This window comes from Polypterus senegalus, chromosome 13, assembly GCF_016835505.1.
Source record: "Polypterus senegalus isolate Bchr_013 chromosome 13, ASM1683550v1, whole genome shotgun sequence".
Classification (NCBI taxonomy): domain Eukaryota; kingdom Metazoa; phylum Chordata; class Cladistia; order Polypteriformes; family Polypteridae; genus Polypterus; species Polypterus senegalus.
In genome coordinates this window covers 66078012-66222190 of record NC_053166.1, presented here as the reverse complement: position 1 = coordinate 66222190, position 144179 = coordinate 66078012, and the positions used below count along the sequence as shown (strand labels likewise).

The 144179-nt window shown below is 37.4% G+C and overlaps 2 protein-coding genes across 2 annotated transcripts; one reads left to right on the top strand and one right to left on the bottom strand.

Moving 5' to 3' along the window:
• Window positions 1–45122: 45122 nt before the first annotated feature.
• Window positions 45123–116478, bottom strand: slc36a1 (solute carrier family 36 member 1). Its single transcript, XM_039774826.1, has 11 exons — window positions 115727–116478; window positions 109868–109997; window positions 100943–101033; window positions 97709–97797; window positions 94328–94423; window positions 83173–83257; window positions 81562–81780; window positions 78600–78698; window positions 76480–76646; window positions 60707–60876; window positions 45123–46794 (listed from the first exon to the last, which is right to left on the bottom strand). Exons 2-11 carry the CDS (start codon window positions 109984–109986, stop codon window positions 46520–46522), a joined length of 1410 nt encoding a protein of 469 aa, XP_039630760.1. The 5' UTR covers window positions 109987–109997; window positions 115727–116478; the 3' UTR covers window positions 45123–46519.
• A 10418-nt stretch (window positions 116479–126896) lies between these two features.
• atox1 (antioxidant 1 copper chaperone) lies at window positions 126897–133076 on the top strand. The gene is made up of 4 exons (XM_039774828.1): window positions 126897–127007; window positions 127355–127430; window positions 128759–128907; window positions 132589–133076. Exons 1-3 carry the CDS (start codon window positions 127002–127004, stop codon window positions 128881–128883), a joined length of 207 nt encoding a protein of 68 aa, XP_039630762.1. The 5' UTR covers window positions 126897–127001; the 3' UTR covers window positions 128884–128907; window positions 132589–133076.
• The last annotated feature ends 11103 nt before the right edge of the window (window positions 133077–144179 follow it).

The following is a 144179-nucleotide window of genomic DNA, read 5'->3' as shown; positions in this document are numbered from 1 at the left end:
GGGCAGCCGCCCGTATAATTTTTCCTGACTGCAAAACAGTTGCAAAAACATTCACATGCTCACATAATTGAGTCCAAAACAAAACTGCCTTATTATCCATAAGATGGCAGCTTTAAAGGCCAGTAGGGGAAGTGATGTCATCAGAACCGGAACCGGAAGTAACATCGTTGGCTGTCCCAGGGCTGGGCGGGATTTCCCTAGAATGGTCTGTGAAAGATCAATTGGGAGAATTAGTGCACTTCGCCATCCCCTGGTCCAGCGTGGAATTACACATACTCAAGCCCTTTAGTTGTCCCTGCCCCCAGCCCAGACCTGTCGGGTCGGGTGTCCTGTCCTAGGGTGTCCTATCGGCGTTGGTGTGGAGAGAACCATTCTGATGATCGAGCGAGAACGTATAAGGTTGCAGATCAAGGAACCACCTAGTGACTCGATGGTTGGACTCCTTATGCAGGGCCATCCACTGTAAAGGTGTATGGTCCATGACAAGTGTAAACTCCTGACCCAGGAGGTAGTACCTCAACTGTGTAATCGCCCACTTAATCGCCAGAGCCTCTCTTACAACTGCCGCATACCTGGTCTCCTGATCCAGCAGTTTCCGGCTCAGGAACATGACGGGGTGTTCAGCACCATCGACACTTTGGCTCAGCACTGCTCCTAGGCCTGTGTCCGAAGCATCCATCTGGAGGATAAAAGGAAGCGAAAAGTCAGGTGCCTTCAAAACAGGTGCCAACATCAGGGCCCTTTTTAAGTCACTGAATGCAGCTTCCGTCGTATCGCTCCAAACCACACTGTTGGGAGCCCTCTTCTTTGTTAAATCACTCAAGGGCATAGCTTTCTCCGAAAAGCGTGGTACAAACCAGTGGTAGTACCTAGCTAAACCAAGAAATGCTTGGACCTGCCGCTTGGTTCGTGGGCAGGGCCATTTCAAAATGGCTTCTATTTTAGAGCACTGCAGCTTCACAGTACCATGACCCACCAGGTAACCCAAATAGTTGGCTTCTTTCAACCCAAAGAAACATTTCTTTGGATTGATCTAAGGACTGGCTTCACCCAGCATCCATAATACTGCTCGGACATGCTGTAGGTGTTCCTTTCAGGTGCTGGAATAGATGACAACATCATCCAGGCAGGCAGCACTATATGTGTTATGGGGGCGGAGCACTTTGTCAAATAGACACTAGAAAGTCGTAGGAGCCCCATGTAACCCAAATGGAAGGACATGATACTGGCAGTGCCCACTAGGGGTGATAAACGCGGTTTTAACCGTTGCGGAGTCTGTTAAAGGAACCTGCCAGTACCCCTTGGTCATATCAAGTGTGGTCAGATATTTGTCCAAGTCTCTCAAGGAGATCGTCTTCTCGAGGCATAGGATAAGCATTAAACTGTGAGACCTGATTAAATCAACGGAAGTCATTGTAAAACCTCCAAGTCTGTTGGGCTTAGAAACCAAGACTATTGGGCTGGACCAGGGACTATAACTTTCCTTTATGACACCTATGTCCAGCATGCGCTTGATTTCCAGTTCCACTTCAGCTTTCTTTGCCTCGGGAAGACAATAGGGGCGCTCTCAGGCTATAACCCCGGGTTCAGTCACAATATCGTGGGCAATCAGAGAGGTCCTTCCAGGGTTTTCGTCTACCACCTCTTAAATGGACGATATAACTGCTTCGAGTTCTCGCCTCTGTTGGGTATTCAAGTTAGAGCCGAAGTTAAGAGTCTTGGTCTGAGCAAAGAATGAGCGGGGCTGGCCGGAGGAGGGATCAGAGTCCCTTTCCTTCCACGGTTTCAGCAGGTTCACGTGATATATCCGCTCACTCAGTTAACGATTGGGCTGTTTCACCAAATAGTTGACTAGCTCTTTCCTCTCCTTAACTTCGTATGACCATTGCTAATGGGCAAGTAGTTTAGAGTGAGAGGTAGAAACCAACACAATGACCCGATCCCCCGGTTGGAATTCCCAAAGCATCGTGCCACGGTCATAATAGCGGGCCTGTGCTGCTTGTGACTCCTCCATGTGACTTTTTAATATGGGTTGAATTTTTCCAAATCTATCACGTAACTGCGCGATATACTCCAAAATATTAGTCGACGAAAGAGCCTCTGCTTTCCAACCTTCTTTTAAAATGTCCAATATGCCCTGGGGCTGTCGTCCATATAATAATTCAAAGGATGAGAACCCTATCGAGGCTTGTGGGACATCCTTGTAGACAAAGAGTATGAGGGGAGGAGTTGATCCCAATTCCTTCCGTGCCCGTTGACCACCTTGCAAAGCATCTGTTTGAGAGTTTGATTAAACCTCTCCACTAGCACTAGACCGTCGGTTTGAGAATGATACACCGCGGTCTTTAAGTGCTTTATTTTAAGTAACTTGGCCATTTCCTTGAACGTCTCCGAGGTAAACGGCATCCCTTGGTCCGTAAGGACTTCTTTAGGAATGCCAACTTGCGCAAAGACCCCTACTAGTTCCTGTGCGATGGCTTTCGAATTAGCTGTGCGCAATGGAACAGCTTCTGGATATCGGGTCGCAGAATTCACGAGGACTAAAATACTGTATATTTATGTCCTCAGGCCGAGGGTTCCAGGGGTCCCACTATATCAACCCCTATTCTTTAAAATGGGACATCAATCAAGGGAAGGGGAACGAGAGGAGCACGGTCCCTCATAGGAATTTGCCGCAGCTGACACTCTGGACAAGAGATACAGAAGCAGCGAACCTCCTCTTTAATTTCCGGCCAATAAAATTGGCGCTTGATATGCTCTAATGTTTTTTCTGTGCCCAGGTGGTCTCCTAGGAGGTGGGTGTGTGCTAATTCACAAACCTGCCACCAGAAAGTTTACAGGATTAGCAACAGCTTCCGCACCTTCCCCCCCCAACACCACTCGTGCTCACTGACCCGATATAATAAATCATTTTCTATAACAAAGTGGGGCCCCTGTGGCATGGGCTAATTGGTGCCTGGCTGTTGACGAGAACCACTGCATTCTTTGCAAAATTAAGGGAATCATCATTCCATTGTTCCTTTTTAAACGAGGCTGGTGTTTGTCTAAATTGAAAGTTTAAATCTGAGAAAGGGTCTGGTGTGACCTCAAGGGGCGGGGAGTCATCCCGCTCCGCCAAGATGCGGAGAGATGATGTAACAGTATGCAACGGCCTGGCAGCTCCCCATTCTCCTCTTGACCTCCCACATCTCTCTGTGCCAGCTGACTACATGGTGTGGAGACATCCTGCGACGGAGGATTCCCGTCTGTTACTAGGCCCAAGTTAGGTTTAGGAGGGGTCAGCACTTCACCACTTTTACTATCAGACCAGTCCTGCCTGAGAATCATAGCAAAAGGTGGATTTGGGAGGACCACTTACGGTGATTCTTTTAACTGATCTTCCCTGGCTGGTGAAACATCGGGCAGATTTATAGAATCAGATATCTCTGTGCACACAGGTTATATTGGTCTTTGTTTTTAGCCACTGTCGCAGTAGTACGTACCGGCGATCAACAATGGAAATGATGCTGCCAGAATCAAAGAGAGCTTCCATTTTAAATCTGTTTACAACTACCTCTTCCATATGAGCCATTGACAAGGGGTTTAAAAGCGCACACAACCCAGCTCCCTCTTTCCATTTACATTCCACCTTGCGCCCAAGGGAGGGCCGCACCCGCGGAATCAGGGACTCAATGGCAAACTCTGATTAATGAAGAGAGGGCAGATTTCGAGGGACATAATCTCCACGGCGTCTGCTCTCCCAAATTGCGAGGCTGTCCTAGATGTTTCAATGAGCTCGATGAGCTCGTTCACAGTAGAAAAGTCTCCCCAGATCAGCTGGGTGAAATGTTCTGTCAGATTACTTATTAATATGAAACAGGCTACCTTTCTCACAATTTGGAAGGTGGTGCACTCAGTGGGCTTTAACCAAGCCGCCACCGTTTCTCATAGAGCATCAAGCTGCAATTGGGTAGCGTCTAGCGTCCATGCCTGTAATCTCTTCACCTGCTGATCTGGGGAATCCCCATTTTGCTCAGAGGCCTTGGCCTCTGCGGGAGGACAGCTTTCTCCTCTGAGAGAGCATAGTAAGTCCCCGTTGCTTCTCCCATAGAGACCAGCCCACTTTAGTGTGTCCCATCAACACTCTCCCTATTCAATCCCTATTCAATCTATGTGGCCCAGAATTAGACAAAGGAAGTGGAGTCTGCACCGGTTCTTTCCAAAATCCGAGACTAAACCCCCACCCGGAAGCTCGGCCTCAGTACTCTCCCACCTGGTCATGATTTAGGTCCCGTTCTCTTCTGGGCTTTTATCATCCTGCCAGCTATGCCACTGTAAGAAGAATGACAATCAGACATTGCATAGGTTTGGGGCAGCCACCTGTGTCATTTTTCCCAGCTGCAAAACAGTTGCAAAAACATTGACATGTTCACACAATCGAGTCCAAAACAGAAATGCCTTATTATCCACAAGACTTTATGTTAAATTACATTTTCAGGAGCACGTCACTGGACTTAAGTAAAGAGCTATGTCTTTAAGTTACTGAGTCATTTGCCAGTCACAGAGTTAAAATGGAGAAACAAGTGGTCCCTGCAGGCTAGCAGATGGTCAGTGCAAAAGAATCTTTAATGAAAGACCTCAGCTTGTAAATGGTTTGTCTTGACAGATAGAAGCAACAGCATAAACTGCTTGGGGCAATGAAATGACTTAATTGCATTTCTACATCACAATGGTTTGGATGTTCTTCACCTTATAATCTGCTTTCCTTACATTGCAAATACAGTGTAATATGACACTTTTTGAAATTGTGTTTTATCCACCATATATCTCATATATCTATATATTAGTTATGTATTTCAAAGTTTGTTGTAGTATTTGTAGTTTGTTTGTAGAGATTATCTGGCATTTGTAGTATGTTTATCAATTAAATATAGCCAGCTAGGATGCCATGTTTTAGTGTTTTAACCTGTGGATATTTTTTTGCCTAATATGACAGGCTAACATTTTATTTATTTGTTTGTCTTTTATATTTTAATAATTATATTTTATTTATTTATAAATATATTGGTTTCCTCCCACAGTCCAAAGACATGCAGGTTAGGTGCACTGCCGATTCTAAATATTCCCCAGCGTGTGCTTGGTGGGTGTGTGTGTGTGCGCGGCCTGCAGTGGGCTGGCACCCTGCCAGGGGTTTGTTTCCTGCCTTGCGCCCTGTGTTGACTGGGATTGGCTCCAGCAGACCCCTGTGACCCTGTAGTTAGAATATAGCGGGTAGGATAATGGATGGATGGATAAATATACTGGCACATACGTACACTTAGGTGACAACTTCAAGGCATATATAAAGTACACTGCCAACCAGGGGTTGGCACTGTTGCCTAATGCCTTTTCTCTCCTTCCTCTACAGAAGCAGTGATTGACAGTCGCAACACCAATGACATCACTTCCAGTTCTCCAACTCCTGAACCTGCCTCTTCCTGGCCTTGTAAGTAAAAATCATACAAATCATACAAGATCATGGAGTCAGTCAAATAGAAACTGGCGTCTCAAAACACAAATTATTATTGATATCAAATCTGCCAGTTATACAGGATTCACCGTAGTGCCCCAACTCTTTATCTTTTTTTGTTACGATATGCATTAATAAAAGAGTTGTGATACCACAATAAAACATTGAAAATTATATAAAATGATTAAGAAAAATTACTCAAATCAAAATACAATTAATCTGATTTTTTAAAATCACAGGAAAAATGAAGATTCAATAATCTTAAGCATGTAAAACCCCACTGAGAACCAATACAGAGGAGCTAATTCGTTATACTGATTAGACCAACAGGAGCTAAAATGAAATTTTGGCACAAGCCCAGCCAACCTCTTTTAGAATTACATGAATAAATTCATGCCAGTTTTCAAAGAGGCAATGCAAAAAAAGATGTTTTTTTTCAGTTTGGGTAATAGTAATTTCCAGCAGAACTTCAGAACACATTTGGTTATTTCTTCAATGAGACACCCCTTCATAAATCACTTAATTGAAGAAATAAAGAAGGTAAAGGAGATTGGACCAAGCGATCTACTGGTGGAGTGGTGGCTCTAAAGATAGGGATTTGCACTGGTAATTGGAAGGTTGCTGGTTTGAATCCCATAACGACTCTACTTTGTTGGGACCTTGAGCAAGTCCCTTAACCTTCAATTGCTCTGTCATGGGTATGATGTTAATCTGCATCCAGCCCTACAACCTGCAGGAAACACCTGGGGGTTGGTGGCAGAATTGGCACTCCAGCCACCATAAAAAGCCTCACACTGTTCCACTCCATCTGAACTTGTGTGGTGCTGAGGTGTCACCTGTTGCATGGCAATCTGGGGTCATGTGGTGGGTGCGGCAATGCACTGTATCAGCGTGTGCTCCTAACCTGTCTCTCTCATTGGGGAATATTAAGATATTGTTTTCCCATCAAGTTATAGAGTGTGTAGTCGGATTCTTTAAGCATTTACATACTTTAATAACCAGATTCTTCACAGAAATTTGATTTCTAAAATGCTTTATCAACCCTTATTCTGATTAGAGAAATTTGATTATTGTCCTCTGAGAAACCTAATTAACAGAGGTAGATTTCTTGGTGAATAATGTAATTATGTGGCCATGTAAACCCTTAACCAGGTTATTATTGTTAAAGATTTTGTAGACTGCCATTGTCAGTTTCACTCAGTCAGCCTGTGCATATATTTGCTTCACAACATGCTTTTACCAGCTGCGGGTAGAATTGTCCACAAAATAATGACAAATGTTTGGATGGTTGCATTAGTCCTTCTCCTGGCTGAAATAATCTGTCTCAGTATTTCAGAAATAGCTACCTGTACATTTATGTTGACGACCTGAACTAAGCAACACATTCTTGAGAGCAGTAGGGTAATAAAAGTAACAAGTGTCATCTAGTCCGATTACTTTTTAAAGTAAAGAGCAATATAACACAATACTTATCTTACTGAAGTAACAATACCTGTATTATTATTATTCCAGAAGCACTGGATGTAAGGCACATACCAATTCCTTTGCAGGGCTCAATCGCATAGCCTAGCAGAACAGTGTTTGCCGTAGAAAATCCAGTAACAGTTATATTTAAATAATTAATCAATTTGACTAAACATATTTATGAAACTAAAGAAAATGATCACAGGCATCATGCTTATTTTCTGATTGATGGTGGCCGATGATGACATTTAACTCTTTTTGGTGCCGATTAATGATGTTGGAGCATTTTGCCAAAAGAGAACTCCAGAAGATAATTTGTGCATTTCTGTCTCAGTCAGGTTATTTACCTTAACTTGATTATGTGTGCGCACGTAAACACAATGACTGTCTCAGGGGTAAGCAAATATCTTCTCCCCAAAGTTCAGTCCTAAAACACACAAACTAGCAAAAGTGATGTTGCATTGCATCATTCACAGTTAGGGTCATATTTGCAAAGATGTGTCTAATGAACTATTGTGAGATGATTTACAGAATATTTTTCACAGATGGAAGAAAAATATATGGCACAAATAGTTGAATTCCACTGTTTGACTGAGACATTAATAGAGATATTCCTTTCCTAGCATTTCCTAAGGTCATCTATAAGTGCACACCTTGACATTAATTAGTAATGTCTAGAAATTATACCATTATTCACCTCATATGGTAAATATAACCATATTCAGGAGTGCCCTCTATTCCAAAACACACAAATGAGATGAAAGTGATGCACTGAGGAAGTTGGTAACAGACAAGATAAATTTTAAGGAGAAAACATTTGCTATTGACTTGCTAATTGGTTTACTAATACTTTGTTGTGGAATAAGTTAGGGTTACATGTAAGCTGAATTTCCTTCAGAATTACATGCAGTTTAATTCATTCAAAATTTTGCTAAGCTGGATAAGTCAATTGAATGCTGCTGAACTATTGCTCGCGAGCTGTTTCAATGTTTAATCCAGATTGACAATAAGGCAGATGCAGAGTGTTAGTTTAGTTTCTAGCATACACACATAGATAAGAAAATTATTTTGGTATAGTCCTTTGTAAAGTTTTACTTACTAGTAGGAGTGAAGGAGCAACATTCAAGTTCATTGCATGCATGAACGCATTATAATGAATGAATGAACAGAGTAGTTCATTCCCCTGATTAATGAGAAACATACAGTGGACATCCCTGTGTCTTCAAGGATTGGTTTATTCAGGACGATGTATGTTATTATTGATCCGTTGGCAAAGGCTGACCATATAAAACCGCTGTAGTCTCCACTAGAGGTTGTCTATTGACTGCCTTTGGGTCCCTTGGCAGTTTCCGAGCTGCTGAGCATAAGATCAGTAAAAAGACAGATATTTATGTTGTGAAAAAGACAAATATTTTTAGATGCACCTCCACCTGGTTGTGTTTTTGTGGATGTAATCTGGGCTTTGGGTGGTAAACTTTTGTACTTTATTATTGTGTCCGATTTTCATTTTTGAGTTTTGATTGTTTTTCTTTCTGTTCTTCTAGAAATGTGTTAAATAAAGGAGAAAGAAGATTCTTCTTGTTTGTTGTTCTTTCTCATCACCACTTGATTTGGAGCCACTTCACATATTGTACAGTCACAGTCACTTGCATCTGTTTTTGCTTATTCTTACTTTAAATCATGTCTTAGCAATGAACAGTGATAATAATTTCAGGGCACTGTTTTTCTAAATATACAGTACGTGGTACTACTGGAGTAAAACCAGAATTTCAGATTTTACAAACAACATTTTGTTCTGTATCTGAGTTTCTCACCAACCAGATGCCCAGAGTCTCAGCAAGAGCCATTGCACGAGGAATCACACTAGCTAGCTTACTTTTTCTTTCTGTGCCAGCAGAGATTTTCTACAGGCAATCTCGTTTCATTGTTTATCTCAAAGATACATGTGTTAGATTAATCTCATAGGTACCGTACATGTCTTCTTTGAAAGACTGATATGTTGTGCAAGGCCAGTTCCTGCATATATCCAATGTAGCTGGGACAGACACTTTCTCCCTAGAAACCTAAAATGAAAATGGATAAATTGTTTTAGACTACACCTTGTGAATAAAGATCAGTATGATTTGTATCATAGACAATTATGCACCTTTGGAAGGCTAAAACCCAGAAGTCTCACAATAAGCAGTGAATTGCCAATATCTTGCCGGAGGATTTAGTTCATTAAAACTGTTCACTATGTAGTTCAATTCTATTGCCTGGGGCAATTTTCATAATACAGCATCAAAGTTCTCACAAAAGTTTGCCTTAGTTGTTCCTTGTTTTAGTATGTGTTTAAATAAATTTTTAAATAACATTCCTCAAGTCTGACACCTAAATTAAGATTCCAAATTAGAACAATATTTTGTACAACACCTATTTTGGATTGTACTAATTCAGCATGGAAAAAGCAAAACAGTTTTACAGCCATATCAACATTAACGTTATTATGGCACACATCCAAAAAAGCAGAACAATGCCAAAACTGGGAATGTTTGTAATATATAATATCCACAAATCTGACTAATTCAATTCAGGGTTGCTGGTAGTGCACCGAGGAAGGATTTGATTTTGTGTTGACATAATCAGCTAAACTTAGGATGGAGACGCAAAAGCCATAGGACTGCTACTGACTCTCCCCATTTTCCTACTTCATCCAAGTGCTTTTCTATAAAAGCTTGGGCATAACCACTCTGGCTGCCACTTGTTGACCAAGACAGAACAGGAGACATGTCCATTACCAGACAACTATCTTTATTTCTCTTTAACAAGTGTTAATTTCAAATTACCGTATATACTCACGGATAAGTTCTCCCGCGGATAAGTCGGACTTCATTTTACTGTATAATTTCTGGTATTTTATAAGGTTGGTTGTATACATTGAATGGGGAAAACACACGCTATTGGTCCAAGAGATTATGATATGCGAACGTCCACCTGAGATAGCAACCATGGACCACACTGCCTTTTTTTTCTATTTATTGTTCCTATGTGACCACATGGTAATACCTGAACTGTTCCAAAGCGACGTTTGCACTGTTTTGTGTATCTCACACCCTCATACACCTTTATTGTAAGAGCACCCCTTATCTACGACGGAGTGTTCGATCAGAAATAAATATGAAGCTGGTTTTAAATTAAACATCATTGAAGAAGCGAAAGAAATTGGTAACTGCGCTCCTGCGACAAAATTCGATGTGTCTGAGAAACTGATGCGAGATTGGAGGCAAGAGGCAAGCAGATTTAAAAAAAAAAATCAAGTGTTGCATTTTTGAATGGGCATATAAGTTGGGGTCTGACATTATGATCAATTTTTTGGGTTTCAAGACCCAACATATATGTGAGTATGTACGGTATCTGGTTGGCTATGAAACCTGGTCACTATTGGTAACCCATATCTTCATCTTGTCATTTGTAATTATAATGATGTAGTCGGTATGATTGCCACTAAAAATGGCAGAGAAGGTGAGACTACACGATGTCTAGGAGATTGTGCAACAGATGACTGAGCGAGTCAAACAACTTAAATTACAAGTAGTTCAACAATGGACAATGTTGGAGCAGGCAGAGGTTTAAGGAATAACGGATGAACCAGTGAGGAGAGAACAAGAACCAACACCAGCACAGGTACTGGATGTTGAGGTTTTCCTACTGATTTTTGAAAGAGTGGTCACATGATGGCCACCGGTCTGAACTCAAATCTTTGACTTGTAGAGCTGCATGTCAAAATGGCCTAAACTGATAACAAACTCCAGGGAAAAAAATCATAGAATCGATCACAATTGATTTTATTTTACATGCACGTCCAGAGTCTCTTTTCAGTTCTGTTTATACAGGCATTCCTAGAACAATATTGAAGAACTATTTGAATTACTAGGGTGAATTTGACACATAGAGAGCATATAGAGAATGGCCAATGGATCAAAAAAATCCCAAATCTCCCAAATCAGCTTAAAAAAAGGAGCTGCCCAGAAAAAGGAAAAAACAGAAGCAGACTTCACCACCATCTATCCAAAGCTGTACAATCCTTATTAATGCTTGTTAATGCAGCATAAACAGTATTGCCTTTGTACTTTATACCTTGCATTGTCTCTGTGTACGTGGGGAGAGCTGACTTAGAAGATCACTTCCATAATAATCACATTCAAGGGCTTTATTTGGTAGAACTCTGCTGTAGTTGTTTTGCATTCTCCAAATGAGATAGTCTTACAGTGCGATCATCCCAAAATTAATAATGTCTAACCTGATTCCTCCAATAGCCCAACCACTGAAGTCAACACCCCTGTTGCAGCTAAAATATGTCAGAAAAAGTGACATGAAATTAAAATTGCCTAGATTCCCAGTTTGGCTTAGGTAATGTTCCAATAATGCTCACTCAAGATCACTCAAAATGTGTAATAAAATCACATTCAAATATGTGCACATTCTACACATTATTATTACTCAATAATCATATTTTTTACCTTGAAATATTGAAGCACATGCTGTTGGATTTCCTGTTTATGGGCACTTGCATAGAGACGCACAGGTATGAACACCAGTAACACTGCTCCTGTTTCTTTGATCTAGTGCCATAGACTATTTTTGTGGTTTGACTTTTACAGCCTTTATACTTTGAAAGCAGTCTTATGCATTTTTTATAGAGGCTTCAGGTTTGATTCTATTCATTATGGATTATAATGCAAAGATTTGACTACTTACAGGTCTCGTTTTCAGGCCAAATAAATATGTAATTAGAAAAACATAAAAATCACTTTAAAAGAACAGTGAATGTTAATTGCACTAAGGTTTTTACTTTGTCATGTTAATGCAAGAACATGTTCTATTATGTAAAATGACCACTAGTTAAAATGAAGCAATCTGCTGGAGGAATAGGAGTTTGAAGGCAGTTTGCAAACACAGCCTACTGAGAGTGAATAGTTCATGCTGAGAGAGACAGCAAGAGGAAAAGTGCTTGCAGCACAAACCTTCAGAAACATAGTGGCACATGCTCAGCAGGTCAAATCTGAGAAGCAGTTCTCATAATATGGCTATATCTGACATTTCAGTCATCAAAGTATATTCAGATTTGGCTAACACGTCACATCTGGTCAGTATGTCTCATACTTTGATTAGAACTTAACCATCTCACAATCTCCAGAATGCAGATGAAAACTGCCGAGCCAGGAGATCTTGGTATAAGGTGATAATTGAACATTACCAGCTCCAATCCCAATATGCCATCTAACCTTCATGATCCTGCTGGCTTTAGCCTGTTGCAAAAATTCCTCCACTTCAGCACTATTATAGCAATTTTTCTGACATTTTCTTCACAGATTGTACCCTTTTGCCTATTTTGGATTCTGAAATTGTCAGTTTTAAGTTTTGAATGAAGCCCATTTATTTCATTAGCTAAGAGTACTCAGATCATGTCAGTGACAAAGAAACCCTTCTGGGCCTGCTTTGAATTACTATAATTTAACTATGCATTTATGTTTTTACTGCTTAAATTAATTTATTTGTTTCAATATTCAAAAAACGGATCCTACAATATAAGGTCTGTGTTTTTGCTACCTCAGTATTTCCAAAAGCATGAGATTAAGTGTCTGCATCTGCATACATAATGCAAGTTTTCTTGTCAATAATCATACATTCACAGGTAATCACATACTTATTCTCTTCTCATCTCATTTTGTATCCACTTTTTCTAATGAGGGTTGCATTGGCAGCAGGTCTACCAGGTCAGCCTAGACTTCCTAGTCATCAGCTACAGATTCCAGTGCTTCTTGAGGAATTCCATGGTTTTTCCAAGCCAACCGAGAAATATAATCCCTCTAACGTGTTCTACGTCTACGTCTCCACCCAGTGGGATGTGCCCAGAGTAACTCAAGGGGCAGATGCCCAGGGGGAATTCTTACCACATGCCCAAACTACCTCAACTGGCTCTTCTCATAATTCATGACATTTAAATTAACTTCAGTGTTTGTGAGGTGGTCAGCAGATCCCAGTCTGCGATCTTGTATTGTTACTGATCCAGGTCTATGTTTAATAAGTAATGCTGTGCTGAGATGCTTTAGAGCTGTTCTATCATAGAAATTTCAGAAGCTTATTTTCAGCGTCTTGTACCCATTACTATTAATTTCGGTTTAGATTCTCAGGAAGATTTTACTAAGATAGTAGATTTTGATGGATCCATTGCATTTTTCTTATTAAGACATAAGCATAGGGCTCTTCAAGTACTATCCTAGATGGCCATAGTACCTAGCTCAGCACACACAGACACACACCCACACACACACACAAAGATGAAAGGTGAGCCGTTCAGATTTACCGGAGGTAAAATCTGTCCTAATCACACAGCCCCGCTTTGATCTAATAGTTTTTCACAAAACATACCTTCTATCTCCGTTTCTCAAATCATATGTGCTAAACCACTTCTATATAATAAATTAAACATTAAAAATGTGGTTGTAACCAAATTTCTTGAATACACACAATGCAGCCAGTATCATGACTTACAATACCCTTAATATAAACATTAAACAATTCTTTATTAGCTAATTTAATTAGCTTACTGAATGATGGACCTAACATCTGCTGTATTAGTTCTAGGAGTTCATTCTTCATATGTAAAGACTGAATAGCAGCCTTGAATATTATCTTAATTTTAATTAAATCTATTGGTTTGTCCAATGAAAATTTCAACTTCAACAGTAAGGGCTGCAAACATTAGGTTATCTTTTTAAAATGTGTTGGGCTGAATTTCTATACAATTTATTGTGTCACTTCAGAAATTTACTTGCAGTGATTTATGTTTTTCTTTAATGTATATTATTCATCACAGATTCTTTACTGTTTCAACTACTTCATACCATCTGATTCTTTACATTTCTTCAGAATCCTCGATTATGTCAGGGCCATACTATGCCAAACCATGATTTCTTACAGAGTTAATCATACCATTGTTACGAGGGACGTTCAAAAAGTTTCAATACTTTTTTTTAACTCTGTATATTAAGAATTTCAAAAACAAATTACATCACTTTTTGTACATAGTCACCTTCCTTTCCGATGCAGTTTTCCTGGACTCATGACACTCTCAGACGCGATCAATTACTACTCCTCCCACCTTCGCCATTTCCAGCAAAAATATTTTTGAACGTCCCTCTTAAGATCATCACCACATTTAGCACACCTTTTGCCTCACTCAGCATGCACTGAAAAATATACCCAAATCTCTGATAATTTTATCACCTTACTGACTTTAGACTATACTTTTTCACTCTGAACATATGACTGCCTTTATAGGATTTTTCAAGCATCTTACCATCAAAGGTTAATGCCATAACTTTTATAGGTATCATTTTTTATTCTATTTTGATATAACCTTTAAAGAATTTTGCATATACAGTTGTACAGTGACATTTACATATACAGTCTACAGCGGTATTTCAGTATCTGCTGTTTGCAGTGTTCATAATCATGCTCTCCAACACATTTACCGTTTTTTTAATGCATATAGTCCTGTAAATCGTCAAACATCCAAACTCTAGACATTTTAATTATCTACAAGATTATCGTACATTTAGCGTAATATGATACACACTTCGTATCTTAAATACTTTAACAGGTAGATCCTCAATAAAAAAAATAGCCTTGAGTTTGTCCTCCCTGTCACTCAGTTTGTCACTTAGTGGGTCTGCCATTTACCCCATGTTCCTCACCCAGCACATTCTTTATCTTTTTACCTGATGTATCCTTCTCTCATTTACTGTTATTTCCTCATCTATATCACTCAGCTTGTCTCTCAACTGACCCGTTTTCTCCATCCTTTTTGACTACTCCCTCCTCACTCAGTCCTGTTGCTACCTGTCCATCATGTCCTTCTCACTCTCTATTTTTCCACTCTTTCTCTTGCTCATCCTGTTTTCTCTCCCATTCCTTATTTCTTCTTTTCATCTGCTGTGTTGTCCTTCCATTTCCCCTAACTGTACCCTCCTCCTCCTTTTCACCTGCTTAGTTTAATTCCATTTTGCTCTATCTGTTGCTTATTCAATGTTGCAACCTTCTCATTCTTGCTCACTGTGTACTTCTCTCTGTTGCCTTTCGCGTTTTGTCTATTTCTTTTGCTTGTCTCTCATTTTGTTTTCTTCCTTTTGGTTTATTCTTTTGTCCTTTGCCCACACTGTTGTCACCTCTCTTGACTGTTGTATACTACTTTCCATAATTTAGTCTCTTCTCTCTTCCTCTCATTTGCTACATCTACTTGCTTTAAAGCCATATTACATTACACTGATGTCACATTATGTGCTTCTAGTTGTTGAGACTTACCAATTGCAGACAGTTATCTCATTGCTGGACCATGTCAATTTAACGGATTGAAAATCACTGGGAATGTCACAGTAAGGGATCGTGTGCTGACCTTCCAGCAAAGTCATGCTCTTCCCTTTTTGTGACAGCCAATAACATGTGGCCTAATGTGGCCAGCGCTATACAAACATTTAACAGGTACTGATAGTTCAGCCACAATCTCTGGCTATTTTTTTTTTAATTTTTCATTCTGTTGTGGCAAGTAAAACATGAGAATTCAGAGAGACAAGCTTCTGTTCTGCTTATGAACTCCAAAACAACCAAGTTTCTTATTCCTTGCCAACGCATTCTTTGCTTTCTGTTTCCGGATTTTGTTACAACTAAAGACAAAAGCAAACCTGCAATTCATGAACTAGTTGGGGTCAAGTTGTTGGGCATGTCACTGGCTTAATGGAAGTGTCAAGCCTATGTAAATAAAGGTTATGAGGGAAAATTGCTGGAAAAGTTGTTTGAACTTTCAAGATGATAATATTGCTTTATTTTGAAAAAAACACAAGTTTTAAATGTATATATCATTAAACCTCTTTGTACTGTTTTATTTGATTAAAATAATGAAGAAAAGATTAATTATATCTAAAATTTAACAGAATAGTGACAAAGGGTTGGGAGTACCCACACCCACCATAGGACAAACCACCTGGACTGGGTCCCAAGTGTAGCGGGTGACACTTCAGCACCACAATGGAACAGTGTGAGCTTTTTTTATGGTAGCTGGAGTGCCAATCCTGTCATCAACCTCCAAGTTTTCCCTGCAAATTGGAGGACATGCTTTCAGGGCTAGATGCAGGTTAACATCACACTCAGGACGAAGACATTGCAGGTTAAGGGCCTTGCTCAAGGGCCTAACAGAGTAGAGTCACTTCTGGCATTTACAGGATTAGAACCAGCAACCCTCTGATTGCCCACACAGATCCCAAGCCTCAGATCCACCACTCCACCCTTAATAATGACAAAACCTGTTAAAAATGAACCTGAAGATAAGCAAATTGAATCTTCTTTTTCAAAAAGCTCATATGCTTTCTCTATGTTAGCTACACTTGAATTGGAATTGATCCTTTTTTAACCATTTTTTCCATACACTTTTTTAATATTTTTATATGTGTGATGATATTTAGAGCACTTAGTTTTATCTCTTTGATTCTCACCTCCTCCCTTGCACCAGTCTTGTTCTCCTCTTGCTAGTCTGCACAGTTTGCTTCCTTTCACGTGTACTGTTCACTTCTCACCTGCACTGTCAGCCTTCTCCCTTTTGCTTATTCTGCTACTTCACACACAGTCTAACTCGTTCCTTCTCACTTTATCCTCCTTACTCTCACTTTCTCAGTCATTTTCCCTGCTCATTTTCTTTTTTTCCAAGCAATCTGTTGACTCATGCCCTCTCTGTCCTTCTCTAAAACCCTCACTCTCTGTCTTCTATGTCCTCTCTGCTGTTTTGTGCTATTTTCAATCAGTCAGTCTCTTGCCTCTTTGTTCTTCTCTCACCCTCCTACATCTCAGTAGGGTTTTGCTGGTCCCATCCTCATCCTCTTGTCCAATCTATTCAATCAGTTATCCTTGTGTACTCCCACTTTTTATGTGCTCTGCCATCTTCTCTTCCCACTTGCATTTTGCCCACTGCTTCATCCTCCCTTTCAGACAGTCCATTGCCACTAGCTCACTCTGTCCTTCTCTAATTCACTCTTTCCTATTTTAGCCTACTCTTTTTTTTAAATTCAAAAAAAAAAAAAGAATCAAACTCTTCATGGCGTCTCTATTGGATTATTTGCACAACAAAGTGCAGATTCACAAGAAGAAATGCAGGATAGACTTTGGCCCATGTGATCCTGTACTAAATTAAATAGAAAAATTATCAGATTTATAGATGTACTGTATATAATTAATACATTTATTAATCTGTTCATTCTTTAAAGCAGATTCCTCTATATTTAGTTTCTCAGAGATTCAGAATGTATTCTGAACATCAGATGCAAGACAGAAATGAACCCTAGACAAGGCAGCAATCCATCACAAGGCTAACACTCTTACAGCCAAATTTACAGAAATATTTTTTGCCGATTCACTGACAGAGAAAAGGCAAATACATTCTCCAGGAGAGCTAAATGTAAACATTATTGGTTCAAAACATTTCAGGGTGCCATACTTGCCAAAATGATTTCTGCACAGTTTCCTACAGTCAAAAATGCAATTGGAAAAAGCTTTAATAGGACTCAGCTACCCTAGATTTAATGTAAAATACCAGTAATATTCTTTTACAGCACTTCAATGCAATAATAGAGATCTGTTGAAGCACTACACGGTGCGATTGAAAAAGATTTCACGGGATATCAGAAAAAATTGTAAATATTGATGAAGCTGGAAGAGGCCACAAAAGCTTTCTAAAGATTCTGAACATCATCAGTATATAGTCAGCGTAAGAAATTCAATATCATCTTTGCTCTACTTGAAAGGTGAACTTCGGAAACGTTTACTGCAACAGTGCACTGGACAATAGTCAAGGACGTCACTCAGAACCCTAAGTCAATAAGTAAGGATCTGAGGATAACTCTTACATTTGATATGCTGTATTCTTCTTCCTTCAGTCTAAAATAAGAAAAAAACACTGATCAAGAGTGGTGTTCAGTGGAAGTAATTACATATGTGTCTTCTTCTGGAGACATGTCTTCTTCAGTAATTAGCAAGTGTAACTGAACGCAAGTACAGTAATACTGCACTAGGCATTTTAAATGTTTTAGTTGAGATTTGTATATTAATAAAAATCTGTGTGGACGCTAGGGGCACTGTTGCCCCGTAAAACCCAAAATACAGACGTCCAAGACACAGTTGTAAAAGCACCAAGTATTATTTTTAATGTTTTTCTTAAATAAAGCGCACAAAGCACCATACTCCCCACAATTCTCCACTAATCCTAATATCAATAATCACAAATAATACATAATAATCCTCCACTCCCAGCAGCTTCGTCACCCAACCTCCCAACTCCAGCTCAGCTTGCTGGGTTTCCCATAGTGTTCCTTCTCTTTTCCGGGTCAAATGCCACATCCTCAGTCCACAAGTAGCCCGGAAGTACTGCAGGTTTCTGTCCTTGTGATTCCGAAGTACTTCCGGGTTGTAGCAAGAATAGGAGTCCCCAGGTTCTTTGTGAGCTCCCCCTGGCGACACCCACGGCACCCAACAGGGCTGAGGAAATGGACTCATTGTCCCAGGATACCCTGAGGGAATCCGGGGAACCTTTGCCGTCCAGAGGAGCTGCCACCTAGCGTCCCAGAGGAGCCAGTCCCTGAAAAGGCCGCTCTTCTCCCTTCTTCTCGTTCTAGGATGTCCTGGCCGGACTGAACCGCCAGCTGTCCATCACACCTGCAAACAGTGTACTGTCAAGAAAATGTTAAATAATATAATGATAGACAGCCTTGACATCCAGAGCTCTTTAAGAGAAATCATAAAATAGATGAATAGAAAAACACATAAGTAATATAAGGAAAACATATGAGTAATATAAAGACTACCATTTTGCTATTATTCTAAGTAAACATACTGTTAGAATAAAGAACTGGCAGAGACTCTATACATAATGCTTTATTTAAAGATACTTCTGTATACATAAAAAAAACAAGAAAAAGGATGACAAGTGTCACACACGTGCGCATGGGAACCAGCTGAAGGACCTAAACACTAGTAATTCTACGCCAGGCCAGGGGGTGGCGGAGTGTACGGACTTTCTCTCTCAGTCCCTTGCAGACCTTTCCCGGGATGTCCCGCCTGTGGGGTGCCATTTCTGGGCACAAGGACACCACTCCCAGTTCCGGCATAGATGACGTCACTTCCCTTCCAGCCCTTTAAAACTGCCATCTTGCCTCAGTACAGGCAGTTCTGTTCTGGACTCTGAACTAAGCACATTGTGCTATTTACAACTACTTTTGCTGCCGATTCAATTATACGGGTGGCTTCCCCAAATCTTTATGATGTCTCTGACTCGTTCTTACCACACAAGATTCTTATACTCTCTCCTTTCATCATTCACAATTGCAAATATAAATAGTCTATATAAGGTTTATGTCAACACACAAAATAAAAACAATTGGCATAACTACATGACACTAAAACTGGGCTTTTTCATTTAAGAATACTCATCCCCTAAATGTCATCGTACAGTAAAATAAATACATGTTAAAAAATGTGTACGAAAAAAGTGGTAATAAGAAAAATGGTCATTGAGTCCTTGACTTCAATTCAAATGTAACTGACATAGAAAAACAAGCAAGCATTTTGACTAAGTCAGACGCAGCTGCTCATGTTCAAGTTGAGGTTTAACAGGTCTTGTCATTATTCTGTTGAATTTCAGATATAATTGCAGTCCTTTCTTAATTATCTTAACCAAAAGAAAGATAATATTTGATTTCTATTCAGTAATTACCAAATGACTTAGTAATTAATTTTTTACTTGTGTATTTTTTAGAATTAAGCAACATTGTCATCTTCAATCTTTACAGAGGAAAACTGTTTGTTGCTACTTTAAACAATGCAAAATTCTAAACAGTTAACCCATCATAATGCTCAGCTGCTTTTTACATATTTGTTATTGTATTATACCAGCCTGTTCACTCTGGAAAAGCTGCAGTTCCTGTGACACATAAGGTTAAAAATTGGAGGACATACCTCAGAAATCCACAAAAGAGGCATCACCTGAAAGCAACTGTGATTGATGGCCGGGGATCTTGCCCGGATGTGACGCCCTGTTGAGGAGACCGGGGGAATGGAGATGTCTTCAACAACAGTACTTCCCCCGGGACACAAGACGGCAGCCCCTCTAGTTTGTATCAAGGCCACAGGTTTGGGGCTTAAAAGCCCAACCCTGCTGGGGCCCGTGGCCTCTGCCAGGGGTGCCTAGACAGCTCCAGAGCCTTGGCATACAGCAATTCCATCACACCCAGAAGTGCTGCCAGAAGAGAAGTTGAATTCGCATGCAGCACTTCCGCCACACCCGGAAGTGCTGCCGGATGTTAATTAGGAAGCACCTGGAGTGCTTCCGGGTGCAGTATAAAGGAGGGCACCTCACTTCACTCAGGGAGCCAGAGTTGGGAGGAGAGGGTCTAAGCTTGCCGGAGAGGAGTGAAGGAGATAAAGAAGATAGAAGAATTGTGTGGGTTTTTGTGCTTTATTTCGGACTCTGTTGTGCCTGTGGGCCACAGGGAAGGTGTTACCCACAGGAGAAGAAAAATAAAACATTTATTTGTTTTATAAGTGTGCCTCCCGTGTCTGTCTGTGTTGGGTTGACCGCTCGTATATCTTTGTTAAACAGCCTAGTCCCAAACTCAAATGGTGGGCTTCTGGCATGTACAAGCCAAAAAAAATGAAACCAATGTATTTTTAAAATAGCACTGCTGTTTAAAAAAGAGAATGAAACCAGTTTAAAAATTCTGGTGCAAAGCACAAAACAAACAAAAAAAAATTAATAAAGAGGATGGGACAAGCAAAAACTTACTACAGGTAAAATTCCATAACAACCAACTTCCAGGGACCTAAAAAATATTTAGTAATGAGATTTTGTATTTGTTATTGTAATGCTTTCTTTAACTTGCGCCCAGGCATTTGCAGTCATTTCAATAGATTCTTTTGCGTTAATTTTAATCTCCTCCTGTCTACAAGTTATGCTGACGAGAATTTTTCTCAGCATTTTCTTGCGATAATACACTTTCAGGGTGCGAATGATGCCCAAATCCAATGGCTGAAGTACTGCTCTGCAATTGGGTGGGAGCAATTCAATGCGAACATTATCTAAATGAGGAAGCATGTTCTGGGCAGCACAGTTATCAATCAGGAGCTAGATCATTCTTTTCTTCTTCTTCATATTGTGAGGTTTATGAACTCTTTTGGGATCCCCCCAATCCCCTCCACCCAATGGGAACCTCACATTTTCTTGAATGAGTTCCACATTAATAGGAATGTTTCTTGAACGAGCATCACTGAACCCCATAAAAACTGCTTTTTCGATGTCTTCAAATGCAGCTGGTTGCATACATTTGCAACCAGAGATTTTTCTTCTTTTTTTGCTCGGTCTTGTTGACAGTGTCGATGGCAAAATTCCGAATTAACTGGCAAAGTCTTTTTTCTTTTTGCCGCAATCGAGAGCTGCAAAAATTAGAATTTTTTTTTAATATGAACTATAGGAGTGTGCAAAAAAATCGATTCGCAAAAGAATCGCAATTTTATCTCTACCGATTCAAAATCGATTCACACAGGACACAAAATCGATTCATATTTCCCATTCCGGATAGGAGTTTGTCAGTCCTATAGATGGCGCTGTGCCAGTTTCTTCTCAGATAGTAATCATTGGTGTGAGTAAGAAGAAAGTGAGTGTGCACACGCGCAAGCATTCGATGGACGAGCCATGGAAAACACAGTGGAAAAGAAGACGTTTGGGCACATTTTGGATTCTACAACACTGATGGCAAGAAAGAGATTGAGAAAACTCATGTCATATGCAAGCTTTGTAAAGCTAAAATCAAATATTTTGGAAACACTACGAACCTCAGGACTCACATGGCACGTCATCATCCAGAGGATGCAAACGAAGTTCAGCCAAAAGTAAGAAACATTCCAGGAGACCAACGCACTCTGCATCAATGTTGCAAACTTCCAACCAACTCTGAATGGGCGAAGAAAATAACTCAATCCATAACCTGTTTTATTTCCAAAGATCTGCGGCCCTACAGCGTTGTTGAAAAAGAAGGCTTTCGGTACATGCTAAAAACAGTTGACCCTAGATACGCTATACCAAACCGTCGGCTTTTTGCTGAAAAAGCGATACCTTATATGAAGAGACAAAGAAAAAAGTAGTGGAAGCGTTGAAGTAAGCGACAAGAGTAGCCTTAACATACGATGCATGGACATCAAGGGCAGTCCAGTCGTATGTAACCTTTACCGCTCACTATATTACAGACAACTGGGAATGTGAGTCACAAGTTTTACAAACTACAGCAATAAATGAAAGGCACACAGAGCCGCACATATAAAGGAGAACATTCAGTCTGTCGCACAGGAATGGCAGCTCACAACCACTGACCTGGCAATTGTTACCAATAACGCTGCTAACATGCTAGCTGCTGCACACCTGGGAAACTTTCAACACGTTAAATGTTTCGCACATACCATCAACCTTGCGGCACAGAGAGTCTGTTTCACATCTGCTGGGGGAAATTCTGAGAATTGCCGGATTTTTTCATCGCAGTGCCACCGCAAATCATGTCTTTAAACAGAAACAGACACTTCTGGAGCTGGCACCGCACAAGTTAACAACGGACGTGGCTACACAATAGTCGATAGATTCCTGGAGCAACAACCAACCATTTATGCTGCGCTTCTCTCTGCTGAGGTAAGAAAATGTGGAGCCGGTGTTCTGACGATTTGTCCTACTTTGTCGAAGTATCCTACCGTAGTTTATTGTAAGTTGTAACATTAAACTTATAACGTTATACCACGTCATCATTTAACATGTTGTATTTAGAAGTCATCTATCAAATTTATGGAAATGTTAACATTTCTCAATTTATTCTATATGCCTCATTTAATGCCCGAAAGAGACACAGCCTGATGCAAAGATTTCACAAGACGGTCATTACTTGTGCATTGATACAATGGTCTGTACAAGATTAAAAGTCACACATGCAAAATATACAACTCATAAAATGTTGTCAGTAAATACCTATGCAGTAAACTGTACTAAATGCATTAATGTAGTAAGACTAAGTTGCGTAATTTTGGTCTGCGCATGTGTAGTACCAGTGAGTAGATCATTTCGATGGGTAGGATGTTTCGTTAGAACACCGGCATCTGCACACTAGACGAAACCGACGTCGCCATGCGCAGAAGAAGTTGCTGCAGCCATCAAGTCATTAAAAGAGGTAACAAACATAATGTCTGAAATAGCCACGCCGACATTGTCTGTGATAGCCCCACTACATGCGCAGCTACTTCACAAAACAAAAGCAGGATTCTGTGGTGAAACAGCACTCGTCCAGGAAATTAAACAGGTAATTCACGAAGATCTGGACACAACTGTAAGAGAGAAAAATATGCTCCACATATCTTCAAGCCTGGATCCCAGGTTCAAAACACTGCCCTTTCTCTCTCAGGATGAGCAAAAGGACATACACTCTAAGGTGATTGCTGAAGGTAATTTATTATATTCTTTAATAGTAAAAGTGAAAAACTCTAGTTGCATGAAAGTGGCATGACAATATGCTATTAGCAAAACCACATACACAGCAAATTACCATTGACATGTAGCACTTTAAATGTACCACAATAATATCTAGTTATTGCTTAGTTTGTTATATATATATATATATATATATATATATATATATATGTATGGTATATACAATAATAAATAATAACACTGAATTTCTAATTGAAAGATAAAGGATGGTTGATTGTGTTTTTGTTTTCTTTTATGGTGCATTAATGCAGAATGAGGAGCCAGACATCCCAAATGAAGTGCTGGATGATGAAGGCCCCCCTGTTCCCAAAAAAAGAAATACTTCCCTGCTGAATTTACTGGGCAAGACTTTCACTAATGTCAGAGTTGTTCCTAAATCCGCTGGCACCAGATCTGAGGAAGAGATGAAGAAGTATTTGGAAACTCCCTCATTGCCACTCTCAGAAGACCTCCTAAGTTGGTGGAGGTCTCAGGAGACTGTCTTTCCCCTCCTTGTAAAATAGGCTAAATGCTACCTATGCATTCCTGGTACTAGTGTTGCAACAGAGAGGGTATTCTCAACTGCTGGGGACATAATAACTGCACAGTGGAGCATGTTCACTTCAGAACATGTAGACCGGCTTCTGTTTCTACAAAAGAACATGTACATTCCAGCAGATGGTGGACTTTAAACTCACTAATGTGCATACACCTGAATCTAATCTAATCTAATATATTCTGATCTGTTGTCAGTTTGACTGTAGTTGTCACAGTTCAAAAACTGTTGTCTGCTGAAATGGAAATGGTTTAGGTGAAAAGAAAATGTTCACAATTAATTCATATTTTGGATGTTACACTTGTAACAGCACTTTACAAGAAACTACTGTATAGCAGCTCTTATTTGGTTTTATTTAATCTACTTTTATTTAAAGTGTCAATATAAGTTGTTTAATTTAAGTTGAAAGTTTGCAACAGTTTATATTTTTGTAATGTGACTTCAACTATTATCTCAGGGCTGTATTTTGTATCAGACTGATGGAAAATAAAAAATAATAACGTTTTGAATCGAGAATCGTTTTAAATTGAGAATAGGATTTGAATCGAATCGTGAGCCCAAGAATCGAAATCGAATCGAATCGTTAGATTTTCTGAATCATGCACCCCTAATGAACTATCATTTTTTCTTGTCTGCCATTTCTATAGGAGGGTGACAATGAGTTAAATTCCAATAGATGTTTTTCAAATGCTAACAAGCAATAAGCAAAAGGTATCACTGAGAACCACCGAAAACAAAAATGGCAAAAAAAAAAAAAAAAGAAAAACAGTACGAGGAAAGTTTGAAGAAAGAATTATTTTTTTACAATGTTTCTGTTTGTGGATTGTTGTGCACAACTGAGCTGCAACCACGAAACTAACTGCTCTGTGGATGATTCATTCAGGCATTTCATGGTCTTTTGGACACTTTGTTGTAATGAAAGTATCTGCTGAATGTACTTTGTAGTAACGAGATTTCTGTAGACTTGTGTCATATAGGGAAGCTGTCGGGACCATAAAAATACTTCGTTGTAATGAAAAGTTCGTTGTAAAGATATTCGTTGGTGAGAGAAGGACAAAGAAGCAAGAGACTGACTGATTGAAAGTGGTACAAAACACAAGAGTGCCTTAGCTAATAGCAGGGATCCTAAAACAGAAAATCCATTGGTTAAAATCGTTAATCAAAAACAGGGTTACAACAACAACAACAACATTTATTTATATAGCACATTTTCATATGAAAAAATTTAGCTCAAAGTGCTTTACATAATGAAGAATAGAAAAATAAAAGACACATTAAGAAAATAAAATAAGTCAACATTAATTAACATAGAATAAGAGTAAGGTCCGATGGCCAGGGTGGACAGAAAAAACAAAAAAAAAACTCCAGACGGCTGAAGAAAAAAATAAAATCTGCAGGGATTCCAGACCATGAGACCGCCCAGTCCCCTCTGGGCTTTCTACCTAACATAAATGAAACTGTCCTCTTTGTATTTAGGGTTCTCACGGAAGGACTTGATGATGATGGTCACGTAGACTTCTGGCTTTTGGCTTGTGCTTCAAGCACAAAGACACAATGCTGAAACTGCAGTGAGCACTACGGTGACTCTTTTTATACAGCTAAGCAGTCCCACATCCACATCAGCAGGTGGCCCTGCCTCCTTGTGCTCCACAACAGGAGCCCGAGCAGATAACAGAAAAATAAAATTAATATACAATTAATATAACACAAAATAGAAAAGTAATTTACAGATAACACCATATTAATGAAAATCATAATATTATATAAATACAAAGACAAAACAAAGCCCAAAACAAAATGAATAACATAATATGATAAATTACATTTAAATAAAAACAAAAATATAAAAAAAAAATAAAACAGGAACAAAAACTTAAGCCGGGGTATGACTTGATTTTATTGATTTTTTTAGTTTTATTTTTTGCATTTTTGGTACATGCAAGACTTTTTAAAGTTGATGAATTTATTCAAAGATATCTTTTCAGGTTTCATTTTGTTTTTTGTGGGATCCACCATTTTGGGCTTGGTTTGTGTGCTATTGCTAGCCACGTTGCTACAAAGGACAACTGGCAGGCGAGACCTGTGATGTCATGGGTTAGAAAGTAGAAATGTCAACTCAAAGATCTACTGGTTATCCAAGTTAAATCTTTAATGGTAAGTGCATTTTGATTATTGACCTTCTCGTTTTATCTTAGGGCCTTTTATTTCGACTTTCATTCCTGGTATTTTGAAAAGGTTTTACATCAAATCATTTTAAACATCCTGGTTTCGAACTTTGCCAGCCTTTAGACTATGTTTCATCAAATGATTCTTAGTCATTACAATCTGTCTCAATTCTTTCTGTGTTTAAATAAACCTGGCTGTACCATTACACATCTTGTGAACATAATTGTTGCAACAGAATAAAAAAAATATAGGTTCTTTAACTTAGTCTCTGCTCTTGAGCAGAAGACATTTGAAAATTAGAGGAGACCTGATGTGAAGCAGAGCACAATTATGGTGAAAGGGTGAGGGAAGCCTTTAAAAGGCCAATGAAGCTGGTCAGAGCCATTACTGACTTGACTAGAAGATCAAGGCTCACTTTAAATCAGTAAGGCTCCAACCACTACCTGCTTTTATAGTCGATGCAGACCCAAAAATGGGGAGCTGGCTTTAAAAGTAAAATACATAGGACATCTTATTGGTGTTTGGTTTACAACCACACTCAGAACATTTATTCAATTGTATAAGAAAACATAATACTGCATTTCAAATTACATCATTTGGTGAAAAACGAATAATCAAAGGACATTTCATGCCAGATTTTAAAGTACATGGAAAGTGTATCACGATTGTCTGAAGAATGCTGGGTAACACAACTAGTCTAATCTAATCTAAAGTTGATCCAGCAGAGTCTCTTAAATTCAGCAGTGTATCAAGTATTTCAAAAAATATGCTGAAAATTAAAAAGAAATGCATTCAAGGTTAAACCCGGAAAACACAAAGGTCTAGAACCTAAACTATATTACTGAGTCATATAGTTGAGGGAAAAACTTGCCAACTTATAGAAAACATCTGAATGAGAAATTGATACAGCTTGAGTATTATGGATTGAATGGTCTCCTCTTCTTTTTTGAACTTCTCACACTCTTATCTCTCTATTATAAAAAAAAATCTTGGAAGGGAGACGAGAGAGACAAGACATGATCTTCTCAGAAGACACTTTGACGTCACGTGAGACAAGGAAGTGAGACAAAAGGACAGCTGCTGTACAGGCTTTTAAATGATCGACGCGCAGTGCGACATGCAGATCACACAGACTTAGCAGCAGCAGCAAGCCAGCAGATGATCCGACTGCATCTCCTAATTGTGCGTTCAGCCACCGCCTTCACAACGCGGGCAGCATTATACGTTCTGCGAGAAAGACATTTAACCACGCCCAGGGCCACAAATAAAGGACAAAGCAGAACGTCGTAAAGAATTCAAAAATGTTGGCGCGGTACACATGCACTGCAGGTCTTCTCAGAAGACACTTTAAAGTCCAGCGACACTACTTGCATGACACACCCTACTTACAAACAATTTGTCGGAGACACTTTAATGTCCTGCGAGACAAAGAAGTGAGATAAAAGGACAGCTGCTCTAAAGGCTTTTAAACAATCAACACGCAGCGTGACATGCAGATCACGCAGCACTGAACAAGCAGCAGCTGCTGTACAGGCTTTTAAATGATTGTTGCGCAGCGCAACATACAGATCACGCAGCACGGCACTATCAGCCCCTGGAGGTGGGGGTGGGGGTGGGGGGGATAACTCATTCACTACAGCTTTATTACTGGCAAATATCAAGAAATAAAAAATTAATGAAATGAAAACAACAATCCCTTTAAATTGTATATCCGGATAACCAAACCCGGGGATTGGCGAGTGAAGACCTGTGATGACTTTGTTTGAAACATAGAAAACAATATTCACATAGTCATTAATAGCAGAAATGAGGCTGAGCATTCTTAACCAGGATAAAACTGGAAAGAATACATCCTGTCAGCTTGAGGAAAATTTACAAAAAAATCATGATTTTTGTTTTTCTATGCATACACTTCAGCTAAATACAGCATGTGCAAATAAAACACTAACATCTTTTGATTTACCAAAATAACTTTCGTTTTTTATTGGAGTATTATGACATATTTTTAAAAGCTTGAAGGCATTCATTCCAAAAGTCACTTTAATCCAGAATGCTGTCATCACAGGAGAATCATCTGATGCAACAATAGTTCCCTAATCTCCAGCTCTCTTTTGCATTATTAAGTTATACAATATTTAAACTAATTTAGGTAAATTGTCAATGAAGAGGTGGTTTCTATGTTAATAGGCACTAAAATCCTGCATCCATTTATGTCTGCTGCAGTTGAAAGACACAAAGCCGGTCTTCGAAATTTTGATCACAGCTTGTAGAATCACTTGATTACATCACATGTGTCTGCTGCTTCACTTTCTACAATTTGAGCCTGAAGACACTTATCTTGCAGGAGCTAGTGGCCACACATGGCATATATGGGGGATGATGAAATTGGAAATTTACAAGAATACTGTTACCTATATATGAGCAGAATATTAAGACTATTAATAATAAGAAGAATATTAAGAATTTAAAAGATTTAAAAGATTTTTGTTTGAGTGCAATCCAACAATCTGTTTAATTTTAATGCAATGTTTTGCTAAGAATATTTTAAAACCATGTGATATGGTGACGCAACAGCTGATGTTCTCCGGGAAGCACAGATTATGATGGACAAAGGGGACGAATGTTATTAACTTCAAAAAGACTAGTTGAAAAGTATTACTGACACTTTTTAAGTATTCAGTGTTAAAACAGGTAATAATACTGAGTTCAACACACTCACTATATCAATCAATCTGAACATGTTTAACAAAACTGGTTTGAATCAAATCGACCCCCACCCATGAGAAAGAGAGCTACATCAGCAGAGTAGCGCTTTAATAATAGTAAAAATATGTAAATAAATAAATAAAGATAGATAGATAGATAGATAGATAGATAGATAGATAGATAGATAGATAGATAGATAGATAGAATAGAAAAAGAGGGGAGAGAATCCACTTCCTCAATTTAAATGCTTATTCTAAAATGTTATTGATTAGATCCTGCAAGGTTTTAAAAAAGTTTTGTACAGATCCAATAAGTGAGAATTTGATTTTTTCCAATTTTAGATATTTAACATCAGTTACTGACTGACTTAAAAGAGTTGAGTATGATTAGCCTACATGTCAATAGTGCAGTAAAGGCAATTACAGTTTGTTTGTCCGTCTCCACTTATAAGTCCATTTGGAAGTGTCCCAAACACAGCTGTTATTGGATTAGGAGGGACTGTGACACCAAGGCTGTCTGATAGGCATTTAAAGATTTTGCTCCAGAATAATGTTAATTTGGTACATGCCCAAAACATGTGGCCAAGTGGGGCTGGAACTTGATTGCAACGTTTGCAGGTTGGATCTTGCCCTGGAAACATTATGGACAACTTAAAAAAAGTGAGATATGCTCGATATATAATTTTAAGTTGAATAATTGTATGCTTTGCGCATATGGAGTTCGAGTTAATTCTGTGCATTGCTACCTTCCATTACTTTTCTGAGATGTTGAGTGAAAGATCGTTTTCCCACTGTACTCTGGGATCTTTGAAAGGGAGCGACTTTAAATGTTTAAATGAACATGCAATATTTGTGCTGTAAAAAAGGAATGCCAGCTCTGTGCTACCACTCTGCCTATATGTTAGAACATCAGTACTAAATTTTAACCTGACAAAAATCTTAATGTGTACCTAAAACCTTTATGGAATTGTAGTTACTTGATTACAAGTTATGTGTCAACTTGACCTCTCCTTTAAGAGCTGTCACTAGATGACAGCACAACAACACCGGCATTTTTGTTTTCAATGAGCTGCTTCAGTCCTGACTTATCCAGGAAGTGGCAGTGACTTCCTGTAAAAATACTTGCAAAACATTTGTCTCTTTTATGAGCATTACCATTGATTCCTTAGAACAAGCAATTGGCTGAAAATGCTCAAAAACTGTGGCATGCAGGAGTTTTCTAAAAGCAGTATAGGAACGATCAGGTCTAGCACTAAAATGCTAGAAAAATGCTTAGGTGTGCAAGGGCCGAGAGCATGGAAGAGGCTGGCTGTCTTCTGGTTATTTAGAGTTCTAATCTATCTAGTTTTACAATACTAAGTCTTTAAGGATGGTGTCCAAAATGTGGAGTTGTTCCTCCGATTTTAAGTGGATTTCTTTTGTGTTAGAATGCACTCTCCTCCTTTCGAAGTGGTCCTTTATTCGTGGTGTACTGTGCTTTTATCATTTGGGCTTTTTGCAGTGTCCTCTGCAACTTGATAGGGAAAATCATTACAAGAATTTAGAAGCTGAAATTCCCTTCTTGAAGTAATGGCTGCTTCCCAGTCTTCTCAAACTGGGCTCAGTCACTGTTACACAGCTTGGTTTGGCTTGGTGGAGTGTCTCTCAGTTTTTGAGGGATACCAAGCTTAGGTTTCAGAGAGAGATTTCAGGGAGTGCAAGAGAGATTCCAACAAGGAGAGATGAGTGCAACTATAATGCTTTGTTTGGACTTGGGTGTCCATTTGATACCATCTGGTCTTAAGGGGTCTCTGCAAATATGTCAGTTCAACCCTGATTTACATTCTTGTTATCAGAAGAAAAACAGGCTGATCCTGGTATGGTAAGAGCTGCAGTTTAGCCAGTTATTTAGGAATGTATGCTGGGAATGGTATACGGTTTAATCTTAACTGGCATTGTATGCCACTAAAAAGCCTATGAGAATGGGCTATGCCCACTTTGTCCTGCAGGGCCTATACAGATACACACATTGCAATGCTTGAAGTGCTCAGACTCTCTCTGGTACTTCTTACCGTTCTGCCATTAGGGAGTAACCGGCAGTTCATGTATGCATACTTGATGGACTGGGTGGTCTTATGGCCTCGTAACCCCTGCAGATTTTTTTTTTTTCTGTCCTCCTGGCCATCGGACTTTACTTTATTCTTTGTTACTTAGTATTGCCTAGTCTTATTTTTATATTTTTCTTTCTTCATCTTGGAAAGCTCTTTGAGCTACATCATTTGTATGAAAACGTGCTACGAGGGATGTTCAAAAAGTTTCTGCACTTATATACTATATATATATATATGGCGGGAGGAGTAGTAACTGGGTATTAAAACATTGGTACGACGTTGGGAAAATTGCATTACAAACGAAGGTGACTATGTACAAAAGTGATGTAATTTGTTTTTTAAATTCTTAATAGTGTTAAAAAAAGTGTTGAAACTTTTTGAACGTCCCTTGTATATAAATAAATGTTGTTGTTGTAAAGGCCCTTACAATGCACACCCATCTACCAACCCGTATTTAAAAGAAAAAGTCTGTCATTTTAATGAGCCTTCACACTTCCAAGGAGGACAAAATCTCTGATATAGTTTCTGCATATTAGTGAGCTATTGGACCACCAAGGGGGATCTCATACACCCCCAGTCATTGAAGAAATTGTAGTATCAGCATTGCAACTCAAACATTATATATGCAGTACAAGGATGAAGGAGCCGAAACAGCTGCTAGTTATTTTTTCCACTTCAGCCATTGCACACATGTGCATGCATACACATAGACACAGTGGGAATAAAGTGACTTTTTACTTTTCAAATTGTTTATTCTTTATACAGAATGAAATAGTGCCTGTCCAGTACCAGATCCATTGGAGAAATCCTAGCTAAAATGTATTAAACCATTTCCATCATGCTGCCCAATCTGATGCCATCTTTTCTATTTCTACTGTGCTCCAAAATTTTAGATTGTGACATCCATTCTTCCAATAACTTGCCGTATAGATGTTGGAAGGAACAGGTGCATTGGCCACCTAAATTTTACACTACACCTGTCTCTAAATTGCCCAATCCTCTAACAACTTGCCCATTTTCCTATTCTGCCAAAACCCAAACCATAATATCTGCACCTCCACCTCCATAATCCAATAACATGTACTTCCATCTGTCCTATAACACATCCACAGCACAAGTCCAATCCAAATCTTATTCTGCCCCTGCTAATAAAGTGGCCAGTCATTGGCCATTTCCACTGTAATCCACATCATACAATCGCAAGTCACCTGATTTTTCTCAAGTCTTGTATCCCAGCCTATCATTTACCACACCCATAGAGTCATTCCCACCCCAGTTTTATTCAACACTTGCTGCCAGTCTGGCCAGTCCTAAACAAGTTTGCCAGGCTTAGCTCACCATAGTACAAATTCAAATTGTAAGATCCACGGACCTTCACATCTTAAAGCATAACTTGCACCCCAACCTGTTTTGTACTACACCCACTGGACAAGTCAAACCTAAATTTACGATCAGGATACCTATATTTCCTTGAACATAAATTTTGCCCTCCTTTCATTCAGGTCTGAAAATTTCTCAGTAACTTTCTGATTAAATCAAGTCATTTCACTAAGCCTGCCACTAAGTGTTTCCCAACCCTTTTTTCTATAGTGGCACACTTTTTATAACCACATTCAGTTAGCCAACTACATTTGTCAAAACAAGAGCAGAAAAAGTCAGTGTATAAGCTCGTCCTCGATCACTTGCCTACTGCACAATTCTTAAGCCAGGTCAGTCTGGTCCTAGCCCCTTTGCCTTTTTTTTTCCTACAAGTCAATGATTTATGAAGGGGTTTTTCATTAAAGAAATAAAGTTGCCGCCTCCATAAAGTCATGCTCACTTATAGCTACATTAATGGTGGGAGTGAACTGTGAACCATTGATGTGAACTTGAAATAGTGCATCAACAATTTTCAAATCACATTAGATTAAAAAAAAAAACCTAAAACAACACTAATTCGCTGACAATAAACATGGGAGTATCTGAAGTGCATAGAGCTGTGTCCTAGGAAAAATCTGAAAGCAACCAATTAAAGGGCAGCCTCAGGTCACCTGCTAATGAATCTAATCTGGCTGGTGCCCTTCACTCAGAAAATACCGGTATTAATACAGAAATTAAACAAGTACAAGTTGGAATCAATTTTTAATGAATGTTGGCATGCACTGACACCAGGCATGTTGTGAAAATAAACAAATTGATTATTTTGCATTACCTAATTAATTTAAGTAGATTTTTTTTTTAATATTTGGACTCCACTCATCCATCTGAGCATTATCATTTTTGCCACTTCTCCTGCACTCCTTTTACTGCCCATGCCTCACCTTACCTTTAACCTTCACCTTAATTCTTCGATAACACAAAAATTCTGATAGCTTCTTCCAATTGTTCCATCACACTGCACTCTATGAGTTATCTCTGCATCTGGGGCTACCAATGATTCTAGATATTTAAATGTATCTACTCTTTTCAGTAGCTCTCCTTGCAGGCTAACTTCTGAATTCTAATCATCTTTAAACCTTTTATATTTTGTCTTCTTCCAATTTATCTTCAAACCTTTATCTTCCAAAGCCCTTCTCCATTCTTCCAGCTTCCTCTTTTCTGGTCCTACAAAACACAATATCATAATCAAGAAGCATGCACTAGGGGGACTGATCTTTTATCCCAAGACTCGACACATCCATTACCAGATCAAAGAGGTAAGGGCTTAAAGAAGTTCCCTGGTGCAAACCTACTCTAACTGGGATCTAATCTTTTCTTTTGCCCTAATGTGGCCTTTTAACCAAGTCATCACTCCCTCATCCATATACTGGACAATCCTCACATACTTCTCTGGTACTCCTTTCTCACTTATACACCTCCAGACCTCTTGACATTGATGCTACCAACAGCAGGTTTCTAATATAACACATTTTCAACACAACAGTCTACGTAATTGCCAATGGGGAAAAAAACAAAAATAACTTTGTTTCAATGATGTGGGCCAGTTGTTTTCATGGATTACTCAAGTAAAAATACAAAAGAATATAAAATGGACTACATACAGGACAAGAATATAATTCTCTGAAGCCTATTTGACATCAGCTCATTACAATTACCCTGCCTCCTTAAGGCAGCTGTCACTTTTGACACTAATCAAAGGAACAGCACACTATCACTTTGACCTGCTGTTATATTGCAGCATTTCGTTTACAAGATTGAATATGTGACAGAACTACTACAGCCTCAAAGGTTGCAAAGGTTTAACTGCAGTTCATTTAGCTTCTTTTCAGAGAGGCAGAAATAATCTTGAAAGTACAATGTAACCATTTCACATTCTTAGTCCAGTTTATTGTACATCACAATGGAATCGGCTGGTTGTTTTTATTAAATAATATGTTAAACTAGGTATAGGTTGACTAAAACTCTTCACAATTTGCATTCATTCATTCATTCATTCATTATCTACAGCTAATTCTTCCAAGTCATGGTGCAGTGGCTGGAGGCAAAGCAGGACTGGGCTATGTTTCATTGCAGGCCATAATGACACACAAACACCAGAACCACTCATTGTTAGGTAAGTTAGTCATCTGTGTCTGCACATTTTTGGGATATGGGATAAAAATAAGAGTCTCCAGAAAAAAAATTACATAAATGGTGGTCAGCCTCTGGAATTGAGCCTAGGACTCTGGAGCACAAGGACTCTGGAGAAATGCTAACCATTACGAAAGGTTTATTGATCAAATTATTCTTCCTTCAATTTTTATAAAAAGAACTTTTTGAATATAACTATTTAATTAAAAAGAAAACATAACAAATTTCACATTTTCAGTTACTCTATAGCAGGGGTGGGCAAAGTCGGTCACACTTATTGCTCAAGTAACACTTCTGCTTCATTTTCTTTGCTTCACTTGTTAAGATTTTGAACCCTTATTGTTTATTTTAGTCTAAAAACAGCTGTATCCTTGGTTTTTAATTGCTCCTTATCTCTGTATATATAAAATCCAAAGTCTACCTGTCTCTGTCTGTCTGTCTGCATGTCTGTCCACTTTTCACGAAAGAACTACTTAACGGATTTAGATAGGGTTTTTTTCTATAATTTGCTTGAACATTCCGGTTGATTTTCTGACTTCTCTCATTGTGTTAATTATCATAGTTCGGTTGTGGCACCAATGTATTCTTGTGAATCCGAGAGACAGGCTGCAGGCCGAGGGGAAGGCGGAAACGTGACGTCAGGACTAGAGAGCCAGGCGAGGCCATCCTTACTCACGTGCCAGCCTCCATTTGATTCACTCTACCTCTTACCACGTGTTAGAGTGTACCTTACCTCCGCTTAGCTAGCGATACCTGTTTGTTCAGCAGACATTATAATCCTGAGATTGTTAAAGAGTAATGTTTGATGTTTTTGAGAGAGAGAGATCACAGCTATGTGTGTTTTAGAGGGAACCTGCTCATTGGTAGAGATTTCATGGCCACGTACTTTTCTCCCCATGCTGGGCATGCTCCCCCATCAGAGCTGAACATGTTCAGATACAGTGACAACATTTGAGTTTGAAGCATATCTACCTTCTTCTTGGCCAGAGATACCTTGCCAACCTTTTGCATTTTTGGCAAAGAGATCACAGCTACATTCTTACCAAAATCAAAAATATTATATATCGAGAGGCGATCGGATACAAAAGCTATCAATATAAATTCTTTTCAATACAAATGATTACATTTTTTTAATTGTTTTTTAAAGTTTGTCCTGTTTCACTATTACGCAGGCAGAGCTGCGGGGGGCAGCTAGTTAGCAATAAGATGCAAATGACAAAAGAAACCAGCATTTCTCTATTTACCTTATTTCCATTTACACCTGTGTGTGTTTATCATGCACTATTTGCTTTAAAAAATACTTGGAAGGAGAGTAAAGAGAAAAAAGTGAAGGGCAGAGAATTACTCATCTGTTTTAGACTTCAAATCATTTGGATGATATCCTTAGAAAGGAACAAAAAAATCTAGCATATGAGAATGACCTGACATGGCAGAGTTAAAACACTAACACAGCACGAAATTAAATTGGCAGGGATTATTATCTAATTATAAGCAACTGGGTAGGAACAAAAATCCTTCAGCTATTGTGGCCCTCCAGGACTGATTTTGCCCATCCCTGCCCTACAGCAATGCTGTCCATAAAATAACTGAAGAAAATACTGATTACTGGAAATACTGATTTTTTTTAGTTTAGAATGGACAAGTCAAAGACAAACCATTTCTACTTACCTTAGTAATTCTCCACAGACAAAGCAATGTGCTTCTCCTCTCCTTGTTCTTTCCATCAACTCTGGTGTGATGATTGCTAAAAGTATGCTGATTTACTCGCTGATATGTTCTCCCGCGGATAAGTCAGGACTTGATTTTACCGTATAATTTCTAGTATGTTATAATGTCGGTTGTACAAGTCGAATGTGGAAAACTCACGCTACTGGTCCAAGAGATTATGATATGTTAACACCCAACTGAGAGAGTAACCACAGAGCACATTACCTTTGTTTTCTATGTATTGTACCTATGTGACCACACAGTAATACCCAAACTATTCCGAAGCAACGTTTGTACTGATCTGTGTTTTTTGTATCTCACACCCTCATACAGCTTTTATCGTATAAGCATCCCTTATTTACAATGAAGCATTCGATCAGAAGAAAATATGAAGCTGGTTTTAAATTAAACATCGTTGTTGTAACAAAAGAAATTGGTAACTGCACTGCTGCAGCAAAGTTCGATGCGTGTGACAAACTGATGTCAGATTGGGGGAGGCAAGCAGATTTAAAAAAAAAAAAAATGTGTCGCATTTTTGAACGGACGTATAAGTCGGGGTCTGATTTTATGATCGATTTTTCGGGTTTCAAGACCCAACTTATATGTGTGCATATACGATACATCTTACATAAAGAAATCCAGTTCTAACTGGGTTTGCAGATGATACCACAATCACAGGCCTTACTACCAAAAGTAATAAGGCAGCTTAAATATAAGAGGTACAACTGCTGGATCAATGGTGTAAGGACAACAATCTCACCCTTATTATCCAAAAAAATCAAGAAGCTGGTCAGAGACTTCAGGGAGCACAAAGCAGACCACAATGCCATCTACATTGGAGGGGATGCTATTGAGTGGGTAAGCAGCTCTAAATTTCTTGAAGTGACCATTACTTGTAAAACTGAAGGGGCACAACACATTTCGACTACAGTTAAGCCTCTACTTTCTTATGTGTTTAAGGAAAGCTCAGAATTCTATATCTGTTCTCACCAACTTCTGTAGGTGCACAGTAGGATCCATACTGACTGGTGATATGAGTTTTGAGGATCTGGTAAGTGCCGAATTAGTCTTTGCACTTATATTTTATTTATTTTTTAATCTCAATCTTTTAATGTTACCAGTAACCATCTGCCTTCAATTCAAGACATATATAACAATGACTATTTTAGAGTGGCAAACAGGATTTGTAAAGACCTCAGCCATCCTGCACAGTCAATTTTCTCATTCCTCCATTCTGGCAAACGATACAGACAATTAGTTAGTATAAATTAATGAGTAGTGGGAGTTTGTTCATTGTGGCCGACCGTCCATTTTTGGTTCCTGCCTTTTGTCCGATTCTGTTGGCAGAAGACTCCAGCAACCATTACCGGTAAGATGACAGAGATGGTTGAATGGAGAGTCATGTCTACAGTCTGAACTGCTAACTGTGTGTTAAATTGACAGCCAATGTCTGTCAAATTTGTTAAATGATATAAATGATGAAATGTCCATGTAAATGAGCAGCACTCTGTTTCTACATAAAATATGTAATATCGTTTTTCATTTGAGGCACAACCAATAAGAAAGAATACAATTTTTTGTATTTATAAACACAAATTGAAATATGAATTCACATAATTTGAGTTAAGAACTGGTCAGTATAATTTTACAAAGGTGACAGGGTTTACAAACCACAAGAGGAATGGAACTATTACGTATATCACACCATTCTCACAATCATGCAAAAAACAAAAAAGATACCAGTTCATTAAATACATGAGAAGGACGCTTGAAACACTTTTGCAGAAAATGGTAATACGGCTGGGAACCAGAATTCTTGGAGAAACTATAAGGAGTATTTTAAGATGCCTTAATTATAAACAAAATGTGATTTTATATATATATATATATATATATATATATATATATATATATATATATATATATATTTATATATTTTTTTTAAAATAAACCTTTATATGACATCCAAATACACAATAAAACCCAGGAATATTTAATTAGAATTTGGAACGGTGAAATTTGTCTTGTGGTCATTACCTGGGGAAATTGGGGGTGTTAAATTTAGTCATTTACAGACAACTGTTTCAGAGGATTTCTTCCCTCTCTCTAGTGTATAAAATTAAAGACTGCCTCCCGAACCTCATCATTGCACTCCCTGTAGTCCCAGCATTGAAAGAAAAGAGTTAACCTAATGTTCCACATACAGTATAAAATCCCCATTGCTATAATAAGAACTGATTATCAGTTCATGTCTCGATTTTACCTTTCTGGTGTAGGCTTTCCACGGAAGAATATAACTTCTTCTCCTGTTTCTAGGTACCACCTTGGTTTCCCATGTTCAGACCACTGACTTTTGAAGGCAGCCCACACACATCCTCTACTTTCGGAGCCTCCAACTGGACATGACCAGTACAGTGAACCCAACTACAGAAAAAAACTCAGTTCCATCAGATGTTTCTGTCAACATCTCCTGCACAGAGTCGGAGTTCCTCCGAGTGCTCCCTTAACCTGTTGACAATGCTGAGTAGTTTGATACACAAAATAGTTCTCTGTATCATAAAATGATTTACTGGAGCCAATTATCTCAGCAAACATATTTCACACATGGGGTTTTGCTTTAGGTGCTATCACTGCTGTAAACTGCTTGGCCTCTCAGGTAACCTGTAGTCACATTTTGAGATATTCTGAAACAATTTTTAAGGTATTTTGGAATGAAAAGATCATTTAAGATTGATTAGACTGAATCTGAAACATGCAAAACAATTTTCAGAAATCACAAATGTATATCGATCAGCCACAACATTGAAGCCACTGAAAGGTGAAGTGAGTAAAATTGATTATGTTGTTACAATGGCACATATTTGTGTGGGGGATGTATTAGGCAGCAAGTGAACAGTCAGTTCTTGAAGATGATGTGTTGAATCTGATCTGAGTGGTTTAGACAAGGGCCAAACTATGATGGATAGACAACTGGCTCAGAGCATCTCCAAAGTGGCAGGTCTTATGGGATGTTCCCAGTATGAAGTAATTAGTATCTATTAAAAGTGATCCAAGGAAGGACAACTGGTGAAGCAGTGACAGAGTCATGGACACCGAAGGCTCATTGATCCATTGATGTGGGGGTTAGACAAGGGCCAAACTGTGATGGATAGACAACTGGCTCAGAGCATCTCCAAAGCGGCAGGTCTTATGGGATGTTCCCAGTATGAAGTAATTAGTATCTATTAAAAAAGATCCAAGGAAGGACAACTGGTGAAACAGCGACAGGGTCATAGGCACCGAAGGCTCATTGATCCACTGATGTGAGGAGCAGAGGCTAGCTAGCCCTTCTGGTCTGATCTCACTGATGAGCTACTATAAAACTGAAGTGTATTGCAGCTTACTGTGTATGGGAATGCGTAGCTACAAACTAACCATGCAGAATCGCCAAAAGTGCCTACAATGGACAAGTGAGCTTCAGAACTGGATCTTGGAGCAATAGAAAAAAATTCACCTGGTATGATCAATCACATTTTCTATTAAATCATGTGAATGGCCAGGTGGGTGTGCATCGTTTACCTGGGGAGGAGATGGAAACAGGATGCACTATGGGAAGGAGGTAAGCCAGTAGTGGCAGGCTGATACTCTGGGCAATGGTCTGCTGGAAAATCTTCGGTCCTTGGCACTCATTTAGAGGTTAATTTGACACATATTACCTACCTAAAGACTGTTGCAGACCTTCATGCAATGGTATTCCCAATGGCCTCTTTCAGCAGGATAATGCACCCTGCCAAAATGCAAAAATCACAAAACAGTTCAAGGTGTTGACTTGGCCTCCAAATTCCTCAGATCTCAATGCAGTCAGACACCTGTGGGATGTGCATGATGAACAATTCCAATCCATGGAGGCAATGCAACGCAACCTACAGAGCTTAATGGATCTGCTGCTAAATGTTTTGGTGCCAGCTTCACAGGAAACCTGTAGAGATCTTGTGGAATCCATGCATTGACAGGTCAGAGCTGTTTTGGTAGCACAAGGTGGACCTACAAAATATTAGGCAGGCAGTTTTAATGTTGTGGCTAATGCAATTAAAGCAACTGAGATCTACAATATCTATTTTAAGATATCTTCATGGGTAGTAAAGTGGTGTTTAGGTAGAGATGCCATTTTGAACCAAGGACACTAGGATTCATATCCCATGTACTTCCTGCGTGGAATTTGCATGTTTTCCCCATGTTTGCAGGAGAGTCCTCTGGGTGCTCCAGTTTCCTCCTGCAGTCCAAAGACATGCAGATTAGTTGAACTGGCATTATTAAATTGTCCTGTGCGTGTGGGATTGCTCTTGGCTTGTGCACTGTGCTTATTGGAATAGGCTCCAGCTTCCCTGTGGCCCTGCCCTAGAAAACAAGGTTTAGAAAATAGATGAATGAAGTGCTTTTAATTCTGAGATATGCCAAATGCAATCCAAAATGTCACAGGAGTGCTGAGTCTATCCCAGCAGCACTGGGCACAAGACAGGAACACTCACTTGCACCCACACATGAAATGTTAAACTCACTTCTAGAGAAAACAAAAGCATGTTGGATATTGCAAGATTAATTTACTGTAAAATCAATAGAAAGTTAATTCAACTGAATAACCCAGGCACATCAAACTTGACTTGAACTAGTCAAGTTGTACACAAAGAGAAAAGGTTAAGAGAAATGATGACAGATTTTCTTTTTTAATCAACATAAACAAAAATACAAAAATCCATTCAACTTTAAGACAGATTTTACACATATCTTTAAGGGTATAAACCCTCTGACTGCTTTAATGATAAAACACATAGCAATATTTACATATAAAAAGGTACATTACAGGAATAAATAATTAAGTCAAAAGGAACTATGACATCAAAATAATAAAGTGCTATATACATTGGAAATTAATAGTGATGAATGACTCTATGTACATGATGCCAACCAAGGACTGATAAATGTAAACATGCCTTATTTATTCATTCCCATTTTTCATACAGTACATACAAACAAATACAAATAATGCATTTTCTATATTGACACCAAATCATGTGAAACATTATTTATTCATGAATTTATTAAATATTACAGTACATTTAAGGCATTTCTCCCAATACAGATGAGTGGAAACACGAAAAAATTATTATTTAGCAAATGTTAAGATAATATTTCTAATAAGGCATTCTTGAAAATTGTGAGACAGTATAAAATGTAAATTTTTACATGATGACCAATTCTTCTTTGACCTTGTATGCTATTTTAACTCAGCAGGTAGAACAACTATTAGCTCAGTACCTGAATAAATATGAAATGTTTCCTTAAACTGTTGATCATAATTTGAAAAGACTATGGAGAAAAAAACCAGCACCCAAAGAATACAGGGGTCTTGAAACCGCATTTAAACATGCAGGTTACATTTTATATTACAGGCCCAGGGGAGATGACATTGGTGAGGCAATACTCACCCTGGGACAGAAGAGAGCAGCCGTCCTAGGTGGCTGTGGCACCACGGATTCCCGCAGGGCATGTCGGGAGATGGAGTTTGGTGAAGCCCTGTTGGGTTCTGTGGGGGCCGTCAGAGCCCTATAGAGGCTCTCCAGCACACCTGGGAGTGATTCCAGGTAATACTGATGAGCCACCTGGAACACTCCTGGGACCTGAATAAGAGAACCCACCTCACTCCATTGAATGGCCAGAGTTGGGAGGAAGAAGACAAAGTCTGAGAAGGAGTGGAGGATGATGGACTGGCGGCAAGAAAGGGCTGTGTATTGGTGTGTTGGTGCTTGAGCACTTTAAACTATAAACAAACTGGGTGTTGTGTTTAACAGAGAGAGAGAGAGAGAGAAAGAGAGATGGATGTGCGTGTGTGTGTGAATACTGTTTGTGTACTTTGTGTAAAATATGCCATTATCGGACAAAAGAGGTGTGGGAATCTTCTCTCGTTACTTTGACATCAAAATGCTGCATGGTTTTCTAGAACTAACTGCTACAGAAAAACAGCTGCTTCATGGGCACTCTGGGAGAGTCTACTGTCACACATTTTGTTAGTAATATTTTAGATTACATCTCCCAAATTTCAGTGGACTTGCAGAGCAATTACTCCACAAAATAACCTGCACTATAACCATGTATTTACTATGGACCTTGTGTATCAGAATTGCCAAGTACAGTATACATTTACTAAATTATACACTTAGCTGTTCAATTAAATAAGTTCCAAAATAAGCATACACTCCATCACATCTACCCACCCATTCATTTTACTAGCTTAACATCACCCCTACAAATTCAGGGTGGCAAGGGCCTGGAACCTACCACAGCATTACTAGAAGCAAGTTCACAGCAGGACACACTCACTTTATTACCAACCCACTTTCCTTTACTACTGATAATAAGAAAATTTAGAACCTAAAAGTAGCCCAACCTTCAAGTCTGTGTAATTTCTGTGTGATGATAACCTTTACAGAAAAAGGGAAAGCATGAAAATTTTGCAAACCAATGTGTCAATATGTTACTCCATAATTATACTGTATTAATGCTAAGTATTGTGCAAAGCTACAAAATTGAATATGTATGGAATTCACAAAAATAAAATGTTACAAAAGAATATATTTTTAATGGTGCCCTATGTGCTCTCATGTCTTATTCTGCCCTTGGCTAGGTTTTCTCCTTATTGATGTGGAACCTTTAAACAGTATTACTGTTCCAAATTGAATTTAATCATCTGAGCCAATTAGTTGCTCATTTGCTAATGTCCAAGTATTCGGTATCAGGGGTTTTAAAAATGAAAATGGTAAAACTGTGCATAATTCTGAGTTCTACAGAAATTGAAATGATATATTCACGGCAGCTCTATTTATTGAAAACTTCAGTGTCAAGTAAATAATGAGTCCCCACAGTCCTCAAAACATCCCCCAAGCATGCTCAAATACATGGGGGTGTTGGGGAAAAAAATGACAACAAAACTAAATTAGAAAACACACAAGAGTAACATTCCATGTTACACACTTTGTTATGCAATACCATAAACCTGCCATGTTTACTGTGCAATAGAAAAGCCCCTAAAAAAATATTTTCACCTAGTAAAAGTCCTCATGCTATGATAACAAAAAAATACACAATGTAACTACAGTATAAAAATAACATGATTCATATTAACTGAACCAATACCAGAGAAAAAACATCTTGATGACATCTGTTTTGAGATAAACATTATTCTTGAACAATTAAAAACAGAATACCTGATAAAACAAAGTACTTTTTCAGAGCAGTTTTTTCCACCTTGAAAATCCCTTTTTAAACAGCAATAGCAAAAAAAAAAAAACATAATCTAGTCCCAAATGCACAAGCACAGTTATTAGTTACAGCAGACATGACAGTGGTACTAAGAAAATATGAAATAAATAAATTGCATTAAATGTGAACAACAAATGTGATACTGCAAACAAGATTATGCAGCAGACTTTCAGCAATTGTAACTCATTACAGATAGTGATTAAAGATGTACTCAGTAGTAAAATAATTAAACTAGATCCTGTAAAATTCAGTTAATGTTATTTTAGTATTTTTTTCCTTAACATTGGAAGGGAAGAAACCACATTGTGTCAGGTATATGAGACAGCATAATTGGTGAACGATGTCATGCCATACATTGGATCAACAAAACACAAATAAGAAAATATGACCTGACTTTACCATTTAATAAAAATTTTTAAGAGGGGTAATTTTATTGGACTGGGTACATCTGAAAAAAAGTACATATGCTTTTTTTTTGTCTACTTTGTTCCTTTAGAACTTCACAATTTCATTATATTTTACTTGTTTGAAACATGTACCAAACTGTGTTTTTTTGTCTTCATTTTCATCATGAATTTAAGTGACAACAAAACAGCAATATACATTTTTGTTTTGGGCAGCATTAGTGGAGAAGGTACATGTAGTAATGGTTAACGTGCGAAACACTGCATAGGACGCAGATGAAGTGCTAGACTTTCAGCTCAGCAGAATGTGTCTGGTACAGCTGCATTTGGGTGGAATATTGCCAGTCCTATTAAGCACACAATGTGCACAGTACACTAACAGGCAGTACAGTCTCAGCTAACAGTATGTGTCTAACAAGGCGCAACAGTACTTCCTACATGATGAGAAATTTGGTAAAACAGAATCTAGTGCTCAGTGCACAAGGAACTGATTTAGCACACCATGCAAGTCTTTGCACAATTCAATGGCTACACACTAAAATATGGTAACTGGTGACACAAGAAGAAATTTCTTGTATTGCTTAAATAGCTGACATAATTCTTTTAAGTTATATGATTAAAATATACGTACTGTATGTTAAGCAACAGCATGGAGTTAAAAGCATGCAGCTAGGGATGGTAAATACATGATTCACAACATTTTGTATAAACTTCTATACTGCATCAGAATAATCATGCTATTTTGATGTTTGTATATGTTTAGAAAAAAAAATCACAAACATGGCTGGAGCATTATAAAGGATGTAGGAATAACAGCACAGTGTTAAAAACAGCTTACACATACTGCCATAAAAATCTAAAAATGAAAATGCAGGGGGAGAAACTAAAGAAACTAAAATTACACCAGGTAAAAAATAGAAAAGTTACATTTCTGTTCAAAAAATGAGGATGGATACCTATCTATAATTTTATATATATATATATATATATATATATATATATATATATATATATATATATATATATACACACACATAGACACACTGTATGATATAAACATTATACAGTGATTGTATTTATGTATATATATATATATATATATATATACACACACACACTGTATATACACATATATACACACATTCGCACAATACATACATTAATTCAGTTTTGATTTATATAGACTCTGAAAATGAAAGGTACAGTATCATATACAGCATATGGTGTGAATAGTGAATATCCATCCATTACTCATGCAATACTGATATACATATAATGGAGTGAATTCTCACTGTATTAAGCCCTAATATATACATAGTTTTATTACGATTTCTGTACACATTTCATTAATCTACTACATCATTTATGGTAATATTGGCCTTCAAAATTGACTCCACATATATTTGAAACTTAATTAATTTCAACATTTTCAATACAGACAACAATTCACTGCATATGACCATTTGATAACCCACACTATTTTATACATACATGGAATACGCATAAAATATTTATTGTAACTAGCAGGTTCAAAAATAGTCTCTCCACAAAGATGGCACTGCTCTTTTACCAATTTTTGCCCATTCTGAATGTAAAAATTATGATGGGCAATGCATGCATGCATGTTCAGTGCCATCTCTTGAGCCACTGGTGTAAAGAGGAATATAATTGCCTATGACAAAGGAGAAATACTTATTTTTTTAATTAAATAAAAATATGCTCCCCTCATGATCATGAAGTACCTTGTGTGTTAAAATATACTGGCCTCTTTTAATAGGTTTGTGCTAATATAAATCATTACTAAGGGCAGAAATTTGGTCACAATTTTTTTGAAGAAATAAAGTGCAAAAATAAATATTGATATCATAACTGGTAGATAAAACCAGGGCAGACTCATCATCTGTGGCACAGTGATGTAATGTCACTGTTGCCTCTCAGTTGTTGCAGCCTAGGTTTGAATCCCAGCCTAGTCATTGTCTCATTTGAGTTTTTACATTTTCCCAGTGGTTATACATACATTGTGAGAGAAAAACTGGAAACCTATAGTAGAATCCGTAATGTGTAACTTTGTACCATCTTATTTTCAGCAAGTTGGTGTGTGTCCACCCATGATGGAAATGCACGTATTCCAGGATTAGTTCTGCCTTACACCTAAAATGTTGCTAAAAGTGCCCTTCAACTTTATAATTAAGTGAGTTCAGAATATGAATAGATGGAATGATCCACAATCAATTTAATTAATAAATATCTCATTAATGGCTATGGCAAGGTGGAAAAATATATACTTTTTTGGCAAGTGGCTTTTCTGGCTTTGATACACATTTTTTATACAGTCATTTGCATATACATTATTTATGCAAATATAATATCAAAAGAATAAATCCAAAAATATTTTAGATAAATACTCAAAATAATTTCATTTTTATATGACAGCTAGTCTCATAATTTTGCTTAAACCAAAAAATGGATTTATTTAGGCATCAGAAAATTTTCTAGGTGTGTAGAATGTGTACAACTAAAGAATTCCAGAGGCTGTAAAGTTTAATGTATTCTTTATGGAATTCCTAATCACAATTTCCTGGATTGAAACATATGTCCCTGCGACAAATCCCACAAACCCAATAATACTGATTATAATATTCTTGGCTATGGCCCACCAAGGAAGGCCATCATTGTAGAAGGCAACTATCTCTAATATTGGTGGTAATATGAGAGCCAGTGCACTGCTGCTTATGGATCCAACAAGAGAAATCACCAAATCCAGCTCTGGAATAAGAATAGCAAGCAGACCTAAAAAGGGAAGAAATTTAAAGAATTAATTAAGGAACTTGTTAGGCACTCTAATAAAATAAATCCCCAAAATGATTTAAAATAATATCAATCCATTTTCTGAATCCAGTTTATCTTGAGTACAATTTATGGAAAATGAGGATGTACCACAGATTCAATAACCTAACAACAATCCTTAGACAATCCCCTCATACATATAGTATACACAAATTTTCTATAGAGTCCAAAACCTGCTATATTTTCTCACAATGATATTAAACTTTAGAAAAGAAGCTACTTTGTTTCCAAATTTAACAGTTTCATGAAAAGCTTTGACTGAAAGAAACAGCTCATATAAACATGTTTTTCTCCCCAACCACTTTTAGGTGTACTTGCATATAGTGCGCCTAGCACCTACTGCGATAGCTTCTGTGTATTCACATCAAATTATTCTGCCACCAGTGGACAAATTTTGTTATAATGTGTCTTACCTTTTTTTTTTTTTTTTTAAGGAAATTTGTCCAGACAGTTCAATTTTAGTGGAGTTTAGTTTCAAACCGATCACACTATACAGAGATTTCAAATTTAAAAATCTCACATTGCAAAGCACTGGCAAATCATTCATCTTAAAATAGAGAAATGTTATGTGCAACTTTAAAAACGAATGGCTTTACAGTTTTAATTTTACCTTGAGAGCAGATATATAAACTTGTATTTTGCATATTTTCCTCTTTTTCACCTCCAATAGTTGCTATTAATGCCAAACAGTTCCCCAGTACAAGTTAGTGAAACACCAGCAGACTGTGTGGGTAGGTAGAAAGTTACTTGCGTCAAAAGATGCTTGTGCGGATGGACTGGTAGGCAATCCTCCGTCACCAAGCTTAGCTATGCACATGTGGAAACCTCTGCATCAGCAAATTGTTCTGCTTTATGAGGAATTCTCAGCTGTTTGAGCGCAATTGGAAAAGAACCTGAGCATAGCACTTCACTACTCCTGAAGATTTTAATTCATAACACGTAAATTAAATGATCTGCCTAACTGTAAAAGTATAAACTGCAAGCAAGGAAAACAAAAGGTCATCTAGATATAAAAAAGTACACTGAGGAATGTAAACCATTATGCACAAAGTAAACAAACATTTACTCATTATTAACTGGACACTAAACCAACATCATCACTACATTATCTGCAGTTCATAATGATTCATTATTTCATTGACACTACAATTTACTAGGGTAACCAGACATCCAGTTGAAAGTGACTGATTAGATTTCAGGAAATGTGTCCCAATAAATTAAACAAAGAATATGAAATTGTCAGTTATTTAACACGCTGCCCTTTTTTGAGTGCTACAAATTAATTACAAAATGTTAATTTATTTATTTAGGTTATATTAACTGGCAATTGCAAATTGTCACTTTATATTTAATATGAGGTGTGTGTCTATGTGTATGTGTGTGTGAGAGTGGTCCCTGTGGTGGACTAGAGTCTTGTCCAGGCTTATTTTCAGCCTCTCCAATTTATAACCCTGAAATGGTAATTTAGAAGGTTCTAGAACATACATTTTTCTAGCTTGCTGCTTTATGTGTCCTCTACGAATTTTTGAGTTTCAACTGTAGGTGGCTGCCTTGCTGGTGTCTGTGATTATTAAGTCAGTAAACATTGCTAACTCTGTTTGACTTTTTTTTTTTATTTAAGAAAAAAAAAAGCTCTTGATTTATTACTGTGCTAGTTACAGATCTCACTGCATATACATGTGAATATTGTACATATACATCATTTGTAAAGGTTCAAAATGTATCTGCACCCATATGCTTTTTCATGTTTGTAACTTTCCGTAAGATGTACGCAGGTATTTATTTTATAACATTTACCAGCACAGCAAGCGTTGTATTTGTGGTCTGGCAACCCATATGTTGCATTGTGTTCTTAACAGATTCCTCAAAACTTATTTCTCTGTGGTATAAAAAAGTACTTTACATGGCAGGCACCAGGGAAGAATCTGTAAGGGGGCACTTGAAATTCTGTGGAAATGGTGATATTTTGTTGGATATGGACCCATTTCGACTCCCAGAAACTTTACTTTCACTTAATTCCAATACACAGTGAAGTAATATATTCCTATTAAGATAGGACATTATAAAATCACATACATTTTTATTTCATTAAGTGATATTCTATTATACTATTATTAACCTTTACTCAAAAAGTTATATGGTTGAAATTTGACATTAAGAAGTTGTGAAAAATCTACAGTAGTGCTGAAAATCACTTTTTTCTTAAATGTCAAATTGAAAATATTGCCCAGCCCTTGTTGCCATCAGTATATGAACACCTTGTCCTAACAGAAGGAACAGTGATTCTTCTCTATGCAGCAAGACAATGATGCAGAAAACCCAAAAACATGGAAGATACAAGGCAAATATTTGTGTGGCAGAAGTTTTATAGTTGAAAAAAGAAAAAAATACATTTAAAAAAGATAGCCAATGAAGTGTTAGAGCACAGTACAAGATCAAAATGGACAGGGCCAGAAGGGACATTTCTATAAGTGGATGCTAATAGCTAACAAGTTTCTGTTGAAAACATGGAAAAGCACTAGCAGCTCCTTTACCTTTGCAATCATACAGAGGGATGGAGGAAAAAAAAAAAAAAACATAAGGAGGAAAAGACCTAACTTCATTGTTATCTGTTCCCAAGTGTCTGCCTTTATAATCAGAAAGGTCTTTAAAATGCAAGAACTACATTATGAAAAAGTTTGCATCTGAAATAATGATAATGCTTATTCTCCACATGAAGATATGGATTCATGAAATGCTTATAATTCATTTACTAAGATTTAGACAGAAACAGAAAATGGAAGAAGGTGTACAAACTGACACTCAAGTTGGTAGGCAGTCTTTCATGGCAACCAAGGAGAAATACAAGTTAGGAGGGAAAGTTATGTGTTAATAATGGCAAGCGTTATTACTCTTAGGTTCTCCCACAATGGTTTTGTTCCTCCCAGGTTTGTCTACAAAACTCTGTTGATCTCAATTTGTATTGGAAAATCCAAGTATTTGCACGTACTTTCACTTTTCTATCTCTGTATTTATTATGTTATATCAGACACTTTGTACTTTGTTACTTCAATGATCTCTGGTGTCTAGTAGTTTGTACTGGTAACTATAACAACAGGGGCAAGCGCTGCTGTTGTGTTAGAGAACCTTTCATAGATAGCAGCTCAGCAAGCCTTTGGTCTGAGTGTTCTTCTTTACTGCAGCTGCATACATCAAAAGTATTCTTCAGGCCCAAGTTTAATCCCCACATCCCTGCAATATTTCTTAAATATGAATGATGTTTAAATCGATTCTGTAATCTTCCATTGTCTTGTACTATATTATTATGTGCTATATAAAATGTATTGTGGTGTGGTTTGCCATGAATTACCAATACTACACAATTAATAATTTATGTATTAATGTCCACCATTTTGTAATAGCAACAAGATATTCTCTCTCAGACCAGAACTACAGCAATTTGAACAGGGCAATGTATTTCAGTATGTGCTCATACAAAGAAAATTGTGTTTACAGGTTTGTGACAAAAGACATACGCATAACAAAATGTGTACCTATTGAAGTAAAAATATAATGGAATAGTTAAGTGTAATTTGTCATACATCAGGGATGTATAGTACTTCATGTTCTGATTACTGTAAGTGCAGGAGGCAACATATGGAAAACAGGGTAGGAGAGATAAACTGTAATTGCGATAATATTCTTGGTGGTTACAGATTCGTTTATGCTCTTTCACTCTCGTCTGTATGTGGTTAGACTGAACTTTGTATAATTAAGCTATTTTTAAATATAACATTTATTAATAAAAAAGCTAGCAATGTCAGCGAGCTATTTTCAAAATATACATAAACTAGGGGACTTTGCCCCCTGCTTGCTTCGCTCGCCAACCCCCATGTTTGGTTTTCCGGATACACACTTTTAAGATATATTTTTTTTTCTTTGAATTGTTGCTATTTCATTAGTTTCACTTTTATTTCAGAACTTCGTAAAAAATTAGGTCCGAGAGACATGTGTTTAATGACTTTGTACCATAATTCAGTATAGGTTTCTCTGTTTGGAAGTTTGGATTGTGAGGTAAACCCTGTTTTTTGAAATACTTTGACTTAAACTTCAAAGCCTTATAATATTTACATACTTCTGACATATCACCTATGTCCATATATTCGATCTCTATTCGCCTTTTCGTTATTTCTCCAAGTAATAATTTCTCTTTGTTTGCGCTAATGCGATGTTTCATTTCTTTTTTTTTTTTTTTGACACTGTCATTTTTTTCTGCTTTCATATTGTGTATCTTGCTCTGCATGTGTATCACGCCTATGTTTTTTCTGAGTCTTTTGAATTCCACTATTTTCATTATCTCTAACCTGCTCTGCATGTGTTTGGCCCCTTTGTTTTGTAATCTCTTTATAATGTTTTACTTTGTTTTGTACTCTTAGTCTTTTATTTCTGACCTCACTTTGTCCTGCTTTTTTTCAATGACACCTGGTCCGTGGTGATTATTTTCCCTTTTTTCGAGTAATAATTTCCGTTTGTTTGTGCTACTGCAATCTTTACTTTCTTTTTTTGATACTTTCTAATTTTCCTGCTTTCATATTCATTAACTTTCTCGGCATTTGTATTGTGCCAAGTTTTTTTTTGAGCCTTTTGAATTCCACTGCTTTCATAATCTACTTTGCCTTTTACTCTTTGTCTTTTAATTCTGAGCCTGATTGGACATCGTTTTTTTTCCCCCAGTTCCACTTGTTCCGGGCTGATTACCTTATTTTCTGTATTTGCACCAAGATTAATTTTTTTTTGCATTTTTTTTTCCTCTCCAACGCCTTTGAGTCTCTTTTCTTCGCGCTGCTCTTTCTTCTTCACTTAGTCGTTGACGTTTCATCGATAACATATTGTCCTTATACACTTTAAATGCGCTGAGAGCTCTGGATCTGTGTGTGCTCAAAGCCTTTACATGAGTGAGTGTTTTGCTGCCCGTGGTCTTATTTGATATTGGGTGTAAGTAGTGCATGTCTTGCAAGAATCTCATGTTCTACATCCCGTGAGACAGTCCTGGGTCAATCTCTTGGCACAAAGTCTCATGTTTAAGGTCCCCCGAGACACTCAGTGGCCAATCTATTTCGTCTCGCGGGTCTTTTAAGTGTCTTCCGTGATCTTCACGTGAAGATCATGTCTTGTCTCCCTAGACTTTCTCTCTCAGGATTTTTTATTTTTATAATAGAGAGATATATTTTATAAAAAGTAAATATTTAAAATAGTAAATAGCTACCTGTTTTTATTAATGACAGACAAGATTAGACAGGAGTCCCCATGGACTATGATGTTTGTGGATGACATTGTGATCTGTAGCGATAGTAGGGAGCAGGTTGAGGAGATCCGGGAGAGGTGGAGATATGCTCTACAGAGGAGAGGAATGAAGGTCAGTAGGAACAAGACAGAATACATTTGTGTAAATGAAAGGGAGGTCAGTGGAATGGTGAGGATGCAGGGAGTAGAGTTGGCGAAGGTGGATGAGCTTAAATACTTGGGATCAACAGTACAGAGTAATGGGGATTGTGGAAGAGAGGTGAAAAAGAGAGTGCAGGCAGGGTGGAATGGGTGGAGAAGAGTGTCAGGAGTAATTTGTGACAGACGGGTATTAGCAAAAGTGAAAGGGAAGGTCTACAGGACGGTAGTGAGACCAGCTATGTTATATGGGTTGGAGATGGTGGCACTGACATACTGGTGGGTATATTGGGAGAAGGATGCTAAGGATAGAGCTGCCAGGGAAGAGGAAAAGAGAAAGGCCTAAGCGAAGGTTTATGGATGTGGTGAGAGAGGACATGCAGGTGATAGGTGTAACAGAACAAGATGCAGAGGACAGAAAGATATGGAAGAAGATGATCCGCTGTGGCAACCCCTAACGGGAGCAGCTGAAAAAAGATAAAGATAACTGATAAGAAAAATTTAAATTAATATATTTAAAATATATTGTTCAGATGAATCCATGCCAAAAGCAGCAAAAAAAAAAAAACAGGGCGACAATTTGGAACAACCACATACTAACATTTGGGTATATGAAGACATAAAAAACAGCAGGTTTAAGAGGTGGGTGAAGGAGGCAAGGACTGGAAAATGGCCAGCATTTGTTCTGCAGCAATCAATAATCAACAACCCACCCCAAAAAGGCACTCCTGTCTTTGTAACATATGTGTGTGTATTTATGGGTTTTGCAGAAGTGGGTTTCATTTGGTCATTAGACCAAATCTCTGCTCTTACATGAATACTTATTTTGACAAAGGCAGAACAAAACAAATGAATAATCAATCCACTAATACACGCAACATCAAAGTTTCCTTTTTTTTTTTTAAATAAACACAAAAAGATGTGTAAACTTTGCAATACTAGTGACCCAAAACTATTTCTTAAAACAGACTTAAAAAGGAAGGAGATACAGTGGGTACGGAAAGTATTCAGACCCCCTTCAATTTTTCAATCTTTGTTATTTTGCAGCCATTTGCTAAAATCATTTAAATTAATTTTTTCCCTCATTAATGTACACACAGCACCCCATATTGACAGACAAAAAAAAAGAATTTTTGAAATTGTTGCAGATTTATTAATAATAAATTGATGGGGGTTTGAATACTTTCCGTACCCACTGTATATAGGGAATCATGAGTGGTTGGTATATTTATAAAACATGTTACAAATACAAATTTTGAATCCATGAATTAATTTTGCTGAGTGGAACTGTCTGCTTCCCATTGACATTACGACTGTTATGTATAAAGCTTTCCACCCCTTCAGAATTCCTTTTAAAGTCTTACAAAACAGATCTCTAGATTGCGTTCTACAAACGATATGAAGCAAATCTCCACACATGCCAGCATTGCAAGGCACCAATATTTTATGATTAGTGTTGCAGAGTTATACAGCATGTTATAAATAAAGATTTACTTTAAAAGAGAACTACAAAACAATTCTTTTCACAGGTTTACTTCTACTTAGGCTAACTGTTCTCAAGTAAACAATTCACTTTTATATGTACCAATAATAGAACCTCTGCCTTAGATCACTGCCCAGGAATCATCAACAGATAACTTTTAACAGAAGCACAATGCAAGGTATCTGTAGAACGCTCATCTAAGCAGAGGGTTAAGACAATGGCATTTAAACTACCATTAAGGTTCAGACAAAAAATTAAAGAGAATAATACCTGAAACACAAAATATTGGTGGTAGCACATAACTAATGTAACGGGATCAGCTATGGATTAAACACCATTCTAATACACCCTGCAGGCTCATCACCACAAATCGTATGGCTGTTGAATTACAAGAATGTGAGGACTGATTCAGACCTACAGTATTAGACCTTAATGATGGAAAATAGTTTTGCAGATGTAGAATATTGGTTGTCTGTGACAGAAGGAGCCACACTCTTTACTAGGGAGTAAAAATACATACTCTGGAATCAGGCATTTTGATGAAAAATGGTTTCAATTCAAATCTGGAACTTCATGGAAGTTAAACAACCCAGGTAGGCACCTACATACTTTGGCTCATGGCTGGGTTGTGAGCAGCTCAAATTAGTGCAGGTGGATAGTTACAGAGAGGATACTGTACATACCTAACATAATTTTAGAGTATTTACCAGTCTTATAGAAATTACAGGCATTGCTAAAATGGGCAAAGCCTTTTGACCATGTAGTCATACTATACTAGAATATTTCACTTCTCATCTGAGGAATGACATATTGCAGTTATCTGAAGAGGAGTTATTGGAAGAAAATCTCTCTCTAATATGAATCTGAATAGAGAACTTGTACCTATTTTTTATGTTAGTGTGTTTAACACATAGAATATTCAAACACAAAGGCAGGAACTAATTGAACCAGTTTGCAGCATGTGTCGAAAATCAGGAATCAGCTTTATACATAATTTTCTAACCCATGTCCATATGTTCTGGATACCATGTTCAGGACAAAAAGAGATGCCAACTTATCAGTTAGTCGCCACTATTCAGTGAATCGGCTGAGATGGCTTCAATGTGAGGTAGTCAGTGAACTGACACCATAGGAGTGCATTCAGGATAAGTACAACTCCAGAAGAGTCAGGGACACAGTCGCATATCTCACTGACACGGAACACATCATTTCCCTCTAGAGCCACAATAAAGAAAAAGGTAATAAAATGCATAAAATAAATTTTTTTAATAGAAAACAAAAGGTGTGAGCTAAATAGGGATTATGTAGAGCTGAATAAAACTCAAGACACCAAGATTCTGGTGTAAGTGCCTTTAATTAAATGTGACTGGACATTTATTGAAAAATGGTTGAAGGCATCAAATGCTGCAATGGTTGCTAAGGAGGCTTTCTTAAACAGAATAGTCAAAAAAGGACAGTTTCAAAATCAGTAGGATTCTTGAATTTGAAATGTCTTATCATGGATTATGCAGGTTCTAGAGTTCACGTGACTATATCTTCAGGTATTACAGCTAATACATTTCTTTGACTCTTGCAAAAATACTTTGTACAATATTTGACTTTTGCTTGTACAAGCTGAGTGTACACATATTTGTATTTGTTCATTAATAAAAAAATAAAAAAAACAGGTCGCCTCTAGCTGACAAAATGCTATGATAGTTTCCTGAAGTGAATGCCCAATTTGAAAGCAGTTTTAGTAAAGACACCAAGAATTACTTTTTAGCTGACCCCAAGAGTTTTCAAATTTCCAGTAGGGCAGGTGTGACATTGACAGAATTGCTTCATTCACACAGCTTTTTAATGACTGCAATATACTATAAACCTTTTTTGACACCCACTGCATGCCAAACCTACCTGGAAAGGGGTCTCTCTTTGAACTGCCTTTCCCAAGGTTTCTTCCATTTTTATCCCTACAAGAGGTTTTTTGGGAGTTTTTCCTTGTCTTCTTAGAGAGTCAAGGCTGGGGGACTGTCAAAAGGCAGGGCATATTAAAGCCCATTGTGGCACTTCTTGTGTGATTTTGGGCTATACAAAAATAATTGTATTGTTTTGTATTATTATACTAGTAAGATATGTTGCCTTTATTAAAAACATGCTAATGCCATTTTTTATGCAAAGTCCAAGGCAACCAGTATATTGTATGCTCCCCATGCAGAAGAATTAAGCTGTTTGTACAAAAACAAGAATGAACAAGCAGATTCACTCAGATCAACAAATTAACTTTAAAGATATACTTAATATATTAATTTTACTCTTTATATTTACTACTAATAATAAAAAATGTAAAAGTTTATTTTTTTAGGTATTTTGAGGTTTCACATTTTCAGTTTTGATGCAACAAGCACATCATCTTATCAGTGACAAGCACAGAAGAGTGGAATATTGTGGCAGGAACCTCCTGCTGAGAGCTAAGAGCTGTCATATCAAATACACAGTCATGGATTAATTATTACTTGCGGGAACATAAATGCTTGCTGGGTAAACCTTTAAATGCAGCACTCTGTACTCAGGTCAGTTGTGTCAGGAATCTTGTAATTAAAGGAATGGTGAATATTGTGGAAAAAAAAATCTATATTCTTTTCAAGAAGTGCCTCTTTAAAGCTCTTAAGCATCTTGTCAGTAAGCCATAGAGGTTTCAATACTTAAGAAAGAGTCGAAACTTGAGACTGGTACTTGGATTAGAAATGTGCTTTCATACTAACAGAAATAAATGGATTTTCATATTTTTTTATTAAGGTTGTAATGCCTTATTAAACAAATGCCAGAAAATATTAAATATCCTAATATCCATTAAGCAATAAAGTGTAAAAATATCATCGTATTAACTCATTAAGAAATATTTACTGTATTTCAATGACAAATACTGTATATCAATAATCCATGCATAAAAATGTTTTTATACTCAGAACTTGTTAAATTATTAAAATATTTCTCCCAGTTATTATGGAGGTACTAGTTGTATGACTGCATTCTTGTTATGTGCTCAACCGTACTAGGTAGGCCACAAATGTCCAAAAACTGAGCAAATCAAAAGTCTAACCAAAATATGTGTTCCATAACAGCATAACAGTAATCCAGATTGATTGAAAGACATGGTAGTTTGTGAATGTTTACATGGAGTACACAGCTAAATCTAATAAACCATGAAGTTTTTGTTCTGATTTTCCAGATGTATGCTAAAAAAAGATAAGTGAGCTTTCATGCTGTATTTAAAGGAAAACATACCGTTAATTTTAACAATGTTTTTTACACTGAGCCAAAAATAAATATTAAGCAATACAAAAGCTTACAAAAGAAAACAAAATCAAACTACCTTGCAGATGAAGAACAAAATAATTTTTTGTACATTAAATATATCTTATTCAGTTCAGGTAATGTTCTGAAAGGAAAAAAAAAACACACCCTATTTACTATACAATTTGCTTCCTAAAATAGATGGTCTCTTTATAAATAGATAAAAAAAGACTCTCATTGTCCATGATTGATCAGTTCCTTAGACCAATTTGAAGTCTTCTTTAGAATAGATTTGCTTGGCTCTTTTATTACACACAACAAGTGTGCGTCATTCCCACATGCAAAAAGTGATGTATATTGATTATCTGCACGCAGCATCAACAGGGATAAACAGACCTTCAGTACAGAGAACATGAAAATCTTGAAGGTGTAAAATCTGCAGTGTTTGAAATTATTTAAAGACTTGTTTCCAAATTATACATCATTAGGAATGACCTTCCCTCAAACACTAAAATCAATTACATTTTATAAGTAACTTTGCATGTTTAACCAACATTTTGACTTTGATCAACATACAAACTCCGTTAAACTAGAAATAAAATTCCACAGATGCTTCAAAATAAAGTTATAAGTAAACTAAACCAATTCTTGAAGTACTCAAATGGCATATACAGTAAATCTACAACTGAAAACTGGAGTCCCATCCATCCTGCAGTAGTTTGAGAAATATTGCAGTGTCCACTTAGGCAAAGTTGGTAGATTTCATTTTTAAGATTCAATGATATAACACAAAAAGCAACGTACATAACAGAAAGATTTATAAACCTTGAACATAACCATTTTATTTGTGCAAATTATTTGCAAAAATATACACTCTGCAAAATGTTGGTTTGTGCACTTTCCTAAACCCTTACAATTATCTGAGACTTATGGGCCTGTTTATTTGGAAAATGTAGTGGTCAGAAGTGAAATAGGACTTCCACCTACAGCTAAAGTCACTTCAGTACGCAAGCAAATCGCCACGCTAGTGTTTAGATCTGACAGTGCTGTGCTGACAGTGTATGCACCCAAACTTTACACCGGCTGTTACTTATGGTGCCAAGCACAGTTGCGTTGTGGTGCAGAGCATTCTATTAGCCAGCGAAAGCACTGTGAAGAAGCTGTCTATTGTTACGGTCCTGCCTTTGTCCAGTCTGATAGCGGTCACAGGACATCGTATTTTTGATTGTCGGTACAACAAACAGTTATGAGCATGCATTAGCCACAGCGTTGCTCTTGTGAAAAGAATGGAGATAAATGCCATCAACTCAAAGAGGGAGAGACAAGTTCAACCATGTAAACGTCACTGAGAGAATAAAACTGATTAATAAAAAAAACAAGCGGTAACTTTTATAAGTAGCCAAAATTTGTGTTACAGACTCAAATCAAATGTATGTTTTTTATATTGTAGAAATAATAATAACAACAACAACAACAACAACAACAGCAGCTCACTACTCAAAACACTGGAGTGCCCAGTCTCTAACTCGGGACCTTGGGGTTATAAGGCAGCAGTTCTTACCTCTGCATCATTTAAGAATACATGTAAATTCCCTGTTGATTGACATTTGAGCTTGAGTTTTTAACTCATTGACAGCCACATGTAAATCGAATGCTTTTTTTTTTTTCTTTGGTTATATTATTAAATAAAAGCACACTTTTATTTGATATTTGGACTAAAGCCTTCACACATTATACACTTCTCGTCAATATTAATATAACATGAAAAAAGTTTCTGCTTTAGGTATGTGTTAAACATTTCTTGCATTTCCTTTCATCCTACACTTACCCATATCATTGTAGAGATGGAACGCACATGAAATGCATGTATTCCAAATAACAATATACTGTATTATTTACTTTATACAACTCCAGGCACTTCAACTCACACTCAGGTAAGGAGCCTAGGTTTGAGCTGGGAGAACAAGGCAGGGGGTGGGAAAGGAGGACGCTTGCTGCTTGTGCTGATCAATGCATTTACAAAACAAAAGATGCTGATGGTAGAGGTGCGAAGGGATTTAAGGTGGGCCAGGATTACGTGTTTTTTCGTAGGCTTCAGGAATTCTAGTGTTAACGAAATAAGTATTTAGTACAGGATTTTACGATTTCAGCAGGATTTATTTTACCTCTACTTAAGACATGGAGAAGATCTGAAAATTGTGCATGAAACTGATAGAAGTCAAAATTGGTTACTTAAAAGAGCCTAATCCTATCCAGTCATTTCACTTCTGAGTTGGCGGATTCTTCAACACAAGAGCTCCAAATTAAGAGGCACATCAAATACCTTTGTTTTACATTGTGACCATTTGACTTTTAATCTATGGAACTTTGACTAAATTATATTACTGATAATTGCACATTTTGGTTTTGTTAAGCACAATATTTAAAAATTGATACTTTTTAAAATCATGAGTGTTCCCTGTTATTAACTCTGAACTATCCAATAATGCTATAGTCAAACCTTTGAACCAATGCTACTAAAATTCTCAATACCATTTAGTGTAAAAGTTCTTTTTCAAGAAAAATCTTCAAAATCGACCATTTCAGGTTTTATAAAGCATCCCAAATCCACCATATCAGGTTTTATAAAGCATCCCTTATTTGCATAGCTAACACTAGTAACCCTTTCAAAGATTGCACTGAGCAGCTAATCAAGTACTGTATTGCATTAGTAAAACAGCAGTCTTTTGGAATATTGTAACTGACAAAAACATAGCTTCTTGTGACACTTGAAAACGTCCATCTTAAATAGATGCAATGCAGATATTAACCTTTATCACTAGAATAAGAAGTCATCTGCCACATTTATTTCACCTTATTGTTGCAGAAATGTCACACTTGACAGCAGCATTTGTCCTGGAATTTTAGATATGAATAAAACCAAATATATATCTAGAACCATCTGCACAATGCAAGTAAGAGTTAAGCATGAAATCTGTCAAACAATCATTATTGCTTGACAAAGTCTCGATTAAAACAGATTTACAGATCTGTAGCAGTCAAGGTTATAGCAGCCTTATACAAAGAAAAGAACAGAGAAACAAAAATCAATTGCAAAAAAAAATTGGCATGGCATTACCTGACTTCCAACTCTGCTACTGCGTTATGAATATTTGTATTCTCAGACAACAGAAGAAGTAGAAGTTAACAGAAATGTACCTTCTTTGTTAGCCTTGCTTTGTGCCACCATCAATTTATTAACATTCCAGGGGTGTACCACCCATTCAAAAAAAATGTAGCCTTTGTTGTTCTCTGCAACTCCATTGAAAGATAATCTAATGAGACATCCCTCCTTAACTTATACTGTATTTAACTGATGTAAACTATTTGGTGTTTGGACCATCGGAGATCTTTATATAAAGGTGAAATATTTGCAATCTTTGAATAACTATGTCTTAAAAATGGAATTTCTTGAATACATTTTTTCTACTTATTAGTGTAAAGGTTTCCTACCCTGCTTCCTTAATCTTCCATCAGCAACCACATTTGAATATATATTGGCTTGTAATCAGGAGAATGTTAGCAGTATTTTGCAATTGAATTGCACATGCTAATTATCTATTTGTATTTCCTTTCAATCCAAATATTATATATTACCTAAATAAGTACATCAGAATTATGTGTTTGTTTTTTACTTACAAGTCAGGATTACTAAACCAGTACGGCATAGCAGGTCAACAGCCAGCATCCATCTTTCCGATACACGGGAAACTGCCAGAGGGACCAGTATTTCAGCAGGAACAAAAAACTGTACAGCATAGGTAATGAAAATCCCGAATGAGTAGAGAAGCTTTACTACCTGATAAAGCCTGAAATAAACAAATATAAAAAAGAAAATTATTACCTAACTTTTAAAAGGACAAATAACAGTTTTAAAAGCTTAATAGTTTCTGTAAAAAAGTCTCACTACTAAAAATGTAATAAAATCCAAATGTGAGAATATATCATTTACCTGTCCATCTGCATTCCCCAGTAAAGGTTGTGACGGCAAAGCGTAAAGCAACTTTTACCAGGTTCTCAAACAATTCCAGGACATTCACATGCCACGTGAGACATAAAATTCCTCCTGCAGCTCTATAATGTCTACCCCAAAAGTTCTACTCTAATATCCTATTGACAATTTCCTCACCCTGTCAGGAAGGTTAGCCCAGTAGTCATGCATAGGAACCTCATTTCCAAGGCATGTACTCACAAATTTAATTTTTTGTCACTTCTCAGGGCTTGTGACCACAGATTAGGGTGGGAGAGTAAACTGAGCAGTAAATTAAAAGATTTACCAAAGAACAGAGTTCCCAGTTAAGTAACATGGTCTGGAACAATGCCCATAAAGTCAGTGCCATTGACCCAGTTCATTCTGTCAATGTCATGGTCAACTCTACTGTTACTTGTATCTAGACTTCATTTTACTTGACATTTCGTAATTGTAGGCAATAATTCTCATTCCAACTATATCAGCAGTAAACAATTCTGTTCTTATATTTTTAATGTTGTATACCATGCTTTTATGTTGAAGTGTTCTTCGTCAGAATCACTTTAAAAGGAAACCAAAAATTATTTAATTTTAAAATTATTGGAAACAGAAACAAAAGGGTGAGAATGGAGAGTAGCAGGTAGTCAGTCCTGCTTTAGCTTCTATACAAAAGTTAGAGAAGCAAGCATTTCCTCTCTTGATTGCTTTCTGTTATTGTTACAAACTCCTGTAAGAAGAAGGAATAGTCATGTGCCACAAAAAGACAAGATGACTTCCAGTTAGCACACAAAATAGATAACTCCAGAAGGATTGCATCAATATGCATGAGAGACAGACAATAGAGGATCTGTCTTGTTTTAGAAAAAAATGTAACAGCGGTCATATTGAGTCTCAGATTTATATTTCCGGAGAAAGCCTAGTTTTTTATCATGCCAAAATAGAAAATTGAAATTTTATTAATTTTATTGCACTCATTCCATACAAATCAATCAATTTTTACAAAAAGTAGAATTGAGAGCAAGTCGACCCCGAACCCTGAGAGAGAGAACAAGGCCAACTGAGTAAAATTTAAGGCTTGTAAGCATACCTAGATTGATAAGTTTGATAAACCAATAGAGATTAATGGAGAAGAAAAAGAAATACAGAAATAATTGCTTCCTCTGTGCTTTAACAGCTTATTTTAAAATATTGCTGATTAGATCCTGCCATATTTTGAAAAAAAATCTGTACAGATCCTCTAACTGAGTATTTGATTTTTTCCAATTTCAAATAGTATAAAACATCGGTTTCCCACTGACTTAAAAGGGGAGAATTTGGATTTTTCCTGTTTAGCAGAATAAGTCTGCGTGCCAAAAGTGTAGTGAATGCAATCAGTTTGTTTGTCCTTCTCCACTTTAAACCCTTCTGGAAGAACCCCAAACACAGTTGTTACAACTGTTGGTGAGGAGGGTTTGTGAGGCCAAGGCTGTCTGAAAGGTAATTAAAAATTTTGGTCCAGAATGATGTTAATTTGGTGCAGGCACAGAACACGTGACCCAGTGAGGCTGGGACTTGACTGCAGCATTCGCAGGTTGGATCTTGCCCTGGAAACATTTTGGAGAGTTTTAGACGAGACAGATGTGCTCGATATATAATTTTGAGTTGAATAATTGTATGCTTTGCGCATATGGAGCTCGAGTGAATTCTCTGCATTGCTACTTTCCACTCCTTTTCTGATATATTATTTGAGAGATCTTTTTCCCAGTGTCCTCTTGGATCTTTGAAAGGAAGGGAATGTAAAATGATTTTATATATTACAGAGATGGTGTCTGAGTCCTTGAAATTGAGCAATATTTCTTCCAGCATGGATTAGGGTGCAAGATGAGGAAAATCGGGAAGGTTCTGTTTAACAAAGTTCCTAATTTGAAGATAGTGAAAGAAATGTGTAGCTGGAATGTTAAATTTGGAATGTAATTGTTCAAAGGGTGCAAAGACGTTGTCTATATAAAGATCTCGAAGTAAGTTAATCCCAAATTTTTTCCAGATATTAAAAACTGCATATGTTTGCGAAGGTTGAAAGAGGTGGTTCTCTTGCAGAGGTGCCACAGATAAAAGCTTCTCCATCTTAAAATGTTTTCTGCTTTGGGTCCAAGTGAGTGAAGCACAATTGGGTTACTAGTATATTGCAGATAACTTGTATTTATTGGAGCACAGATCAGGGAATATAAAGAAGTACTGCAGGATTTTATTTCTACTGCGGACCAAGCCTGTGTTTGTTCTTCTATTTGTGTCCAGGTTTTTATAGCTTGTATGTTTGCTGCCCAGTAATAAAACTGGAAGTGAGGTACAGCCATGCCACCTTCTGCCTTTTGTCTTTGTAGACATGCAGACGGTGAAATTTTGTTGATAAAGAGCTTTATGTTTACTTGTGATGTTTACTCCTAGGTATTTAAACTGTTCTGCAATGATAAAATGTACGGTATCTAATCTAATATTATATGCTTGGGAATTCACTGGAAAGAGTCCACTTTTATTCAAGTTAATTCTGAGACCAGAGATCTTTTGAAATTCTGTGAGTGCTGTTAAGACTGCAGGCACAGAATTTTGTGTGTCTGATATATACAGTACCATGTCATCTGCATATAGAGAAATGTTCTGTTCTAGTCCTTCTCTGATAATCGCCTTTATCTGATCAGTATTTTGACAGTGTATTGCCAGTGGTTCAATGGCGATTGCAAACAGTAGCGGTGACAAGGGGCATCCTTGTCTGGTACCACGTTCTAGTTTAAAGTAGTCTGAACAAATGTTGTTGATACAAACTGAAGCTTCTGGATTGGTATACAGTAATTTGATCCATGCATAAATGTTCGGGCCAAACCCAAATTTCTCCAATGTAGTAAAAAGGTATTTCCATTCAATCATGTCAAATGCTTTTCTGCATCCAATGATAATAATATTTCTGGGGTGTTTGATTTAGTTGGTGAGTATATTACATTAAACAGGCGTCGAAGATTTGAAGATAAGTGTCAGCCCTTGATAAATCCAGTTTGATCTTGTGATATTACCAAAGGGAGCACTTTCTCCATCCTTCTAGCTATGATTGTTGAGAGTATTTTAACATCATTATTCAAAAGTGAAATTGGTCTGTATGATGCACATTGTAATAAGTCCTTATTTTGTTTTGGAAAAATGGTGATTAATGCTTGGCGAAAAGTTTGAGGAAGGGTTTGATTGTCTATGGCTTCTGTAAATGTTGCTAATAGGAGGGGAGCTAGCTGAGCGGAGAATTTCTTATAAAATTCTGCAGGGTAGCCATCAGGGCCTGCTGCTGTCCCGCCTTGAAGTGACTTTATAGCATCTAGTAATTCTGATAGCGCCAGAGGTTTATCGAGTTCCTCTGCACTAAAAGTGTCTATTTGTGGTATCTGTAATGTATCCAGAAATGCATTAGATTGTGTATTGTCTTCTTTAAACTCAGTAGTATATAAGGATTTATAGTAGTCTCTGAATGTGTGCATTATATTTTTGTGGTTGATGATTTTGTCTCCATTTGTGTTGGTGATTACTGGGATTGTGTTGCGGACTTCTTGCTTGTGAAATTGTTGAGCTAAAAGCTTATTAGCTTTCTCTCCATGTTCATAGTAATGATGTCTGGATTTATAAATTAGTTGTTCAGTTTCTTTAGTTGTCAAGAGGTTTAGTTCTGAATGCAGAGCCTGCCTTTTCCTATGTAGAGCCTCGCTTGGAAGCCTGGCATGTTCTTCATCTATTCTAGTAATTTCGCTTTTTAGCTCTGCTACTTTCTTGGTTTCTAATTTATTTCTGTGGGAAAGATATGAGATAATCTGTCCTCTTAAGAAGGCCTTAAGAGTTTCCCAGAGTATTCCTGCAGAAATCTCTGAGGATGTATTTGTCTGTAGGAAGAAACTGATGTGTTTGGATATAAATTCTATGCAATTCTCGTCTGCTAATAGAAGCGGGTTGAGACGCCATCTGCGAGGTGAGTGTGTGGGGCATAGTAACTTTAGCTCCAAGATCAGAGGTGCATGGTCAGAAATAACAATAGCATCGTATTTGCAAGATTTAATCAAAGGCAAGAAATTATTATCTATAAAAAAAATAATCAATTCTTGAGTAGCAATGATGTACTGGTGAGTAGAAAGAATATGTTCTTGAGTTTGGGTTTAAAAACCTCCAGGGTCTGATAAGTTGTGATCAGTTATAAACTTTGTAATTATCTTTGCAGTGTTAGATGTCATCCCCCCTGTGGTAGAAGTCCTATCTAAGAGTGGATTTAAAACACAATTAAAGTCCCCAGCCATTATAATTTTATGAGTGTTCAAATTGGGAATGGATGCAAATAAATTTTGTATAAATTCCTTATCATCAATATTAGGTGCATAAGCATTTATCAAAATCATTTTACAGTTAGATAAGTCTCCCATGACCATCACATATCTCCCTTCAGGATCCAATACTACATCTGATGCTACAAATGAGACTGTTCTATGTATGAGAATTCCCACACCTCTAGTTTTCTTTGTAAAGCTAGAATGGAACATTTGGCCAGTCCAGTCCTTTTGCAGCCAGAACTGATCCTTGCTTAGTAAGTGGGTCTCCTGTAAAAATACTATTTTAGCATTTAAACCTGTTAGGTGAGAGAGTACTTTCTTTCTCTTTAATTTGTGATTCAGGCCTTTAACATTCCAGCTCACGAAGTTAACTGTCCCATCATGGAGACACTGATTCTGATTTTTTGATGTCATTTTATAGTCTTAACTGGAAGTGAGACAGCTTCAGCCTTAACTTCCTATTTTCCGAAGAGTTATTGCCATGCAGCCTATTATTACGTTGGTAGATATAATTATAAAAAGATTAAAAGGATAGATTAGGTATAGATATAGCCTGCTCTCTTTCTTTCCCCCCCTTAACCCACGCTCCCATTTTGCATCCCCACGTGAAGCTAGACCCGACTTCACACAGTCCCGGTCCTCTGACATACCCAGAGACAGAGCACGTCCAAAGCAAATCAAGCCCCCACGCAGATAATTCTTCTATAAGGAAAAATATGAGTTTAAACAGAAGATTTTTTTTTAAGATGGAGGATTGAATCTTTACTAATGAAAAGTGGATTTGAATTACAGCTTTCCTAATGTTTGTGAAGAGTTTGCATGTTCTCACTGTGTGGAGTATAAAAACCCTCCTGTTACTCCAGTGACAGTACGGGTTGGCTCCTTACTCCCTCTTCCATAATGGAAGCCTCTGTACCCTGACACTATCGATAATGTAACCGTGATGAGGTGAGCTGATGATGACAAAACACACCCAGCAAGAGGATGGTGAAAAGTGCTTTTATTAAAATAAAAAAAATAAAAAAATCCAAATAGTGTCCAATGTGCAGTGCAAAAATAAATTCAGTAAATAAATAATCCATAAAATCAAAGTGCTAGTGGAGGTTAAATTAAATAAATAATCCAATAAAAACGAGATTAAAATATTGGCAGGAGTCTTCTTTAACACTAGAATTACCAGAGCCTACGAAAAAACTTGTAAATCCCTCCCACCTTAAATCGTTTCTTAAAACCGTTCTCACCTCTCCGCCAGCGTCTTTTGTTAATCTAAATGTGCTGATAAAAGAAAAGCTGCAAGTAGCTGGCTATTCCATCCCCCCACCGACTTAGAACGTGCACAAACTTCTCCCAGCTCATGCCTTGATTGATTTTCTGGGAGTGAAGTGGAGTTTTAGAGTGGAAATAATAGATCATTGTTTGGAACACACGCATTTCATGTCTGTTCCGTTTCTACAGTAATCTGTGTAAACACATTTGTAAGAGCCATTTTCCCAGTTCTATAAAATGTATGAATATTTACTAGATGATAATGCATAAAATATGGGAGGTTCCTAAAACCCCCGTAAATAGAATTGAGTTGGTATTTTCCTGTCATCTCTTAACAGTTATGAGTAAAGAATGTTCTTTAGTAAGTGTTTAGCCTTACCTTGTGTAAGGTATAGAGGCATACGGTTTTTTAACCGTGTCCTTGAAAGAATTCGTTTTATGCTCGCGTTCGTGCTTATGCACGGTGAGCTTGGCGCATATCTAAGTGCCAACGGCCTAAGGGTCTTTTGAGTGTGAAGTAACTCGTAAATTAAAAGATCTAAGTTTTGAACCGTATGTTTAAAGCATACAGAAGAAGAAGTAAATAACCTTTAAGTACAGAAGTAACCAAAGCTTCATAAGAAAAACTAAGTTTATAGAAGATATATTTTTCCCTTTTTTTGCCTTTATCCTTTGTGTGTAACTATTTTTCTTTTTATTCTTGTATGGATTATTTGCCTTTAACTTTCACTAAATATTTTAAAACGAACTTTTGGACTGAGAGATTTCTTTGACACGCGTCTTACCCATGCCTGACTTCACCTTACGCAAAGCGGCAACACTAAAGTTAAAAAACCAGCATGAAGTTTTGAAACCTGCTTAAGATCTGAACCTGCCTAGGACTGAAAGTTTAAAACTGCCTTGGATCATAAAAGAAAGCAAGCCTGCATTTTGAATGCCTGAGATCGACTGCGACGAAAGAAAACGACGACTTGAAAAAGACTCAACAGTACCTTGTGGGATCGTCATGGCGTTTCAATCCGGAAGCCAGAACGAACGTCGGCATGGTATGAATGAAAATCGCTTTGAATATGACGTCACAAAGGATCGTCTCCAAGACAACATAAAGCCATCCAATTCATTAACATCTAAACTTCAATCTGAAATAGACTACAAATACAAACAATTATCTATTACAATGAAGACTGTAAATGAATTAAAAAGAAATGAACTTAATTACGAATCTATAAAATCGATCTTCGAAAACTCGTTCCTTAACATGAGAATGGAATATAAAAGGTTAAACGACAAACTCTTATCCCTCCAGAGTAACGAAGATATACGGAAAATGCTACAAAAGGACTTTGATGCTAAAATAGAAACTATTCGCACATTTTCGGAAAATACGATGGAATGGGTCTTTAAAGTACGTCAAAATATAAGCCTCAACCAGCAGCCTGACTTTTCGCTAGCCAATTCAAGGATTACAGAACGACGAATGACTTTCCTGACGTCTCGCCAGAAGATAGTGTCTCACAGGTTTCCATTCAAAGTAAAAGTCATATAAGTTCTGCGGCGAATTCAGCCAAAGCCTCCCAAATCTCCGCAAAATCTAAACGTAGTATAAGTTCAGCCGGAACTTCTGTGAGCGCCATCAAATCTCAAGAGGCAGCACACGCTGTGCTGTTGGCTAAAGCAGAAAACCAAAGAAAGCAACAGGCTCTAGATTTGGAAGAAATGCAGTTAAAAATAAAGAGAAAGGCTGAGGAAATGCAGAGAAAAGTTGAAGAAGCTCAGCTAAAAGCTAAAAGAGATCAATTGGCTTTAGAGGCAGCTATTGCAGAATCAGAAGCTAAATTAAAAGCACTTAAAGGGCGCAAACGCAGTCCTAATAGACTAAGCCAGAAACCAGATGTGAAATTTGAAAAGTCGCAAGATGCGAACAGTTACAACTTTACAAATACGAATGAAAGTAAAAATAATCCAGAGCAACCGCCTTATCAGCAACAAAACGAAGCAGCTCTTCAACAATCGCTTTATGAAAAACGCTACGATCAACAGAAAGAACAACAGAATAAGACACAAGCTCCTAATGTACCCCATAAAAAGATCCCAGTGTTTGAAGGCGATCCATTGACTTATATAAACTTTATAAGAGCATTTGATCGAATCATAGACCAAGAAGTGAGTGATCCTGATAGCAAACTAGGGTATTTGATACAATTCACCAAGGGCGAACCTAAAAATATAGCTCTAAACAACTTATACTTACCGCCAGAAGAAGGATATAGAAATACCAGAAGAACGTTAGAAAAATTTTACGGAAACCACGCTCATATAGGAGATGCTTACATGATGAAAGTAAGGAAGTGGCCACACTTGAAATCAGGAGATATTGAAAGTTTAAAGACATACACCCTCTTCATTGGTAATTGTAAAAGTGTTATGTCGGGCTTAAAAGACGGACACGAGTTCGAAAACAATTTAAATATCCGCATTATGTCATCGAAGCTCCCCCAAGAACTACGAGAGCTCTGGCAAAATAAAGCAACAGAGATGGAAAGTAAAGAAAGAAGAAAACCAGGTCTAGCTGACTTATATAGTTTCTTGGAAGATCGAATCATAGCCTCCCTGCATCCAATGTATGGTGCTTGCTATACAAACTATACCTTTAAAAGAGAGAAAGAAAAGGCTGATTACGAAAAATATCCTGTGAAAGGCAGAATGAGAAAGGACAACTTCGTCTCAAATTTTGCCACTACTGTTGAAAAAGAAATTAAAAAGGAGACAACTGAGCGTGTACACAGTAAGCACTGTTTTTTCTGTGACAAAAAGCATGATCTTAATGACTGCAACGCAATTCAGAAATTAACTTATGAAGGTAAAATTGACTTTTTGAAATCCAAAGGCTTATGCTTTAAATGTCTAAGACAAGGACATCTTAGCAAAGATTGTGAAGAAAAAATTAAATGCAGTATATGCTCTCATTTCCATCCAGCTATTTTGCATATAAATAAAGAAAAGGACTCCGATGACAAAGCTAAATCCATTAAAGAAGAGAGCTCTAAATCGAAACAGAAAAGCGCTTCTTCTACCAAAGCGCCCATAACTCCGAAGGAGTCATGCATGGCTACCGAGGTCGGAGATAGTGTCATAGTTGCGGTTCCAGTTAAACTTAAATCCAAAGGGAAAGAAAAATATGTTGAAACATATGCTCTAATAGACCCATGTAGCTCAGCCACATTTTGCACAGAGAGCATTAGACAACAATTAAATCTTTCAGGAAGAAAATCGCTCATGTATCTCAATACTCTAGATAATCTAGAAAAACCTTTAAAATGTAAGATCTTAACAGAGTTACAAGTCAGTGGGATAGAAGAAAACACGTTTTATGATTTACCAGAGGTACGTACAGCAACTGTTATACCTGGTAATAAGGACAAAATTCCTACTCAAGAAGATATTTCGAAATGGCCTTACCTTAAAGATGTATACCTACCCCAAATAAACGCAGAAGTAGGTTTAATAATAGGTACAAACTCTTACAAACTCTTAGAGCCATGGGAAATCATACATAGCGAAGGAGATGGACCTTTCGCAACAAGAACACCTCTAGGTTGGACTGTTATTTGTTATACGAAAGAGACAGATAACAGAAGTGAAAAAAGATGTTCAGTCAATTGTGTAACAATAAAGCAAGTAGAACAAATGTTACTCAAGCAATACAATATAGACTTTCCAGAACGCGACTGTGAAGAAAAAGAGGAAATGTCACAGGAAGACATTAAATTCATGCGCATAGCCTCAGATACTGCAAGTCTAGTGAACGGACATTATTGTATTAATCTGCCCTTTAAAGATGAAACACTTAAGGTACCAAACAATCATTGCATTGCAAAACAACGTGCTATAGGACTTAAAAGGAAACTTACAAGGTTCCCGACGTTTCATGAGGATTATAAAGCGTTCATGAAAGACATTTTAGACAAAGGTTATGCCATAAAGGTACCCACTGAACAGCGGAACCTCGAAAATGAAAAAGTATGGTACATCCCTCATCATGGAGTATACCATCCAAAGAAAAACAAAATAAGAGTAGTGTTTGATTGTACAGCCACCTATCAAGGTTTTTCTCTAAATGAACAGTTGTTGAAAGGACCTGATTTAACTAATACACTCATCGGTGTTCTTACAAGATTCAGAGAGGAACCAATCGCTCTCATGGCGGACATTAAATCAATGTTCTATCAAGTGAAAGTACCAGAAACAGACATGGATCTTCTTCGTTTTCTGTGGTGGCCCGAAGGTAATCTAAACAATGAACTTGAGGAATACAAAATGACAGTGCATCTTTTCGGTGCTACTTGCCCAGTTGTGCCTCTTATGCCTTAAGAAGAACAGCAGAGGATGCAAGGGACACAGCTCCGGAGGAAGCAGTTAACACTGTGTTAAATAATTTCTATGTCGATGATTGTTTAAAGTCAGTTGCTACTGAAGAACAAGCCATAAAATTGGCCAAAGATCTTAAAGCCCTTTGCTTAAAGGGAGGATTTTATCTTACAAAATGGATAAGTAATAGCAGAGCAGTTTTGCTGTCAATCCCTGAAGAAGACAGGGCAAAAGATCAAAAAGACTTGGACTTAAGCCATGATCTGTTACCAGTTGAAAGAGCCTTGGGTGTTCAATGGTGCACACAGACTGACAGTTTCAAGTTCCAGGTAAAGCTGCAAGATAAGCCTGCTACAAGACGCGGCATTCTGTCTGTGGTCAGTTCAATATATGACCCACTTGGATTTCTAGCGCCAGTCATACTGCCTGCCAAGCTTATTCTAAGAGAACTGTGTAAAGAAAAATATGCTTGGGATCGAGAAGTGGAAGCTAAGTACGTTTGGCAATGGAAAAAATGGATGGACGATTTGCAGCTACTTGTGAATTTTAATGTAGTCAGGTGCTTTAAACTGCCTGGATTTGGTCAAATAATGACCGCACAAATGCATCATTTTGGAGATGCTTCAGAAAACGGGTATGGCACTTTTTTCTACCTCTTTTTGACTAACAAAGAAAATGAGAGACATTGTTCATTTCTAATGGGGAAATCAAGAGTGGCACCACTAAAATCTGTCACTATACCAAGGTTGGAACTTACAGCAGCAGTGATAGCAGTCAAAATGGACAAAATGCTAAAACGTGAACTGCAGATTCCCCTGCAAGAGTCGATCTTTTGGACTGACAGCACCACAGTACTAAGGTACATCGCAAATGAAAGTACACGCTACAAAACCTTCGTTGCCAACAGAATCACAGTGATAAGAGAGCACACGCAACCCTCGCAATGGAGGCACGTCGCATCTGCGCAAAATCCTGCAGATCAGGCATTAAGAGGTTCGACAATAGAAAGCTTCATCAAACGTAAGACGTGGATACAAAGCCCGAATTTCCTACTACAGCCAGAGGACGAATGGCCTGAGAGACCGGATGAGGTGGACTTGTCTACTAGCGACGATCCGGAAATCAAAAGTGTATTGAGGCTCAGCAAATCAGCAATGCCAGAAGAGGCAAACCACCCTGCAACCATTCAGAAAAATTCACATATTGCCACTCTCATTATGCTACAAGTTCATAAAGAAATTGGACATTGTGGGTGTAATTACAAGATGCTACAACCTGACACTCCTGGGTAAAGACAATGCCAATTGCAAAAGGGGCAGTCAGAAGAGTTTCTGTGCAGATCCAGACCAGCACACTGGACAGACTTGTGAGCAAACTGTGCCCGCTCCAGGAAGCAACAATGATTAAAATGACTCATTCTTTTTTGCATGCCTAATTTTAAAGCCTCTTTTAAATTTAGTGTTTGTGTTTATACATTAGAGTTTAAGCTATAAAGTTTCCTAAACTTAATATTTGTGTTTTATAGTAGAAACTAAGTTAAGCTTCTTAAGGTTTGTTTTAAGTTTGGTAAAGTAATGAAGGCTCTTATTAAGTAAAGTTAAGTAATTGATTTCTGCCCTAGCATAAACAATTAGGGGCCGGATGTGTAAGAGCCATTTTCCCAGTTCTATAAAATGTATGAATATTTACTAGATGATAATGCATAAAATATGGGAGGTTCCTAAAACCCCCGTAAATAGAATTGAGTTGGTATTTTCCTGTCATCTCTTAACAGTTATGAGTAAAGAATGTTCTTTATTAAGTGTTTAGCCTTACCTTGTGTAAGGTATAGAGGCATACGGTTTTTTAACCGTGTCCTTGAAAGAATTCGTTTTATGCTCGCGTTCGTGCTTATGCACGGTGAGCTTGGCGCATATCTAAGTGCCAACGGCCTAAAGGTCTTTTGAGTGTGAAGTAACTCGTAAATTAAAAGATCTAAGTTTTGAACCGTATGTTTAAAGCATACAGAAGAAGAAGTAAATAACCTTTAAGTACAGAAGTAACCAAAGCTTCATAAGAAAAACTAAGTTTATAGAAGATATATTTTTCCCTTTTTTGCCTTTATCCTTTGTGTGTAACTATTTTTCTTTTTATTCTTGTATGGATTATTTGCCTTTAACTTTCACTAAATATTTTTAAAACAAACTTTTGGACTGAGAGATTTCTTTGACACGCGTCTTACCCGTGCCTGACTTCACCTTACGCAAAGCGGCAACAACATTGTTAAAACATTTTTTTAAATGTTTTGAAACTTTTTTTATATTCTAGTAGTAGATGACAAAATGTAGGCATAAACTACATAATGTATGAAGCCTGAAGTCCAAATATCAAAGAAATATTTTCACAGAAGGTACAAATCTAACACATCAATTGCGCTTTTATTCAAAAATATAACTGCAGAAACAAAAAGCCGCCTTAACATGTGACATTGACACTTGTTTATTATGACTGCCTCCATGGTGCAATAGAATCAGCTGCCGAGTGGGAATCAAAAGGTCACGAATTCGATCCTGCACCACTCCGTTTTGAGAAGGACGTTGTTACCACAGCATAGAGAGAAATGCAATATTATTTGAAAACGAACAGCATCCGATCAGCTGTAAAAGTATGGCATTTCTAAATGTTTGCTTTTTTTCAGTCTGATTCTCTCAGTCAGACTGTATATTTGTCTCTTATTCAGTGCACGCAAGAACATGCAGGTGGCCAGATGCTGTATGCTACAACATGCTGGCGGTGATCAACGCACATTTTAAAAAAAAGAGACAAATATATGTGACGTTTCAAAGAAATCATTTTATGACACGATTTACCTTTATTTATTTACTTACTTCCTAAAGCCTAAAGTCACAAGTAGCGTGCAGAGATCATGTTAAAAAATGTGTGCAATGCCACGAAAAGTGCCTGCTGACACTTTAGTATGCAAGCAATGTTATGTGCATTCTTGCTCCAATGTAGAAGGGAGGCGAGTTTACCTCTGTTATAGTGCGTCTATGTGAAAACAGCAGTATCAGATGTAGGGGTGGGGTGTGTTTGGGCTCGTGAACACGCCGAGATAATAAAACTGACTAATAAAAAATAAAAATAAAAAAGCTAACCTTTACAAGTATCATAAATTACACCGGCTGTTACAGACTGAAATCAAATGTATGTTTTTATTCTAAAATAGTAAGACTAAGAGCAGTTTACTTCTCAAAACGGAGTGGTGCAGGATCGAACTCATGACCTTTTGATTCTCAGTCGGCAGCTGTTTCTGCAGTTATATTTTTGAATAAAAGCACAATTGTTGTGTTAGATTTGTACCTTCTGTGAAAATATTTCTTTGATATTTGGACTTCAGGCTTCATACATTATATAGTTTATGCCTAAATTTTGTCATCTACTACTAAAATACAAAAACGTTTCTGTTTTAACAATGGGTTTACACAGATTACTGTAGAAACGGAACAGACATGAAATGCGTGTGTTCCAAACAATGATCTATTATTTCCACTCTAAAACTCCACTTCACTCCCAGAAAATCAATCAAGGCATGAGCTGGGAGGTTTGTGCATGTTCTAAGTCAGTGGGGGATGGAATAGCCGGCTACTTGCAGCTTTTCTTTTATCAACACATTTAGATTAACAAAACACGCTGGCGGAGAGGTGAGAACGGTTTTAAGAAGCGATTTAAGGTGGGACGGATTTACGGGAGTTTTTTCGTAAGGCTCTGGTAATTCTAGTGTTAAATTCTCATCCAGGTGCTTCCCTCTTAAAACCAACACCTCTCCGGCTTATCCCTCCTGGGCCTTGCAGCACAGAGAGACATCCACCAACAGGCGCACACATCCATTAAACTTGGCCCGTGCAGCTGCTGCCCAATCCACGGTGTTCCACATGGTGCCACTGGACCCTGCTGCCGTGCCCACTGCTACCAATCTAGGCTCCACCCAGCGAGAGGACCCACCAGAACATACCGATCACTCCTGTTCCTGGATGTTCAGGAGGAGTGATTCTCGTGCACCCTCCTGAGCGCTGGCTTCGTGCCGTCTCCTGGGGTACCATCCCTGCCCACCTGCTTCTCTGAATAAGTGCCGGCTTACTCTCGCTCCTGCCTTTCTCACTGTCCTTAAACCTCCACTCTCTTTTTCGGTCTCTTTTCTCTTCCTTGTGCTCCCCTTTATAGGCTGCGGGAGCGGTTTCAGGTGCGATCGGATGATTACCGCCCCAGGCTGATAACAAGGCAATCAGACTGCCCACACATGCCACCAAGGCAATGCAAGCACAGCTGACCACTTTGCACCAACCCGGAGATGGGGCGTCTTTGTTGGTGTTGTGTGCGGGACATTACTCACTTGTAAATTGCAAATTAACGTGAGTGTATTTGGAATGTTGGTGTCTGCCTGTCTGTACCAGGTCTGGTTTTCCACAATGGCATCCCAGATGGGACTTCCTGCCTGTTAAAAAAATAATTTTGTGGACAGCCCGACACAGCAGGACACCAACACATGCACCGCGGTAGAGCGGTATGCACACAACCCTGTGATTTGGAGCGACTCACCCAGAAGACCGCCTACAGTCCACGGAAATGTCGTCTGTGCCTAATGGGGTGGAAGAAGAACACGAAAGATGGACAAGCAGCGGACTCTCCAGTGTGCGCCGTCGCCATCGACACACAGGTCGGCTCTGCAAAAGGGAAGGCCACACAGAGGCAGCTTCTTCCAAAGGGTGGGGTTCAGGAGGTAAGTCCCTTCCCCAGCGGCGGTCAGCCCTGGGGAGCCGGTGTTGTTGGACTGCCTTTATGTTTTGCAGTTGCAGACTACCTGAACCCGTGTCGGAGGCCGAAGCAGCCCAATACGGAAAGTTATGCCAGGACGATGGCGATAGTCAACACAAGGGAGGAGGAGCTGCTGCGCATCCAACAGCCACTGTGGCAGAGGAGCTGCCGGCAGGCTTGCCACCCCACCGGGGACCGGAACAGCAGGATTCCTGCACAAAGCAGATTCCATCCTGCCATATTTATGATGCTGTTCCTACATTTGCTTAATGACTGAGATCACATCCATTGTCCCTTTCTCTGGCAATCAAACAACATTCTACTAAATATCATATGATCAAAGTTCATTGGCGTTATCACTCCTCCACCTTCAACATTTGCTCCTTAAACTAGATTACCTAATAAGAGACACCAGTTACTGGATCACTCTTTCCTTTGTTACACTACAATAAGCTTATTTCTTTTACACTTTCTGTTATCTGAAAACTGAGTTGCATAATTCTGTAAACTCCAAAGTCTCAGCTGACTTTAAGCATTCTGACAGCACTCATGTTGCCCCACTCTGCTCTACCCCTTTCAGCCTTTTCAATGCTTTTAAAAACTTCCTCTTTAGAGAGCCTAAAGCTAACCTTTTCAATCCCACGTTATTATTATTGTTGAATATAAACAAATGAAAAACAACCTACCAACAGTTTGGCAAGTTTAGCGTAATACTTGCTCCAATGCTGTCTCCAAATCGAAGGTACCCAATTGTTCCCAGGCTGATGTAAAGTACAGTTACAATAATCATTCCCAAGAAAAGCACGGTACGAAAAGATCTTGGTTTCTGCATTTTATTTTCAAGAGGAAGCACCTAAAATAAAGAAAAAATAATATAAAACTATTGCAGCAAGCTACTGGAAATGCTCTACCAGTCAATAGTAGCCAATGTAGTGCTCTACGCTCCTGGGGAAGCAACTTGAGCTCAAAAGCAGCACAATGCCTGAACAAACATATGATTCTTAGCACAATAAGAAGTCACAAAATCAAATGGAATGTTCAAGCAAATTATAGAAAAAAACCCTATCTAAATCCGTTAAGCAGTTCTCTCATTTGCTAGCTAAGTGGAAGTAAGGTACTGCCCGAGGCTGGCACGTGAGTGAGGAGGGCCCCGCCCCCCTCCACTCGGCCTGCTGCGTGCCTCTCAGATTCAAGCAAATAAATCAGTACCGCTAGCGAACTTTGATACATAGCGCAATGAGAGAAGTTGCAAAATCAACAAGAATGTTTAAACAAATTATAGAAAAAAAAACTTGATCTAAATCTGTTAAGTAGTTCTCTCATGAAAAGTGGACAGACATCCATACAGACAGACGTTGGATTTTATATATATAGTGATGGGCAATTTTCAGGAGGAAATGTTCTGCAGCAATTAAAGTAAATGAAGCCTTTCAATTTGAAGAAAACAATTTGCACAGGTGTAGATTACGTGAAAACCCTCTGTCTGTCTTAAAGTAGAGTTGGAAAAGAATGTGTTACTACACCCTATGAAGTACTACTTGTACAATATTACACTGTAGTAAGTTGTAAATTTCAGCTATAACGGCAGGAAAAGAGCAATTAACAAATGAAATGAGACAGAGCATTATTACTCTTTGAGGTGTAGGCCTTTCATTTAGAAAAAATGCAAAAAAGAAAAATAATCAAAGTGTCAGGGAGTATGGTATCCTATACAATCTAAACTCTGACAGAAAGAAATCTGGCAGACCCAAAATCATAACCCAATCATAAAACAAGTTTCTGAGGGTCAGCAGCTTGCGTGATAGATCAGCTTCAAGCATCACTTGACAGAGGTTGAAAAAGCAAGTCTCAGTTTCTACTGTGTAGCGGAGACTTTGTCCTAAAGGTTTGACAGGGTGAGTGGCAGCAAGAATGTCATTCCTTAAATGCCAAAACAGGGCCTTGTAATACCAGTTGTGGACTACTGCTTACTAGAAGAAACGTTTACGTTCCAATGAATCAAAATTTGAAACATTTGGTTCATCAAGCAGGGTGTTTGTATGCCGTCGAGATGGTGAACAAACATGGAAGAGGACGTGGGATGGTCTAGGGTTCATTTGCTGAATGCAGAGTTGGTGACTTGCACAGAGTGACTGGCATTCTGAATCAAAAGGTCTACTACAGTTATTATTATATTAGCAAAAAATGACTACTTTGATTAATTAAATGTCTGTACACTTAATGATTCTTTCACGTATTGTTTATGTGTTATATATATTAACCAAGAAAGTGGAAAAGAACTACTGAACAAGGCCCAATTCTTATGAGAATACATGCATGTTTTTAGTATTTTCTTTCAATATTGCCTTGTTAAGTTAGCTTACACCTTGATACTAATCTTTCTCATACATTTATTTTAATATTAGAAACTTTAAATTGAACCCTACCACTATTTTAACTATCATCCTAATGATTTCAAGCCTATCAGAGACTGAAGTAAACACTAAAGTGGGATTTCAGGACCAAACATAACTGAAGATGTATTTGAATTATTAAAAAATGTCATCATTATTAAGGGACCCAGGGTGGTGTACTGGTTAAGGCTTTGGACTTCAACCCTGAGGTTGGGGTTCAAATCCTACTACATGAGCAAGTTCATTTCATTTGCCTGTGCTCCAACTGGAAAACTAAAAGAAAATTGAACAATTGTGTCTGAAATGCTGTAAGATGCCTTAGAGAAAGCCCTCAGCCAAATAATAAATAAAATAAAAAAATAACAGGATATAAAAATATTTCTCACAGAGACAAAACAAATTTGGTAACTTACCACTCCAATTCCTTCAAAAGCAAATATTGCTGTACCAAAAAAGAGAGGGTAGGTCTTAAAACTTGCTTCATATGGGAGTGTGACAGGATAATGGATTCCCTAAATAAAATATCAAAAAGTAAATATTAATTTTTATTGTTAAGGCATGTTTGAAAGACTAAACAGAAGCAGCATGCCATTTCTGTATTTGCTTCATTTTGCTGTTCATTTCTTCCTCTACTTTTATATAATAAAACCCTGTTAAGAATTTTTGTTTTTTAAAAAGTAATCAGCTTGGAGCAATTTTGTTGTGGTAACATTGTAAAAAGTAATTTGGTACATTAAGCCATATTACTTTAACTTTAAATACCAAAAAAGAAGAAGTCTCTCCTAAAGTGTTAATAAGATATTTCGTGTGTGTCTTTTTGTCCTCACATATACCTAATAATCATTAAGAGCATTTCAAAGGACACAGAATTGAAAAGGTAAATGAATTTTCTTTGTAAAATATATTTCATAGTTTATTTTCTGCATTGCACTGAGCAGGGGGAAAAACTAGTAATTATTAATACTCATTTTCCTGGTTTAGTGGGAAAGATGGGTCCTGTGAACATCTGCTTCAAAGTTTCCACTCTATTGTATGTTAACTCTGTATATTTTTGCTAATAACGGAAATGTGCTGCATTTTATGCACATTGATGTTTGTAATATTTGTAAATTGTGAAATTTGCCTGACACACAATCATAATAAATTATCACACATCTATGATTCAAGAAAAAAATACTTGATGAATCTTAAAAAAAAAAAAAATCATAGTTAACCATACTTCTAAGTTATAAATGTTGATAAAGGCTACATTGGTTTAAAACAATTATTTTCAAGAAAAAAAAAATTGGAAAGAACAAAAGATCACATCGAATATCCTATTCTCTATATTAAAAAATACCCAAAACCACATATTGAAGTTTCCAGAGTATGAAACGTTCCCATTTATGTTTGCCATTGATAGAACCAACAGCAATATTAGGCAGAGTGGTGGCTCTGAAGCTAAGGATTTGTGCTGGTATCTGGAAGGCTGCTGGTTCAAACCCCATTACTGCCAGAAGGATCCTGCTTAGTTGGGCACTTGAGCAAGGCCCTTAAACTTAAAAATGCTCCAGGTGCACTGTACAATGGCCGACTCTATGCTCTAACCTCAAAAATTCATGTGAAAATACAATTTCCCCGTAGGGATTAATAAAGTGTCTTTACATTGTAAATAGGATTCTCTAATTTCACCATTTTTATTCTACAAATAAATAGCAAAGATGATATAATTTACATGTCTAAAAATTATTCACCCTCTCAATATAAATATGTTAGACATAAAAAAAAAAACAAAATAACTAAACAAATCCAGAAAAAAGCAACATTTTTTAAACAAAGACCAGAAAATATATAAAATAAAAAGTTACATTTAAAATTGTGTTTGCTGGTCTAAACACAAAAAGAAAATGTCAATGCTGTCTTTGAAAGCCAGGACACATCACTATAGGCGTAAAACTTACATTAATGTCTAATCATGTTTCAGTTAAACTCTTTTTTGTGGGCTATTCTTGAATGAAGATTACTATTGTCTTTATGTTGTATGTTTGTTTGTATTGATGTTTTATTTGAATAAGCTTTGTCGAGCTCATATTGCTATGGTAATGAAGTATTCACTTATTACTTAAATTATTTGTATATACATTCAGTACAAGCTATGAAACACAGTCAGAAATATAACAGAACTTCTCTGAAGCTGATTACTCTTGATTTTTCGTTCATGAGAAAAATTGAAGTTGAGATGAAAAGGCAAAAGATGGAGAAATACATTGAAAAAAATATTGCTAAAAGAAACCAATTTCTCCACAATTTGAAAAAGCAATTTTTTTAAATGAAAAGTGTCTGAGTGGCATTATTTATAAATAAAAAATACCAATAAAATCTAAAGTGTTACAGTGCTGAAAATGCTGTTTATCCATCCATTTATTGATTTTTTAGAAAATTACGAATGGGAACTCAGTATACCTATTGGCAGGTAGGAATCAACCCTGAAAGTCACTTACAGAGTGTGTGTCCAAGCGAGACAACACTTGTTTTTATTACGTTAATTTACAGGCACTAAACAATATGCAGTGCTTTACCATTTACTGTATGTTCAGCAAAGGAAAGGCTTTCAATCTAGCAGAACTCTTTTTACATCAACAAGTTTTATGAAAATAAAGGTCAGGTTCAAAAATTAGTGTTCAGATGCAGAACTTGGGCTGAAAAAAAGAATTAGAGCTCATCTTTTCTCTGCTTTACTATTAGTCAAATAATAACATGAATATGCACTTTGAACTTAAGGCAGACAACTTTACTATCTTTTGGATGCCTAAGATACTATAGAGAATTTAGTATACAGTATATGGTTGGATTTTCATTTTTCATTATTTAATGTTTTCAAGAAGGAAAAGACTATAGACCTTAAAAAAGAGAAATGTTGGTAATTTTGAATTGGTGGGGTATTGGGGATGTTAATCAGTTTGAAATTATACATTTGTGCATGCTTGCTTCCATGTGATACAAAAAATATGTTAACTACAATTGCTTGATAACTTGCTGCTTAGAGGCATGACTGCATTATAATCCCAGGCTCAATTGAAATTTACAATTGAAATCAAACACCCTTATCATCACACTCTAGTTCAACAGTGCAAAAGTTAGACTTACCTATTCAAAACGTATACTGTACGTGGCATGGATTTTTCACACAGATAAATCTAACAAAAGTTTTAACTATAGAAAATTATACTCTGGAAGTTAACCATGTATTTTTTAATGCTGAATTACTGTTAATTTGTAAAACTCGATAATATCTACACCTTTAATGCAGATAAGCCTCTATAACTGATTACAAGAGATATAGGTCTTTTAAATTTTAATTGTTGAAACTTAAATTGTAAAAGCATCTATACTTACCCTTACAATATACTGATAAATCATGATAAGGCTGATGAGCATGGCAACATTAGCTGCCAGAGACCATGGAGCCAAGTATTTAAGGTTTCGAATGAATACTAGTAAAATTATGAATGGTAAAAAGCACAGCATGTAAAGTCGAGAATCAAAAGTTGGAGAGAGCACCACAGTTTCATTATAGTTGCAGGTTGTCGTTGTTCCATTTGCTGCTTGAACTACCTAAAAAAAATTTTAAAAGGGTATTTTACAATTAAACACTTTGAATTTGAAAAAAAATATATTGTGTGTATATTTCATGTTATATAGATGAATTTCTGTAATCTGGCAGCCTTTTATTAAAACATCTGCCTAACCCTGAAGAGATGGTGGTTGTTAGGCAATTTTAACTAAGAAATTGTGTGCAAGCCTATACAGAACCTAATCTATTTTCTTACTTTTATTAAACATATGTCTGAAAAACATTACCACTCCATTAATTTTTTCTTAAGTGGAGCCTAGGTTTAGGTTCAGGTTGGGGAGCATGCACTGGTACAGTGCATTGCAACACCCACCACACAACAAAACACCTTGGGATCCTGGTTGGCAACCCCCAGGCAGATAAGCGGTCCAGTCCCGGCTTCCGGAAATGACCATCTATTTGCCACAGCCAGGTGTTACACTGGCGTCACCTTAGCCTGGTCTAGCCACTCTGGTCCCCAATAATGAGCATCCTGTGAGCTGGGTCACCCTTGGGGAATCGTGCCACATGGCCATAGTGTCATAATTGGCACTCACTCACAATGCAGGTAATGTACATCATTCAGGATTATGTGAGTAACTGCTCATTTGACACAAAGTCAAACAAGCACTACCCAAAGATTCTCTGAAGAGACACAGTACCGAAGAAGTCCAGTCTTCATTTCAGGTCACTGGATAGTGTCCATGTCTCACAGTCATATAGCAAGACAGGAAGCACCAGGACTGTATAGACTTGGACCTTTGTTCTTCTGCACAGATATTGGAAGAGCCACACACTCCTTTCCAGTGACCTCATGACTCCCCCAATGCTCTCCCAATCCATCTACTGACTTCAGTGGAGCCTATACTTGTTTATAAAAAAAAACAAAATAAAGTTTTAATATTGTAAACGTTTTATATTGAAATTGTATCAGCAACTTGTTAAACTGGATAAGCAAGTTGGAAAATAGATGAAAAGATGGAAGAATTAATGGATAGATAAATAATGGAACAATCATTAAATTAGTGCAGCCCATGACTTGGTACCAGACCAACACAGGATCCAACAATGCATTCACTTATGTGGAGCCAATTTAAAAATATCAAATTAATGTCTTCAATATTACATGATAACCAATTTATTATCATCAGCAATCAACCTATCAAACATGTCATTGAGGTTGTGGAAGAAAACCACTCAAAATCCATCTACCTATCTGCTTTGTCCTGAACAGGGTTGCAGGGAAGTTGGCCACCTATCCCAGTAAGCATAGGGTTAAAAAGCTGGAACTGTTTATTATAATAATAATAATAAAAAAAAAACCACAAACAAACACACCACACACATTGTTGCAAACAAGAATGACATTTATCATTTTTGTTTAGGCATCTTACCTGTTTAACATTGTCTGTAAGAAATACAAAATAAACACAGCAAAATCCCAACTGAGTGATAATTAAGAACAGGTCAACAATCCATCTATGAAGAAAAGCATAAAAAAGGATTAGTTTACACATATAGAAATATCTTTCATATATCATTCAGGCAAAATTTAAAGTGTGCCCTACTTAATACTTATATTACAATTATCTAAACATGCATCAACAGCCTCAATGGAAATGTCAAACCAGTGAATTCTAGCTAACCTAAACTACTTGCACGAATTCTGACATTGGGTATACAGAGTCACATTTAGGGATTGGTAACACCACTAATTTTTGATATTGTTACCTATACAAGTATTTTATGTCTCATATGAGTATTTTTTAAAGAGCACAGGAATCTGTTTTCAAATGATAGGGTTTTAGAATTGCTACTATTAATGGGTCATTCTGTATTTAAATTAAATAATAATCACAACAGTATGAAGGTCACCATAAAAAATTAATTACAAAATATATATTAATGTAATGAACATGTCATGTCATTTTCTAAACCACTTACTGCAGACCAGGGCTGCGGCGTGTTATTAGGGGTGTTGGGGAAGGAATTGGGGTTGGGGGAGTTCCCAGAGCCTATCCCAGCTACCATTGGGCACAAGGCAGGTGCAAACCCTGGACAGGGCGCTCATCTATTGCAGGGTGAACACACCAAACAAATGCCAAGGCCAATTTAGCTTTGCCAATTCACCTATCCTGCATGTCTTTGGACTGTGGAAGGAAACTTATATAGACACTAATAGAACATCCAAACTCCTCACAGGGAGGGTCCTGGTCAAAAACCTCTTTATTGTGAGGCAGCAGCATTACCACTGCACTATCATGCTGCACAGAATGAACATACAAACATAATAAAGATAATATGAAGTTTTACATTTTCATAAAAATTTGGTTATTGGTTTAATACATGTAAAACAGGTGATCACGTCACCAAAGTACTTAAACCGATCCCCTTAGGACACTAACATTTACAGAAAAAATAATATTCCTACATTTGCATTTTCTATTATATTCTGCCCTTCGGTTTTATCAAGAAAGATTTTGTCATATTAACTTTACATTTAGTTAACTTTCAAATTCGCATTTAGAAAAAAAAATAACATTGACATTTTTACACTTGATCCTATTTTGTCTCTGCGGGTGCAAGGCAGGAACAATCCCTAGACAGAGCAAGAGCCCATCACAGGGGGAACACACACATATACACACACACATATACATATCAGGGGCCAATCCAACTAACCTGCGTGTCTTTGGACTGTAGGAGGAGACAGGAACACAATACAAGTTTAACAATACAAAATTAAGTAGAAAAATAATATTATATTACACTAGTTGCTCCAACTAATGCAATTAAAGTATTTTTAAATCCACTAAACTTGCAAAATAATTAATATTTTTAGTAACATTTACTAAGGCACTTATTTTTTGGAAACAAAAACTACTTTCATTCAAAGTTATCTTCAAATTAGGCATACAGTGCATCCAGAAAATATTCACAGCACATCACTTTTTCCACATTTTGTTATGTTACAGCCTTATTCCAAAATGGATTAAATTAATTTTTTTCCTCAGAATTCTACACACAACACCCCATAATGACAACGTGAAAAAAGTTTACTTGAGGTTTTTGCAAATTTATTAAGAATAAAAAAATTGAGAAAACACGTGTACATAAGTATTCACAACCTTTGCTCAAAACTTTGTCGATGCACCTGTGGCAGCAATTACAGCTTCAAGTCTTTCTGAATATGATGCCACAAGCTTGGCACACCTGTCCTTGGCCAGTTTCGCCCATTTCTCTTTGCAGCACCTCTCAAGCTCCATCAGGTTGGATGGGAAGCATCGATACACAGCCATTTTAAGATCTCTCCAGAGATGTTCCATCGGATTCAAGTTTGGGCTCTGCCTGGGCCACTCAAGGACATTCACAGAGTTGTCCTGAAGCCACTCCTTTGATATCTTGGCTGTGTGCTTAGGACTGTCGTCCCAGTCTGAGGTCAAGAGCGCTCTGGAGCAGGTTTTCATCCAGGATGTCTCTGTACATTGCTGCAGTCATCTTTCCCTTTATCCTGACTAGTCTCCCAGTTCCTGCCACTGAAATACATCCCCACAGCATGATGCTGCCATCACCATGCTTCACTGTAGGGATGGTATTGGCCTGGTGATGAGCGGTGCCTGGTTTCCTCTAAATGTGACACCTGGCATTCACACCAAAGAGTTCAATCTTTGTCTCATCAGACCAGAGAATTTTATTTCTCATGGTCGGAGAGTCCTTCAGGTGTCTTTTGACAAACTTCAGGTGGGCTGCCATGTACCTTTTTACTAAGGAGTGGCTTCCGTCTGGCCACTCTACTATACAGGCCTGATTGGTGGATTGCTGCAGAGATGGTTGTCCTTCTGAAAGGTTCTCCTCTCTCCACAGAGGACCACTGGAGCTCTGACAGAGTGACCATCGGGTTCTTGGTTACCTTCTTGACTAAGGCCCTTCTTCCCTGATCGCTCAGTTTAGATGGCCGGCCAGTTCTAGGAAGAGTCCTGGTGGTTTCGAACTTCTTCCACTTACGGATGATGGAGGCCACTGTGCTCATTGGGACCTTCAAAGCAGCAGAACTTTTTCTGTAACCCTCCCCATATTTGTGCCTCGAGACAATCCTGTCTCGGAGGTCTACAGACAATTCCTTTTATCTTCATGCTTGGTTTTTACTCTGACATGAACTGTCAACTGTGGGACCTTATATAGACAGGTGTGTGCCTTTCCAAATCATGTCCAATCAACTGAATTTACCACAGGTGCACTCTAATTAAGGTGCAGAAACATCTCAAGGATGATCAGGGGAAAAAGGATGCACCTGAGCTCAATTCTGAGCTTCATAGCAAATGCTGTGAATACTTATGTACATGTGCTTTCTCAATTTTTTTATTCTTAATAAATTTGCAAAAATCTCAAGTAACCTTTTTTCACGTTATCATTATGGGGTGTTATGTGTAGAATTCCGAGGAAAAAAATGAAAAATGTGGAAAAAGTGATGTGCTGTGAATACTTTCCGGATGCACTGTATGCCTTTTTTGAAGATAACTTTGAATGAAAGTAGTTTTTGTTTCCAAAAAATAAGTGCCTTAGTAAATGTTACTAAAAATATTAATTATTTTGCAAGTTTAGTGAATTTAAAAATACTTTAATTGCATTAGTAGCAGAAACTAGTGTAATAAAATATTATTTTTCTACTTAATTTTGTATTGTTAAACTTGTATTGTGTTCCTGTGTTCTCCCACAGTCCAAAGACACGCAGGTTAGTTGGATTGGCCCCTGATATGTATGTGTGTGTGTTCCCCCTGTGATGGGCTCTTGCCCCGTCTAGGGATTGTTCCTGCCTTGCACACGCAGAGACAAAATAGGATCAAGTGTATTTTGCATAGTGTTAAAGACTATTTAACATTCTTATCTTCTTATATAATACGCTACCGTGACTGTTCGTTTGTCTGTCCAGGATTTTAAATCACCTGTCGCTCGCAAACCGTTTCACCTACTGACCTGATATTTGGTACACATATACTATGTGACTTCTACTATCCGCTTTCGGGGTGATGATTTTTATTACTCTTTTTATTTTTATTTTATTGTATTGCAGAATCAACTCTCGGCAGCGCACCGCAGGGCGGCTGTGCGGCGCATGCATATGTGCATCGTTCTTATTCCCTACCACCTTCACGGTCACTTCCCCTACCTCTTCACATCTTTAATCATTCTTGAGGCAGACTGAAGACTTAAGTACCAGCTTAAGTGAAAAATTAAGAAAAATGCACTAAGTAATTGCAACACAAAACCCAACTTAAATCAGTTTTAACACGAAAAGATGCCAACGAAAGAAGAGAAGCAGTGGGCCACTAGGTTGAAGAAAAGATGAACTGCTCAGGAAGTGGCAAGCACATCAACCTCTGAGCAAATGAATGATAAATGTACAGAGAAAGAGGATGAAAACTAGGAATGCTCAAGTCAAGTGGGTTCACTGCATGTTATCGTGCAGTACGCAGTTACTGGTTTATGTATAATGGCTATACTGTACCCTTCATTTCAATCGGCAGAAAAACCAAAATGGACAGAACCGGTGACAATTTCTGAGACAGTGATGCTTTACACTATTATGTGTACTCCATTACACTAACAACAGGCATTACATTTCATAAGTATTAATGAGCGGCAAATGTCAGTATGTTAAACTCAACCAAAATGACTTCAGTAAACTCCAGTCTACACAAACCTGCTAGCAGCAGTTATCCGGATAACGTCTCGTACCTCTTTGAAAACTGTCCTGTTTTTCTGTTGGTCAGCATGTGTGCTTTTTAAATGTTTAAATTGGCTATTTGTTTTGCCAATGCACTATTCACTCTTGTCACAAAAAAGTAGCAGCATACAGCGCTATGCTTTCAGTCTGCCATTGTCATACACAGTCTCTCCTTGCGCAAGGGAAGTGGGTGCATGGTGTTCTTAGGTCACAGTGCATCTGCTCATTTCAGTATGCGAGAGCAAAAAGTGCATTAGTACATTCCATGCCTTTGCAAGAACCTTGCTACCGTATCTTACAGAAAAAAATAGTTTTATAGATATTTTTCAATGGTACTCGATACAAAATGAGTACAGTTTGAGTATCAAAGCATCGATTACTATGGTACCAATCTGCCCATCCTTAGTCACAACTCATTGGACACTATTTCTTAGAATGAGACCTGAAATTTGTACCAAAAACAGAAAACACAAAATATTTTTCCATTCAGATTAACAATTTTTATTGGCCAAGCAAATAAATCAGCAACAACAGCTTTGGTGCTTGGGTTGCACTTTATGGTCCTCCAGATTTGTGAAGATTATGCAACTTGCAGTAACAAATATTCATATAATTGGCCTAGTCCTAGTAAAGAACTCGTAAAGGAGGACACTTTTTTATCTAGTCAGTGGATATGGAGGTGGTGCAGTGCTATAAGTAATTAAAGGTCCACAACAAGGACAGGCTGGAATGGTCTTGTAACACAGATGAACTATTTAAGAAATGTCAGAGCAGAATCTTTATTAGGAGACTGCATTCCTTCAATGTAAGTGGTGGCATCCTTTGCATGTTTAATAATTCTGTGATGGCCAGTGTGATTTTCAAGGCTATGGTGTTCTGGGCCAGGGAACATCACTTCAAGAGAAGCCCATCAAATTAACAGACTATTTAAAATGGCAGGATTAGTTATGGGACAGATTCGTAACCCAGTAGGCAGCAGCAGAGGAGAGAATGAAGATTAAGCTGATGGCAATTATGAACATTGCTGCATCCTCTGTCTGACACACGGGGCGCATGAGATGGGTGTCTGCACCTCCTGATCGACGTTTCTTTGGGCTGTGAGGTCCGAATAGGATAAGCTGGAGAGTTGTCAGTTTTAAAAGAAATGCACCAGGGCTTGTGCATTTTAAATGTGTTTCCTGCCAGATGGTTTTATCTTCATTTTAATAGTTCTATTTATTTGATTTTAACCTCCACTGTGCACTTTGTATTATGGACTTTTGCACACCTTGTTTTTGTGAATAGTTTTTAATAAAATCACTTTTTTCACCATCCCATTGCTTGGTGTGTTTGTCCTCCTCTGTTCCGCTCATCCCGGTCATGACTATCCATGTTGTAAGGTTCAAGAGGTTCCCAGAAACAAAGAGGGAGCAGGGAGCTAATCCACATAGTCACATGCCAGTCAGCAAGGATCCTGCTAATAGGATTGAATATGTGGGGTACAATGCAGATAGTAGTACAGATAAGAGGTTAAAAGGTAACAGGTATTTAGCATGTTTTGACATTTCTTCCTAGACCCCATGAAGAAAAGAACCTAAAAGTTGATCACCATGTTAGGTGATGTGACAGCACAAGAAAAACTGCTTTATTTTCAGTCTTTTCTATTATTCATTTTTGCTAATAAATACTTCCCTGGTTTAAACTTCTACACTTTTTCTGAACATCTTGAGCAACTGAGGTAATAATACAATATACCTAGTGTGGGCAGAATGCGATTTCTCTCCCCTGAACTTAGCAGTTGAGGAAAAACAAGTCCAATGTAGAGCAGCACAGAAAGGAGTAACATGCCGTTGCTAAATGGTAATAAATAAGGTGTCTGCCTTCTGTGCCTTGGGGACACCATTCTGGTCTCCTCAAGCCAAAGCTAGTGAGTTCATGCATGGAGTACTGAAGAGTGACAGACTCATTCATAATCAGTTTTTAAATGTGTGTGTGTGTGTGTGTGTGTGTGTGTGTGTGTGTGTGTGTGTATGTGAGATGCTTAGGATGCACGAGAATACGCCAACCTATAATGAATCTAGTGAGCCCCACTCACTGCACAATAACACAACTACAAAAAGATGAATTCACATTTAAACTCAGACCACTAATTTCCATAAGGAACATAAACTAAACTCACTACATTGTTTGATGTTTTTAACAATGTGGATTACCCATTAGCAGTGATGGCTTTTATTTTCACTCTGCAGTATTATCTTAAGTGTGTAAGGGCTCATTTATACTTCACGCTCAGAACGCGTACACGCCCGCATCATGGCTGCCACGCGTTCCCAGCGTTCATTTCACACGTCCTCTGAGCAGGTCCTCAGAAATTAACGCTACGCGCGCGCGAGTTGCAGTACCAGCAAAAGTCGGGGCGGTGTGCTAAAAGTCGGAACGTGACGTCAGAGTCTCTGTTTACTATCTACATGTGACAGCAAGCCTCTATGGAGATCCTTCGGGGATCGATGTGCGCACTTTGCTGTTTGATGAATGGCTCAAATATAGCGCTCTACATTATGTAGCCGATGTGAAGTTGCAAAAAAATAAAAAATAAAAAAGAGAGCACAAAAGATGGTATGTGAGACTTTTAAAATGTATCGTGTCATTTATATATGTCTTTTTTAATTTTTAATTTTTGCAACTTAACAACAGCAACATAATGTATAGTGTTATATTTGAGCCACTGAGAAAAAAATAAAGGACACGGTGAAAACATAAAAGCACCACGAATGCATCTGTATGTCGGCATTTTGCTTCAGCAGCAGAAAGCAGCAATAGATCGCCAAACAGAACAAATTAAATGTATGATATTCCAATTCTCTGCACATTTAGAATCTTTAGATTTATACTTGATATCACTTTCATGATGAAATGCATTAAAATGTGTATGTTACATCTATACTAATAAAAGGCAAAGCCCTCACTCACTCACTCACTCACTGACTCATCACTAATTCTCCAACTTCCCGTGTAGGTAGAAGGCTGAAATTTGGCAGGCTTATTCCTTACAGCTTACTTACAAAAGTTGGGCAGGTTTCATTTCGAAATTCTACGCATAAGGGTCATAACTGGAAGCTATTTTTCCCCATATAATGTAATGGAGTCTTGAGTTGGAGATGGCCGTGGGGGGCGGAGTTTCGTGTGACATCATCACGCCTCCTACGTAAGTACGTAGAGCACAAGGAAGAACTCCAAACAGCGATCAGCACAAAACGCCATTTCACAATTGAGAAGGCAGAAAAACATTATGAAGCAAATGATGCATACAAGCATATTCATAAGTACAGCTACTGCGGAAACAAAGCACGGCGTGAACCGTAAGTTTATATTAAATTAAGTTCATAGGCTACCACTAGCGTTTGTAATTTAGTGCCTGCCCATATAAGGCCGTCCATCAGCGGCAATCCAATACAAACACTGCCGGTAAATATTCACGTGTGAAGGACTGTGCTTATGCAGAGGAAGATGAGATGGTCAGGGTGGTGTTTGGCACAAACTCATTGAAACTGCGAGAGAAAGTTTTAAGTGCCGGGTCTTAGCTGACATTACACGAGATGGCACCAGTACAGCTGGGAACCTTCGATGCAAGAACACCAAGCGGCTCACGTGAACTGGCGCAATGCGCAGACAAAAGCAACAGTTCCAAAGAGTGCTGAACAAAACCGAATTACACAATTGAGAAGGCAGCAAAAAAATATGAAGCGTCTTATACATACAATCATATTCATAAGTGCAGCTACTGCGGAAACAAAGCACACGGTGGAAAAAGTGAATGTCCTGCTAAAGGAAGACAGTGTAAAAAAACCCGTGCATGCAGTTTGTCACATCACAGATAAAAAGGAAGACGAGCTGTTTATTGATGCAGTAAGGAACTAATCGATGAATGAAACCTCTTATCTCTACAGCGATTGACAAACACGGAATGTAACTTGAACACATCCTACAAATACGAGCCTGATTGAAAGAAATAATGATAATCAAATCCTTGATGACAGCAACATTCAATAACACTCACAAAACAATTACTGTATATTGACAATCATGTTACGTTATTTTTAAAATGTTCCCTTTTCTTTTTCATAACTTCTACTTCTCCACTGCGATACACGGGTATATATATAAATGTATATATATACCCGATCTACAATACATACTTTAGCATAGACAAGCCACACGCTGTGGCTAATTGTAGAGTCTTCGCCTCTAACGCCGACATTCGAGGTTCGATTCCGAGAGGGATGTACTGACTATGTACGCTACCGATTCATTTTACCTTCGATCTCCTTGGTTTGGGACGTATGAAAAATATTAGGTTAACGAGAATCATGTTACGTTATTTTTAAAATTTTCCCTTTCTTAGCACAAGCACAGCTGAGAAGCTTGATGCATGTACTCCATAAGCGTTAAAAATAACGCATTTAATCACACTTTCAATTCCAAGCAAGCGGGAACTTTTGTCAATGCATGATTTCCTGGTACATCCATTACACTGATGCACACATCACAGCTACAAAAATGTTAGAGTCGGAATAAAGCGCGTTCCTACGACTGATCATTTCGACTTCGAGAAAGCCTTGATAAAAGCATGGTTTTGTGCACACTGAAAAGCAAGCAAAATTAGATGCATTACAGAAAGCGGACTTTGTGGCTCTTACTGGGGATCATTGGACTTCCGTGACCGTTAGTAATTCTAATTACATCTAATTACAAAATGTTCAATGATCACACTGTTTTAGCCTAATGTACAAAATAATTTTGGCTAATGTTACTCAGAGTTTAAAGAGTAAGCTGGTCAAATTACCTTTTATGTTTCTGACTTATTTTTTTAAGAAGAAAAACTGCACTTTATGGTGAAATTTTGGTTATTATTATTTAAAGACAATACTATTCTGCAAATGTACTTAAAGTACTTAAACTACCACTTTATTTTTAAGTCTGCCCAATTTTAACCAGGGATGATATTTTTGTTTCTGTTTTGAATTCAAATGCAGTTTAAAGGCTTTTTTTCAGAAATTAAAACAGCTTCAGTTTACAATATTCATGTCCATGTCTATTATTTGATTCTGTCGCCCACTAAAACCGTTTTAAATAAAAAAAAAACATTTGCGATTTGGGGCAAATTTACGTGTGCGATTACATACGATTAATCAAGATTAATTCTTACACAGCCTCTAATTAATTGAATTTTTTTTAATCGAGTCCCACCCCTAATATATATATATATATATATATATATATATGTAGATATATATATATAGATTTGTATATATATGTGTATATACAGTATATATGTAGATATGTATATGTTGTATATACAGTATGTATATATATGTGTGTGTATATATACAGTATGTGTATATATATGTATATGTATATATATATATGTGTATATATATATATATATATATATATATTTATATATATGTTTATATATATATATGTGTGTGTGTGTGTATATATATATATATATGCCAGCAACACTCATATCAATGACAAAACAATTACATTAACAATCATCTTACGTTATTTTTAAAATGTTTGCTTTTCTTTTTCATAACTTCTTTAACACACTACTTCTCCGCTGCGAAGCGCGGGTATTCTGCTAGTTTTACATATAATTTTGTTTAAATAATGAATACTGTTAATAAATACACACATGGGGGAATAATTACACACATGGGGGTGTCACGGTGGCGAGCGATAGCACTGCTGTCTCAGAGGGAGTTATGTTGCTGGTATTTCCAGCTTGTATTCCACACTGTGCTCCGGTTTCCTTCCAAAGATATGCAGATTTGGGGATTTGGTGCCGCTAAAATGACGCTAGTGTATATGTGTGCTTGTATTCACCTTGCAATGAGCGGAGGCCTCGTCAAGGGACTGTTTCTCACTCGTGCCCAATGCTTCCTGGAATGGACACATACATCCCTGGATTTATGGATTTAATCAATAAACATCCTTTTCAGAGATACTGCGGTAAGGTGTTATCAGAATTTAATAGGTGTTTTAGGCAATTCACAACACAGAGAAGCCGAACATGTTCTCACCGCGATAATATCTCGCACTGCCACCTGGTGGATTCCTCCAGATTTACGTAAAGTACGCGCGCAAGTATAAACACTACAACGCTTGCGTAGCAGGAGTGTCTGCTGCAGCATGCGACGCGTGAAGTAGAACTCCAGCCTAAGTGGTATTATAGCACTTAGTATGCAGATTTAGAACCCCTCAGAAGATTTAAGGCTTTAATGTTGACTGCAAGGCAGTTTAAAGTTAATACTTAACCACCTAGCAATGCCCTGAAGTTAAAACATGAATAAAATGTGCCATTAAATTTACAAGGAACTTGCCACTGTTATTTATAGCAGAGAAATTACTGGTCATTTATTTTTAGTTTACAGCACATTTTGAAAAACATATACTGTAATGAATGACCTTACATGTAACCAATTTATCAGTAACATATGATACATTAAATATGGTACTTCACAATAAATTATAGATCACCACTGCACTTACTGGGTTGCAGAATGTAAATGGTGATGACAAAACATTATCCTTATGAAAATTTTATTCAACTTATTTAACAGAATCATAATTTAAGCACTGCAATATGAAGGTACTGGATTTATCAACTTAGAAAATACTTCATAATCAGATCCTTACTAAGTCATTCTTTTTATTTAATTATGTGTACAAGAACTTTGAGTAAAACTGCTAAAACAAAATTATACAACCTAACAATTACTAACTTTGTGCTCTTTCGATAGCATATGAAGTATTATACAAATGAATTAAGAATCTGCTACCTTCCCCAAATGGAGTGTCTTCTTAAAAATGGAATAGGTCCAACCTCCAATCCATATTGCATTGCATCCCCATAATCCATAAATGGCTTTCTCATCCTTGAAATTCAAAACAAATGAAACATTAAGGCAAAAAAGGATTATCTTTAATACAATATAAAATATTTAACATGCTTTAATTAATATAAGCTTACAAAACGTTTACAAAAATAAAATATTACGGCTAATATTTTCATTTTATTTATGATACTTCCAGTTTTAATGTTAAAAATGAAAAATTATTTTACAGATATTTGGTGGGATAATGTTAAAAAAATAATGAACACTTCTATTTAACATAATAAACACTATCTACTGTACTATGTTCAATATTGTCCCTATAAATCTATAAAGGAAAACACCATTCATAATATAGTTCTTTTAGTATGATGAGATGACATCTAGTGGCAGTTTACTACAACATTAAGTAGTTTAGTATGAGAAAAAGTGAACTGTTAAAAAGTATACATGCTCAAAGTGTGGATTTGCTTAGAGTCTGTAATATACCTACTGTATAGGTCACATCAGAAATGATGCATGCAGGTTCAGTTTTTATATGATGGACATAATAGTACTTCTAGCTATGAGTAAAAACTGATGAAGACGAAATTTATTACCTAAAGCAAATGAAAATTTAATAATTTACTATGAAGGCATCCCATCTATACTACAATACTGTGCAAGGGTATTGGGCCACTAAAGAAAATTCTTTTTAAAGCTAGTTATCTGGGCAGGACGATTTCATTTGTTCATGAAAATACAATGTTAGAATATGCACAAATAAACATTGATACAACAACATGTAAGAAGAATACAACATTTATTTACAGTATCTCACAAAAATGAGTACACCCCTCACATTTTTGTAATTATTTTATTATATCTTTTCATGGGACAACACTGAAGATACTGTATGACACTTTGATACAATATAAAGTAGTCAGTGTACAGCTTGTATAACAGTGTAAATTTGCTCTCCCCTTAAAATAACTCACACAGCCATTAATGTCTAAAACACTGGCAACAAAAGTGAGTACACCCCGAAGTGAAAAATGTCCAAATTGTATCCAATTAGCCATTTTCCCTCCCCAGTGTCATGTGACTCGTTAGTGTTACAAGGTCTCAGGTGTGTTAAATTTGGTATTATCGTTCTCACACTCTCTCATACTGGTCACTGGAAGTTCAACATGGCACCTCATGGCAAAGAACTCTCTGAGGATCTGAAAAAAAGAATTGTTGCTCTATATAATGATGGCCTAGGCTATAAGAAGATTGCCAACACCCTGAAACTAAGCTTCAGCACTGTGGCCAAGACAATACAGCGGTTTAACAGAACAGGTTCCACTCAGAACAGTCTCGCCATGGGAGACCAAAAAAGTTGAGTGCACGTGCTCAGCATCATATCCAGAGGATGTCTTTTGAAAATAGATGTACGACTGCTGCCAGCATTGCTGTCAGCTTGTCAGTGCTCAGACCATACACCGCACACTGCATCAAATTGGTCTACAAGAGGAAGCCTCTTCTAACGATGAGGCACAAGAAAGCTTACAAACAGTTTGCTGAAGACAAGCAGACTAAGGACATGGATTACTGGAACCATGTCCTGTGGTCTGATGAGATGTCTCCAGACATAAACCTTATTGAGCATCTGTGGGGCATCCTCAAACGGAAGGTGGAGGAGCGCAAGGTCTCTAACATCAGCTCTGTGATGTCGTCATGGAGAAGTGGAAGAGGATTCCAGTGGCCATCTGTGAAGCTCTAGTGAACTCGATGCCCAATAGTGTTAAGGCAGTGCTGGAAAATAATGGTGACCACACAAAATATTGACACTTTGGGCACAATTTAAACATTTTTCACTTAGGGGTGTACTCACTTTTGTTGCCAGCAGTTTAGACATTAATGCATGTGTGTGGAGTTATTTTGAGGGGACAGCAAATTTACACTGTTATACAAGCTGTACACTGACTAATTTACATTTTATTAAAGTGTCATATCTTCAGTGTTGTCCCATGAAAAGATATAATAAAATATTTACGAAAATGTGAGGGGTGTACTCACTTTTGTGAGATACTGTATATAGCAATGTAGCTCAAAGTGCTTTACATTATGAAGAAAGAGAAAAGAGACAAAGAATGTCTTGTGTTTTCAAAAGAAGTCAGTATTTTGTGTTACTTCACTTCAGATGCTAAAGTCATATAACATACTCTGCCACACTGTGCTGTTTAATTTTCTCAAGCCATCTTTAGTTAAAGGTTCTTGTGGGATGTGCCACAACACAACTCACTGTCATAATGCAGTGATTCTTAAATTTACTTTGACTTATTTCATTTAAGACAGTATGAACCCAAGAATATTTCATATTCTGTGTGGTGAACTTCATTTCACTTGCTAATATACACCTATTCCTGCATTTCAGGCCTGCAACATTCCAAAAACTGTTGAGACAGGGGCAAATTAGGGCCACAAATTTGGTAAAAATAATTAAATAATGATGTGATTTCAGCATAACACCTGAAACACTTCATCACTTGGTGTGAGGCAGAGTGGTGTTTTCTGAGGCTGAAGATCTGCGCTGGTATCCAGAAGGTTGCCAGTTCAAATCCCTGTTATACAATAAATTGTATAAGGAGAAATAAAGAACAAAAAAAATCCTCAATGCCAAAACATCTATTTAGTGTTGGGAGAAGGAATGGTGACATTACAAAGTTGTGAATGCTTTACTGTCCCAGCTTATTTTGGAATGTGCTGCAGACCTGGAATGCAGGAATGGATGTATCTTAACAAATGAAATGAAGCTGACCAGACAAAACTGGAAATACTTTGGGTTCATACTGTCTGCAGTGGATTGTATATAAAATAATGTTGCATTAAAAAAAAGGTGAAATTAAGTAAGTTAAGGGAATGATACTTCAAGTAAAGCAATGCATATGTATTATATATATATAAATTAATATTTAAATATTTTAATAGTCTATCTTTATGTTACTTGAAAGTTCACTGTACAAAGAAAACACTAGTGTTTAACCTTCAGACATGTCTTGATTAGTTAAACTGATCTCTTCTAAAAGTGACTTAGCATAATAACAGAACTAATTGGTTTTTATAGCCGTAGGAAATGTATTTGGCACATAGAAAGGTGAAACCAGATGCACAGAACATTACAAAAATTATTAAATATTAATTTGGGTGAAAACTCAGTATTCATGAAAACAGTTGTGACATGCATTTAAACAACATTATTAGCCAATCATTTTCAAACTCTTATTTATGAATTTAAAAAACTTATAATGTTTCATATTTTACTGTAAAATTTAAACACTATATGATAAAATAATAATGCTTTACTTAGTACTGAGATGATGAGAACATTTCACCAGGATGTCCATACAGTGAACAGCAACAATTCCCATAATTAACAAGCTGATTGGTCCCACCTAAACAGAAAACACAAAAGTAGTCACAATATAAATCCATACAGTCTCTCTCTTTCAGACAGCTTTCCACACACCTTCCAACTTTTGTTCCATTAGGATTTGTACACAATAATTGTAAATGTGTATCATTTTCAGCACAGCACAACCCAAGAATAAATGTGCATATGCAGACAACCATGCTATTTATGTGCACATCATGTCCTCATGGGATCACTTAAAATCAACACAATCCTTTATAGTACACTAAAATATTATCAGGAAATGTTTATCAGTTACCTGATCAAAACAAAAAGAAAGAATCTTGAATTGATCTTTATTAATCAATACTGAACATGTCATTTACAATAGCAAAAGTAAAGCAAAGAAAACCTCAACTTACCCCGAAAAAACAACACTTAATTCATATGTTAAATAAGAAAACCCAATTCATTTTCTCCAAGTTTACAAATTGCTTCATGAACACACTATTTTTCCTCAAAAGAACTCATATTTTCAGTCATTCTGTAAAATTTATATTCCAAAAACACCCTGGCTTTTACCAGTCCATGAAATATTTTGATCATATCACATTATTTGTTTGATTTCACTTTCTCTTTTCGTGACTTATAAATGCCCAGCTTGGCCTGTCCAATGTGGAAATTACCATTCATATATTCATCTTAATTATTCCTATTCCCATTAATACCACAAATAAAAATACACAGTCACAGACATCAACTCTAAAAACAGTGCTAAGAATGAGAAAGAAAGAAAGATACATGACTAAAATGAACTAAATGTACACAGGAAGGGCAAACTACTAGGAATCAAGCAGCATTAACAATGTCAAGCACCTCCAAAAGTCTGAGGGTGTCAGTCTCAACTGGATTAATAACAGATGGATAAATTTAAAAAGTGCGCTAACATAAATAACCAAACCTCAGTTGCATTGGTTTATTACATAAAAGCAAGCATGATGAAAAAATTGTATTATGAAAAAGTAAGTTTTGTAAGTTATCTTATTATAACAGGAACACATTTTACGCTATATTTACATATTGGAAACAGTGTTATTTTACATCTACATTTTATTAAAATGGCAAAAATAAAAAAATGCCTATTTTTCATAAGTTGTTCACCTTCTTTTATAATGCTAAATACCCTTTAATTAAAATTATATTATTAGAATTTTGTTACACTCAAATATGAGTAGATAAATGGAATATTTGTTTTGAGTTTATTCATGAAACCTATTCTGGTGTTCAAAGTTCTATTACTGAAAATTACAGTAAAAGTTGTAAGTAAAAGGCTTAGACACTTAACACAAGAAAACAAAATTGACAGCGTGTTTGAGTGCAATTTTTTAACACATATGCAACAGCAATGCATAAAACAATTACTGTGAGCTAAGCAACAATAAAAGTCTGAAAATATCTAAATCCGTAACAAAATTGGTTTAAGAAATGACACTAGTTTCGGATATTAATGGTTTGATAATCGAGATATGGTGGCACACAAGGTCTCAGTACTGCTACCTCAGAGCACATGGACATTAACCCAGTTTAGACTGTGTAGTTTATATGCTTGTTTCATGTCTTAGTTTATTTGGAATAACAGGAAAATTTAGATGAGAACAGTCCATTCATCAAATCAATTCTACCAAAATAGCATACAGTAATGCTGAGCTTTAAAAAAGGAAAACTCCCCAATGTTTGTGTGAAATTTACCCTTGGCAGGTTTCCAACTGTGTCCCAGTGTTCTTCTTCAACTCATTTTAAAGTAACAGTTTCAAACCACTGTACTAACCCCCTTCATAATTTTAAACACTTCAATCATGTTACCTCTCAATCTCTTTTTGCTTAAACTGAAAAGGCTCAGGTCACCGAAGACTGCACCTTACTCACATATTCCAAGGACTGGCTGACAAGCTTTTTAGCAGCCCTATAAACTGTGACTGAGATTGTGCTTCACTATGAACTAAAACCTTTCCTAGGTTTATTTTGACTTTATGTTCTGTAGGTAACACATACGTAACCTCAGCACTCTGCAGGGAAAAAACAAAGCTTACAAAATGAGTGGATAGCAGGATGGATGCTTATGCATCCAAAAGGTTCTTCACAAATAAATATGGAAATAAATAGAACTAATAATTTTTAAACTAGACAAACCAGTCACAGAACATAACAATTACAATGGAGTTAATCATAAATTTTCTGAGTTTTAATTCAGGGTCGAAAACAATAGGAAGCCAACATTATCAGCTTCAGGAACAAAGAAGGAACCAAAACTGAAAAGGGTGCCAGTCTATCAAAGAGCGCAGTCATGTAAACAAATTATTTTGCATAGCACCATTCTATAATGGCCAACAAATCAAGGCACTATATAAGTACAGAAACAATTTACTATTACATATATATTTAATACTACTGAAGCAAAAACTAGTGAGGCAAACTTTGCTTTTTGTAATTATCATTGATTTCAAGGTTTCATTATAAAACCTGCATTACAGATGATTAAGACATACAATATTAAGTCTTATGTAATTCGGATGGCTCCAATCCCATTTTGCAGGTATGCAAAGGTAAATGAGCAAAAATCTTCCTCCTATAGATATGGCAACCTACTAACATCTTAACCACAAAACAACGCTGGCTGCTAAGGGTGGTGTTTGAAAAGCCAATTATGACAGCATTGGCCACAAAATAGAAACCAAGCCTGGACAGAATATCCATCACACCAGATCACTTGGCAGTTAACCTAATTTGCATGTCTTTGGAAGGCGGAAGAATAACCTTAATATTTAATAATGAACACATCCAAGAAAAGAAATAATGCACAAACTCCACACAGATTGTGGCTAGGCCAGATTTTGAACATATTCTCCTGGATCATTGAAGCAGCAGAAGTAAAAGCTGTGCAATCATGTTACCCTCACTGTTGGCCAATAATTTTACAGCATCTACCATTCTTTAATTAATTACCGACTATAAATCAGAAATCAAGTGCAACAAAGAACATGCAAAATACATTTTCTAAATTATTTGACAAAAGGCAATAAATAAAACAAAGATTCATAAACTAAGGTATAGGGACCACTTGTATTAATTACTGTTTAAAACAGAAGGATCAAAAGGGAAAAAAAAAAAAAACACTGTGCAATTCTTACCACTATTCCTGCATTCTTCACAGCCAGAGGAAGCCCTAGAAGACCAGTGCCAATATTTCCCTTTAACAAGTGAACTAAGGTCTGAAAAAAGCTATTTTGACAAAAAAAGGACAATTAATAAACCAAAGTAGTAATTTGTATACTGTACATAAACACAAATCTCTTCAAGAAGATCATTTATCTTATTGATTGTGACTTTGACAAATCAAGATATACACAAATTATAATACAGTACTTTATCTTTGAACCATCATTATGTACTTTACTCAAAATACAAATGTCCAATATTTCGTCTTCACTTGGGATTATTTTAAATACAGCAAACCACACTTGAAATTCTCTTGCAATATTCATTAATGTTTACTGCACATGCACACACTGTTTCAAAAGATTGCATTTCTTTATAAAAAATACTAAAAGCCCTATTATTTATTTCATCTCCTATTATACAAATTAGCCTAGATTTAACTTCACTATATTCAATAATTAGGCTTTCAAGTTAAATTCCAGTCACTTTTCTCAAGAATTTAAGGCAAGTACCATAGTACTAATTTAGCACAGATACGTTATACAAATTCCATTTACTGTATTGCTTTTCAAAATGGATTAAATGTTTCTTCCTAGGACTGAATTTATCACACTATCACTTTATGTGTGGACTTCGCACATTCTCATGGGTCTGTATGAGTTTTCTTCTCACATTCCCAAGAATATGCAGATAATCCATCCATCATCCAACCCGCTATATCCTAAACTACAGGGTCACAGGGGTCTGCTGGAGCCAATCCCAGCCAACACAGGGCGCAAGGCAGGAAACAAACCCTGGGCAGGGCGCCAGCCCACTGCATTATGCAGATAATGCTAACTGAAATTCCAAATGTTCTCTGCATGAGCATAAGAATGGCTGTATGCGTAAGTGGACTATGCACTGGACTGGCACCCTATCCAGGGCTGGTTAGTACAATATACCCTGTAGGATATTGATGTGATTAATCATCAATAAGACACCCACCTCAGGATTGAAAACTAATGCACGTAATGAGGTGTAGGATCTCTGTTTCACATTGTGGCCGGGATGTTTGAAATATGAAGAGATCTGTTCAATTTATGAACAAGGTTGATAAACTGGCGAAAATCTACATTAACATTTTCACTTTCTCTGTTTTGATTTGAAATGTGGGCAAAGACTTATTTTCACAAATAACCCAGACACACTTGTTGAACTAAGTAAAATAATACAGTTTATTGATAACATAACAATAATAGAAGATGTATACATGCAAATATTCACAGTATTTTATATATATATATATATATATATATATATATATAGACGAAATATATATATATATATATATATATATATATATATATATATATATATATATATATATATATATATATATATATATATAGACGAAAGACACAAACACAAAACAAAATGACAAATGCTTAGGTTAACTTTTACTCTCTTGGCTTAGACAGAACTTCTCTCTTATAGCAAAAGGCACATGACTTACAAATCCTGAATTCTCAAATTATGAGGTTAAGCTCTCTGGCTGGTTATGAAGTTTCTATTGCTCACAGCAGCAAACATTTGCCCTGGTTCAGTGACTACCAATCCTCCCAAAAAAAACCCCAAAAAACCAAGAGTTCTTTATCTATTTGTGTGCACATGCAAGCTTGTATGACAAGCCACTTTGCCCTTTTCTTTTTTAAATTTAGGGTGAAGAACTTAAAATTGCCAGAACTTCTCCTTCACAAGATTATTTTTAATTACAGTTAACACCAATACCACAATGCATTAACTGGCTTTGTCCTGTCTATTAAATTGCAGTTAATAGTTCTCGTAATCAAAAAAATATATATGGTTTGGGCGAACAAAGCTTGGTTCCTTTCCTGATAGGCTTTAATCAGACATGTGGGCAAATTTTTCACATCTTCTTTTCTTCGTTCAGTAGGTCTCCTTCACTTTGTCACACCTTCTGGTTGCGGGTGGTACAGTAGTCTTCTCTTCAAGGATTTTACACTAAGTGTCCATGGATGCTAGCAAAGTTATGCCACTAAGCCAACTGGTGATCAGTCACTGACAATTGTTAGCAAGGTGAACACATTGTTTATGTAAGGTCTCTTTCTCTCTTGCTCCTGTCCTCGCTGTCCCTCAGCAAAGTCGGATTAATGGCAGCCGCAGTCAAAAACTACAGCACGGACGAGTATTTCACCTTTTCCATCCAGCATGGTTGCCCTTTGGCGTGAAAGGACTACTTCGACATCCGTTGCAGCATACCCTATCAGCTATACAGTAGGTTCTGACTATGGGTAGCCAAATTATGGACAGGTCAAGCTGTAGCTAAGAGCAATTAGTTAGGGTATACAAGGGGTTTATGGGAAGGAATAGAGGTTATCGCATTCGCTTCTATGGTGTACATGTACCCATCCTCTTGGTTGACCACTGGTGCAAAGTTTTGTCCATCAATATTAGTCATCCTGGATGTACAGTCCTTTGTTCAGAACTTGAGTCCATTTTGTGCCATAGAGTGAGAAATGTCTATGGCTGTTACATGGTCTGGAATCGATCATCTGATAAGGCTGCAGATATTGAATTCCAATGGGAGACCCAGTCAGGCATACTGAGATTTTATGGTAACATTTTGCTAAGTCAGGACTTAGTTTCCAGCCTGATAAAGTAGATAATGCCAGTATGTTCTACAACCCAGTGCATGACAAACAACAATCTGCCACAACTTTAAAAGAGGTAAGCAGGTTTGGGAATGCATGCACGTTCATTACCTTGCAAAATGTACTCTTACTGAACAACTGAAGCTGTGTCAAGTTAGTTGTGGAATTGTAATGAACAGTAGTGTCAAGGTCTTAACATTGATTTTTTTCTCCCCCAAACTAAAAGGGTCAGGATTCTTACTGGAAAACTCCAAAATACCAGTTTTCTACATTTTAGTTAAATACCAGTAAACCCCTGATTCTGTAAAGCATCGCAAATCCAAGAATGGCAATCACTTTCTCTTCCCTCCGATCTTTGGAGGGATGAAAAATCATGGCGGGTGGGAGCGTCCTGGGAAAGTTTTCATTTAGCTAAATAAATATATTTGTACTAAAATTAACCACTTTATTAAAACTAAAATTGAAATTTAATTGTTACTAGGGGGCTCCTCCCCCTGCTCGCTTCATTCGCCCACCCCCGTGTTTTGTTTACCGGATATAAATACAATACAATTTATTTTTTGCAAAGCCCAAAATCACACAAGAAGTGCCACAATGGGCTTTAACAGGCCCTGTCTCCTGACAGCCCCCCAGTCTTGACCCTCTAAGAAGACAAGGAAAAGCTCCCAAAAAAAAAAACCCTTGTAGGGGGAAAAAAAAAAAAAATAATCGAAGAAATCTTGGGAAAGGCAGTTCAAAGAGAGACACCTTTTCAGGTAGGTTGGGCATGCATTGGGTGTCAAAAAGAATGGGGTCAATACAATACAGTACAATACATAGAACAGAATAAATCCTCAATACAGTATAAAAATAAAAATTCTAGAAGTACAGATTAGAATTTCACATTAGATGATATCACATAATATGATCTGGATTTGTTTTAAGTCCTGGAGACCTCATTCATCAAGCTTCCTCCCCCATTTGGCCATTCCACAGCTGAAATAGCGCTAATCTGATGAAAGGACACCGCTTTCCCACGATTCCTGCGATTCTCCATCAGGGATGACTTTACCTTAGGCAGGCAATATACAATTTAAAAAGATTGTTATTTTCTTGGGAATTGTTACATATACATTATTTTCACTTTTACCTTAAAAATTTTTAGAAAAACAATTCTTGTCCTTTATTTTCGGCCCCGTGTGTGGTTACATCTCTTCCTCGCCAGACATATAACGCTGCTCGCATTGTGAAAAGAGGGGAGGCTGAATGTACACTAAGGATATGCCGTCGCATCATCTGCTGTCTTCCTGTTGTTGGCGAGCTGCACGTTTTGCTTGTCTCTTGTTGTTTTAAGAGCTGGGAGCACATGATGCTTGTCTGACAGATGCAATCCAACAACTGCTAGGGTTAGATGTCTGTGGAGTTTTTTTAAATGATGGCTCACTGGCTGGTCTCACGTGACATTCTTAAAACAATTATTTATGGCCCGCGCATGGTTAAATTCTTTCTTGCAGGATGTATAATGCTGCTCACTCGCTGGCTCGTGCGGGGGGTGGGGGCGTGGGGCTGCTGTCACGCTGCCCTTCGATCTTTTTAAAGCCTTTACAGCGGGTGTCCTTTTTCCTACTTTGTGTCTCTGCTGCTCGCGTAGTCTCTTTCGTTTCGCGGGTCTTTTAAGTGTCTTCCGAGAAGATCATGTATCGTAGCCTTGCTTTTGCTTTCCAGGACAGGATTTCTTTTTATAATAGTGAGATATTATTTAAGTCCAAAATGTCTTTGAGTTGCTGTACTCATAAGTAAAAACAAATATCGGAGTGCAAAGGTTTAAATGAAGTAAATTGGAAACAAAAAAATTCATACAATGGTAAATTCAAAATAGTTACTCAAAAGTTTCCTTATAAACAACATTTTTGTTAAAGACGGTTTCCTATCCTTGAATCCGCTCTGCCTGGTATGGAGTAGTTAAAACCTTCACTTTAATGTCACACGAATGCCGGACTCTTGAAAAGGCAACATAAAGTTGTCCATGTCCAAATACAGGCTTAGATATGTAAATCCCTACTTTGTCCATGGTTTGTCTTTGGAGTTTCCTCTGATATTCTTTGTGATGAACAATTGCGCAAAGCCTGGTGGGCTTTGAGGTGTGCGGCCCACCCCCGGACCTTGGACAAGCGCCTGGGCGTCACAAGTCATTTGCGCAGCTCGTGCCTCTGCGTGTTTATCTTTAGCGGATGTTTGACACGCCCTTACTTGAGAAGACCCGTTTATTACGACATTTTTACAACGCCTCGCCTCGTGAGTGCTTCCCATTCTGTGGTCATCTGCTACGTGCCATGACCAGGAAAGACAAACATTCTGTCATACAAGGTGGGGGCGGGAGCATGCAAAATAGGTGATTAAGGGGCGGGACTGTGGCCTGTTAAACCTGTAATCAAGGGGTGGGGCATGCTAAAGAGGCGGAGTTACTGCTGCATTCTAAATCTGAGAGTCAGAGTGAGGAGATGAAGGGCGCTGCACACCCAACAAGTGTCACTTTGATGAAGATGTCACGATGGTTCAGTTATCCGCACACTTGGTCCTTGTTGTTGAGACCCCCAGCTGTCCTGCTTCAATGTCGTACTTGTGTTCAGTGGCCAGTCTGGCAATCCAGCCCCCGATCCTCCATTTTCGTTACCATTGTGGAGCTCGTTAGTCCAAACCTCCAGAAGATCTCGGACCCGTGACGCCACCAGTCTAGCGCTGAGCTGCCAGGTGTTCGCCAATCCCCAGAATCGACGCATTCAGTGCCAGGCTGCGCTTCCCTGTCGGACTACCTGGATGTGGTGGTCCATGGCTGGAGTGGCGCGATCACCTCTTCAGAGTTGCTAAGGGTCGTGTTCTGAATTTGCCAGCAGTCTTGGCATTCAAGTCTGCCAGCAGTCCAGCGCTGGACCTCCCTGCGTCCCATCTTATGTTGCGATTTTACAAACGGGTCCATTGCTTCACGCTGCCAGTTCCTTTGACCCCTCAAAGCTTTTTGCCAATAAAAGGTGGTAAAATGCCAGTCTTCCCCTCAAGTGCGTCTCAGTTTCTCCTGCCGTTAACCTCAGGTTTTGGGTTTCGTTTGCAAACCTATCTGATACCCGAGGTCTTTCTTTTTAGAGCCATGCCTCTATTGTTTCTGGTGATTCAGAAGCACGTTGTAGGCACCTTCATTCATTGTTTTTATCCATGCGGGCTCGTTTTTGTATTTCCGATAGTTGAGCTCTTTCTTTTTGGAGCCATGACTGCTTTGCTTCTGGTGTTTCAGAAGCACGTTGTAGGCGCCTTCGTTCATAGTTTTTATCCATGCAATCTTGTTTTTGCTTTTCTGTGGCTGTGTCGTAAGCTAGAAGTCGTTTGCTGTTAGAAATCATAATTGAACTTACTTTTAACACTGAATTACCTTAATGTGATTCAAATAAGCCACACTGACTGCTGTCACAGTGGATTAGAGCACACTGACTGCTGGCAGAGTGGATTAGAGCACAGTGGAGTGGAGAACACTGACTGCTGGCATTGTGGAGTGGAGTAGCTGCTCACACTGTGGAGTGGAGAACACTGATTGCTAGCACTGTGGAGTAGCTGACTGCTGGCACTGTCAGTAGTCACTGCTGCCTCAAGTTTAAATATATCACCATGGCAACTTGTTGCGTGCACACTTTACCTCAAGCTTACTTTACAGGTTGCGTCGTGTTGTTTCGGCGCCACCTACTGACTCTGGGGGGCGCTTTCGGTGCCACCTAGTTCCCCGATGCTAATGGCGGCAGATTCGCGTGCTGAAGTCACCATGGCGGCGGACCCCGGTTTGGAGATCTACATTACTAAATGAAGGTTGTATATGCAGTGGTGTGAGCATTCACGTTCGGGTGATGTTTGTATTGTACACGAAACGAACGTTGTATATGCGGTGGTGTGCGCATTCAGGGGCGGCAGCAGATTTTTAGATGGTTGTGGATTGCATAATGTGCCATTAGTGTGACAAAGATGGACATGATTAGAAAGGAGTACATTAGATGGTCAGCTCAGGTTGGATGGTTTGGAGACAAAGTCAGAGAGGCTAGATTGCATTGGTTTAGACATGTGCAGAGAAAAGATGCTGGGTATATTGGGAGAAGGATGCTAAGAAAGAGGAAGGCCTAAGAGAAGGTTTTTGGATGTGGTGAGAGAGGACATGCAGGTGGATGGGTGTAACAAAGCAAGATGCAAAGGACAGGAAGATATAGAAAAAGATGATCCGCTGTGGCAACCCCTAATGGTAGCAGCCAAAAAAAGAAGAAGATTCTCCCAAAAGGCTTGGGAATTATCCAGCTCCAATATTGGTAAGTAAGAGATGAACATTAATTGTCTTCTTTGCTATAAGTGGTTTCAGGTATGCTACGACCTAACATTTTCTCTGAGTGTACTCTGGGTTGGCACTAGAATCAATCAGCTGACTTTGATTTTCCCTCTAACTGGACCGTTTTAAATAGGAAGCAACTCCCTTTTCATACAGTATTAGTTGGTGCTGAATACATTTACCCATTATACATGTTAAATAAAAAATGTATTTTATTTGTTCCCTCAAGTGGCCTTTAGCTAATATTAGATTTTGGTCGAATATCTAAAAACACTGTGTCACAAAATGTGCATTAATAACAGGGAAATCAGGAAAGGGCAAAACAATTTTCATAGCACTACACAATTGTATATCATAGGAGTACTGTTCTGTCTTAGATAGAAATATGGTAGAGAAATGTGGTGTTAATGGATGAGGAGATGGACAAGACAAGAATCATGATTGGGAAACTAGCAATGGTCTTTCCCAAAGTCAAGAAATATTGGACCACAAAAATGAATGTTGAAGTGCAAAAATCTAAATTGATAAACAACAGTAACTAATTACAGCAGCCATCTTTGTTTTAAATTTGCCATATACCAAAAGTCCAAATAAATTGGCAAACTAGGAAATTCTAAAAAAACCAAGTACAGTGGAACCTCGGGTCATGAACGTCTCGGACCACATACAAATTGGGTTACGACCAAAAAGTTCAAACTTTTGCATCTGTTCAAGACCACACACTTCAGGTGACGAGCAAGCCAGTTTCCCTTCCGGTTCATACGCGCCGATGATTTCCGCACGTGTTCAGTCTCTCCCTGCGCATTCCCTGTGCAGCAAGCGAGAGAGAAAGCGCGAGAGAGCGAGCGGATGCAAGAGAGAGAGAGAGAGAGAGAGAGAGAGAGAGAGAGAGGGGGGGGGCTGGCCACGTAAGGCCAAAAAGGCAGTTAAAGAATGCACTGGGCTTGTTTTTAAAGAGACCGATTTGAGCATTGTTTAAACCTCGACTTTTTTCTATTGGATTTTAACCTCCACTTCACTTCTGTTTACAGCGATCGGTTCGCAGTGTGCATTGTTGCAATGTTACTTTTCTTGGATGTTTATTAAATTACGGATTTTTCAAATGTTCATGTGCTTACAGCGAGCGGTTCGTAAGGCTATAGCGTGAATTCTTTCAATGTTACTTTTCTCTGTTCAAGGTTTTCTCAGTGTTATTCAATGTTTTTACATTTAGTTTACAACTACGCTGTGCAATCTATGGTCTAATTAACTATTTTTGTGCTTAAAAGTCTTTAAAAAAATATATTTACATACTGTTTGGTCTGGAACAGATTATTTGTTTTTACATATAATCCAATGGGGGAAATTACTTCGGGTCACGACCAAATCGGGTTACGACCAGAGTTTTGGAACGAATTACAGCCCTGACCAGAGGTTCCACTGTATTATTAAAAAATAAAACTCTTATCAATTCAAAACAACTACTACATGTTTAGTAAATAGTAGAACTCAAATTTAATAGAAGTGCTTTAGAATACATGTACTGTGTGTATGCCTGGTCATGTGCATATGCTGGCTATTTATGTGTTTACATTTTACTTTGTTGATGGTTTTGGGGGATTATTTTGCATCTTTGTGCAATAGTTTTGGTGATTTCTTCTCATTCTTTACGCAAACAGGCGTTTTGTTTTTTGTGCTCTTTAGAAGCCAATTTAAGTAGACAGCCGCCCACCTGACTACACAGGGTCAGAAGAGCAAAAGGCTCAAGAAATAGCTATATATTACATTTTAATAATAACACAGGAGAAAAAAATTAATGGATTGTCAGAAATAAAGCTAGTATTTAGCAAAATGATGAACTTGAAACATCTCTTTATGCATGATTTTATCCTTGCAACAGTTAGTAGTTACACTTATTTAAACTATCTTACTTTGTTCCAGTCTTGTCTCCTATTCTCTCATAGACATCCTGGGGCTCTGTTGGGCTTGGAGACCGATCTGGAGAAAGAGAAGTTTCCTCTGTAGGACTGCTTCTTCGATTAGTTGTCATTTCTGTAAAATCTGAAAAAGAACAATGTTATTGAAAAGGACTACATATAATTTTATTCAGAGGTTTTAGGAACACAAAGATAATCGTTTTTCTCCCATTTATCCACATTACCCTAGACTGGTTTCCACAGATACCAGATATAATTACAGCTCCCAACCTACAAATTTAGCTTCATCAATGAAGCCCCTAGTTTACAAAAAAGAAAAGCTTACACATGTGAGGAAGGTCTTAAAGTCAAGTAAATTTACTGTTATGAATTCTCTAAGGCAAATGCTATTATAACATAGACTGTTTGGGACTTTCAAAGTAGTGAAAGAATCTGGATAGTGCACATAAAATATGTACTAAATACTCTGTTGTTGCTGCTGCACATAGGCAGCATAGCTGACAGAAGTGACTATGAACATACACTAGACTTTGAGTAAATCACTCCAGTAGAGGTGCACATCTGCTTCTGCCTATATGTATGACCCTACTTGACACTTCACTTTGGCAGCTAATTTAAATGGTGATTAACTGCGACTGGATCAACATGAATAATACAGTGGGCTTTAGCTAACTATTTTTGGAGTTTCTAGTTAGAACAGCACGATGAAAGCAAGCTGTTCTCTGTAACAGCACTAACAAATAATGATCATTTTATTAGTTACAGTAAGGCCTTATGTGAGGGATATGCTACTAGGCAGAAAACATATTAAAAGATTTCATATTTTAAAGTGACCCTGGACAAAATGATTTTGCTTATACCCATTAATATGTACAGTAGGCATATATCAATAACTTTAAATACAACATACTCATGCATTCCATACATATTTTACACGCATCAAAGTGTATGATGTTAAAATAGAGGAAGACATAGCACTGTGTACAAGTGTACAGCCAAGATTAGTACAGAGGAGAGCAACATGTAATAAAATACACTTATTAATTGAAAAAGGAAGACTACAGAAAGAGCACATCTCATTTCTCATACCACCTTGAGCGAGACAAAGCATGAGTATGAAAACAATGGGTGTTGCTCTTTCTGGCACTGTGCATCTCACTCCTTCATGTCAATGTGCATCATCAAAAGCAAGATGAAGTGATAGCTTGAGAGATTTGGAAAATCATTCCTACATAAGTCACTGTGAGTAAAACACAGCAGTAGTATGGGAGAACATCTGTACTCAGAATATAGCTTCTTGTCATACTGTGTTTAACTGCTCACTTCAGTGGTAAAGATTGGATTTGAGTTATGCAAGATTCACTATGTATGTAAAAAGGAGTAACAAGCACAATCAGCTGAAGAGGAAATCCAGAAACTGCAGACATCAATGCAGAATGAAGAGCATTACATAAAGGAAGATAAATGATACTAATGGAAATGCATATCCTGGACAATTTAAACAGTATTAAAAAAAATAAAAAAAAGTATAGAAAAGCAACAACAGGCTCAAAATTTGTTGACACTATTATGCACGGAAGTTCCAGAATGATTAATATCATGTTGACATGAATAATGACCACTGTTATGTCTCATGCAAACCCACTACAGTCTTATCCATCCTCCATCTGAATTGTACACATACATGATCAGACCACTTACTACCAGCAGAAAAGCTGTAAAGATCACTGTCTGCTGCCGGTGACAGACAAGTCAATTACATCAAAATAGTTGACATGCCTAAACATAGCCACTCAAAGGATCTTGTAATGACAATGTCAAACATACATAGGCACATGTTCAAAAAAATGCTTACATACTGTATGTTTTAAAGGTTTATAGGGTCATCATGGTCACATGTACACAGTATAGTAAAATTCTTACTTGCATGTGCTAATCAACATGCAACACATAACTATACTATGGTACCATAATCTATAAATACAATTACCTTCCTGTGAAACATATCACTTGCTTGCCTGAAAAACCTCAGAACATGTTATCATTGTTTTGTTCAGGGCTCTGTCCCTGGCTTTAGTTTTATTTATTGTTTTTTCACTTATATTCTTTGTCTTTGTAAACTGTTGTGTTGCATTTTTATTAAAATTACTTTTGTTAATTACTTTATTTTGTTGTTTTTTTACTTAGTAAGTTTTCTTATTTTATTATCACTATATAATTTTTGCTGTGACTTCTAATTGGGTTAAACATTAACATTCTTGCAACTTAATCAGACTTGTCTCCTTCAAAGAATTCCTCTCCTCTATTTATACACCGCTCCCAAATGCTTTTCCATTTCTGGAATGCACCATGAAACTCATTTTGTGGAAAGTCGCATAGGTCCCATGGCAAATTTTCTATTCTTTGAAATCTGCATTTGTTTTAAGTCAAAATTATGTGACACAAGCTTTTACTGATGTGTACTTCTTTAGTATCTTCACAGACAGTTGGGGGACAATTTTTAGGACTCAAAGTATTAAATTTCTCAACGTGATCACTGTCCAGTTTTGGGATTGTCTGCCCGATTTGAATCAAATCGACTGTCCAATTTGAAACATCAGTACTTTTTGTAACATTGTATGCAGATTAACCAATCCTTTACATAAGCTTGCTGCAATATTGGGAAAGTCTTGGTAAATGTCTTTGCCAATTTCACAGAAGCACATTGCTCTTCAATATTCTTCATATTCCAACTTACAAAAAAAAAAAAATTAAAAAGCACAAGAGGCAAGTTCACTCTACTGCATGTGCTATATGACTAATGGACATGTAACGATCATGCAAGTAGTGATTTTAAAGGTCAAGCTCACCGCTACACGCCTCCATTATCATAAATCTGCTACGTTGGCTCGTTGTCACCCTACTTCAGAAGTTCAGTTTCTTTTTGGACAGACCTCGTATTAGTTTCCATTTGCATGTTGAACCAGGAAGTGAGGGCTCTTGGCACTGCGGTTAAGCAGCTAATGGGGCTGATACAAAAGATCCTATTTATGGGCTTAACAGGCCTCAAACCCGATTGCTGGGGCATTGTGTAAACTGTCCATGAATTTGTCTCTTTTCTCTTAGCATGACTTACCAAGGATGGCTTTCTCTTTCTGCAAATTTTGCCTTTTTTTTTTTAATATAAATACTAGGGGGCTTCGCTCGCCCACCCCCGGGTTTAGTTTACCGGATGTACAATTTAAAGAGATTGTTATTTTCATGGGAATTGTTACATATGCATTATTTTCACTTTTACTTTAAAACTTTTGTAAAAAACAATACATGTCCTTTATTTCCAGCCCCGGGCGTGGTTAAATCTGTTTCTTGCATGACATATAACGGTGCTCATGTTGTGAAGGGGGGGGGTCAGCTGAACGCACGCACGCTAAGGAGATACCATCATATCAGCTGCTGTCTTTCTGCTGCACTTCTATCATTTAAAAGCCTGTACAGCAGCTGCCCTTTTGCCACTTTGTGTCTCTGCCCCATGCGATGTGGTGGGGGTATGGGTGGAGCTGAACGCACACTAAGGAAAAGCTGCTGCTGGCGAGCTGCATGTTCTGCTTGTTGTCGGTGTTTTAAAAGCTGGGAGCACATGAAACGTGCCTGCCAAAAGCAGTCCAACAACTGCTAGGTTAGATGTCCGTGAACTTGTTTTAAATGATATCTCACTGCCTTGTCTCACGTGACGTTGAGTGTCTCTCATGGGTCTTCAAATTGTCTTCCAAGAAGATCACGTCTCGTCTCCCTCCCAAGATTTTTTTTTTTTTTATAATAGAGAGATGCCTATTGTATTTTAGGGACATTGGCGTTTAACCATACATACACACACCCAAAACACACACACAAATAGGCAAGTGCACATGTGCATATAACACTGTGAAAGAATGTAACACCTACAAAGAAGCGGTTTTGTTCTTTGCTCATTCAGCAATTAATTTTCTTAAGACATTACCCCATTGCAGAGTAACAGAACCAACCAGCCCTGAGTGATGTTCCAGTCCATCACAGGGAATACTTGCACACACTTAAAATTACCTCATACTGGTCTTATTTAAGCTGGCAATCAATCTAATTTAAATATCTTTAGGTTGTGCTATGGCAGCTCAATTACCTCAAAAAAGGCTTACAAAATAAAAATGTAACCTCATTTAAGTGCATATGCTAAATAGTTCTTTTTCCACATAAACCTGCATAATTTCTGGAATGACAAACAGGCAGAAATAATTTAAAAACACTTTAAAATTATTTTCTCTCTGAAGAGATCAGGAACCGTGCCCTTTATCCAACAACATCAAATTCAAAGAAGACCCTAGTGTAGAGTATTAACTTTAAATTAAAAAGATGTTCTTGATTTTAATCGTTCTTAGTAAAACCATGCAGTGCTTATTTTCTGCCAACATTTTTACATATAAGAATGGCAGATTTAAAAAAAAAAAAACATATAGTAGATACATTTTTAAGACCTGATACCTTCAAAAATTCAAATTAAAAAATAACCATTCTTTGTGGGTACAAAACAGTCTACAATACTTATTTTACTAAAACCTGTTAATTAAAAAAACTATACATAAATTGTAAATGTACAGCATACAGTTAAGTGCGGTGTAGTGGTTAGGGCTTTGGACTTCAAACCCTGAGTCTGTAGGTTCAAATCCTGCTACTGCCATCATTGTGTGACCCTAAGCAAGTCACTTAACCAGCCTTGGATCCAATTAGAAAAACAAAAGAAATGTAACAAATTGTATCATAAATTTTGGTTAAAGCATCATCCTAATAAGTAAATGTTTTTTTGGGTAGTCAACTTTTGATTTGCATTTTTATGACAATAATAATTTTATGAACCAGATGTACCACGTAATAAAATCTAAAATCATCAGGGAGGGCACGGTGGGGGATCGTGGCTGCTGTTGTATGACTTAGCTGATCTGGGTGGTTAGGGCACACATGTCTCTTGCTATAAAAAAAAACAACACACACACACATTTTTCGGGCTCTACAGTCTGCCGCCCGACGTGAGTAGGAGCGCCTTTTCATGACTGGCGACGAGTCCAACTTTAGTTCCGGATATGCGTCTGACATTGTCAGCCTTTTCAAGATTCTACAGTGGAATCAACGAAATATAAACTGGCAGTTTAATACAGAATTGATGATTACTATATATTTATTACACAGATACATTTGTCGTAAAATGCTTTATTTTTCTTTTAAGCTGTGCAAATAAGCCAGACCCCTTAAGTATTTTCGACAAGAAAGGTATTGGTACCAATCGCACCAAAAGCATTCAAATAGTCTCTCGCTGTGGCTCCTTTTTCCCTATAACACAGTGTTGTATAAACTCGCACTCTGACAGGTTTGTAATCAAAATGTTGAGTCAAAGTGTATGTCCTCCACATGCGTACAAAACAGTAGGGCTCAGGTATTAACTAAGACTAGTAGTTTACCATACCGGCGTCCACATCCACGTTTGCGATTAAAATCCACTCATCGCCACTTCTGCAAATCATGCTCAGACAAAAGAAATGTTTGAACTGTAACATCAGCGGTTATTACTTCACAAGAGTTAAATTTCAGGTTCAGTGCTTTTGAAAATCTAAACTCTTCTCACAAGCCTTGTCAATAAGCAGATGTGAGGATAGCGATTTGTATACATTGAATCGGCATGCAACTTCACGCGTGACAGCCCATATCAATACACCCACGTAAAACAAAAACTGCGTACTCGTTATTCTGTTAATTTATCGGCATTTTGCATAAATCAGTAGCAACACAATATGTAGGTATTCCGCGACAAACAATTGTACTTATAAAATTTCACAAGCTTCGCGTTACCTCTTGTTCCGCGGTGCTTTGGGGTCCTCTCAGAGTGTATGAAAAAGAGCCAGTGAACGCCTGAGGTTTAAAAATTGTATGAAAAACCTAGACTGCAGTCATCAGCTCCGGACTTAAGAACCGTTCACGTGATCGCGACTGACAAGCACCGGTCAGGTGATCAGGCGTTCTCAACACGACAACTGGTTCCGGTCTTGTGCCTTGGGCTCATGAAACTGCATGAAACCGTGAACAAGGAAGCAGGGAAGAAGCGGTAGCGCGAGGTTTTATTCAAACTTGATATTTTATTAGGAGGATGCGCTGTGGTTTACGCAGTTGCCTCACACTTGATTACAGTCCAGTTCTTGGACAAACGACTAAATGTGTTTGCTCCTTTTTTTCACTTTTTGAACATGTGTCTTTTGGTTAATTCGCGGTAGTACATTTCTGCGCTATAACCGAGTGTCATTGTACCCCGGGATGATGTCTTCAAGTTGAGTACAGCTTGTCATCGATGTTGGTAAACTAATCAAATGCAACTCGTGACTCTGCAGTAAAGAAACAAACGCATTGACAGAGTATACTTTTGACCAAATCAAATCTGATTAAAATATTCTATTCTATTGTGCTAGCACTGTCGATACTTCAAAGGGAACAATACACCTTCTAACCGCCCTGAAGGCCCGATATTCGATGTCAAATGTGAATCTCCACGTGCTCAGAACCCCAGGAGGATAGCTCCTTTATGTTACCCGAGAATATATCAACGTCATTTGGCAGATCGGGGGGCTATAGACGCAGATCCTGGCATATATACAGTTTATTGATCCAGCTTTATTATAACTTGGATCAGTATAATTTGTTTTGAATAATGTTTAATCCTTGTGTTTAAATGCTTAAATAACCAACGAAATACTGTTTTTTCTAAATATGATTTAATTGTAAAACCACCGTTTATGTTAATTGTACTCACGAAATGGTGTCATTTACAGTATTTACCCATAAATGTTTTTGATTTCTTCGATTCTTTGTATGCTGGTTTTCATATGGGTTCTTGTTTAATATGGTGAGTCATTTGTACTTTTCAGCTAAAATAAGGCCCCAGAAATAATCGCAGAGCACAATAATATCTGATCCTTACTGTCACTGTAATAATAAAAACAACCAGGCATATTATTATTGTGCCATTCCAGGGCACATTGTCTCATGGTCCTTTACAACAAACAAGATTAAAAGGCAGTGCTGAAATGATGAAGTAGTGAATCATTTACGATAAGAAATTGAGTGCTGATGATACTTGAATGAGCATAGAAAGCACTTGGTAGCCCTGTTACGGAACAATAAAGTAAGGGGAAACTACTGAAGCCAAGCCACAGTATAGCAGTTTGGCAATTAATGTTGGCCAGTAATCACATGAGGGTAATTTTTAGAAAACAAATGTTAAAATGCAGGTCTTTACAACAACAAAAACTCTTTTTATAGCACATTTTCATGCATAGAATGCAACTCAAAATGCTTTACAATATGTCAAAGAAATAGTTACAATTAAAATGAAATTTTAATAATGAATAAATGATATACAAATATAAACCAATATACATTTACATACAAGATATATAATTAATAAAAAACTAGAGTCCATATATATATAGTATCTTTTTTTTAAGTCTGTAAAGATGAGTCCAATGATGTAGTCGCGTAGCTGGGGAGTGCAGAAATATTTTTTAAATAATTAAAAAAACTCCAGAGGTGAAATGTTGGAGAAAAAACAAAATCTAAAGGGGATCCAATGCCAAAAGACCACTCAGCTCGCAATGGGCTCTTTAATCATTAACAGTAATAGCTGTTCCATAAACAGAGTAAAGTGAAATTCTCATCGTGCAATGCGTCACCAAAGTGCAGCATCATAATAAACATGAATGTAATCAAACACCGTTCACAATTCAGTTTTATTTAATAGCAAACGCACAATAGCTTACCTGATGTATTCCTTTGCTCAGTTTCCATACCACTTCTTCAGTGATGCTGTCAGTGCCTTAAACCTTGTAGAAAAAAAACCTAAGAAAACCCCAGTACACTATCAGTTTTATAATCTAAGTGTGGCATCTAAAATGTTTTCATTTTAAACTAATTTGTCACCATGTCTTTATGCAATACTGACTCAGACTTACTGCACCTCCTACTGCATAATTCTTCTTATCTACTTCCTGCAACATCTTATTTCCTTTACTAACATGTGCCCCTCCAAAATTTATTTTTTCCTTAAAATATTTATTATTTCTATTCTTATATGTTATCCAATTAGTCCTTTGGTAATTTGTGGAGTCTTCTAAAATAAGCGGTTATTTATTCTTTTTGACTAAAACAGATTACATTGTTGATCAGAACATCTGATTTTGCATTAACCTGCATACATTTGGTCAACTGTGTTTTATGGTCACAAGGAACTGGAGACTACCTTGACACTGGGCATAAGATAGGAACCAAGCTTGGATTAGGGCGGCAGTATGTCAAAGAGCGTATATAGGGCCAATTTAGAGTCACTGGTTGATACATCCTTGAGATTATGGAAGAAAACTGGTGTATCCAAAGAAAATGTGAGGAAGTACAGAGAGGGACTGAGCCAAAATTTGAACCCAGTCTTGCACATTTACAGTATTTTTTGTTAAAACATATAGTAAGGTAAAAAAATGATTTTTACCATTTTTAACTCTTTAGAGGCAGGTATCCGCTTCAGTTGTTAACATTATTTGAAAAAGATTTTTGATCACTTGGCCATCTTTAGCATGTCTGGGCTTCTACCTGAAAATGTCTGAGTCCCTAAATAAATTCAATTGTTACAAAAGTGAGTTCTCTGGTTGAAAATTAATCCTGTATTTTTCATTAGAGATAGGTGCAAAATGCAAGCAACCAGATCAGAAACAAGAAGACGGTAACGTAATATTCTCAAACTTGAATATTCTAGTTTAGGTTTGCCAAAACGTGTCTAGGTAGCTCTACATTCTAATTTATCACAGAGCCTGCATATGCACAGACATATTTAATCAGTTAGAAGTTCACATTAAACTATCAAACGTACTGTATCTTTATTGTGTAGGAAGAAAACTGTGATACTCAGGAAAAGAAAAAGAAACCACCATAGACATAGACAGTGTTCTCCCTCTCAAGATAAGCTGTGCGATTTGAATCCAAGGATTCTGTATTCATGAAGCAGCAGCAGTAATCGCTGGGCTAACAAGATTAATACCTGATTCTCTGTTTCCAGCTTCTTGCTAGAATATTTTTCTAGCAGGGCATTTAGGAGAAGTCATCTATCCCATTAGTTATCTTTTCCCATTTATCTAGGTTAGAGACATTACTTGAATACATGTGCCATTTCTTTGCTGAGCAATCACAAAAACATTTGTGCATGCACAAGCACAATTCCTAACACACATGAACTCATCATGATTGGTTCAGTTTCTAGGGTTAAGCTGAGTTTGTATAGAAAACCCACCTAATTTAGAAAGAATGATTTTTTTTCGAGCAGATTTTACACCAATCGGTCAGTCAGGTCTTCCTGTTTGTGTATTAGATGGGGAAAAGCCAGTCCATCTGTTATATCACCTTCTTGAATTTCCTATTATGAAACACCATTAATGACACTGCACCCCCTCTCCCATTCACAGGCCATTTGTCTTTGTTGATCTAATGAAAAGAGAGCTTGAGAATCTGTACAGAGGTTAGGCAGTTGGGCTGGATGGCATCAGTTTTAGGGTTCTGAAAGCTTATGTTCCACAGCTCTTTGAGATACTTCAGCACCTATTCATACTTTCACTGAAAATGAAGAGGGTACAACAACTGTGAAATAATCCTTAATTATCCCAGTGTCCATAAATAGGTACTTCAGTGCTATGAAGGTTATGGACAAGTTACTGTCACGTCATCTGCTATAAAGGTTTTTATGAGTAATTTCAGAAAATCCAGATGGTCTGTAACCAGGTGTCAGAGTTATTTCTGGCCAGAATAACTTTGATTCCTGTTTTCAGACCTCCCAGATCCTTTGAAATTTGCCTTCTAGGAGTAAGTGATGATCTGATCTGCTTGCTCCATAGAGCCTTATCCCATCTAAATAATGCTGACCATGGTTCAGATCATTTTCTTTTATTTCTCCAGTGATGCAGTTAAATGCATCTTAGATCATGGGATGCCTCACAAACAGGATACAATATGTAAGTCCCTAGTACTGTGTGTAGTACATGGCACTGCAAGTAAATGTCTGGCCTTCTTTACTTTTCTTCATTTACACCACTGATTTTAAGTACAAAACCAATTTATGTTATCTACAAACATTCTCCAATGACTTCTCCATTGTACACTGCTTCAACAATGGTGATGTGCAGGAGTGCAAAAAGATGGTGGAGGACAGAGTTTGTCATATGGTACAAGCACCATTTTCTCTTGTCAAATCAGAGTTTGCATCTTAAGGGGAAAATTGCTTGAAGATTCACATTTTATGAAACTAAAAGATGCTTTCCAAAACTACAGTGCCCTTTTATCATACTGAGTATTACATAAAAAAGCATGTTTTGATGCTTAACATTTTTACATGTCTGCTTTTGGACAGTCATAACCTACCTGTAGTTTCTGTGTATTTTTTAAGTTGTGATACATTTTCCATGTTGAAATAGTTATATTATTTCTCTAACATCTGCAGGAAAATGTAAAATAATAATTTACTGTATTATCTTCATACACGTAAATCCTTTCTGAATCATTATTTTAATGACGGAGTTAGAAAAGGCAAGTAAAATAAAGATTTTATAAGCAATTTTTTTCTCTTACATTCCCTAAACTGTATATTTTAATGTGGAGCTGTGGGGTCATGTAAGCACTTGCTGGCAATACAGGATGAGGTGGTATTACACCAGGGCTCTCTAACTCTGGTCCTAGAGAGCTAGTGTGGCTGCAGGTTTTCATTCCAACCCCTTTTTAATTAGTGACCCTTTTTTGATGGTTATTAACTCTTTTGCCTTACTTTTAATTGAATTACTATTTTAGACTGAAAAACCCTATTTTTTTATTTTTTTCCTTAATTAGCAGTCAAACGATAATGAGATTCAAAAAAGAGCTAACACATGACTCACTAATCTGTGTCTTTCATAGAATTTTTGAAATGAAGAAAGGTAAAGGTCTCAGTAATGTGCATCTACTCAGGTCCACAAAACATTGTGACAGTGTTCTTAGAAAAAAAGAAAATCAACAGTTTTGGAAATGTCTGCCATGGTAGAATGAGAGCACCAACAAGCTATTGAATTAAATAATGGATTTCAAATTAAGAAACCGGTTGGAGTTTGAGGCCTCGACTTAGCTGGTCATCTGTTGGCTCACTTCACATTGCATTTCTTTTTGGGTACCATCTAAGGAAAAAAATGAAGCAGTTTAGAGGACAACATCTTAAAAAAACAAATCAATTAAGATGAAAGGAACAGAAGTTAATTAGCACCAAAATCTCAACAATTGAGAAAGGGTAAGAATGAAAACCGGCAGCCACAGTAGTTCTTCAGTACTGGAGTTGAGGACTCATACATCAGACAGTATCGAGTCTGGGAGTTGCAGTGGTACTTCAGCTCCAGTCCATTGGTATTTTTAAGTTCTTGCTGAATGTTCAGAATAAGCAGATACAATACTGGTAAACTTGAGCAATTAGATAGTCTTTATTTGTGTAAAATAACTTAAGTTGATGGTGGTGCAGATGTTTGTTGAATAATGTGTTAGGTGCATCTATGATGTGTGACAAACTTAAAAACAGTACAAAGGATGGTTTCAAAACCAATACAGTATGGTAGTTGTGATCTGAAATACAAATGTGTAGGTTTAACAGTCTGCCCTCGATAACCCATTCTACACTTCTGTTTGCTTTATGTTGCAGATTCTGGAAGAACATGCCTTGAGCTAATATTCTTCAGGGTCAATGCTAGAGCTGTTACTCTACCAATGCTGGCTATATCAAACATCTTTCAAGAAAAGGTAAAAAAAAAAAAAAATACAAAATAGTCCTTGTCATGGAAGAGAAAAATGTGAGTTGTTGAAATACATACACATCTTAGTCAGCAGACCACACAAGTAAAAAAAAAGTCAGAGTCATAAAACCACACGTAATGTTAGTTAATTCTCATATCCTTTTTCATTAACATGTTAAACTTGATGAAATTACCAAGTAATTTTATAAGGCGTTCTTCCATCTTACAGTTACTGCAGTTTATTCCTACTGTGTGGTTCATTCAATATTTTTTCCCTATTTTAAACAATACAGTGGTTATCAGACAATTTGAGGATCCCAGCTTGGACACCATCTGTGCTAGAGTTTAAGGCACTCCAGTATTTCTTTCATAATCCAGATTGATCAATATGAGTGAGTACTTTTTTGTGGATTGACACCATGCCCAGGGTTAATTTCTGCCCAGTGCTGCCAAAGTTTGCTCTGGCTTTCCCTAATATTCTATTGATTCCAGTAATGGATAGTTGCATGCATGCACAGATTTTTTGCAATAGTTCATCTTCTGTCTTATTTCTGTAACTCATAAGAAGTGTGACAGTGAAAAGAGAACATACATTCTATCAAGTTCATTTAGGTAGCTAATATTTACCTCAACTCTATATCCTGGGTAGAATAACCACAAGAAAGGCAGTCAGTCCCCATTTGATAAAAAGTTCTTCGAACAAAATATGAAAAAAGTAAATTCATGTATTAAGACATTTTTAACATTCCTTGGGATTTTTATTTGATTGGCCAGATTGAGCCTTTCAAATTGGTTTTGGTGTTTGTTTAGGAAGCATTACATATGTGTTCTGAGTTACAGAAAGCTTTTCTAGAAGTACATAAATGTGGAATGTTTAAAGGAAATGAGATTAAAATAAAAGTAATGTTGCTGGAGAATGGTTGCTTCAAACATGTCGGTCTGACATCCAGCATGTTCTTTGCAAGCTGTGACTAAACATCTAAAGAGTAATAAGTAATTCTGCAGAATATTGGGTATGTCAAAAATATCTTGTTCAGTGTCTTTAACCAAAAAATACCTGGTTTACAAATCCAGTACTTTGCCTCTGAGCTATAGTGCCACCTACTCTGATTTGACATAAAAGAAACATTAGATTTATCAAATCTTGATATTTCAGAGTCCAACATTAGTCCAATGGGTTTCACAGCGGCATCCTTGTAGAGTCTGCAAAGTGTGATTCTACATTACTGGATCATTTTCTCTTGCCCCCTTTCTTTTTAAAAAAGGGAACCCCAGTTCACACTGCAACTCTGAGTTTATTGCCTTCGTCTTCCATATGCCTAGTGCTTTCAACATCACCAGATGGATGTTATCCTTACCAGTGAAGATATCTTTTGAAAGCACTGCATATCCACTGAGTGAAAGAGTTCTTCACAGTGTTATTCCCACCATTTGACAATATTTTCAGCCCATCCACACATTTTACTTAATCTAATATTTGGTCTCAGGGAGAAAGAGCCTATCCTGGCAGTAATGAGCGCAAAGCAAGAACAAACCTTGAATGGTGCTTCAGTGAATCATGTGACACAGACACACATCATCGAACCCCCACTATTCAATCCAAATATGGCAATTTAGAGTCAGCAGTCAATTTAATTTAGGTTTCCTTGGAGTGTGCAAGGAGTACCTAAGGGTCTGGATTTGATCCCAGTCTCCTGGAGCATTTTGGCAGTAGCATTAATACACCTGCACCTGCAGTATGTTCAGTTGAGCAACCATTTCACAACTCTTGATTCATTTCAATTATGTTTAAAAGCTGCCAAGAGCATCACCAGAATCTCATGTAAGGAAACAGACATCTAACAGTGAACCCTGTATGATTTGTTTTGAAACAGAAACAAAAAATGTGTTTAAGAAGTGGTAACGTAAACATAAGTCTAGTTGTGGTTACTCTAAGATGGTGGATTTGCTGACTTTAAGGACTTCTGGCACAAAGGGGTGGGTCCAAGAGGCTGACACCGTTAGTTGTTGTAAAGCCATCAATCTTCTAGTCTGTAGAGGAAGGAAGAGAAGAGACATACACAGTGCCCACCCCTGGAGTGGCAGGCTGTTACCATTATTGGAGCCGTAATTCTGTACCCTATGCACGCATGTGTGACACACTTTAAACCCTTATGCACTAAGAGGCTTTTGGGATTACTGCATATAAATTACATACTTTAAAATAAATGGCTATTCCTCCTTTATTGTAATAAAGGAGCTGCAAATGACCGATGTGTAGAGAGTACAACACCTCAGCCTTTCAAAAGAAAGTATTAATATGATTAAAATGTTTGTATACACCAATATCAACTAAATAAAGTGTAAAAAACGGGCACTTTATGGATTTCTTTCCAAAAAAACCTGGATTTTACAGTTTATAACCAAGACATTTTATGATGCACAACCCTGGAGTCAAGTTTCTTTTGTCCCCCAATTTGTCAGCTATCATTGTGCCAAGTTTAAATTGTATATCCCATAGCATTGCAAGGTTACACAATGACAGAGTAATATTTATGTGTATATGAATTTACAAAATAATGTTGAAATGCAACTGTTATTTAAGCAATTACTTTCTAATGCTTTTACTGGAGGGCATGTTACTGAAATAGCTGGTTCTAATTACCATCTACTTCCTGGGTCCTATCTTTTATAATGGTCACTCTTTTGATATAGAGTCCAAGCACTAAAAGTGAAATTATAAAAGAAAACAGTCAAATGTAAATCCAGGTTGAAATTTGTGGACAAAATACAGATTTCAAGTTGCAGTAATCTTTCTGTCTGCATAATGAGAGTAGGAAAAGACCTGTTAATTACGTGAAGAGTTTAATCAGAAGCATTATTTTTTTAAAATATTGTCCAAGTACAGACTTACAGTGGCAAGAAAAAGTATGTGAACCCTTCAGAACTAACTGTATTTGTGTAGGAATTTGTTTTAAATATGCAATTCATATAAGTTACAATAATGAACAAACAATCTGGTTTAACTAATTATGTTCAAATTATAGTTTTGTTCTCTTACATATTGAATACAGTGTTTAAATATTCACAGCGTAAGCTGGAAAAAGTAAGCACTTCCCTAGGCTAATGAGACTTCAACAAACGTTAGCTGGAGTCAGGAGTTGTCTAACCTGTAATCCAATCAATGAAACAAGTTTGGAAGTGTGATTTAGAGCTACACTCTTAAACGTAAAGATGCCATAGTGTCTCTTTTGAGCAATTCAATAGGTGAACCATTTTTGGTCCTCAAAAGACACATACACATGAAGGTTCCAGAAAGACCCTTTTATTTATTTAGATCTGTAACAGGTGCCATACAGTAAATAACCATGAACAGATGGTAATAGATTTGTGAAATACCAATGACTCATGCTTTTAAAAGGACACTAGCTGTATACACTACAACAGTATAAGTCCATTTTACCATACACTTTAAGATTTCAGGTTTTTCTCCATATTCAGAAGTTTTTCAAAGCACAAAGAATGAGCTTCATATCCAAAAAACACATCTCAGAATGAAATGGTGTTTTGTCGCGCAATGGGCCTATGAAAAACCACACAACCCAATAAAAAAACCATATAGTGATATTAAAGAATAATTATTTTTAAGAGTGTACATTGACCTATAAAACCACTCAAACATTTTGAGTTTGATATTCAAAGCAACATCTGATGATGTGAAGCTTGCCTTGCAGAAAAAGAGATCTCAGAAGATCTACCATCAGGAATTGTTGATTTGCATAAAGGTGGAAAGGGCTACAAGGTAATTTCAGAGAGTTTAAATATTCATTAATCCAGAGCCAGACAAATTGTGTATAAACAGAGATGATTTAGTACTGTGGCTACTTTTCCTAGAAGTTGGCACCCAACCAAGGTGACTCAAAAGGCAAAATGCAGAATGTTCAGTTCGGTAAAAAAGAGTCCTAGAGTAACAGCTAAAGTCTTGAAGGAATCACTGGAACGGGTCAGCATCTCTGTACCGTATGCAAAACATTGAACAATTCCGAACAATTGTCCATTGGAAGACACCAAGGAAAAAGCCATTGCTTTCTACAAAAACATTGTTTCATGCCTGAAGCTTTCCAAAGACCACCATGACATTCCAGAACTCTATTGGGAAAAGATTTTGTGGACTGATGAAACTATAGTTGAATTGTTTGGGAAGTATATGCAGCAATATGTATGGTATGAAAAAGGGCACTGCATAAAAACATGAAAACATCCCACAGGTGAAATACAGTGGAGGGAGCATCATGGTTTGGGTCTTCTTTGCTGACCTGGTGTCTGGACAGCTTTCCATCATTGAGGGGCAAATAAATTCCCAAGTTGATCAAGATACCCTACATATATATATATATATATATATATAATATACACACACAAATAGAAACAGACATGGCAATACATCCATAACTGAGAACATTTAAATTAGTAATGCTTGTATAGACAAATAAAATAATTCAACATGGGTCGGACATATATATTTAACAAACAAAAAAATGAAAATAAAGACCTGGAACTAAAAGATTGTCCATCTAATTTAAAGAAAAATCTTTTTCACGTTTAACACATGTTGAATGGAAATGACAAGTGAAAATGAAAACGTCCCTTGGCTTCAAATTCCGGTGTGTGCAGAATTTGCAAAAATCTTGGAACAGGATCAAGCTTGCAGTTTATCAAAGAGAACACATTTTAATGGCATACCACAGGATATCTGTCCGCCGCTGAAGCTCATTAGAAGTTTTGTGACGCAGCAGTACAGTAACACTAAACGTTTAGGTAAGGATGAGGCAGAATGGCTTAAAAAAAGAAAGAGAAAAGAAGTGCACCCAGCGTCCCTGCTGTGGTTGATCTCAAAAGTAAAAGCGCCTTCCACCGTACTCTGTCTTCCACAGAACAGCAAGAGTAAACTTTTTTTTTCTGTGAATTATAGTTTGCAGTAAACGATTTTGTTTTCATAACAGGCTCGAAATTAATGTCCTTAACAAACCGGTAAAATTGTAACCAAGACATTGTGTTTGTGTTTCTTTCGAAAACACCTCTCTGATCGTCCATTACTTAATTCGGAGACGGTGGTAACATGTTATGTTAACGCATATTTGTTGTATACAGTATAGCGTTCCTGCAGCCCTCCCGTCCAGTAGGTGGCAGAAACAGCAGTGAACTTGCCGGCAAACGCTAAAAGGGGAAGGCGAAAGGAAATTAAGGTTTGGGCTGTCATCTGATTCAGCGCTGACGAAGCTCTGGAATCGGCTGCATCGTACCTGCTCGGAGGAATGACGGTGAGTATTCATTTTCATGTCAAATATATTTGCATGGTTTGACAGGTGCCGAATTGCTTAATCTCTTTAAAACAATTGTACGCGTTACTAGAAAGAAATATCCCAAACTTTACTATCTTATATAATAATCGGAAGTTTAAATTAATTTCCTGTAGACCAGTTCAGCAGGTAAACAGTAGACTGTAGCCTTAAAGAAAAAGTAAGGACTTTGACTTAATTTTGTTTTAAGCAAATGTGATGATGTCAACGAAACGTTGGAGGAAGAGTTGTGTTTTTACAATGTCAATTCGGCGTTTTACGTGGCAGTGTAAGTACAAGGCATTTACGTTTACTTTTGTATTTGACAGAAGCACGAGTTTTTCGTTGACATGACCTGCGAGGGTTGTTCCGGTGCGGTCACGAGGGTCCTGAACAAATTAGGAGGTATGTCCTCTTTCAACACGGACTCGTACGATCTTGCATTTATTATTATTGGTACCCCTTATCTTTCATCTGAAGTGATCATGTAGAAAAAATACAAGGCTAAACTTTATTACTTTGTTTAATAAAACAGAAACGCGTTTCACGCCTATGTTAATCATCTTTCTGTCCCCGCCTATCCAATTAAAATTCACAGAGAGCTCAACTCCGCACCTTTGAGATGAAGCAGGAGACAGTTTTGTAAAGGCTGTTGTCCATCACTTCGTAATGCATATTTAGAGATATCAGTTAAGGTGCATGTCTTCAGAATGCTGGAGGAAAGCTGTAGTATCACAAACACACACACGGGGAGAACTCCACACTGATTTAATTTAAATCAGGTTTTCTAATGCCTTGATGCAACAGGCAGCTGCGGCTGAGACACCCACTACTAGAATTCAGTCAGATTTTAATGTTGTGTAATGTTACTTTTGTGTGCATTATTCAGTCAGCTGGGTCATTGTGTAATCCTCCTAGTCCTGAACAGGAAAGCAGGGTTCTGCTGGAGGCTATGCCCTCTGTTTGGTCTGTGTGAACCATAACATAATTAAAATATATTATAAACTGAAAGATGTAGCTGCTTAGAAAAGATGTATCAACCGCTCCTTATCTTTTTATTTGCATTTTCTTTTAGTACTGTAGGTCAATGTGTTCCATTAGTAACTAGTAATAGAATATTACCAGTATGCTGAAGCAAACAGAACAGTTGTACAAGTATTTCAAAGGACAAAACACCAGTGAGTTTAAAGGATATGTGCTATGTTGAATAGCTCACATTTTCTTTTTTCTCTTGATCATGTGATAATCAGGCTTTTCAGGCTGCATTTTAGTAGTTTTTCTTCAAGACTATCCTGTAAGCGTCACATGTTCATATTCAGATCATTAAATTAATAACAATTTACATGTCTTCAAAGACTCCATTTTGCTATTAATCTATAATGGTGTTCAGCTGTGCAAGTGGTGTTTTTTGTTTTTTTAAACATTGGTAAGAAGTATCATACCATAATGAGCGTTTTAAACACTATCCACACTGAAGAGTACCGTAAAATAAATATAGGCAAGAGGTTTTCATAAAGGGAGGCTAATGTATGTTGCTGGAAGACACCAAAACACACTTCACCTAAACCTCTGTGCCCACCCTTATTTATATTGTTTTTTAAACCCCCATTAAGTCATTGCAACTGTATATGCCTGTTTTAGAGTAAAACTGGTGTGTTTTACTTTCATTCTCTGCTTAATTTCTCTTCATGCTTTCAGATTTATTTATTTTCTTTTTCTTCGTGCCATTAAAGGTGTGCAGTTTGACATTGATCTTCCAAATAAGAAGGTTTTTATTGAGTCTGACCACAGTGTGGATCTTCTCCTTGAAACCCTGAAAAAAACTGGAAAAAATGCAAGCTATATCGGGACAAAATAGAAAGAGTGCAATGTAAAGAATGAGGTATGGTTCCTTAGACATTTTGTTGTTGTTTTAGTCACTGTATGATTGAAGAAGGAATTGACAAATTATACATTTTACATGCAGTTTATAATTATATTTTCAAAGTTCTAATGTGTAATTCGGTAATGTGTACCGAAGATTTGCATCTCAGCCAGGGTGATCGGTGATACCTTTCCCAAATGAGAAGTCATAGTAATGACCGTTTGTCTGCCAGGGCAATATATTCCTGTAGTACACTGGATGGCAGCATAGCTTTGGCATTTTTCCAGTTTGGTTTCCTGCAGGGCTGCATCAGAAATTTTAGAGCACTTCTGGAGGAATCTTTATGGATTTAAGTTCCCTGTCCCAAAGAGAATCTGTCTTGCCCAAAAGTGCTTGTGGGGTATTTTTCAGATGTGGTGAAGTACTGCCTGGTCTGGTTTTAAAAGAAACCTCTCCTCCTCAGCAGGTGGACTTGGGATTGGGAGAAAAGGTAGAAACAACAGTTCACCTGGAATACAAAAGGTGGAGTAGATCACCATTAAATATTTGTACTAAGGGGCAGTTTGAAAATAAAATAATTTTTGTTACCAAGGTCTAATCTCTTCAGTTGTGAATTGGGAAGGGGTAAAGTCCCAGTGTTGTCACACTTGTATAATTCGGAAACTGTTTTATCTATAGTTCTGTACGTGCAGTAAGTACTGGCAGACAGAAGTGCACTGGTTCTTTTACACATGGCCATATTAAGTATTGCAAGTATGAAATTAAAAAGAAACAGTAGAACTGATACACGAGTATGTGATTTATCCAGTCATGCATCAGTTTAATAAAATACATTTAGTTCAGGGTTTGTGGATTGTGCCAGTTCTTTGCTGGACGCACACTTTTACTTCACTGCTGAAGAAGGTTTCAAGATTGAAATAACCTAACATGCATACATGGGATATGGGAGGAAAACTGGAGTACCTTGAGAAAAATGCATACGTTCACAGGGAGAATTTGTTGTATTCACACAGAGCCAGACTTCTAAGCCTTCAGTATATGTTGCAAACTTGCTATGTCCTTCTTGGTTTAATTTAACTTTATTTTTGCAGTTACATAAGTGTACACTTAGTGTGTTAGCAGATTTTTTTGAAGGTTGATTTGTATTACTCATGACTATAATTATCCAGCTCTTCTTATTACTTCTAAGTAGATGTACACTTATTCGACGATTCCGTGATCAACAATTAATTGTCAACCATAACAACAGAAAGAAGTTTTTTCTGTCCTGGAAACTTTAGTAAATAATATTTTTTGTAGGATTTCCTACAATAATATGAAAAAGAATGTGCAGTTCTATAGTTTTCCATATCAGAATTTGACTAACAATCATCATTACCAAGTTTGAACAAGTTAGAAAAATTACTAATGAAGTTAAATTCAGGTATATTCAGGGACTGAGTTACCTGAAATAAAATTTGGAGCATTTTATTTATTTTATTTTTTTTTACTTCAGTATCATTTGCCACATTTTGGCAACAATTAAATATTTTTATAACCGTGAGTCTTATGCAAAATATCAGTGAGAACATTGTGTACTAAAGCATATAATTGCACTAAGTATGTGCTTTTAAACTTTTACTTTATAATATAATGTACAGTAGTTAAGAAATATAAACCAAATAGTCCTTCCGTGGCCCAACAGCTGTCATGAACAGCAGATTTCAATTCAAGTGATGTTAAAATGTGCGACTAACTGTAGTTCAGATTTTTAAACATAACATTTTCAAAAGAAGTGAGCCGCTAAAGTTTAGAGTCAGAAAAATATTAAATAATTGAGTTAAAAAAAAATATATATATATATATATATATATATATATATATATATATATATATATATATATATATATATATATATATATATAAACTTTGATAGCAAACAAACTAAAACAGTGGCATTTTCTGAAATTGTTATTGTGTAGTTACTATTTATGTCATGAACTGAAAAAATGTGTAAAAAAAAAACCACAAAAAAGTGATATTTGCAAATGTTTAGACATCCTGCTAAGTCAGTAGTTAGTCACACCTATCTCAGCTAAATCCTTCAGGTGCCTTGGAGTCAAATGGGGAGTTGCTTTGCCTTGCTGCACAGTATACAAGCTGTTTTATTTGTCAGCTTTCTTGGTCTTCTAGGTTTTGTCCTGACCACCGTATTTTCCCTTCACTGCCATTTATTTACCGACAGTTCAGATTGTGAGAATTGCTATGTGGAAGCACTTTGAAATTTTTCATAGCCTTCCAGTTTTGGGCATCAATTACTTTGATGTTCACATCCTCTGTCAGCTGCTTAGAAGAGCCAATGGTTGTTGAGTGATGTACAACATTTAAAGAGTCAAAAGAAATTATTAGGCTGTGGAATTGTCATTACTGACAATTCCTAATCACAATTCTTACACCTAAGAAGCTTAGCCAGACCAGACTAACAACCTAATGTGTTTTGAGACCTTACAACTGAAAGGAAGCCCAAATCTCATTAACATTTTTTGTAAAAATGACTCTTCTTTAGTTTATTAACTATCAAAGTAGTATTTAATGTTTCTTTTTTTTATACATTTTTTTTTACTTCAAATGTCAACACAACATAATTTGACCTGGGTTTTCAGACTTTTGCATGTATATATAATTTTAATTACTGTATATACTCGTTTAAGTTCTTCCGTACATAAGTCAGGGTTTGATTTTACTGCATAATTTCCAGTAATGTCGATCATATAAATCGAATGTGAAAAACTTACACTATTGGTCTAAAAGATTATGCTATGCTAACACCAACCTGAGAGAGTAACCATGGAGCACACTGACTTTTTTTTCTATGTATTGTGCCTATGTATAATACCCAAACTATTCCGAAGTGACTTTGCACTATTTTGTGTTTTTTGTATCTCACACCCTCACACACATTTATTGTAAGAGCATCCCTCATCTACGATGGGGCGTTTAATCAGAAGAAAATATAAAGCTGGTTTTAAGTTAAAAGTTGTTGAAATGGCAAAAGAAATTGGTAACTGTGTTGCTACAACAAAATGTGATGTGTCTGATAAACTGGTGTGAGATTGGAGGAAGCAAGAACATGTAAAAAAAAAAAAAACAAATAATTAAGTGTTGCATTTTTGAACAGGCTTACAAGTCAGGGTCTGGTTGTTCGGGTTTCAAGACCCGACTTATACGCAAGTATATATGGTACTATGAACTACATAATAAATATCAATGCTGCCCATTTACCGAGTCCATGTTATCATCTAGTTTAGGGTGATGCTAAGCCAAAACCTTTCTCAGGACTTTCAGGTACATGGCAGAAATGAATTCTGGATGGTTTGCCAGACTCTTGATAGGACTATACGGGCCAACTATCCTAAATTGCATATTTTAGAGATGGGAAAATAAAACCAGAGTAGCTGGACATACTTCTATATGGGAAAAAGGAGAGCCTGTAAACTATACACAAGGGGTTAATAGTTAAGGATTTTATTCTGGTCCCTTTAGCTGTGAAGACACAATGCTAACCTCTAAGTCATCTTACTGATGTAGAAGTTTTGTCATTCTTAAAAGTCTGTTCATAAAACATTGGGTTTAATAGAGAAGGCTTCATATTCATTTTGGCAAATTAATATTGTATCCATGTGTAAGTATGTGACATTTAATTTTTATCTTTACTTTCAGATGCTGTAATCCATAGAATTTGGAAGGACAATCTTGCTCATAATTTTTTAAATTGAAGGCTTCTTTAATAATCAGAAGTGCACACACCTACACTAATTGTATCCACAGTTGTGAGTTTTGCTTTCATATTTCTGTTTTGTTAAATTAAAAAAAAAAAAAAGTATTTAATCCTCTGTATCAGATGTTATCACAGGGACATATACTACATTGTCTTTTTTCTGGCAGAATAAAGTTCTCTGCAATTTCATTATGAAAGGACTCATTTGCAATGATTCAAACATTTGTGGATACTTAAGATATTATGACATTGCACATTTTTCTAGGCGAATGTGTTTAATTCCATCAGTTTGTGCACTTTCCTGTTTCTCTTTTTACATTTTCTTTTCTTGATCTCTTTATGGAAAACTGATATAACTCTTAACTTTCTTAGCCATTTATTTGTTCACTACTAAAATATTATTTGCTAAATAAATTTTTTAATCTCTGCATTCTGATCATTTTCTTTCCAAGATAGCCATATTCGTGTTTGTTTTATTAAGTTATATATTTTTCTATGCTTGAGTAAATGTAGTAATAATAGTAGTATTAACCATTCCAATTGTTCAGACCTGAAAGCAAAGAAAAATAAAAAAAAAAAGTTACAGATTAAATTAATTAGAAAGTCAAATCAATGTTTCCAGATTCTGACATTCCCTAGAGGGCGCTCCAGATCAAGCAATGATATTGTTTTCTTTATTTAAATATATTCAGGTATATAGTGGGGTTTTTGTTTGTTTTATTTTTTGTTTTTGTTTTGTTTTTTAAATCCCTTACAAATCATGTTTCTAGAATGTTTTTTGAATTTAATTTTGAGTTTTTGCTATTTTGTATTCACTGTGGTATAATAAGCTAAATGGGAAAACATTTACCGTTTTTTCTCTTTAATGGTGAGAAGACTTCAAAGAATAAGGGAAGCATAAACATTTATGTTTAGACTGCATGTATTCACAAAAATGTTTGTTTCCTTTATTGTAAAGTTTGCATTATCTGACAATCCTGGTTCTGTAAGTGAAATAAGCAGTACAAGCAATCAACATAACTTAAGAAAAAATGTTCAGTTAATTGATTCCATTCTTTAAACCAGGTTTTGACATATAGGTACTGTTGCTGTGGGATTCTGAATTGTTATTTATTCTTTCTTGCTGTGGTTCCAGTGGTAACTTGTGTAGTCTGGTATTAATGATACAGAACAGCAACCACAGGCAGGGAGAGGCCTCAGTGAAATTTCTATTTAGGATGTAGGGTTTTAATGAAACTTGAACTCCCTTCGTCTTTCAGTATCAGGCTGGAAATGGAAGACACTCCCTCCCCATAGAAAACAGGAGGAAAGATCTAAAATAAATGTTAATGTGCCAGTAAGAAGTATTACCCTGCTGGAGTTGGTTAACCAAATGCCAGAGAATGGAAACTTCCTGAATCTTCTAAAATGCAGAATGCAGACCAGCTTTGAAGTGTGCTATTACAGAACTGTTATTTAAAAACCTCAGTTTAAATCCATTAGGATCTGTATATGGAATTCTTGACTATATTTTGATGCTAGATAATGAATGCTCATTTTGTTGCAATCTTAAAATTCAAACATTCTTATTGTAACTGTCAGAATAGATAACAACATCTTTGAAGTGCTGTGGGGAGCTGAAGATTTACCTAGAAGCAGAACAAATCAAAATAGCTTGAACAACATTAATGGTTACTATTTTTATAGGAATCAAAAACCTTCTACTCAAAAGTAGTGGTCTAAATTGCATGGACCTCATCATGGCTGGATGTGTTATGTTTGCATTCCTGTTAAATGTAACAGGTACCACTAACAAGGCTAATCTAATGTCCTCTCTCAGTATTAAAAGGTAAGTGCCAGATCACAGCAATCTCACAGTGCTTATTCTGTCATTACAAAACGCTCTGTGTCCTGATAAGGCATTCACCAGCCTTATGTTGAATGAAGTGGATTTGTGAGTTGTGGTAGTACTGTGGCATTATGATTAGTGTGCTACGACACAGATCCAGAATCCTGGGTTTGAATGTTTTGTAAGGTAGATGTCTGTGTGAATGGGTGTTAGGTAATTCAATAACTGGCTTTAAGTGAGTGTTAGTTAAAGGTCCTGCTATGGACTGCCGAGTCTTCTGGGGTCAGTTCCTACCTTGTGTCCTACGCTGCAAGGATAACCTTTGTCTTTATGGGACCCTGAAATGAATTAAACAATATGAGAGTGTTGAGAATAAAAAGGGCCCATTATTGGTCATGGTGTAGCTAGAAGGTCATTCACATATTTCTTCAGACATGTTGGCTATAACAGTGTAAGTGACTTGAGTGTGTACTCTGGTAAAATGATAACATGTCCTGGTTTGGCATCTGCCTTCAACCTAATGTTACCAACACAGGTTATATCTAGAAAGAATATGTTTTTTTTGCCTGACAATTCAGTTTACAAAGTCATTATTTTTAAAGCAGTCTAGACCAGGACAAGCCATTCAACCAAAAAAAAGTTGACAGTCTTATCCACTTAATTCTTCCAAAATTACACCAAGCCGACTTTTAAAGGTCTCTAATGTTCTACTGTCATATTATCTGGTGACTTATTCTACATGTCTGTGATTCTCTCTGTGTTGAAAAACTTCGTAATGTTTGTGTGAATTTTAGCCTTAACACGTTTCCAAATGTTCCTCCATGTTCTTGTTGAACTTATTTCAAATTCTTGATGCCCCATACTAATTCCCTTTATACTTTTAAACACTTCAATCGTGTTCCCTCTTAATTTCCTTTTGCTTAAACTGAAAAGGCTCACCTTTTAATTTTTCCTCATAATTCATCCCTTGTTGTCCTGGAATCGGCCCAGTCGCTCCTCTCTTGACTTTTTCCAGTGTTGCTATGTCCTTTTTGTAGCCAGGAGCCCAAAACTGTACCCAGTACTCCGGCTGAGGCCTCACCAGTGCATTATAAAGCTTGAGCAGAACCTCCTTGGACTTGTACTCTACTCATTATGCTGCATAATCTAACATTCTGTTAGCCTTCTTAACAGTTTCTGAACACTGTCTGGTAGCAGTGGGTCAACTGTGACTCCTTAGTTCTTTTTATAAGGGGTACTTTAAATTTTAGAAGCTCCCATTGTGTATATAAACCTAACACTTTTACTGCCTAAGTGTAATCCTTTACATTTACTTACATTAAATTTCATTAGTAACACATCTGCCCAAGTCTGTATGCTGTGCAAGTCCCTCTGTTATGATTCAGTTTCTGCATTATTTGCCAATCCACCCAGCTTGATATAACCTGAACACTTAAACAACATGGTATTTATATTCTTATCTAAATCATTTATATATACTAAAAATAGCACTGACCCCTGTGGGACATCACTCTTAAAATTACCCAATTCTGAGGTATGTTTATGACAACAAAAGTAAACTGGAAGTAGTAAATTTTATCACAGATTCTTGGCACTTTTTTCCAGAAGTAAAAATCTATTCCTGTTGGTGAATTATTCACAAAAATAAGAAGGCAAAAAAGCATGAATCTTCACACGTGGCAATAGCTGCTTAGCACATTCCTAACATACTAAAATGCTTTAAAAATGCATGTATCTGGGATATGAAAATAAAATGAAAACAATGTGTTAACAGTCTCTGTTGTTCCTCCACAGTAATCTCAGTGCCTTGAAACCATGACAGATGGTAGAAAAAATCGCAATAGAGCATCTTAATGTGCGATTACAATACAAATAAGCCCAACATTTTCAGTTCACAGCAAACTAATAGAGCACCCCATCACACCCCCTTACATTGCTCCAACTGTGCTTCAAGTTATGGCTTGTATGTAAGATATGAACACCCCAAACGAAGACCACTTGCAGCCTAAGAGGAAAAGAAAAAGCATTAATGATCACCTGTTTCTGAAGTGTATGACATTTCCAAATCCAAGTTTGTCACTGTTCTGCAGCTGAAAATAAAGTGAGGCTATAATTAGAGCTGTATAGTATTAACAATGGAAATGTTGACTAGCAAACCAAATATTGTATGGATGAATAGCTCTTACACTATATGGACAAAAGTATTGGGACGCCTGGCCATTACATCAACAGGGACTTTAATGACGTTAAATTCAAATACATAGACTTCAATATGGAGATGGTGCCCCCTTTGCATCTATAACAGATTACATTGTTCTTGGAAGGCTATCCACAAGGTTTTGGAGTTTTTTTGTGGGAATTTGTGCACATACTCTGTAGAGCATTTTTGAGGTCAGACGCTGATGCTGGATGAGAAGGCCTGGCTCGCAATTTCTGTTCCAGTTCATCCCAAAGGTGTTCGATGGGGTTGAGGTCAGGGATCTGTGTGCACCAGTCTAGTTCTTTCACCCAAAAAAATCATCCAACTATGTCTTTATGGGCCTTGCTTTGTGCACTGGAGGACAGTCATGCTGAAATAGAAAAGGGCCTTTCCCAAACTGTTTTCACAAAGTTGGAAGCATAGCATTGTCCAAAATGTCTTGGTATACTGAAGCATTAAGGTTGCCCTTCACTGGGAGTAAAGGGCCTAGCCCAAACCCTGAAAAACAGACCCACACCATTATCCCTCCTTCACCGAACTTCACGGTTGTCACAGTGCAGTCAGGCAGCTAATGTTCTCCCAGCATCCACCAAACCCAGACTCGCCCATTTGACTGCCAAACAGCAACGTGTGATTCATCACTCCATAGAACACGTTTCCACTGCCCCACAGTCCATTTGTGCCCAATCATTCTGTAGAGCATTTATGAAGTGAGGCACTGATACTGAATGAGAAGGCCTGGCTCGCAATTTCTGTTCCAGAAACATGCAAAGGAGTTTGATGGGATGTTCAGTGGGGTTGGCAGTGTGCTTTACACCACTCCATCTGATGTTTGGCATTGGACTTGGTAATGTGAGGTTTTCGTGCAGCTTCGCGGCCATGGAAATCCATTCCATGAAGTTCCTGTGCTTACACTGGAACTCTTTTTAGCAATAGAATCAGCAGAGCATTGTCGACTTTTACGCACCATGCACCTTAGCAGTTGTTGACCCCACTCTGTGACTGCTGTTGCTTCTAAACACTTCCACTTTCCAATAAAAAAAAACTTACAGTTGATCGTGGAATATCCAGCAGGGATGAAATTTCACCAACCACCTTTTTTGCAAAGTTGGCATCCTATCACAGTATCACACTTGAAGTCACTGAGCTCTTCAAACCGACCCATTTCATTTCACAAATGTTTCTTAAATGGAGACCCATGACTTGGTGCTTGATTTTATACACCTATGGGAATGAATGTGATTGAAACACCATGACAATAATTAAAAGGTGTGTTCCAGTACTTTGGTGCCACCATACATAAACTATATGGACAAAAGTGCAGCAGAAGCTGCATCACACATCAAGCAGCCAGGGTTGAAATTTTGTACCCAGTCGTCGTCTCTGTAAAATTTGCACATTTTCCTAGTGTTTTTGTTTTTGTTTCCACATCCTCAAAGACATGTACGTTTGGTGATTGCAAATTGATGTGGGTGGATTTGTGTTTGATTGAATATAAAATGACATTTATTTGTCTAAATCCTGAGAACAATCTTGTCATTAGAGCTCAACTCCCTTAAAAAATAATACCGCCTTCAGCTTTAATAATAATTCTTTGTATTTATATAGTGCTTTTCTCACTACTCAAAGCACTCAGCAATTGCAGGTTAAGGGCCTTGCTCATGGGCCCAACAGACCAGAGTCCCTATTTATTGGCTTTTACTAGAATCGAACCAGCAACCTTCCAATTGCCAGTGCAGATCTCAAGCCTCAGAACCACCACTTTCAAAAAATGCACTGCAGAAAAACACATCCCTGGGGGATGAAAGTTTGCCTTGTAGGGAGAAAGGCAGTGAGGTGAAGAGCACAGCTGGGCTTTTTTGAAAACATTGGAATCTCTCCAATACATACAGCAGAGGTGTCCAATCTACAGCACGCAGGCCAACTGCAGCCTGTGGTCCATTTTTAATTGGCCCACAGCAAATTCTAAAAATATAATGAAATATGGCCCACTGTGGTATAGCGGTCCACAGCTCCTGTCAGAGGCCAGTTTTAAATAAATAATCGCCACACTTGCAGCTTAGTGAGGGGACATGGTGGTTGTGTGGCTGAAGCGGTTCCCGAGATGATTCGTGATGTGGGCATTTCTCACCTAAGTGCACAGCTGAAAAACCATCCGCATAAGTGATTGTTCTCGGCGCTGCTTATTTGCCACAACTGCCATGTCCTCTTAATAAATAGAAGTGCGAGGCGGTTACGAGGGGAAGAAGAAGGGAAAGAAAGAAACGGAGGTTGCAGGAGGAAGCAGAAAGCAGGAAGCAGTGGAGAGAGAGAGAGAGAGAAAAAGCCAGTGTGGGATAGTGAGCGAGTGAGTGCAGGCTCGCATGTGGCTGAACAGGGAGCCTGAGTGTTGGGCCAACACCTGGGGAATAGTCGTAGTGGTCACTCCCACTGAGTTTATAGCGAAGAGTTGGAGTGACTGGAAGGCGGATTTCTCTCCGCGAAAGGCAACCGGGAGTCGGGACTTAGGGTGTGTATTCCCCATCATGGGCGCCCTGGTCGCTGTGGAACCCAAGTCACCGTCAGGAGGAGCCTACCGAAGCCAGGGGTTGGTGAGGCGATCCGATCAGCTGAAGTAGGTAGAGGGAAGGTCCGCTACATGTAGGGCGACTTCCCTATTGAGAAGCCCAGATGGGAGAAGCAGGGGAGCCGCCTGGTAAAAAGAAGACACCGGGCTTTGTGTTGTGGTTTTAAAAGATTGCTTTCATGTGTTATTTTAACCTCATCGTTTTAAAGATTTTTTCTAATGGATTTTAACCTCCACTTTTCACTCTGTTTTTATGGATTATTTATTTAATGAAGAAATGAAGCACTGCACTTTTATTTGAGCATTTGTTTTTGTTGATTGTTGTTTTAATAAAAGCACTTGGCACTTTTGTACACCATCCCCTTGCTATGTTGTGCCTCACTGCCTAGCTCATCGGTGACATTACCAATGGTGTCGGGTTCAGGGCTTCCGTAAAGATGGATGGGAGCATGCAACAAACCCGCATCATCACACCCACACACAAAACATATTTTTAACAGTATTGTACTTCTTAGGTTTAAAACAAAACAAAAAGCAGAGCTACTGTCTTGATCAAGGCAGTGCCTTCACAAGCAAGCATGACCAAAGAACAATTTTGCTACAGGTGACCAAAAATGGCAGAACCAAAGAAACGCACAATAGCAAGTGAGTGCAGAAAGTTTCAGACACAATTTGAAAATTAATATTTCTTCCTAGAACTTAAGGGCAAGTGTGACTCTTTGATTTGAAATGAAACTATTGCAGCGATGAAAGAGTATAATGTGTGTCAACATTACGAAACCAAATGTCCGACCTACACGTTCTATGCCGAGGGAGAACAGAAAGTTAAGTAAATGGCAGCTAGTCTGCTAGCTCAACAACAGTATTTTTTCTTTGCTAACAAAACACAAGAAAATGCCACATTAGCTAGTTACGAGGTAGTGCAACTCACTGCCTGTCACAGGAAACCTTTCTCAGATGGTGACTTCATAAAACTGCCTCACTAAAGTCGCAGGAATAATGTGCCCGGAGAAAATACAGGAAATCAACAACATTCACTTGTCCAGAAACGCATTTGTGCGGCGAATTGAAGATTTGTCAGCTAACTTAAAACAGCAAGGGTCAGATAAAGTTTGTGGTTTTGATTTTTACTTGATTGCATGTGATGAGAGCACTTTGTAATACAATAAATGAAAACCCATTAATGGGCAGCTGTGATGATCTTTTTTCTTTAAGCATATTCAGTTGTATAATTTACCGATATTTGATTGATTTTGCTAGCTTAATACACAGGAGGTGAGGCAATATACCTCACTTCTATTGGGTGGCCCAGCCCTTCGTATATTTTCTGTATATGGCCCCCAATGAAAAAAGTTTGGACACCCCTGACATACAGTATATATATATATATATATATATATATATTTTTTTTTTATTTTTCCCTGAAAATGACATGGATATACTGTGTGTTCAATCTCAAGAGAGGCACGAACAACTCCAAAACATTCTTGGCTTGAAAATAAATGGCATAGTACCTTTTTAAAAAATATTAATTTATAAACAGTTTCTCCTAGCAAATTAATGTGTACCGTGATTTTTTTTCAACTTAAAAAATACCAAAATTATTATTTGAAAAGAGAAGGTGCATTGATGCTTCCAAGTACCCTTCCCTTTATCACAATGTACAAATCTGGCACCACTGCAGACACCATCAGATTGAGGAGGGACTGCACAAACCTTCCTCTTCTCTCATCTTTCCTATACCTTTTTTTTCAAGCTTAGGATGTAAACATATGAAATCCTTGTCTTGTTTTGTTGATTTTTTTCTTATTTTTGGCTCAGAGCTCAAGGAGATGGTAGTAATAAGTGATGATTATAAGCAGCTTCTGCCACAATACAGAATGACGCTTCAGACTTTTCAGACTCAAGGCAGTTTTCACAAAATTTGAAGCATTTTTTCCAAACTGAAATCCTGTTCTGTACTTTGATGCAGTCATTGATTGTAAATCATGCTTGCCTCATTCATACATTTTACTTTTTTAAACTGATTTCACACAACTATTATTTTAGGAATTCATGCAATAAAAACACAGATGGAAACAATTTTGTGTTGCATCACCTGTGCATGCAGTGAGAGTGCAGCCACTTCAGAGAAAGTTACGATCTACTGAACTTAGACAAATTGCATTAACAATTAAGATAAGTTTTTTTTCAGTATGCTTTACCTTAATTATTTTGTCAAAGTAATCGCATATAAAAATGAAGATTTAAAAGAATTAAAGTTTACTAAATGAATTGACTTTGTAATATCCAAGCACATTTGCAATTGATTTAGCTCAGAGGTGAGTCTGAGTGTCTGGGCAAGATCCAGGCCTTTAATGACCTCTTAGGCACAGCCATCAGCAGTGTGTCTGTCAGTAGAGAATGTGCTGACTTTTTCGAGAGGGTTACTGACCTCAGCAGTGACATTCATGCATCTGGTGATTCTTTCTGTGAAGTCAGTAGACAGATTCGGAGATCATGGGGAGTCATGAGGTCACTGGAAAGGGATGTGTTGTACTCCCGACATCTTTGCCAAAGGAAGAAGGTCCAAGTCTTTACAGTCTTGGTGCTCCCTGTTTTGCTATATGGTTGCGAGACACAGACACTATCCTGTGATCTGAGACTGGACTCCTTCGGTACTGTGTCTCTTCGGACTTTGTGTTGAATGAGCAGTTGCACATGGAGTCCCGAATGAGGCACATTTCCTGCATTGTGAGAGAGCCTCAGCTACAGCACTGCTGCCATGTGATGCGATTCCCCGGGGGTGATCCAGATCACAGTATTCTCATTGTTGAGGACCCAAGTGACTGGACCAGGCCAAGGGGACACCCACATAACACCTGGCTGCAGCAGATAGTGAGATGTTTGTGGAAAGTGGGACTGGACCACGTGCCTGCCCTTTGCCAACCAGGATCCTGTTTCGTTGTGTGGTGGGTCTGGCAATGCTGTGTACTAGTGCATGCTCCCCAACCTGACTCTAACCTGGTGAGCAATGCCAGACCTGGAGGGCCGCAGTGGCTGCACATGTACATTTCCTACCGAGCTTCAATAATGAGAAGGTCACTTATTGCTGATGAAGCTCTTATTATTCAAGCAACATATGTATGCTTAATTTTAGTTATCTCACTTATTGCAGTGCCTTGTCCTTAATTGCTTATTTTAGTGTTAAACGGTTGTTTTAATTGCTTATTAGCATTATGATGTAAATGACCATGGAGCCAGCAGTTTTCCATCTAACTTCTGTCCATTTATAACTGTATGTATTCATCATAAATTATCTGATCTAATGACATATTCAGACGGAAACTGAAGAGAAAGAAAATAGTTAAGGACTGAAAATTACTCATCTGCTAGAAATCATTAGGATGGTATGCTTGGAAAGGAAAAAAAAATCTACAATACAAGAATGACCTGACTTGGCAGAGTTAAAAAACTAGGAAGCCATGAAATTAAATAAGATCCCTTACTGGCAAGGACTGGTTTCTAATTAAGCAACTGGGTTGGAATTAAAACCTGCAGCCACTGTTGCCCTCCAGGACTGCTGTTGCTCAACCCTGTTTTAAACTCTTCCTATCTGCAAAGTACCCTCGCTTTCCAGTGTTAGTATTTTCTGTTTTTAAGTTGATAAATAATAAGTACTAATAAAATGAAGGTTGCAGATCTATAATGTAGATTGTCCAAATCTGGAAATGAATGTTGTGCCTTCTTTCAAGAGATTTTCATAGTAGCAAAAACTATCTTAAAACAAATCAAAAATGTTGTGTGGCTATATAATGCATTAAATTTTGACTCCTTGATCCTAAATTGGATTAAGCTGGTTAAATAAAGGCTGGTTAAAATTTGAGGAAAACGTGAGAGCAGGAAATGTTTATGTTCAGAAATATCATCATCTTTCTCATTCTACTTTTTTGGTTAAAGCTGGTGGCACACTACATGACTTTCAGCCAGAGAGCATGTCAAACATAACAACTGCATTTGCACCTTAAAAGTGTGAGATTACATGACTAGGAATTGCAGAGGATGACACAACTGATGGCTTTTCAGCACAGTTTCATATTTTCAAAGCATCACACGTTCTTTGCATTTTGACAGCTGTCTGACAATGGAGGTGGCTTAACAAGTGTTTTCCAAGTATAGTGAGTTCAGCCTCAGCCTCAGTCTCTGTCCATCTTTTTCTGTTTGCCATACCATCTTGGTGCAGTATTAGACATACAAGCTTCTCATCTGGTAACATTTCCTTTTTTTCTTTGCCTTTGCATTTTATGCTTTATACTTTAGGCTGAGTCTGCATTCTTTGTAAACTCTCAAACACACAGCAGTCCGCCCCTTGACTTAAGACAAAGAGTTTACAAACATGTTTGATTTTCTGATGGTTAATCACAGACTGTATTGAGTGAGTCAGTGGGGATGTCACACCCTATGTTGTTAAGATATTGTGACTAAAGGTCAGGACTGAAAATTGCCCAAAATGTTATATAGTATGACAAGGACTTAAGGGCTGCAATGGAATCTTGGCTGGGTTGGACTAACATGGGGCTGCCAACTCTCTTTTTTCTGGAAATGAGAACTTTTGAGGACGCCTTTCCTGGATTCCCTATGATCGAATAACACTCCTTTATACTGTCTTATGTTTTTTTTTAAATGATATAAACCTTTAGTAGCAGTTTATCACTATATTTATGATATGATGGCCACAATCACAGTCACTGGCAAACTAATAACCCATTAAATATTTTGAATATTTCAAGCCTCATAAATTAGCAGACTTAATGCCATCCATTCTTTTTAGATAGCTTTGCTGTTGTAAACCTGTAAAAAATGATACACATGGTAAATTCACTTCTAGTAAAATAAAAATAATTTTACTCTTTTCAATTTAGTTTATTTGCATTTATCTACATTCTTTTATATTTTTCCA

What these genes read in the sequence shown, in the direction of transcription:
- slc36a1 (XM_039774826.1), bottom strand. Translation starts at nt 109,986, where the DNA reads ATGACAACTAATCGAAGAAGCAGTCCTACAGAGGAAACTTCTCTTTCT. An exon ending in GGAGACAAGACTGGAACAAA is followed by an intron (nt 101,034 to 109,867) that starts GTAAGATAGTTT and finishes TTGTCAAAATAG; the next exon opens with CTTTTTTCAGACCTTAGTTC. An exon ending in TGAAGAATGCAGGAATAGTG is followed by an intron (nt 97,798 to 100,942) that starts GTAAGAATTGCA and finishes TTTTCTGTTTAG; the next exon opens with GTGGGACCAATCAGCTTGTT.
- atox1 (XM_039774828.1), top strand. An exon ending in GGTCCTGAACAAATTAGGAG is followed by an intron (nt 127,431 to 128,758) that starts GTATGTCCTCTT and finishes GTGCCATTAAAG; the next exon opens with GTGTGCAGTTTGACATTGAT.